Source organism: Peromyscus eremicus, chromosome 19 (assembly GCF_949786415.1).
Source record: "Peromyscus eremicus chromosome 19, PerEre_H2_v1, whole genome shotgun sequence".
Lineage (NCBI taxonomy): Eukaryota > Metazoa > Chordata > Mammalia > Rodentia > Cricetidae > Peromyscus > Peromyscus eremicus.
In genome coordinates, this window is record NC_081435.1 from 11,356,246 (window position 1) to 11,500,424 (window position 144,179).

The window sequence follows — 144,179 nt, forward strand, 5'->3', positions numbered from 1 at the left end:
CAACCTTGTTTATCTTCTCAAAGAAACTGCTCTTAGAATCATTGATTCTCTGTGTGTTGTTTGCTTTGTTTCTATTTCATTAATTTCTGCTTTGGTTTTTATTATTTCTCACCACCTACTGGGTTTAGGTTTTGTTTGTTCTTATTTTTCCAAAATCTTGATATGCATCATTAAGTAATTTATTTGTTTTTTTTCTGAACTTTCAATGTATCACTTAGGTTTATAAACTTCTTTCTTAAAACTGCTTTTAATATGTCCTAGAGGTCTTTTGTGTTGTGTTTTCATTTTCTTTTAGTTCCAGGAATATTTTCATTTGTTTCTTGATTTCTTCTTTGATCATTCATTATTTGATAATGGGTTTGTTTGATCTCCATGAGTTTATATACTTATTTGTGTTTTGTTTGCTATGGATTTTAAATTTTATTGCATAATGGTTGAATAGAATACTTTGGATTATTTAAGTTTTCCTGAGTTTGTAAGGTTTGTTTTGCTACCCAACATGTGGTCTATTTTAGAGAAGATTCCAAGCGCCACTGAGTAGAATGTATTTTCTTTGCTATTTGGGTGGAATATTCTGTAGGCACCACTAGACATAGATACCATTTATTTCTGAGGTTTCTCTGTTAATTATTTTGTTCAGATGACTTTCTGTTAAAGAAAATTGGGTATTGAAATCACCTACAATGATTATGTTTGTTTTTATATGTGTCTTTAATTTCTTCAGTATGTCTCTTATGAAATTGTGTGCACTAAATTTTGGTGCATATGTTTATTATTGTGATACAAATGATTTTTGATTTATTTATTGCTTAGAATGAAGTACTCTTCTTAGTCTCTTTTGGTTAGTTTTAGTTTGAAGTCAATATTGTCAGATATCAATATGGCAAAGCCTGTTTATTTCTTGATCCCATTTACTTATAATACTTTTTTCCATTATTTTATTTTAATGTGGTATCTGTCTTCAAAGCTGAGTTTCTTGTAGACAACAAATAGTTGGATTTTGTTTCATAATTCATCCAGCTAATCTATGTCTTTTGATTAGAGAATTGAAGCCCTTAATATTAAAGTTATTACAAAAGCTATGTGTAGCTTTCAGTAATTTTGATATTTTTTGTTGTGCTCTATATCACATTAAACTAGATTTTTATTTGTATTTTTTCTAGAACCTCTTATATGTTCTTATTCTCTTAAGTTTGAAGTATTGCTTCAATATTCTGTTTAGTGTTTTTTTTTTTCTTGTTGTTTGTTGAATATGGATTTTTTTAGGCAGTGTATATCATGGAAAATTTTTCTTTCTCCTTTAACTGTGATAGATAGTTTTTCTGGGTATAGTAGCCTAGGTTAGCAGTTATGCCCTTTTAGAACTCAAATTGTATTGCGCCAGGCTCTTCTAGCTTTCAGAGTTTCCACTGAGAAGTTAGATGCAGTTCAGATGGATTTTCCTTTGTATCTGACCTGTATTTTCTCTTGAAGCTCTCAATATTTTCTCTTTGTCCTGTATAGTGTTTTAACTATAATATGCTATGGGTTATTTCTTTGTAGGTCTTGTCTATCTGGAGTTCTATGTGCTTCTTGAATGTATAGGTGTGTATTTTCTTAGTTTGGGGAAGTTACCTTTGGTGAGCGGGTTAAAGATTTGTTCTATGCCATTGACCTACCATTTTTCTTCCTTTGTGCATCTAATTGGAAGATTTGGTTGTTTGATGGTGTCCTATATTTCCTTCCTGTTCTTTTTTTCATATCTTTGCTTATTTCATCTAGCTCCTTTACTTTATCTTGGCATCCTGATAGTCTATCTTCTGTTTACTTCATTCTATGTGTAAGGCTTTCCCTGAGTTTTCATATTGGGATACTGAGTTTTTTAATTCCATCTTCATTCAGCTTTTGTTCTCATCATTGTTTCTATTTATTGTATTTAGTTTTCAGGTCCTGAATTTATCTTCATCATTTCATTTAGCCATGCATTTATATTTTCTTGGACATCATTCAAGCTTTTATTGGCATCTTCATGGAGTTCAGTGAAGTATTTGGGTCTTCTTTATTTCTTGAACTCCTTGATAAAGTTTAGGATTGTTCTTTTAAATCATTTGTGCTGGTCTTTATCTTGGTAATTCTCATTAGGGATACTTCAGTAGGGTTAGTGGATTTGATGGGAGGCATGCTGTTTGGCTGTTCATGTTATTTTTGTTTTTGTGATTTGACTTGAGCATGTGGACTTCTATCTTTGTGTATCTGATGGATAATCTGGACTTCCTCAGATTGGGTGAGGGCAGGGAATGGGGGACATGAGCTAGGCCAGGTAAAGCTCATAAATGAACTGTTTAATTCAACAGGGGAAGATGGTTCACAAATCAAGGGTCTGGAGCTAGGCCCAGGAAATGTGGCTGACAGACAAAGAGTGTTTGCAGGCTTTGGGCCTGGAACTAGGCTTGTGTCTTTGTGCTTTTTAGAGATTAGGTACACAGATTTGACCACAAAGCTTCCATGGAAATTGAAAGTCGCATTTTTGGGCCAGAGCAGTTAAGAGCACTGGTTACTCTTCTGAAGGACCCAGGACTGGTTCCCAGCACCCACATGCTGGCTCATAACTATCTATAACTCTAGTCCAAGGGAATCCAATACCTTCTCTGGCTTCTAATGAGTATCTAGGACTCATGTGATGCACAGATATACATGCAGGCAGAACACCCATATCCGTAAAGTAAATAAATGGAGCAGAGAGAGAGAGAGAGAGAGAGAGAGAGAGAGAGAGAGAGAGAGAGGTTGCATTTTGCATTTTATCTTAAACAAACTTCAGTAGTGAATTCTTTTATTTTTAACTTTTTTTTTGTTTATCAAGAATTTCATATGTGAGTATACTGTGTTTACACAATTTCTACCACCCCCAACTCCTGCTTCTCCTGTGTTCCCACCAGCACTTCCTCTGGAATCCACAACCTCTTCTTCTGTAATTATTGTGACCACACACACACACACACACACACACACACACACACACACACACACGTACACATACTTTTTTTTTTTTTTTTTTTTTTACAACGAAAGAAAGAATTCCACCAGGGGTATCATAGATCGTTAAAAAGCTGCCCTTGCTTTCTACTCTGTAATCAAGACTGGGCAGTCCACTATTCTTTAGTTCAGTGTATGGGAGGTCCAGGTCTCAACAACCATCCAGTCAGATGATCTCCAGGTCCATGAATTTTGTGAGTGGCATTATATCCCAGAACCCTCCACTCCTACAAATTTCCTTCGATGATCTCATTCTAATTACGATCTTTGATTTCAGAAGTACTTGAAGGTTAACTAAATATGGCATCTGTAATACCAGCACTGGGGGGGTCTGAGGCAGGAAGAGCTCCATGAGTTTGAAGCCAATGGACTACATAGGGAGTTCCAGGTGAGCCTGGGCTCTTGTCTTAAAAACAACTGAAACAAAACAAAGTAAGTACTTGAAGGTTGTAGCCACTGTGGTGGTTTAAATGAGAATGACCTTCACAGGCTCATATATTTGAATGCTTGGTCCTTAGTTGATGGAACTATTTGAAAAGGACTTAAGGTCTTGTTGGAGGAGGTATGTCACTGGGGATGGGCTTTGAGTTTTCAAAAGCCCATGACATTTCTAATTAACTCTCTGCTTCCTGTCTGGGGACAGAATGTAAGCTCTCAGTTACCACTCCTGTGCCGTATCTGCCTGCCACCATGTTTCCTACCATGCTCTGAAACTGTAAGCAAGGCCCTAACTAAATGCTCTCTTTTATAAGTTGTCTTGGTCATGGTGTTACGGCACAGCACTAGAACAGCAATAAAGATAGCCACTGAATCTGTTTTCCTGTTACTTAGTCCTTTAGAGTTTGTGATTCTCACAGACAGTCTGGTGCAGCAGCCCTGAAAACGTGTGCTCAGATGTCTTACATATTTGGCTAACAGCCCCAGCCACTTGCTCTGGATCCATAATCACATTTATGCCAAAGCCATACTCCCTGTGAATTGTCCTAGCCAATAACTGAGTGTGTGATGGGCAATAAAACAAACTCGTCTAATTAGATAGAGAAACTTTCCGAACAGTGACTTAACTCAAGGAATTCCCACTGGCCTGCCTTTAATCTTGGAGTTTTGCTGTAGGCTCAGTCTTTTCATAGCCAATACTCTTTCCCTCTCCTTCAGAGCATCAGGCCAGAATGATATTCTCAAGGTTATCCTGCCTCCATCGGCACACTCCCTTTTGACTATACAGATACTCCCTGCCCAGCACATTTCTTTTATATCTAACCTCATCTTGGTGTTTGATTCTCAGAGATTCTAAACTAACACCCATTGGTGCTAAATATCTACTGTCAGCGGCTTCAAAGATTTTGAACAAATTTTAATTTGAGACAACAGGAAAAACTCCCTCTAACATTCTGGTATATATCCTGTAGGTTCACATTTTGAATTATTTGATACAATGCTAGATAGTTAAAACCAAAACAACAACATCATCACCACCACTACCATCATCATCATTGTTTGTATGTGTGTGTAGGCTTGAATCAATACAATATTTAAAAACAAATCGTTTTGGTTTCGATTCCTGGGGGAATTCCCCAGCTTTGCAGTTTACCCTACTTGAATAAATAGAAGCAGTACAACACTACAAAAGGATTTATTTGAGACAGGGAGGCCCGCTTTACGATTCACAGATTTATTTATTTTTTCTTTGCTAACAATGGTCTTGAAAGCATCTCTTCCTCTTTCCACATGTGAAAAAACACAAAACTATTTGATTAGACCCAGAGCAGAGCCCTGTCATCCCCATTTTGCCACTGATGACACTAAGGCTGGGGAAAAAGACTTTCTCTGGCCCAAGTCAACCCCAGCTAGGACACAACAGAATCAAAACTGGATAGAAATATTAGTGACTGTACCGTCTTTGTTCTTTTCCTCTGTTTAGAACCATATCCGGTAATCTTTACAGCATTTCCAATAATTAATTTTATGGATCTATACACTTGGAATTAAAAAATAACACTTTGTCTAAACCCATATTTAACTGTGCCTAGATATTTTCTATTAGTGATTGGAATCACCTTATTGGACAATCTTAGTTTATTTTTCATTGGCTGCTTTACTGAGCCTCATCAAATGTATTTGCTTTGCAGAGCTACAGTGGATTAATCCTGAATAAGTAATTTGGAAATGTTTTTATTCATTTCTATGGAAACCATCTATTTGGATTTTCAAATATCAAGATCATGGAGATTTGTTGCAGTCCAATAGCAATCTTAGTTACAGCAGTGTCGGCTTACATATTAAGGGCACAGTTTTGCTTGGGTGGCCCTTCAGAAATCCGTAATTGGTGTGGAACACTGACACTCAGAATGAGCGAGGCCGCTGCAGATTAACAGGGTCTTGGTGAAACGGGCCCCTTGGAGCTTATTAGTTCTATCTGCTTCCGTATTAACCTCTCATCGCCCACTTAGTCCATTTGATCTGCCTCTGCTGGCGCTGAAAGGGTCGACCTTGAATATGAGGGTCCGACAGTCCAAGTAATATGTTTTCTGGCCTTTTCCCCTTGAACAAGCCTCTTTTTAATGTTTTAAAAAAGAAACCACACTTTTCTACAGTCAAGGCCTTATCTTTTCGTTCTCGGAGTGTTTATCTGTGTCTCCAATAGCAGTTCACTCTGACTGACTTCAGGAGCTCTTTGGGCTGTGCTCGCTCTTCTCCTCAAGGATGCTGAGAGAGCTGTCTGTGTGTGGAGGGTGGACACTGGGTGTTATGCAATGGATACTTCCTGGGTGCTTTGACCATGTGGGTTTTTTTTAAAGCACCATGAAAAATGGCCTAAAGGGCTAAGAACATGATAGACATTCTGATATATATATATATATATATATATATATATATATATATATATATATATATATATATATATATATATATATATATACACATATACACACTGACATCCTGCATCTGTTTTTCTTTCTCTTTTGCTTATTTAATTTAAAGATATTTATTTTGTTTTACTCATATGCATGTGTGTGTGCCTCTGTGTGGCTATTTGGATGGAAGTCAGAAGAACGTGTTGGATTCTTTGGAGCTAGACTAACCGGTGGTTGTAAACCACATGACATGCGTCCTGTGCAAGAGCAGTATGTGCTTTTAACCCCTGAGCTATTTGTCAAGCCTCATAATCAAATAATTTTTGTCTAAAATAGTTTCTTAAAGCATTGGTTGACTAGTGCTGTATAAAATGTAAAACAGCATTTAGCAATGCTGAAATATTAGGTTATAGTCTTATGAGGGTCATAATGTGTTTTAAAAGTCAACCCAGAGGCTGTGGAAGAAGGACCGAGTCACACTCATTTTGAAGAACTCTTCATCTTGACTTCATGTAATGGCTGATGGCATCACTACATCAGTTGTCCTTGACATGTCACTGTCTGTCTCCTGTGAGCATCAGATAAAGATTTTTGCTTCAAAAATTTAATCCATTTGTCTTTAATGAAATGAGTATTGTGTCTATGTGTACACCTCCATCTTGCCACTTGCTTCCTATTTAAGGTATTTCATGTTTTCTTTTCTCTTCTTCCTTTTTTCTTGAGTAATTAGCTAATTACATTTTCCTATTTTCATTATTTATTAAATTTTCATGTTATTATTTTATTAATGATTAACCTGGAGATCACAATGTATATCTTTGACATTACAATGATTAATTTAGCCACTTTAATAGTTCTGGAAACTTGGCACGTCATTGGTTTAGTATATCTAGAAAGCTAACCACCCTTTAGTGTTCTTTCTGGCCTTTCGGATGACTCATGTATTTCAGTTGTTGATGCGTTTTAAGTGCCACAAAACCCCATAGTTATCTGCCCCAAACTCCTTTTTGGTGGCACGTGCAGCATTTCTTCCTCTGTCCCTCATTCCCGTTGTCATGGTCCTTGTGTGATCATTTCGATTTGTCTGAAATTCTCCCTTTGCTATTTCTTTGAGTGCAGACCAGTGGTTAATGAAGCTCCTTAGGTTTCATTTCTCTGTCCTTTGTTTGTTTTTAGCTGGAGGAATAAATTTTCGCCAGATACAGAATTCTGGTATGACCTCTTTTCTTCAGCACTTTCACAATATTATTCTGAAATATCTGGCTTTCATTATTTCTTTCAAGCACCAAGTTGAAAGCCACATTGTTTCTCCTTTGGCAATACTGTGATTTTTTTCTTTTTCTATTTTAAGTCTATTTTAAGTTTATTTCTTCTGTTTTGGGAATTTAACTACTTTTAACACATTGACACTCAGGACAGTGCTATGTGGCTTTGTCTTTGTCCTGCTTTCGACTCCTCAAATCTGTCTTGATATCCTTTGCTAGCTTTGGCTAACTCTTGTCGTTCTAAGAATACCTCTTTCCTATTATTTCTTGGCCTTTTGACTTGGGCCGAGTGTGATATACTACGTCTCTATTTCCTCTCTTCTCTGTCAGAGTAGAAGGATATATTTTGACCCAATTTGTTAAGTCTCTTTCACTTTAATCCATTTACCTCTTGGTTCTCACTGCACATCAATTTCCATCTTTTCTGAGTCTCTCTTCCAGCTTCCTGGTTCAGGCTTCTCTGCTGGATCTAATTTGTTGTTAATGTTGTTGATTGTTGATCTTGGTTGTCAATTTGACGTGATATAGATTGACGTTGGAGACATACCTCTTTCTGGGCATGCCTGTGAGGCTGTTTCTAGATCAGATTGCTTCAAGTGGGAATACTCACCCTGAATGTGCATGGCGCCGTTCAATGGGCTGAGGTCCAGACTGAAGGAGACAGAGAAAGCAAGCTAAGCACCAACATTGACTGTTCTCTGCTTCCTGACTATGAATGTCACATGACCAGATGCCTCAAGCTCCTTCATGACTCCCCTACTCTCAAACTGGAAGCTTGCTTTTGCCCACTACTTCATCACAGCAACAAGGAAAGTGACTTGTTCGGTCTCTTACACCGACAATTTAAGATGTTACAGTTTTAGTTGTAGACTTCTAATCCTACTAAAAACTAGCTCCCAATGCTCCAGCACAGTTCTACATTCTTTTATTTTGCTCACTTTCTCTGTATTTTATTAATGTATTTATCATATTTATCTATTTATTTGAAAGTCCATATCAGAAGTGGGTCTCTATTTCCCATTTTATTCTGTTGGCTCTAAATCATGACTTCAGTTTGCTAAACTTTAATACATTTTGGCTTGATGTAATGCTTTGGAGTTTCATGATTTGACTCTCTATCCTGCAGGCCGAGTAAAGAAGCAAGCATCTTAGTTCGTGTTCATTCAAGTCTGGTGGGTCTGTTCAGCCCGTGTTTAGATGGAACCTTTGCTGAGGGCAAGTCCTTAGGGTTTTGGCTGAGTTTGGTCCTCATCTCCTCAGCCCTCAAATTTACAAGCACTTCAGATTGTTTCCTTCAGAAACGTTTACCAGGGCTTTAAGATATTCATGTCTTTGTTTGCTTGGTTGGTTTTGGTGGTACTTCAGCTTAGACTCAGAACATCATAGTTCACAAGCATGTGCTTGACCAGTGAGCACTCTCTCTAACTGCAGATTTACCTGTCTTGAGGCAGTGAGTGGCTGTGCTCACCCAAAGTGCTTACACACTGTGACACTGTAGTTTTCTTTCTTCTGCTTTCTAGAAGTTTTTGGTTTAGGTCTCCATCTTCTTGAAGAGCTCTGTAGCTCCAAAATCCAGGTTTCTTTTGAGAAGATTATGTTATTAAGATTAAGGTGATGTGCTCAAGGCTCTCTATGATTTAATTTTATCACTCTGTTTCTGTGACAGCCACTAGGCTTCTGCTTTCCCTCGCCATATCATCAGTCTTTGACCTGAAACAAGGTTGATCAACTTGGGAACAGAACTGGAAAATCACCTCAGAGATTAAAAGATTAGCTCATATTGGAACGTTGTTCTTATGAAGAATTTTAATGAACATAATTCTAATTTTAATAAAGCTAATTCTAATTATTTTCATAACTCTCTAGTAAGGCCTAATAGTACTGTTGGTCTGCTGTGGGGCACATGATTTCTCTTAGCCTTCATGCTTTCTTCATTAGTTAGGTCACCATTCAGTACCCTAATCTGGAGTTGACTGCAGCAATTAATACATCTTTGACCTTGTGCTTTTGCATATGAAATGCCTTGGTTATTGTTATTTAATGTATTTTCAAGGACTATCTTACAAACATTAATAGAAAGAAAAAGCTCAATGTTTTCCTACCTATTTTCTGAACTGATGTTACATGGACCCCTTCCCCTCTTTCTTGTCAGTCCTCTCTGTCTGGAACACCCACAACACCTATTTATATGTTTTTATACACACAGACCATGTATATAGTTACTCGTGCATATTCTTCATAGTACACATCAAAGAGCTTTGTGTACAGTGGGCAAAAGGAATAAAAAAATGCTGTCAGCCTAATATTGGGGATACCAAGAGACTAAGGTCAGACTCATCCTCACTGCTTGCAAAGAGAACATCTTGAACGATATTTTCTGAGATGGGACCAGAACCACACTGGTGATACTCCTTTTGTGTTGTTTCACAGTAGGGTTAAAATTATCTTTCTCAGGACCATCAAATAGTAGAAAAACATTAAATGTGACAAAGGCAATTAGGTTGGAGATACCTACATACCTTTGTATCAAAAACTATTATAGGAATTGTTGTGGTAGTCACAATTGAGAAAAATCCATGTACAGCCTACATTTTCAAAATGGTAGGTATAACATTTTTGAGTCAGATATGTTTCTACTATAACAGGGATTTTCACTCTTCAGCTACTCTCCTATATTTTGTGATACTGTGCACAAGAACCTGTGAGAAAATATATTTCAGGCATTGCCTCTTCTGCATCATGAAGCTTAGTTGAAACAAGGCATATATAATACATTATATATTATATAATCTACAGTAAAAACATATGTAGATATATGTTACCATCAACATAAGGAAGAATCTTTTAGAAGCTATGTGAATAGTACAGGTAGTAAACATTCTAATAATTTGAGAAGATGACCATCCTAGGGGTGGTCTAGCCTGAAGTCTGGATTCTATCTTGTCTTTGGACCTCATGTAACTCATTTATCTCCCAAGAGACTTTGACTTTAATGTCTTCTTTCTTTCCTGTGTGTTAGACTAATGTAGCCATTCATCCTGAAAGAGACATGGATTAATTTAATAAGGCATCTCATTTCAGATGGCTTTAATAGTCTGAGTTGCTTTTAAGGAAAACTTGTAAGACAAGTAAAGAGTTTCCTGTGCACTGTATGGATGCCATCTGGCTTCAAGGAGGGTCTCGGTCTAGATCCATTCACAGGGAAAGCATAGCTTTACCACAGCAATTCTGGGAAGGCCCATAAGCAGGGGAGGGGTTGTCCTATGTCTCACCAGAAGTGTTAAATGAGGAAAAGCATCACAGATGAACTGAATGAGCCATGTCATTGGAGAGATAGAACGTGTGCCTGTTCCTAAGTCACATTACTAGTAACTGGTAGGAATCACAAAGAACATGCCGGAGTGCTGTTTGGGAACTAACTGTGACATGACCGTATCCTTCATTGTTTGCTGGTGTTCATTCACTCAGTATGATAGGGAACTGTTAAAATCACCATACATACCGCCTCACCACATGGAGTCATGTGGCAAAATGTTGAAAACTTAGGCTATAAAAGTGTATGTTCATAGCTAGGAGGACTGTTGCTTGCTTCTCTCCCTCAGAAGTTTTCATGGTGCCGTGGAAGCCAGCCCTCAGAGAGGAGGCTTTCAGGACAGGTCCAGCTTGTGGCCTTTGGGTCCTGTGTCAGAGAAGCACGGTGTCTTCAGCAATAGGACTCACCTACCACCTCTGGGTGGAACAGCAATAACATGCAGTATTTGGGGAGTCTCTTGGACAACCCTGACCAACAACTCAAAACAACGCTCATAGCTGGTGTCAGGGCCTATGAGCGACCCCAATGACCAGTGTGGCATGTTAACACTAAGGTGCAACAGCAGCAAGTATAATTCCTAACTACATATGAATATTTACTCTTTTTGTGTTGTTTTGTTTTTGTTTTACGACACAGGGTTTCTCTGTGTAGTTTTTCGTGTCTGTCCTGGATCTCACTCTGTAGACCAGGCTGGCCTCAAACTCACAAGAGATCCACCTGGCTCTGCCTCCCAAGTACTGGGATTAAAGGTGTGCGCCACCGCTGCCCGGTTGAAATATTTATTCTTATACACACAGATAAGTGCAGTTTTCACACCTTGTCAAAGAAACTTCTCTGTGCAACAGACAGGGGCCATTTCAGAAAACCACAACACATCAAAATGCAGATAACGAGAGACTGTGGTGCTCAGTCCCAATGGATAGACTTACCACAGCCCTTGCACCTAAGGCTCAGGGATCCTTGCAGGAGGAGGGCGGGTGTGGCAGAAAGATCGTTAAGAGCCAGTGGAACAGGCAATTTTCTGTGACCGTGTGTCTCCTAGAAATGTTAGCAAATTTCCACCTATGAATTCTGATCAATATGGCTGCCTAAGCAAAATCTGAACAAGGGGCAACGGACATGCTAACGTGGGCGAGGAACACTCATGGTACTCAACTCCACGAAAAGAATTATAAACAACCAGGGAATGTTGAGAGTGGGAGAAATTGTCTCCTTCAGTGCAGATCTGCCCAACTGGTTACTCAATACCAACTGTTCAGCCCTGAGATCATCTACATATAAGTAACATTGTATGAACTGAGCAGGTTGTATTTATGTATTTAGGAATATATATTTATGCACATGTATAAATGATGTGTGTAACAGCAATTAAAGTAAAAGAGAGCATGATTTTGAGAGAGAACAAAAGAGTTGCTTGGGAGGAGTTTGAGGGAGGAGAGGAAAGGGGGAAACGTAATTTTTACAAATTTTAAAAATAAAATTCTTGTGAAAGTTTGTTTTTAGTTGTTACAGATTTCATAAATAAATAAATGAAAAAGACCAGGGAGAGCCCAGACTCCAAACGATAAGAGCTAATTTGGATGGTGCATTATAATTAATTTTCTTTTTTCCACTTGTTCTTGCCCACACTTCCATATTAAAGCAATATTAATAATTACTAAAATTTCACTTTCATTTAACAAATATCTTGCAGCTCATATACATATTATGCTTTATTACTAACTTCAAACAACTCCAAATCTAGTAAGAGGGCAGACATATTGGACCTGGCAAGGAGCATAGGATAGAGAAAGTCAGAGGGCCTTTTGGTTAAAAGAAAGTGGGATGAAAAATATTCACAGAAGTGCTGTGACCACAAAGGCTTAGTGAAAACAGGAGAGTTTGAACTGGATCTTGAAGGACAGGCTTTTCATAGATCATATTGGGCATGAAATGATGTTCTTTGTGGAGAAAATTCACAAGTAAGGGAAAAGACAGAGGAACATAGCAGTATTTGTGGAATGTCCAAAATCCACATTGTTTTAAAGAAAACATGAGAGAGGCTGAGGAACAGACAGAAAGGCATCTTGTTGCTAGGCTAAAAGGTGTGCTAGGTTGCTGCACTGAATAGCTGGGGGATGCATTTTACAAGGTTCTTTACATCTGTTCCTTGGAACAGTGTGTTTTCAGGAACACATTATCACTTATATACAAATGATATAACGTAGACTGAGAAAATATAACCTTCCAAGGTCACAAAGCCAGTGTCCTCTCTGCCCTGCTATCCTTCCCAGCTTTTCATTCACACCACAATAGGCCTTGACGTGTGTATCATACTTTATTCTACTGCACATACTATTTATGTGGGGGGGGGGAGTTCAAAACAGCCCCCAGCTAAATTCCGTGATAATCAAGTGACTGGTAGATATTTCTGTAGGCAGCTGGTTGTGGTGGTTAGAAAACAACCTTAAAGTCTTGGTATTAATCCATGCTCTGCTCTTCACCAGGTGTTCAACCTTATCAAGATATGTGGTCAGAAGTGTCCTTGCTTTCAATATGTCGGATGATAGAAGAAGGCTTTTGCCTGATGTCGCCTCTTTGCTTCTTGACCTGTAGATCTGCAAGCCACTGTATTGCTGTGATAAACTATCCAACAAAATCATCTCGAGGAAGGGAAGGTTTGTATTGGTTCACGGTTTGAGTGGATTGTCCATCCATTGCAATGGGAAGGCACTGAGGAGCAATGAAGGAAAGTCGCGCATACTGTGCCCATAGTCAGCAAACAGAGGCACACCAATGCTGCCGTTCATCTGACTTTCTTCTTCATTTTTATTCAGTCTTGGACCCAGTCAATGGGATGGTGTCACTCACATGCCAGGTAGGCCTTCTTTCCTCACTTAAACCTCTCTGGAAACACACTCACTGACATGCCCGGGAGTGTGTCTCCTAGGTGACTCTAAATCCAGTCAATTTGACAATAAACCACCACATCCACTGATTCTGTTCACTGTATACCAATATGCCCTGTTACGGCAACACCAGATGGACTGAATATTCATGAAGAAACCTCAACCAGTAATCAGTACCTCTTTGTTGTGCTGTTCAGATCTTCGCTCTATAGCTCTGGCTACACAGAGCACGCTCTTAAGTTGAGTATTTTCTCACACTCACCTTTATCCTCTTCTCATTTTAACTTCCACCAAGGTTTCAAGCTTTCCTGGCTGCTGTTGGTACTCTGTGATTTTCTTATTTGTGCATGCCCGTCTGTGTGCTTAGTTTTTAAATACCGATGGCCCTGGCTTTTGAGATAGTGTAAAGGCAAGATGTGTTCAGAAAACAAACAAACAAACTATACCTCAAGTTTTGACTTTTGGTCTTTTTTTTCAGATTAGTGATACGTGGTATAATTTTTTAAACGATGCTGGGCACTGGTAGTGAGCCACGGCTCTCATTGCCGTTAAGGTGATTTTCTACAGTGGATTGCATTGCGAGGGTGTTCAGTAAGGTAAATGAGACACACTTTCACGTTACAGTATTTTCAACCTTCAGTCCTTGCCAGGACATGACCACACCATCAGCTGAGAAACACCTATATTTTGATATAAAGAATCAAGTTTAATTGGAAGTGTGACATTCCTAACAATGCCCTCTGGGGTATCAGTAGTAAATACTTAATACCATGTTGACAAGGTCCAGACAGCTGGGGAAAGATCAGCTTGCAGAGAACAAATCTAGACTTTAAGGTGACAGGCAGCTTACTTAGTGAGAAATGCAATCCCCGTGCCTATTCCGCTGGCTTTCCTCAGTTAGGAGGCATATGCTTGGAAAGAATGTATTTTTTTTCTCCAAAATATTTCTCCTTTTTAACCTCAGAATTGACCAAGCATTAGATAACTACATGTCAGAATTAAACGATGTAGCCTACATGTGGACTTGAACTCGGAGGTTCCTTGAGATTAGGAAAAAGACAAGCATGTCCTCAACTGCCCATGAAAGTTGGTCTCGTTATGTTAGAAGAAGCCCTGCTTTTCTGCTTGGCTTACGAGGTGCCCGTGGAGGCTGCATTTGAGAGGGATTTTTGTTTTAAGTATGCAGGAGAGGAGATGCATTGGAAGGAAAAAGAAATCCATGGCTCTTGCTCTCAGGAGATACTGTGGAAGGTTGTCAGTCCTTTGTGAATGTCATCATGTGAACAATGTTCTGGGCAGTGTCAGAGTCAGTTCTCCCCAGCTTGCAGGCTTCAGATACCAGGTCCCGACTTTGCCCAGTTCTTTGCCAGGAGGGTGGCGGTACTGGTTGGGTTTGTCAACTTGACACAAACCTAGACATTTTAGGGAAGAAGGTATCTTAATTGAGAAAATGCCTCCATAAGATTGGCCCGTAGGCAAGTCTGTAGGGCATTTTCTTGACTAATGATTGATGCGGGAGGGCCAAGTCTACTACAGGTAGTACTGCCCCTGGTCAGGTGGTTATGGGGTATGTAAGGAAGCAAAGGGGACAAGCCATGAGAAACAAGTGAGTAAATAGCATTCCTCCATGGCCTCTGCCTCAGTTCCCTTCCCCAGGTTCCTACTTTAATTTCCTGCCCTGACTTCCCTGGGGAACAGACTGCAATGTGGAAGAGTATGCCCGATAAACTCTATTCTACCTAAGCTGGTTTGGGTCAGTGTTTCATCATAGCAATAGAAAGCACACTCGGACCATGGTCTAGTTGCCCCTCTTAGCTGTGGGTCTGCTTTCCCCCTGTCTCACCCATAGACCCTCTAATTTCCATGCACAACTTCTTTGTCAGACTTGCTTTAAATGAAAATCAGCTTAACTACTTTGCATTTATATAAATGATTTAATTAAATATGGACTCCTGTTATTCTTTAGGAAGCATGCAGCTGTTTCAATACACATCTACACGCACTATTGGTTACTAAGGTATTTATAAGAATTCCCATATACATTCAGTTATTCAATCTTGGATAAGTTCCGTCTTCTTGCAATGTACTTGTGATAGAAAACTTAGATTCACTCATGTAATTTTCAACTCACAATCATTTTCTAGAAGCATTTGATAATTTTTTATGTTGTCTATACCATATGCTTTTACATACTACGAGAAAGTGAAATAGACCTGCAAAGCATATCTGTAGAATAAAAATATTTAGGCATTTATATATTAAAAACCTTCAAACAATCCAATTTATACATGTGCTTTATAAGGAGGTGTATGAGAGACAGATAAATTCGTACATAAAGTTTTTATTTAAATTTTCCCCCTTCCAAGCAAGCTTCATTTACATCCTAGTACTGTACAAAATTTACATTCTCTGTGACTTTATTCCCTTCTCACTTTCTAGAAGTTTGTATCTCTCTGAAATACAGAAAGCTTTAGAGTTCTCATAAGTGCTTTTATTTAATTTGGCTAGTGATAAAAAATAAAGCGAAGAACAAATCTAAGGAAAGCTGAAACGCTTGTATAAACAACGACTTTTGGAAGAAACGGCGATGGCTGAGAATATGGTTTCTGAAACAGCACGTGCTCTTCAGGATGCCAGGGAGAGTTTCCCCCATTCTTATTGTCTTTCTTTAATATATTCGTATGTTTTCAAGGAAAAAAAAAGAAAGCTGATTGCACTGGTTATGTATATATATTCATATATATATATATATTTTTACAACGGATCCTTTGGATCTGAACATACAAATAAATATAAAAACAACAAAGATTGCACTTTTCTGTAGAAACGTTGTTTGATTCTGGTGTGCCCAGCCCTCTTGAGGTGCTCATGAAAGCTTACCGTGAAGGCATTTGTTCTCATCTGTGGCTTCCTTTACTTGGTATTTTGAATATCACATTTGTTGAAGGGTTCGACACTTCTTTGTGATTAAAAAAAATATTTAGGCGCTTATAAGTGCCAGTTGTTGATCAAACTCAGATGAGCTTGAAAGTCAAATTCATGTTCCTGTTAGTTTTGCTTTTCTTATTGGCCACAAAGAGACCACGTCATGCTCTCCTGATCTTTTTGAGTTCCTAAAGACAAGTATCAATTCTCACGCAACCGCATCCAGGCATCTCTGGTGATGAGCGCAGGAATAAGGAGAATTGAGTGTCTAAAGCCAGCTAAAGGTGAGGAAGTGTACTGTCAGGTGCTATGAATTTGCAAATTTTTTATTAATTATTTTAAAATATTTATTTATTTTTGTTTTACATGTACAAGTGTTTTGTTTATAAGTATGTAAGTGCACTGCATGCGTACCTGGTGTGATGGATGCCCTGGAACTAGAGTTATGGATGGTTGTAAACCACCATGTGGGTGCTGAGAACCAAACCCAGGTCCTGTGCCTGAGAAGCAAATGCTCTTAACCATTGAGCAATCTCTTCAGCTGTAAGTCATGTGTTTGAAGAACCAGAAAGATAATTGAGGTTGTACTCAAGAGAAGGTTTTCCTTGTGTGTCTGAATTCCTGAAAGTGATTTGTCAGCTTTTATTTTGGATTGAATTTGGGACAAATTGTTATCCAACAGAATTTCTGAAATATTCTAGGATGGAGTTTGTTGGTCTTGTCTTTCGAGGCAAATTGTCCTTGTTCACTACATAAAATGCTATAAGAAATGAGGAAGCAGAAGCTTCTGGGAGCTGAAGAGCAACAGAGTGTACTTTGTTTTAATTTTCAAGGAGAATCAAAGACATGAAATTAAGACTCTGGCAGAGAACAATTGCTAAAGAGACCAACAACTTACTTTTCCCTGATCTCCTGCGAACTGTAAGGAATACAAACTATGACTGTGTAGAAACAAAGATTCCCGTCTTCCATCTTCTGTGGTTTTTGGTTGCTGTGTTACCTATGGAGTTGGTGAAGAAGCCAAGCGTGACAGATACAGAATCAAGTGGCAATTTCTGGAATGCAGGGTAAACATTCTGGTGGGTCGGATTTTGAATCATTCATGTACAAAATATCCTCCAAATGTCAACGTCTATCACATGCAGTTAGGACACAATGCACAATACGGATCTTAGGTCTCTGGGGCCAGTCTTCTGGGGTTTTATCGTTCTCTCTTTGAAAGTTCAGCTCTTCGCGACTTTGTGTAAAGGTGGAACAAGTTAACCAGTCTGATATGGAAGAGTCTGCCACCACCGCAAGCTGAGTGTGATCTGAGTTGCAGACAACAGTCTCTGCTCAAGAGCAGGCCTCTTTCTTTTGTAGTTACTTGTGAGTCAGGAAGCAAAGGTGGCTTGTGGCCGTGTACCACTGGAATGCATGGTTCATGCAGGACGGCAGCCTCACTTGTCACTGCATCCTTGATGTGGCACTGTGCCATGGTTTCCTGCTGTTATTTGTTGTAGGGAACACAGGCTGGTAAGATGACTGTCGCACAGGCTGGGCCTGCCAGGGGTTCAGCCACATCGCCTTCGAGTTCAGTCCAGGTTCCCTTTTCTGGACAATAGCAGATCGTAGATGACTTGTAGGCACCCTGGAACGGCAGAGCAGGGAGTACTTAGGGGAAGATAACTCAGAGCAGCAACGGCCATGTGTCACTCTTCACAGCTTCACTGGGAAGACCGACTCTCTGCTCAGCCTAAAACATTTCAACTGTGCTCAATGGGTTTTCAATTGCTGTGTTCCAAGGAAATATTTGAAGCTGACATTTCAAAATCTTGTAGGTGTGTGTGTGTGTGTGTGTGTGTGTGTGTGTATGTGTGTGGTGTGTGTGTGTGTGTGTGTGTGTGGTGTGTGTGTGTGTGTGTGTGTGTGTGTGGTGTGTGTGTGTGTGTGTGTGTGGTGTGTGTGTGTGTGTGTGTGTACATGTGTGTGTTCAGGAGCATGTGTATGTGTACAAGTGAGCATGCTTGCATGCACATGTTTGTAGAGGACAGAGACAAACTCTAGTGTTGCTTAGCTCAAGTGTCCACTTTTTCTTTTTAAGACAGGATCTCTCCTAGGCTTGGAACTTGCCAAGTAGGCTAGTGTCTGCTTCATCCACCTCCATAATGCTTAAACTAAAGTCACAAGCCATCACATCTAGAGCTTCTATTTTTATGCGACTCCTGGAGATTAAACTGAGGTCCTCATGCAGGCAAAATGAGACTTTGCTAACCAAGCCCCCTCCCTAGTCCTTGTGGGATATTTTTGATAGCCAGTGATCAAACTCAAATACCTAAAACATCTTCAATGTTCAATGATCACTTTCCAATAACTGGCTCCCAAATGGGAGTTTTCCAGTAGGTTTAAATTAAAGAAAAAAAAAAGACACACATTATTATTTAAATGGTTGAAGTCAAGTGGATGTTAGATTGTTGCTTCATGTCTTTGTTTTTATTTTTATGTTTTACTGTGGAGAATGGGACTCAAAACAGCGAGGCATTTTCAAGTAGACTGAAAACATCTCCACATATTGACTTATTTATTTTCAAGAGGCCACACAGCAAATGAACAATGGCTTTAATTGTGGTGCCTTTGTCAACTTTAACGCTAATGCTTGAGTAAAAATTTCCTTCCCAAATTAAATCATAGGAAACAAATTAAAACCCCAACAAAACTCATGCTGTTTTCTGAATGTATATTATTGACGTCTGCCTGAATGCATCTCTGCTCTTGTAGTGAACAATTTGCTCCAGACAACAGGCACATGTGTGAAAACCCAGGTTTATAAGTCAACTTGTATTTGCCTTTATAATATTAACTTTCAAAAACTTTGTATCATAAACTTGTTGGATGCAAAATAAATAAAATGAATGTTATTAAAAGTACAAATTGATCTTATAAAACTAGCATAGATAAATAAGGCAATATCAAAATAGTCATCACTGTGAGAGTAATGTAATTGACTCCTAGGCCTGAGGTCTCTCCCGATTTGATGTAATCTAAACACATAGTCTCCTTTCTAAGACACCGTTTTTCTTTTCTTTTCTTTCTTTCTTCTTTTTTTAAACAAAAGATAGCATAAACAAAATAAAAAATATGAATAAATAATAAAAAGCTTGACCCTAATCCACTCCTGACTAACCTAATCAACTTCAGACTTCTAGTCTGAAGAACTATTTTAAACGACAACACAAGAAGGTCATTAGCGTTCCCACAATGTGGGGTATTCTGGGTGACAGATGTGATTATTTTGTCAACAAGTCAGGGAACACAAAGTGAGGCAGAGGTAATTAATGTTCTAAACTGAGAGGGGTCTATGGGACATAATAACCAAATACGTGTGAGACTTACTGGATCTTGATTTGAATGTTTTGATTTGAAAGATACAACTTTCTGTTTGTAAGCCACTAGGAAAAATCTGAATTTGGATTGGACATAAAGCTACTATTACAGTTTTTGGGGGGTGTGATAACTGATTATATAAGAGAATATCTTTTTTACACAAGAGAATAACTTTTTAAAAGATGAATACTGAGATCTCTAAGGTGAAATAGGACATTTGGGATTTGCTTCACATTTTTTTCAGTTAAACTTAAAAGGAAGGGTTTGTTGATGGATGGCAATGCTAATGATGGGGAAGGGAAGATCTACCATCGTTTCAGTGTTTGTTTTATGTTTGGAAATTTTCATGACGGGAGGGGGAATGAAAAGCAAGTTCATGTCCTAAATACAATTCACAGACACTGAAGAATTAATTTCCATGTTTTGCTCCTTCAGGTCAGAAACTGTTCAGATTTTCCTATTCAATTTCTACAGAACATTTGGAAAATCATTTCATTTTGGCTCGGAGTTGGAAACCAGAATTGCAAACACGTGGGTACAGGAGTGAGTTGGGGATGTAACCCCCGCTGTGGGGCAGTCGATGGGTAGCAAGCCATTTCTACCGCACCCGTGCCCACTCAGTCTGCCTGCTCACGGTGCCACGCCACTGTCACAAGATCCTGATGTTCTTGAAGGGTACATGTAGGATGATAACACTTCCGGGGGAAATGAGAGAAGTGAGCACACACAGGAGGAGGAGAGAAACACGGACAGAGGGGAGCACACACAGGAGGAGGAGAGAAACACGGACAGAGGGGAGCACATAGAAACAGACACCTACCATACTCCAGCTGTAGCCCCCCACCAGGTAAATGCTGTCATCAAGCACCGCACAGCCGGGACCACTTCGACCCTCCAGGATGGGGGTTTGGAGTATATTCCACTGGTCACCTTTTGGGTCATAGCACTCCACAAGCATGACGTCAAGGTGGGAGAAACCTAGGGGACAGGAAAAGGCAAACGTGGAGAAAAGAGTGACTCCCACAGTCTATTTAAGGCTACAGCTTCTTTTTAAAGAACCAGGAGGGCTGGAGCTAAGAAGTAAACAACTGTGTCTTTGAAGACATAAATGCATAAATATTAGTGAAATTGGGAGACATGTCGGAAACTTCTAAAAAAAAAAAAAAACACCAAAAGACTCCAACAGACTTTGGGTGCTTTGGATTAACTCAAATCAAGAATGCCCAAGTAGGTATCATATGGTTGATTACATGGGGGTAGATCTTATTAAAATTATTTATTATAACATTATTATTATTATTATTATTATTATTATTTTTGGTTTTTCGAGACAGGGTTTCTCTGTGTAGCTTTGCGCCTTTCCTGGAACTCACTTGGTAGCCCAGGCTGGCCTCGAACTCACAGAGATCCGCCTGGCTCTGCCTCCCGAGTGCTGGGATTAAAGGCGTGCGCCACCACTGTCCGGCTATTATAACATTATTTTAAAAGATTTAAGAAAACAATTTTGTTTTTAACAGTGACATCTGTATACAGAGGGATGGGCATCAGAACTCAGTCTTCTACAGGCTAAACTATATTGCTTTTCTTGACTATTTAACTCTCTTAAAATAATTTAATCAATTAAAATTCATCGTTCAGAATCGTAAGTCTTTCCTAGAACCTGATTATGTATAAACAACCTCAATGATGAGCAGAGAATTTCTCAAGGGTTAAGGTTTGGAGTTGGGGCTCTAAGCTCTGAGGGTCTTCTTCCTCTCTGCTGTCTCCCTGCTCTCCTGTGTGTGTGTGTGTGTGTGTGTGTGTGTGAGAGAGAGAGAGAGAGAGAGAGAGAGAGAGAGAGAGAATATGTGAGTATGTACGAGTGTACGTGTGTATGTTTGTGTGTGAGTATGTGAGAGTGCTTGTGTATGTATGCTTGTGTGTGTGTGTGTGTGTAGGCCAGAGGTTAACCTCAGATATCATTCTTCAGGTGCTACCCACTTTGTCTTTTGATACCATGAAGGTTCCTCTGAGGCTTTTTAATCCCTGACCTACAGGCAGGGCTCCTGCCGAAGAGCCCAGAACCTACATTGTTCTTGGTGACCTTGTTACTAGCCCACTTGTGAAAAAAATCTTCTGAGAGGTAGAAGTAAGAGCACATGGCTGTAACCCCATCACTCGGGAGACTGAGATGGGATCATGGTTTCAAGGCCAGCCTGGGCTACATAGAAGAAAGAGGAAGCTGTACAAATGATACCTTGTCTACTTAAATGCATGCTATGGATATTTTCTAGCTTACAATCTATATGCATACATTAACTAATATCCAGATTCTTCGATCATAGTTGAGAAAACAAGTTCCAAGGAAGAATTTTCATTCCTGAGAAAGCGGACAGGTTATTTGAGGCCACTAATTGCTTATACAAATAAACCAGACAGGCGGTGTTACAATAGAGCAATATGCCCACTGTGAATTTTCTATCTGCTTCAAATGAGCGTATGGGGAGAATTCTAGATTCTGGGCTTCTAGGGCATTGTTTAGGGGCATGTCCACCTTCTGTGTCCCTTGTTCCATACATGCTATAGATCTTGAGTGTCCGTCTCACAAAAGGATATGGTCAGTACCCATCTTTCACAGATATTCTGTATTCTATGTCTTGAATAGGATGACACAACATATAATTTATTTAGGATTCAAACCATAACCTTCCTTTGTCCTTATGTCTCCTGAAATTATATGTATATATAATTATTATTTAATTTATATGTAGATATAAATTATTTTATTTATATGTAGATATAATACACACACACATATGTGTGTGTGTATATATATATATATATATATATATATATATATATATATATATATATATATATGAATGAGACAGGGTATATAGCACAGACTGGCCTCAAATTTGGTATGTAGCCAACGATAATCCTAAATTTCTGATTCCCCTGCCTCTACCTCCTCAGTGCTGAGATTATAGGTGTGAATCACCATGTCCATTTTCTGTGATGCAGGCCTTGAGCCCAGGGCCTTATGAATGCTAGGCAAACACCACCAACTGAGCTACATCCTCACTCGTTTACTTTTGATACATGTATGTCCATTCTTATGTGTGCACATTCACACTTTTTCTTATTTAGAACACTATCTGTCCAATTGTAATCTTGAATATAAAAGTCATTAAGACATATAGGTAAGGTCTTATGAAAATGAAAGGAGAAGAAGTCATGCTTTATTTTGAAAGCCACAGAATTAGTATAAAATATTGAGGTTAGGGAACAGAGTGTGTACTGAAATTGGAAGGAGCAGAAAGAACGGAACTGTGTGCAGCTGGAGACAGTCCTCTTCTATTTTGGGGGTGGGGCAGGCATGGAGATGAGCAGCAGGCACACCCTAGAGCATCAGATTTTCAGCTGAACATGAATTCAAAATATAAATATGAAAGTTAGCCTGTGCGATTTTTTATTAAATTTATGTGTAAATACGGATTAGAAAAACTTTCCACGTCTAACCTACTCTTGGATTCATACACTGCAGTAAGATAAGTGAACACATTGGCTTGACTAGTAATAACACAGGTGTGCCTGTTTCCATAGCGCTCAGGAGCTGGTGGAGATTTTAGAGTTCAGTTTAGACCAGTTTCTTCATTTTTGAGATGAGGAAACCGAGACCCAAAGTAGGCCAGGTAAATTTCAGTACCGTGGGTCTGTTTCCCACCAAATGTAGTGTGATGCACACCCACAAATTTATAAAGCGCACACAACCTGTAAAAGGTTGTAGTTATAAACATATACAGAGAAGGAAAGAAGGCAAGCAATGTCTTTTAAAAATGCCTTAAATTTAAAAAAAAAGCAATTCAACTTGAGAATCATAGATCACTTGATATTCAGTACTTAAAAGAAATAATTCTAAATTTAGACACCATGTTTTGCTTTAAGAAAAAAATCCATACATTAGCTCTGTGAACCTGTGAGTACAGTTCTTTACGACTGCAGCAAAAAACAATTTTCTGGAGGACAATTCATTACGACAACTTTGGAGATAAGGAATAATTTATTTCGCTGGCTTCACTGTTACGACAAATTGTGCTTTTTCAGATATTAATGGTCTTGCTTCTTCCCCTTAGACATCATTATTCATTTCTTTAATGTGCGTGGTAACTTACACATAATCCTATCTGCAGAATTAAAACACAGTAAATGCTCGCTCCAGGGTACTGTTAATTTACACACAGTAGATTGTATTTGGTCAACGTGGTTTTTTTTACATAGTTAACTATGATTATCTAACAAGAAATCCCTAAACAAGGAGCATGCCGTGCAAATGTTAATGGGATAGGAACAAACAAAACAAAACCACAAACAAACAAACAAACAAACAAACAAACAAACAGAAAAACACCTTTCAAATGATTCCCTCCAATTGCGTATAAGCGATCATTCATCACAGCCAAAGTGTGGATGGCACGTTTCGTGTTCATGTCTTGTTTGCGGGCCCAGACATCCATGACAGGGTCATAGCAGTACAACCATGGCACGTACTCTCCATTGTGCACACCCCCTGTGAAAGACGGACACATCTGGGTCAGGTAAGTGCCCCGGACCGTGAACTTTATAAAGAAAAATGGAGGAATGGCTTGCCTGAAATATATATTTTCCCATTGTGCACCGCTCCCGCATGGGCTGCCAGTGGCTGAGGCAGAGAGGACACATAGCGCCACTCGTTCGTGTCCAGGTTGTAGCACTCCACACTGGACAGGTAGCCGGTTTCATTCCTCCCACCAATCACGTATAAATGCTTGTCCAAGCGGCAGGCATAGAAACTGGCTCTCCTGCAATGAAAACAACAGCTCTCAGTAAATCTGTGGGATATCAGTTTTGCAGTGGGGTAAGGGGTACTCAAACAGCCTGTGCAAGGGGGGTATGTCTCCAGAGAGGGCTGAGAACCGGTGACCATTACTGATCTGCCTTCTAAATCCAAGACTGTCCATGGCAATCCTATGCATTTACCCACCCAGTTAGCACTTTTGATGTTGAAATGCTAAGATAGGAGAAAACCACTAATGCGTTGTGCTTGCTCTTTTCTTCTTGCTTTTTATACACTGCTAAAATGTTCATTAATGTTGGGGATGTTTGGTACTTTCTAAGGATATCATAGTTCAGTAAGACAAAGTGAAAAATGAGGTAGATAATATAACAATAATAAATTATCTTGACATTCACTTTCTTTATGGTCCTTCAAGGGTCATTGTTCCCAATTTATTAGAAAACTGCATCATCAAAATTTCTCTTCAATTATCATTTTTCCCCTTCTAGTACGACTGCAAATAGAATAACTTTTGTGAACTTTGTATAGTGTTCTTATATATTTGACTTCTAACATACATATTTGGCTCTTCTAACACCAATTGCAGGAATTTCATCCAGGAAGCTTTTGGTATTGATTCTAATAAAGCTTCTGGATGACTTTAGTTCTCTGTTCAAGAGAGGCTACTGGCAGTGTTTGACTGCTACACTTTCAAAGGCAAAGTGTATGAAATTCATTGAAAGGCTAGGTGACTGATTGAAGGTAGGCCATGATTTAGGAAGGAGATATTGAGAAGCTGGATCTAGACTTTCAGTAGAAGAAATGGAAAGAAGTGAAATGAGTCTGTGTTAATGGAGGTAGATGGAAGACATAACCAGTAAGACATGAGAAGTAGGACAGATGAACGGTTCAGAGGTCTAAGACATTCAGAGTTATGATGGCCAGACCTATGATGACCAGGATGGTATACGTGTGGTCTAGTACTGAATCAATATTATTGGTAAGTGCCAAGGCCCTGAAGGGCATGATTTACGCTGGATTAATTAATAGACTCTATGAAATTGATGCTAAGATTGTTGTGCAGCATCAATCGCAATGTGGACAGTGCTAGAAATTTTTATCAGGTCACGCATAGTATGTGGAGATTTTCAAGGTTCTGTGTATGAAGTATTGAAACATACAACTTATAAAACTAGACTGTCTGGTATGATTTACTAGGCATGTGACCTTTGACATGCTACATAACTTCTCTCAGCCTCAGATTGTTCTCCAGTAACATGGGGACAGTAAGAGAACCTTCCCATGGGGTATGTGCATATGTTCACGTGCTTGTATCAGTGTCCACTATTGTTTATTCTCAGGAACTGTCAGACGGTCTTTAACTTGATAAAAAGTTTTTAAAAGTTGGCTCTTATGAACTCTTCCTATATAGTCCAAGGCTCTCATATTAGTGCTCAGGGCTATAAATATATTGGATTTCAGGAATCTTTATATTTAGAAATATATATAAAGAAGATGGTAAAGGGACCCAAATCTAAACACAAAATGCATTTTGGTTTTATTCGAACTTTATACACTTACTCTTCTTTCAGTCTTTAAACAAGTATTTACATGCACAAAATATTCTGTTTTATAGGATCCACTGAATCTAGTTAGTGCATAGGTATGAGGCCACCCACTGGAATATGGGCCACATGCCTAGAAAACGTGACTCTTCTTCTCCCGGCTGACAACTACCAGTAGCTCTTTAGCTAGGGTTGGGGCTTTGAAAACCCTCCCAATTCGTGCTAGAATTTTAATTGGCTTGCTCTTGTTCAGGTCTTGAGTGGACAAATACAGCTACTGTGAGTTTGTATGTGCAACAGCCACTCCATGTTCAGAAGGCAGCATTTCATAGTACTCCTCTCCATCCTCCAGTTCTCAGAATCTTCTCCCCCCACCTTTAACATTTCCTGAGCTCTGATGGGAGGGGGGTTGATATAGATGTCATTTATATGGCTGGGCATGCACAGTTCTTTATTCTTAGCACTTTTCCCTGTTATGAGTGTCCATACTGGTGATTTTATACGGTCCTTTCAATGTGCTTGTTTTATTGTGAACATGCCACCTGAAGTCACATGTAAATCACACTGGATGAATTTCAGATTACAGATGCTCAGCTTGTGATACTGAAGTGATGGCCAAACTGTCATATTTGCTCAGGTGATTGATCACTAAGTGTAATACTTTTGGAGATGATACTGTGTTCAACTTTTGTGATAGTCGTACATTGTCCTGATATCCATTATTGATCATTTTAGGCTGATATTTTGACCATGTTCTCTTTTCTACATTTCATCCATATTTTTTAAAGAAAATGATTTGGAAGGTGATAAAGAACAGAAACAGTGGAAGGAATTAGATGGAGAAAAATGGGACAAAAAAATTAAAGGTGAGTCAGATTTCGTAAAACGAAGACTACCTTTTGGGTTCTGAAACCTTGATACTGCATGTGTGTGTGTGTGTGTGTGTGTGTGTGTGTGTGTGTGTGTGTGTATCTCATCTAAGTATAAAATTGGGATTTTGAAAGCTGCAAAATAAGGTTCACAGAGCTGGTCCACTGACTTCTTCCACTTGAATAAACAGATTCTAATTGCTTTCTAATGAATATGATCTGTCAAAATTATTTAGTGCTATTTATTTTATTTTCAATTTAAAGTCTTTTATTGAAAAGAATGACAGGGGTCTTCAAAAGACACACATCTCATTTCATTATGAACACAGAGAGGTCAGTGTACTTCTTCTAGATGGTTTTGTGATGGGCATGGAGGTCTCTGAAAGGATCATTTACTAAATGAGTCACTGGTATAGAATTGGACTACTGATTATAAGGAGGAAATGGTCAGTTCTTCTCAGTACTGATCCAGAAGATGACAACTAATCATGATGGATGTTGAGATCGTGAAGAACAGGGGAGCACTCCCTTTGTTTGGGATCGTGAAGAACAGGGGGGACACTCCCTTTGGTTGAGATCATGAAGAACAGGGAGCACTCCCTTTGGTTGAGATCGTGAAGAACAGGGGGTACTCCCTTTGGTTGAGATTGTGAAGAACATGGGAGCACTCCCTTTAGTAGAGATTGTGAAGAACAGGGGAGCACTCCCTTTGGTTGAGATTGTGAAGAACAGGGGAGCACTCCCTTTGGTTGAGATTGTGAAGGACAGGGGAGCATTCCTTTGTCAGTCCGAAGTTTACTTTTCTAGTCTCTATTTCAGTTTTCTAGTTTTGCACTGACTTGGTTCCTTGCCCTCTGACACCAAGTCAGCCTGTCTGAACTGGTTTCTGTTTCAGGCAGTGTGACCCCCTCTGATGATCCACCTGTGCTCCCAGCCCCAGGCACACAGTGGACTTAGGGTCTAAATTGGAAAGAATCAGCAGGTTTCACTTCCTGACTCAAAATGCTATTTTTGGGTAGAAATTCCTACAGTGATGACAGTGAGTCACCCCAGATTCCCTCTCATGGCCAACTTGTATGTTCCTGAAACGCATTACAGAACAAGAGCTTGGTGGTCTGTCAACACTGAGTACCTGCTACAGGCTGAGATGACCAGACTAGATTTCCCCTGCACTCCATAGAAAGAAGACACTTGGCTTGTGCTTTTTTTTTTTTTTTTAAAGAAAGCTTAAGACTATTAAATATTCCTTAGTGGAATCACATGTTGTAAGTTCAAATTGTTCATGTCTTCCTCCTCTCACTTCTCCTTGCTCTCACTGTGAGGAGCAGTATTTAGCAATGTTTCTGAGATAAGATTTTAAAAGCTGACTAATAACCTTTACAAATATACTTTAAACTCTGCTTATTTTAAAATCTTTAAAAGTTCTTGCTAACCTTCAGGGTAATCTACCAATAAGCCATATCTATCTATCTATCTATCTATCTATCTATCTATCTATCTATCTATCTATCTATCTATCTATCTATCTATCTTCTATCTGTGTCATTTATATATCTATCATCTATCAAATATCATTTTTCTATCACTTAATCTATCATTTACCTGTCTATCATCTATCTATTTATGTAGCTACATATTGATCATCTAATTGCATTAAATGATATCTATGCTAAAGCATAAGACTGAATAAGCTTGAATTGTTGACTTATATCATCAAGTTAAAAACAACAGATTTTTCAAGCTGAATATTGTCTCTCACAGTTTCTCCAATAGTACTTAAGTTTGGGAATATTTTGGGCATATTAGCTTCTAGCTTCTCACTCAGTGAAATAGAGGGCTGTTGTTGCTCCTCAAACTGTTTCTGCCCCCATATTTTAGACTAGCTAGGGGTAAAAATGCTTCTTTATTACTAAATATGAAATGCCCATTTTACTTTAAAAATAGAAGTTACCAAAGCATTTCTCTTGTTCTAAGTTTTCAATTTTTTTTCTCTCTTGCTGCAGAATCAAATCCTAAATCTAAGACCAAAGTAGCCAATCAGCATTCATTTTTATTATTATAATTCTTATTAAATGCATTCATTGACAATTTCATGGATGTGTATGATGCGAATGGTTAGTCTTACCCCTTCCCTCCCTTATCTCCCTTTCCCAACTCCTTCCTCCCTTCAAATCCCTTTCCCAACGTTACATCCTTTTGTTCTGTTTTGTGACCCACGGAGTTTAACTAGGGCCCTCCATCTGAGGATGGGTTTGGAGCCGCTCATTGGAGCCTGATGGGCTCACATGTGGGTACACCACTGGAGCTGCCATCAGCCAAACATGATGATGAAGGGGCTTAGAGGACTTTATCCTTCCTTGCTGAACTATTGGCTAGTGGAGGATTCTGGGGGAAAGCAGTCATTGACTTCCATTGTGTGCATTTAAAATTGTATTTCCATTCAGTCTTTTGCTTGTAAATTCACAACTGGAATGCGTGGAATTTATGAGCTCACCCATGATTGAAGTAAGCCTAGAAGCTGTATGTCTAACTTCATGCTGGACAGAAAGGGCACTCAACAACTTGAGTAGACTCTGCTGGAATATTTGATTAGGTAAAATAGCCTAGGAATCCATTCCCAGCTCTGTAAGGGTGATTTACCCCTGAGATGACTTACAACACGTTTCTCTTATTCCCAGTCAATCTGGTAACTTCTCAGCATAAGAATGCCTCAGCAGTTTGGCAGGAGAATAATAGGAACAGGTAGATGAGTAACTTCTGGTTTGATTCATGATCTATGTCTTGTAAAATTAACTTAAATGTTCCAATAAGTATCTCTGATCTTGAGTTCCTCATCTATCTTGGGTTTCTTCCTCCTGTCTTTAACCATCACTTAGAGCACTGGTGGCCATTGGTATTTTGAATGGAAGCCTGGCAATGGTGAAGGCACACTTCATTTGAGTGACGGATCACTGCCTGGGTCAGCCATCCTACAGGAGAGACGCGCTAGAAGGCCACTGGGTGAGATCTGTGTTTTCCTACTCAGCTTGGGAAGAAGTTATTTGCTGTATTGGCTTGATTGTTCTAAATCTTAAAACAAAAAAGAAAGAAAGAAAAAAAAGAAAGAAAGAAAACTTCTTTTACTGAGGACCTGACATGATATACCATAATGACTTCGAGAGAAACGCGAAACAGTCCATCCTGTCAACAGTGGCTGCCAGGCGGTGGCAGACCGTGGCAGGTCTTTCTGTCAGGTCAATGAGCTGCTAAAAATTGTCTAAGTAGGACCTTGCCATGATAGGCCACCCTGCCTCAGAGGAAGTCATTATAGACTATCAAGTAAACAATACACATTCTACAAAAAAATTACTAATTAGGTTTTGTAGCAATACTTTCCATCCTTAGGGGCTCTATAGTGAGATAATTGACCGCGACGTGAGTTATGCCTCCCAAGCTGAAGGCATGAAGGTTAATTATCATGGTGTACAGCCCCCAGCAAAGGGGACAGTGGTGATGAGAGAATGACATCTCAAACGTGTTGACAATTCCTTTGTAAATAAAACTTTCTGGAAAATGAATTTGATTAGAGGGCAAAGTAAGACAGTTATATTAACAATCACCAGAAACTCATCCCCAAAAGAAAGGATGGAGTGTTCTGGAGAAAGACAGCAAGAGACTTGTGGCTCCTGAAGTTTCTTAGGATGTTGATTGACTTGGCAATATTTCTTGAGGCACAGTAGAGAGAGTGAGGGATTTTCTTAAATGAACCCATGGTGCTTAACACACTGTTTGGACATTTCCAGCTTATGTGCAGTCTCCTCAAAGAGTCTCATTTTTTATCTTATTGTTTTGGAGGGTTATTTGCATATGTGAGACAGGGTCTCACGGGACAGCCCAGGCTGGCCTCCAAGTCATGATTCTTCTGCATCAGGCTTCTGAGTGCTGGAATTGTAAACATATGCTTCTGTGCCCATCTAAGGGGGGGGGGGTTAAATTCATTTATGTGGGGTGGGAAGAAGTTGAGCTTCTTAATACATTTAAAAAGATTTGCCCTGTCTTGCTGTAGAAACACCCATTTTGGAATATATGCTATTTTCATGAAGATTGCTTTTAACGGGAAATTTATGCTAAAGATATAATTTGATCTCACTGCAGTCTACTTGAATGATAAAATAGATGTGAAAGGAGTTCATTTTCTGAACAAGAAGGAAAAAAACATAGCCGATTGCTTCTTCTCTAATTCTTGATGACGATGAGGTAACAAGTCGTAGTTTATTATCATTATCTTATTGGGCAATTTACTTGAAAGGAGGTCAAAAGAGTCAAGTGTTTAAACTCTTACACGCATATACATTATCATATGTATCCAAAGACATGGCATCATGACTGAATACAGCTAGGAGAAATAAAGTATCTATCCATACACTACCCATGTTGTCCTTTGATAACTAAGAGACTAGGGCAAGACAAACATTATGTATGAAAAAAACGGGATGGCAATTTTTTGTTTTGTTTTGGCAGACATGATCTCATATAACTCAGACTGGCCTTGAGCTTTCTGATCATCCTGCCTCCATCTGTCAAGGCATGTGCCAGCATGGCCAGCTAGGACTTGTTTTTTTTTAAAAAAGCTAATAACCTATGACCTATTCTTGAAGAGGCACATACAAATGATTTGAGTTCCTGCAATATTAAACTTAAATACAGATTTAAAAATTAAATCTCAGGTTTTAGTGTCATATATTGAATCTAATATTGAATACTTCAACATTTACTATAAAGGCTCTTGTGTCGACATGCAGACCACTGTGAGGATGGTGTTCTGTGTTTTGAGAACTCAGATATACTACCATTGATAGTAACCATATAATTAGTGGTTAAACAATCTGTTCGAAAATGTGATCACTAAAGTCAAAGAAGGTAAGGTGCATAATTTTTTCTCCCTATGTTAGAACAGATAAATGACTTCTCCTCTTTTGTATTGAAAAGGTTAGCAACGTGAGTTGGGAGAACCACGGTTAGTACTCTGCCTCTGTGTCTTTCATGGACTCTGCTCAGCGTTCCTTATCACATAGCACCCATGCATCTGTGCAGCATTGCTACATGTCTCCAACAAAAGAAATCAACACTTACCTTTCTTGCATGGGCGGAAGTTGGATCCAACTATTAAATCGGGGATCATACCGGCTGACGAAATTTGTGCTGTGTTTTCCTGTAAAAACACATTTCAGACATTTAATACTTAGATCCCTTTCTTGATTTGTACACTTCTCTGTTTTTAAAATCTCTGTCGTCAGATGTAACAAGCATGGATTGAGTCAGGGGACCCTCTAGCAGGGCGTGAGAGACCGGGAGGCATTTCCTCAAATGTGTTTCCTTTTTCCTCATTCTTTTTATTGTTGTGGGATGGCTCAACCCAGTCAACCATGCCAAAAGCAAGTATGTTTGCTAAAATTCTTCTTTTTGATCAGAATATTAGTATAATTTTTCCTGGGTTTTGATATTTTTATGTTTTAAAAACAAGAAGCTATTGTCCAAAAAGTCTCCATTTTAGAGAATTCCTTGTGTGATATCTCTGGTTAGTCTCTCTCTCTTTTTTTAAAATGATGTCATAGTTTATTTTTTACCTATGTTTAAAAATTGTTTCTTTTTTGTATTATTTAAAAAATTTATTATTAAGAAATTTTCTATTCATTTTACATACCAACCACAGATTCCCCTGTCCTCCCTCCTCCCGTTCCCCAGCCTTTCCCCAAACCTACCCCCTATTCCCACCTCCTCCAAGGCAAGATCTCCCATGGGGAGTCAGCAGAGCCTGGTACATTCAGTTGAGGTCCAAGCCCCTCCTCCCTTCACCAAGGCTGAGCAGAGTGTCTCACCATAGGCACTAGGCTCCAAAAAGCCGGCTCACGCACTAGAGACAGGTCCCAATCCCACTGCCTGAGGGCAAGCTAAATACCCGATCCCGTCTTTTTTTTTTTTTTTTAATAAATTTTGTTCATAAAAATATTAAAACCTATTTTTTTAGAAAAGTAATGATAACAGCAAACTTAAGAGAAAATTAAAAAAATATTTCCCATATAAGTAAGTCCTGTGCATGTCTAATTCTCCATTATTAGCATTTATTTTTACAGACCCAAGAACCCTACTGTAGTAGAGACATTTGTCTCTCCATGGAAATAACAGCAGCCATGACAATGAGTCTTGTATCATGCTTATCACAGAAGTTCTGTGTGTGCATTTGGGAGATGCACCATTGCTGTGACGTAAACACAAGAGCATTTGCTGGAACGGGAGCAAGCGTGAGTCTTCTGAGCTGCTTAGCCAGCTTATCCCCTCTGTTGAGCTTAAAAAGCACATTAGCGCTTCCAAGGTATTAACATGAATCTTATTTTGCATACATATTGACATCAAAGTGAGAAGTGGAAGTGAAAGAGCATGCTATACTTTCCATGTAGTGCTAGAGGTGGTAACCAACTCACACCTGAGGCCTCAACCCTAAATACTGCCTTTGCTCAAGGTTGGTAACTAGGCACTGAGCACCAGCTGTCACGCCAGAAATAAACAGAATGTGTACACGTGTGTGCTCACATGGCTGAGATATGGTCAAGTTTGAAATCTATTGTACAGACTCGGCCAAATACCATCTCCTTTCATATAAGAGAAAGTGTGCCACAAAGGATGGCTGTCTGGGGTCTAGCCTGAGGGATTAGCTGGAAGGTCACACACTTTGTTGGACTGACAAAAACCAAGCAGGGATTGAATAGGAACTCAGGTGAGGAGTTGTGAAGTCAGCTTTGTCCTTAACCCAGAGAAGCCTACAGGATGTCTAAAGGAGGCTACTGCTAAGCTAGTGGCTGGGTAATGTTACCATTGCAAATTTGGGAGGCGTTAGTTCAGAGTTACTATTTAAATGGACAGGACTAGTTGGAACCATTGAAGAAAAGAGGATGGAATGGGAAGAAAAAGGGTCGAAAGAGTGACCTCTGGGGTCAGGAAAAGCTAAGACAACAAAGGCAAGCACAGCATTTTGAAGGCCAAGTAGTGTTTCTGAAAGAAGGAAGCAAGTAGCTGAGACTAGGAAGAGTGTGTGTGGCCTTGACAAGTGTTGCTTCAGTGAACTAATGGTGGGAAAGCCAGTGGGGACAACCCAGGAGAGACTAAGACATAAGGACAGAGGGGTAAGAGGTGCATAATGCTTTCCAGACTTCTAAAGCCTAATGGAAGACTAAACTAGAAGACGCAGCATCAAGGGAGTATTTTGGCTGCAAGGCAGTGGTGATGCACACCTTTAATCCCAGCACTCGGGAGGCAAAGGCAGGTGGATGACTAAGTTTGAGGCCAGCCTGGTCTACAGAATGAGTTCCAGGACAGCTAAGGTTATACAGAGAAACCCTGTCTTGAAACAAACCAAACCAAACCAAAGTGTGTGTGTGTGTGGTGTGTGTGTGTGTGTGTGTGTGTGTGTGTGTGTGTGTGTGTGTGTAGGGGTGTTTTGGTGGTCATTTTCAATTTTTTAAGCTCAAAAATACTGAAAAGTTCTTGAGCTGGCAAGAAGGACCAAGGAAAAGACCTTAGATTTGTACAGAAAGGGCAACAAGAAGAAATTGGGTTATGTAGCAGTACACTATCCTCAGAAGCTTGTGTGTTGAAGGCTTGGTCCCCAGTGGGCAGTGTTCTTGGGAGAAGATTAGATCTTAAGGGTGCTAATGTCATCAATGGATTATTTTAGTGACAAGCTTATCATTGAGTGAGTTAGTAGTATGTGGAAGGAAGAAACTAGGTCTCTACTAGAAAGGGTGGCTGGGAAAGCGGTCTTTTCAAAGGCGCCCTGGTTTTGAGTAGACAAGAAACTGATAAGCCACTCCTAGGATTCTAGGGATTGTGTGGATGTGGTCAGGAGTTCCTTCCCATGTTGAAGTGTTGGTAGTTCAGGACAACTGTTGATAAATTGGATTTTATCGGGTGATCCACAGAAAGATAAGAACGGTAAGGATGGCCCAGACACTTCAAATAGGGAAGCTCTAACTCAAGTAGACCATGTCCAGAGCTGGTTTTTGAGTGATTTGGGAGAAGGGATTAATTTGTCATAATTTCTCTGCAGGAAAAGATATTATCTTTGGTACTAAAGTTTCAAGGTTAATTTTAAACTGCATCTGTAGACTAAAAATACCCACAGGAGTCAGAACCCATCCACCATGGTTAAGGCTATTTCTCTATGAAGTTTAGTTCAGAATTTCTGTTAGGAAGAAGGGATCTGCCACTTTTGGTATTGGGGCAGAGAAGTGGCTTCATGGGCTGAACAGCAGTGGCACAATCTAGAAGTCTTCATTTCTGGTAGAATGGAAGTGGACTTGACTCAGAGAAAAGGCTCAGGAGAGCCTGGCTTGAAAAGGTTTGAGATGAGAGAGCATCTCCAGAGGCAGGGATGGAGGCATGAAAGGGGTACAGGTGGAGGCCTGGGAAGATAAGAAGGATGGAATTCTGAGAGTGGCAATGGAGATAATGAGCCTTAGAAAAACTGAAAGTGAGTTGAAGTGGGCTTATTATTTACTTTCCTGGGTCTTACTGTTGAGACTGTTCTAGGGGCTAGAGAGGGTGGCAACATATAATGGGATTTTATTTTAACTCCTCTCTTCTCTACCCTCTACCTATCTTCCCCTTCCCCTCTTCCATCCTTTTCTGTAAGTATTCATCTCTTTCTCCTCTCCTCTCCTCTCCTCTCCTCTCCTCTCCTCTCCTCCCTTCCCCTCCTCTCCTTTCCTTTCCTGTCCTCTCCCCTCCTCCCCTACCATTTCCTCCTTCCATTTCCAGTTCCTTTCCTTTTTCTTCCCCACCCCTTTCTCCCTATCTTCTCCTGTCCTTTCTACTCCCTTTCCTTTTCTCACTTTTTCCCATTTTCCTTCCTCTCCCCCTTTCCCTTCATCTTCCATTCCAGCAGGGTCTCAGGAGCAGTCTAGACTGGCCTCAAACCCTGGCTCCTTCTATTCCCCCTCCCTGGTGCTGGGATTCCAGGCTTACCCCACCACAGCTAGGTCTTTATTTTTTTTTCTGACTCTTCCTTCGCTTCTCTTCTTGTGATGATGCCCCATCCCCAGACACCAGTGATGATTATTAGCATGTGAAGAGGAGGAAACAGATGCAGTTTCCAGTCAATGATGTGGAGGAAAAGATTTGGGAAGGAAAACCCCCTCTAAGTCATTTGGGGAGTCAGTTTAAGTGGTAAATGTAAATCAAGTATCTATATATTCTGGTAGCATATATGCATATTAAATGCATTCCTACTATTGGAGTCTACTGTGGTTGACCAGATGAAAAGAACGTGTAGCTACATGCAAAGTATTTATGGAATTGTGGTAGACAGTTATAGTACATAGCCCAGGTCTCTTAGAAACAGATGTAACCATTTCTTAGTTGTAATGCTGGCTGATCATGGCCACAGATACAGCCCTCACTGAATAGCCTGCCTTACCTTCTGCTCTTATCTTCTGCCTGGAGAAGATGGTAGCCAATGACTTTTTAGAGAGCTTTTTATTTATAATACTCTTTTAATTGACAAAGGGAACCAAAGGCTAGCTTACTTGCCTCTGTTATATCCAGTTCCTTTCTGTTTAAAGAAGCCAAATTTCCATCTGTAAGTTCCAAAGATTATAAAAAGGAATATTATAGAAAGAGAGAGCTGCCAGGTCCGTAACTGGGATAACACTGAAAGTAACATACAATACATAAAGCTTTACTAAATTTTGTTCTGAGCTTCCTAGCAGATAAGACAGAGAAGAGACATTGATTGGCACAATCAGTGGTGCTGATCATGCACACACGAGCACACTATGCCCTGGCACTCTGGGCCGACAAGAAACTGCCATGGGAGTCTGCATATGACGTGCACCTAGGTTCCAGTGAGTGTGATTGTGGATGAATAGCCTTTCTGCTAAAGTGTGTTCATGCAGGATTTAAATCCTGGGTGCTGTTTGTTTCAGGTGTAGGTAGAGTGAAACCAGTATTTTCCAGTGGTGGTATATGGGTCTCTGAATTAATTCAGAGATAAAATCTTGATCCTCTTGACTAGAGATAGGAATATCCACTAAATTCTCCCCAACTTCCAGCCTAGTTCTCTCAGATACATTTTTGATTTGAAGTTGAAAAGCAAACAGATAACAAGTTATATTTCCTGGCCATTGCTCATTGAACAGGTGTTGTGTGTGTTGTGTGTGTTGTGTGTGTGTGTGTGTGTGTGTGTGTGTGTGTGTGTGTGTGCACGTGAATGTGTTAAGGGTGTGGTATGCATGCCATAGTATACTTGTAGAAGTCAGGACAAACTGTGGGAGTCAGCTCTCTCCTTCTACCATGTAGGTCCATAGGGATTGAACTCAGATCATCAGGCTTGGCAAAAAGTGCCTTTCCTGGCTAAGCCACCTTGTGGGCCCAGTGTTTTAGCTTTAATCTGGCCCTCCCAAGAATGTTTTACAGATTCTTTGCTTAAATAAGTCCAGTGTCTATGTGATGTGATTACTTATGGATGCTACACAGAACAGGTCCCTTTACTTCTAATACTGAGGTACAATGAAGATATAGAACCCCAAAGCATCTCCTTTGTGTACGGGATCTTTGTGTGTGTGTGTGTGTGTGTGTGTGTGTGTGTGTGTGTGTGTGTGTTTCACGTGTGTGCACTTGCATGTGGATATCAAAGGACAACCTCAACTTATTCCCCTGGTACTGTCCACCTTAATCTTTCAGTAGAGTCTCTCACTGGTCTAGAATTTACCAGGTAGGCTACATTGACCAGCCAGGGACCCCTAGGTATCTCCAGTCTCCTTAGCCTGGTGCTGGGATTACAGCATTCCTACCTTTTTCTTAATTTTTTAATCTAGTTTCTGGGGGTTTAATCGGGTTCTCGTGCTTGCATGGCAAACACTTCATTGACTGAGCCTCAGTCCTCTCCTGCTTTCTTAATAGTGGACGGTCTGGCTTGTTTTCCTTTAGGATTTTCTAGAACGAGCAGATGTTACGATTTTTACACAATTTGCCTTGGTGCAGATGCTGAAAGAGAGCATTCACAATAAAATATATGCAGTCTATGTAATTTCAGTGGGGTGTTCTGGGCTTTTAAAGTAAAAATGTGTACCTGCAAGCTGTTTTATGGTTTCTCACTCATAATTATCTCTCTAACACAGAAGGCTACAGCTGTGGCTCCTTCCTCACTTGCGAAGTTTCAAAACACATCACAATCATTTTGCATATTCTGCAAGACACAGTGTTCTTGTATTTGGCTTGGGATGTGTGTCGAAAGGTTTAATTTCATTTAGGAAGGAATCACAGTTATGGGAAAGAGGGTGGACAACCTACGGGAGGCACACAGGTAAAAAGCTGCAGAGAAGACAGGAGGTGCACTGGGTTTTTGGTCCTTCCTGCTGCAAAAGAACTTGAACCAGAGTTCCATGCTGCATGAGTGAGAGAATGCTTATAGCAACCTTGTTCCCATATAGACAGAGTGGGAGGAGAGTAGTGGGTGAAGATCTGAACAGCTGTAGCTAACTCAACCTTCCCCTGGGAGTCCTTGCTTCTGCTTGTGGCATTTCTCAAGGGATGGATAAGGACAAGGGCTGGGCATCACTGTGAAGCTAAGTCCCTGGGGAGTTGGCACTTGAATGCTCTGTTACATATGTCCTCAGCTAGCTCCATTCTCCCTCTCTCCGTCAGATGACCTCATGACCTTTTCCCGTGTTGCACAGAAATGTATTTTCAACACTAAGTATAAAAGGGATGGATAGTAATCCCTTTACATTGTGTACTTGTTCAGCACTGCTGTGTTCTAGTTGAGTGGTTCACCCAAAGCTCATCTCCATGGTAAAGGTTTGTTTCACAAAATGACCGTATTAGCAGATGGGAGGTTTAGGAGGTAGACCTTTTGGGAGGTCCTAAGTTCTTCAGAGCCATGTCTTCAGATATTGTCAGATCCTGCCTATCCTCTCTCTTTTTCTGCCCCCATTGAAGGTATAACTACGTTTTGCTCACTCCATCACAGTGGGCCATCATCCACTGACCCCATTAGAACTGAGTACACAGTTTTGTACCTCCCAAAATGTGAACTCGGTGAATCTCTTCTCTTTAAAGTGAGTTGCCTCAGGTATTTCGTTGTAGTAGCACAAAGCCGAGTTGTACAAAGCAGCTATGATTAAAACTGTTCAATAGTTACCATTTGGATTCCACTGGTCCTCTCCACCCAACACGAACAGGAAGTTTTCTACCTCGACAACGCAGTGGTGGGCGCTGTTGTAAGGCATAACTGGAATCAAGAAAAAAGGACATATAAAAATTTCCAATACCAGCTTACCAACTATGTACTTCATCAAACTGTATAAACCATGAGACTCCATCAACAGGCAACAGCATGGCTACCCACCACTCCTGTGAGCCACACACATTCTGGCTCAGTGGTGTGCTCCCAGCAGTTTCAAGCCCAACCTCTTTTGATTAATTTTACATAATGTTATTCCACAGATTAGTCAAGAACAACCTGCATGCGGCTTTCCATCCTTGAGCTCTCCTCATCGGCCCGATGGGGGATAGGTTTCTATGGCAATGACTGACACTCCCAAATGGTCAGGGCTGGCAGCTACTTCCTGAAAGAAGTAACTCTGAATAATGCGGAACCATTTGCTGGCAATCTTTCCCCAAACAGACCAGGGTGCTGGGTGGCTTTCTACTCCACAGCATTGAGCAGGCTGAATTTCCATACAGTTTTAAGTTTTTAAATTAAGGTCCTGCTGATTTAATGCCTCCTCCAAATGTATACGCTTAATTTCCTGTACAATGTCGTTAGCAGCACAATCACACATTTTCCATCTATCTGCATCAGAGCTCTTCTGTAACAAAGATGAGAACTGTCAGGAGCGTCGTGCATATCCGTTTTCCTCCACTCTCGTTTTTTCCCCGGCACCTAGCTGCAGAGGCTGTGAAGAGGGGTGTTATTCATAAACCCCCCAGAGCCAGGTTTCTCTGTCATTTGCATCTCCTTTGGAAAGTCATGCCGTACCAAGCAGGGTGTTGTGTAGTATTGGTCTCTGCTGGGATAATATCATAGGGTGATTGTGGATGTATGCGGCATTAGTTATCATAGGACATGCGGTGGTTTGGGCCCAGTGACACCAGGAGGAAAAATGATGTCCTTGTTCAGCTCATCATATGGGCACCTTAAATCTAGGTGAGGACAAATGGGGAGGTGAAGTGCCTGTTCAGGCAGGGAACTTATTGCTTGACACGGATCAACAGAGCACTTGAGAAACCAGTGCAGTGGGAAATCAATATGAATCCCAGCCAATTCTTACTCTGAGCTTCTTTGCCAATGTGGAGAGAGAGAGAGGGAGAGAGAGAGAGAGAGAGAGAGAGAGAGAGAGAGAGAGAGAGAGAGAGAGAGAGAAAACCTATCTTATACCTGACTTATTTCGAGGGCTATACATACATCTTTCATGTCATTTTGCCTTAATTATCTCCTAGCTCTCTCAGAGATGACTTCTACTGGCTAATGTATAGAAATAAAAACAGTAAGGACCAGGCATGGCTTTGAGAATGAGAACTCAGGAAATAGTTCCATAAGTGCATCTGTTAAGTCTCTAACTAAACTACCCAGAGGTTGTAGGAATTCTGATTCACTAGTTAATTAATATTTACTGTGAATATGAATGTCTTCTGAAGTTATTAGCCACGAGAGAAAAAGAATTTGTATGTATATGCCTGATTTAGGGGTTGAAGAAAAGGGGTCTGAAGTGGCTTGTGCTGTCTATGAGTTCCATCAGGGACGTTATCATCTTAAGAACGTCCTTAGACCCCCCCAATCCTCTCTTTAATCTTTGGAGGATGCTCTTGACTGGTAGATCTTGTTGAGCCATGACTCCGAATTCCTTGGTGTAGGGCTACCTATTAGGTTCACTGAGCAACTAAGTTTGATTATGTTTTGAAGCTGTATTTTAAAGTCAAATAAATGAAACTGTTGCAGTTTCGATAATGAGGAAACCTTTCGCAGCCTACCAGAAAGGAGACTGGGCTACCCTGGGGTACCCCATCATGTGCTGACTGTCGCAGCTTGACATAATGCCCTCTGACCTGTGTGGATTTACACAGTATTAGCTGCCATCACATGCATCTAGTTGCGTACTGTGACACTGTGCAGAAAAGTAGAAGCCAGCAGCTCAGTTAACTCACTCCATGGTCGGCCACCATGCCTCATATGCTTTACTTTAACGTTTTGATTAGCTCGGTGTCCAATTCTTTTTTTTTTTTCAAAAATGAAAAATTAGTATTTTCTTCTCTTTAACCATAGGCCAGCCTCATAATAAGACAAAAGCTCTGAAAATGTACCCACACTTGTGTTTGCTCCTGCTCTGTATTTGTTCCCATTCAGGCAAAAATTAGTGAAGGAAATAATACACGATTTGTTCTTAAGCCTCTTTCTCATTTGATTACCCCCATTGTTCTGCTTTGTGCCAACAAATGAAGCTATAGCTTTAAGCTAACTCCTCAAAATCAGGGCAAGGGAGTTCCTTCAAGTCCTGATGGAATGGGTTTGTGATGGTCTTCTTTTTTTCTCCACATGTTTTTATTTTTGTTTGACAATCTTGCATATTAGATTTCTTGGTTGGGCATTTCAGTATTCACATTCTTGAATTATTATCCTTTCTGAATTCTCGCTGTGAAACGGAAGGCTATAAATAGACACAAACGACTCTTTGAGATTATCACTGAATGTAAAATGCTCTCAAATTTATTACAAATCAAATATTTGATCCATGTTTGAATTTTGAAACAGTTCTAATTCCTTTGACTTCCGATTAAACCGGAAGAAAAGCAAGAGTAGGTAGGGCAAGGAACAAGAGCCAGCCTCCCACTGCACCCCGCACACCCATTCTCTTTTAAGTCACCCCAAGGCCACCCCTTCTCCTTCCCAGCCTTCTCCAGCGGTGGACACCTGTGTGTGTGCACAAGCAGGTGGTGGAGGAGGTTGGCCCTCCGTGTTCGTGCACAGCCCGCCCTGAGTTTTTAGCGTGTCAGTCAGTGAGTTAGAGGGAAAAGGGGCAGAGGAGCTAATCAGGATGAAATGAGATTAAAGGCTGTCTAATTTTACAGCAACTGTGATCCATCAGGCACTGTGAAAGTGACAGTGGAAATGAATGATGGAGACAGACAGGTGGGGCTGTACATTCCACTGATTTATCCTCAAATGCACTGGGCCTTATTTTATTGAGTGAACACGACCGCATTTATCAAGCCTGTCATCTGAAGCCACTTCCCTCCATTTAAAAAGGTCACTTTACTCTGAGGGAGCAGGAGAGAGGCACTTTCAAATCAGATTTAAAATCGAATAACACATGTTTATAAGGCCCTTCTCGAGGAGTCTCAACTTTATCTCACACAAACGAGTCGTGCTAGAAGGAAAAATGGGGTAGAAGCCAGAAAAATCACAGAAGAAAATGCTCTGGTCACCTGAGGGAGCACTTCAATGGGTCTCTAAATCTGAAGCAGTTTATACCATTCCCACCCCCCCACCCCCGCCTCTTCCCATGCCAAGCACCTGAAGTTCTATTCTGATCTGAGGAATTCAATAAAACATTTGCTAATATTTAATATTTTAAATTAAACAAGTAGAAAGCAGTAGGGTGATACCGTGAACTTGTAAACTCAGAGAGAGCTAGTCACAGTATTGACCCTGCAAATGACTGATCATCACATGTAAAGCAGATGTCAGCAGTTGCTACACATGGGATCTCTGCTACAATGAACTCCTATACCTGTTAATTGTTTTCCCACGATTTTAAAGCCATATAAATCTCAGCCACACAGGCTTTCCCCCGCCCCTGGACCACTGCAATAAAATGCTTGAGGATGCTGTGCACAAAACTGTACCTGGTTGAGAAGTGAGTATTGGATCCTCTTTGTGTAATGTGTTGCTTTTTGTGATAATAACCACCATTTACCACTGACCATGCGCCACACGTTAAATTGAATACATAATTATGTTTGTGTGTTTACTGCCATTATATCTCTGAAAATATGTGTGTTTAGCACTTGCTATTCATTTGTTCCCATTTAGGCAAAAAAAAAATCAGATGTGTTGACTGATTTATGATATTACAATATATAGTAAAAATACACAGTAACAGATAATGTCTCTACCTATATTTATTTACATGTTTCATTTGATATGTTTAGCTGTGGGTCAGACATGACTCAACCACCTTATTTCTAGGAGAAATACTGAGGCCTTGGAAGGTTAAGTCACTTGTTGAAGGTCATACTCAGCTAATGAATACCACAGCTCTACTGAAAACATGGGAATGTCTGGACCCCAGTCCACGCTCTTATGCATTTCACTCTACTGACTTTCAATAGGTGTGTTCAGCCAACCAGAAAATAATTACTGAGTACCTGAGTGTTCAATGATAGTGTCCCTGAAATTCATATATAATTTTTATACTGCATCATACTTTAAAATGCAAGTGCTACTTTAAATTATCTTCCATACATACAAATATTAAAGAGACTGGTTTTCTTAAAGTAACATTTTTTATTAGCATGTATTAACTGCACAAAGTAAAGGGTTTCGTTGTGGTGTTTAATCCATGAGCATAGTGTATTTTGATCCTAATTGTGCCCTGTATTGTTTTAATTTTCTATCTCCCTCTCCCCCCATTTCCATTTGTATATCTTAAATACCCTGCCTTTTACTCTAATGTCAATTCTTCCCTACCCTCTCTGTATTCCATATTTGGGAGAAAACACATAACAACTGTTTTGTGAGTCTAGCCTCTTTCCCTTAACACAGTGATCCCCACTTCTGTGTTTTTTTTCCAGCAGGTGACACAGTCTGTTCCTTTTGAATGAATAAGATTCCACTGTGTCTATACACTACATTTTTTTATCCATTGTCTGCTGTTGGGCGCCCAGGAGATTCCATGACTTGGCTATCATTGCATCAGCAAGTATGATTGGTACAGGTGGCTCTGTTCCATGTTGCCTTTGATGATTTGAGGGTGAATATCTGTAAGTAGTTGGATCTTATGGACATTTTATGAATGAAGTGTAGCACAAATTCCAATTGGTCTTAATAATAAAAACCTGGAGTATGATATAGGGGTAAATGCTGAAAGATCAGAGAAGTAAGGAACAGCCAATGTCACCTCTCACCTCCTCAGACTGAAAAGGGGCTGAGCTCTTGTCTCCACCTGCCTTATATTCCTCTCTCTCCAGCCATATCACTTCCTGTCTCCTCTCTATACAGACTTACAGACCTCTATGGTTAACTAATGGCTAGCTCCACCCTCTGATCTCCAGGCAAGCTTTATTTGTTAGAGCACAAACTAAGTATCACCACAATGAAGACCCTCTATTGACTTCATAGTGGCTGGACTAAGTCACATCCTTATCAGTGATATATAATTATCCCTCCCCACACCCCCAGCCCTTACTTCTAGCACCCTCCTCACATTTGTTGTTTCTTGTCTGCTTGATGACAGTCACTCTGACTGGAGCAAGATAGAATCCCAATTTCATTCTGACTCGCATTTCCCTGATGGCTAAAGGTTGAACCCTTTTAAAATCTGTTTATTGGCCACTGTATTTCTTCATTCAAAAAGAGGCTATTCAATTAATTTGCCTACTAAAACTGAGTACAATTGCTTCAGGGAGTCAAAACAACAACAACAACAACAAAACATACCAGCCCAGGAAGATAGGTGGAGTCTACTGACAATGGTTTTGACTATTTTTAAGCAAGTAGTGCCTGTTTCAAGCTTGGATATAGATTCTGGAGTACCTGGGGCACAGGAATCCTCTCGTATTATAGCAAGTGTCTAGAGAGCTTGCTTCTGTCTATGAATGCCTTATTCTCCTAGAAATGCACATTAATCTGTCTCCTCCAGTGTTCTAGCTCTAGAAAAAACAGGCACCTTCTAGTGGGAAGCACAGACATTGTTCAGAATTCACAACATTCGTGAACATCCCGTGAGAGGTTGCTCGGAGCCAAGCCGAGAATATGGGGTTCCCAGTTCAATGGGAATTGGAGGCTTGTTTGTTTAGATGTAACAGTTATGGGGGCCTTAATTTCCTTTTGGCTTCAGATAAATAAGACTACAAACCTGTCCAAAATTGCATATTTTAAGTTTTTAGAAAATCAATTATGTACTAATATATATATATATATAGTTTTATTTACCATATGAATACATGATATATACCTATATGTATATATGCATATGGTAAATACAATTATGTCTATTAGTGTATATATTTTAAATAACTACATTAAATATGCTATATTATATTGAATATATTAAATATATGCATTTTAAATAACTATGTGTTCCTGAACCCTCTCCAGCTGGTTTTCTGTCATGGAGGGCATTACTGAAACTGTGTCCTTGGCTTTTCCTTTCAGAAAGATTGCACATATTAGGCTTATTTATTTGTATGTTTATTTAGTGGTACTTGTTATTGAGCTTAGGCCAGGGTGCATGCTAGACAAGCATTCTACTATCAGGCTATGTCCAAGCCATTTCTAGTTCTTACTTTTTGTTTTTAGGCAGGGTCTTACGAAGTTTCCCAAACTGTCTTTAAACTTGCTAGCTTCCTGCCACCATCTCTCCGGTAGCTGAATCTCAGGCCTGTGTCTGGGGGCATTTCTGCTCTAACAAACAGAAGCAACATCCTAAGATGCACTCTTCAACATTTTGTCCTTTTGTACTAAAGGCATGTCCATTCACTTGTCATACGCCGTGAGTCTACTCCAGACCAGGCAGAGCTGTACTTGCTAGGAGTCCTGGGAACAGAAGATGTCCCCTCGGAGAACACACATCACACACAATAAAACAAGCTTTTCGTCTCCAAAGTTAAGCGCAGTGAAGATCAGGAGATCAAGGCTGGGGTGAGGGAATGAGGAAGGTGGGGAGTTCTGACAGAGGCTGGAAGGTGACCTTTTTCTGAACGACCAACTAGATGACCTCCAGGAAGAGAAGGGATTGTAGTGAGTGAAGACACTGTGCAGGGAGCAGTAGCAGGAATAGCAAGTGAGGAGGCCTCGGGGCACTGGCTGGAGATGTCTACAGAGCAATAGGACACCAGTGCAGTGGAATGTGAGGCCAGGTCTAGGACACAGATGCAGAGCAGCTCACAGGATGCTGGAGGGCACTGCCAGAGGACAACACTGTTCCTGTCTTCCCTGCGTCTTTTGCTCGTTACTGATGGCTGTTTATTAATGTCTTCAGAAAACATTTACTAAATATTCTTTATGTGAAGATACTTTCCTACTGATAATATGGCAATGAGTGAAGGTCAAATACCCCTGCTCTCAGGGTTCGTCATCCCTGTCTCACAGGGAGAAAGAACACAAACTAATGGAGACAGTCAAGACCAGCAGGGCAGATGAAGGTCTTTCTAGGCGAGTGATATTTAAAGTTTAATTTAAAGAGTCGGAAGAGGCTACCTGTCAAAATGCAAGGGAAGGGAGTTACAGAGGTTCAGACATAGGATGGGATTCATGGGTCTGAGAAATAGAAAGAACTATGGGTAGGGAGTGCCTAAGAGAAGGGATGATGTCAGCAGTCAGCTGAAGCCTGGCACGGGGGTCATGATGAGTTAGGAAAAACGTTGTGGATCTTGTTCTAAGTAGGATAGGAAGACATTTGAGGAATGTCAGGGGAAGGATGAGACATCATTTAGGTTCCAAAGCACCACCTTGGTTAGCATTGGTCAGAAAGAATAGAAAAGGAAAATCTTCCGTGGCCCAGCTGAATGGTGATGGAGACATGACCATGGATGCAGAGAAGGGGTGTGTGTTGATAACTGCTTAGAACAGATGAAGGGACAGAACAACTGGGAACCATAACTTTCCAGGGACCTGGGGCAAAAGACCAAAACGCAGCACAAGACTTTTAGTCCTGTTCACTGCCATATTTTGCTAGCATTTTCATTTCCCTCCTAACTGCGAGGTCCATGAAGGGAAGGACTATAGTGTTTTCTATTTTAAAAATAAGGTAATTGACACTGGCTGAGTTTGAAAATCACTACAATGCTACTGTGCGTGTTTCAGAAAGAGAATAAGGTCCAAAGAGGCCAAGAAAGATGCAGGAGACCCCACCTCGGAAGGAGAGAATCTGCAAGCCCCTTGCCTCGGTGTCTTCTCCTGTTACTACACCATGCCGGCTTGGGAACTGCTTTTATATTACTTCGCTTTCTTATATGATGTCATATAGTGCTCTAGTGCACTGAATAAAACAACATAGTCATTCCATGCTGGTTGTGATGTACATTGTACGTACAAATATATATATATGTATATGTATATGTATATGTATATATGTATATATGTATGTGTGTATATGTATCTATCTATCTATACATATACTTGCTGCTATTATTGTATTGTGTACTGTGTGTACACAGTATTATGTTGAGGGTCTTGAGTGCACACACACACACACACACACACACACACACACACACACACACGAGAATTTAGATGTTGAACTCCTTCAAATGAAACTTTTAAGCCAACAAATGAGTGCCTTTCACATGTGGACAAACCTGTCACACTGCACTCCATCACATGACCAGTTGGATGACAGTGAGCATTTGGTATCTAGTTAAAATTCAAATCTTTATTCATTTATTAAGGCAGAGAACGAGAATATTGTCACACATTTAAAATCCATTTGTATTCTACACATTCTTCCATTTGGTTTAGATTTCCTGATACATTTTGTTTTATATATAAATACATAATTTTTGTTTTTAAGGTGTCTTTTTTCCCTAGGGAGTTATCTAAACAGGAAAAAAATAAATGATATTTGGAAGCATAGTATTGCTAAAATATGTATTGTAAAATATTTACTCATTGAAGCAAATTCAAATAGCAATTACATGCTGTTGAAAACAAATGTAACTTGAAAGGAGGATGCCTCACTTTCACAATAGTGAATGAATAATCCTTGTCATCAAATCTTGAAGGGTTTAAAAAAAAAACCTCAATTCTTCATTTTATGGTAAACACAATTGAAAAACAAATGTTTTAAAATTTACTAGTTATTTTCATCTTACTCTTCAATCTTTCCAAAAAGGTCTAGCAACTTGGCCAATGTTTCGGGAAGTAGAATGCATACACAGCAAAATGTTATACTTTAGCAGGTATTTTATACATATTGTTGAGTAATTAATATGTAATTATTTATGTATTTTTAAATGTTGTATGTGGGGTGTGTGTATGTGTGTAGATCAGAGGTGGATGTTGGCTTTGTTCTCAAGCACTGTCAATTTTGTTCTTTAAAGAACGGTCTCTCTCATAGAATCTGGCACTCATGATTGACTAGACCAGCTGGCTTGGCAAACCCTCCATCCTCCAATCTCTACCTCCCAACACCAGGATTACAGCTGCACACCGATACCACCACATCTGGGTTTTCACACGGGTGTTGGGATCTGAACTCAGGTACTCTTGCTGGCACAGGGAGCTCTTTCCACACTGACTCACAGCCCAGCCGTGCTCTTCTACTTCTTTATTCTGTTATGTTTAGCTTGTGCTACACCTTGACACTACAAATAAGTGGAAGAATTTTGCACATTTGTAGGTACTTTAGTTACTGTGGACAGTCTGGAAAACCAGCCTTCTAGAAGATCTACATGGCCTGAATCTAGCCAACACTTGGGAGGTTCTCTAATTAGCCAGACATTTGCCAACACCTTCTCTCTAAACCCCAATTTGTTTTGCAAATTGGGATTTTCAGATTTCCAATTTTGGGGATCTCACTTACTACAGTTTTATTTAAGTGGCTTCAAGATGCATAAATCTGACAAAAGCATGTGTTAGGTTTAGGGGCACATTAGAACCAAGAGAGCTTTGTTCTCTATCACAGTTTAAGGTTATGTCTAAAGGCATCTTCCTGACTGTAGGGATTGTTTTACGGTTCCCATACTCTGAGTATCATCATAAATGCATGCCATTACTGTAACATTTCCTACATGATGATATAGGATATGAAATGTAGTTGTCTTTTGCTTGTCAAAGGATCTCTGGGCTCCTTGGAACCAGACTGTGTCACCTTAGTAACTTCATAATTAGCATAGAACCATGGGACACAGTACTGGATAAACCTCTGGAATCCCTCTAGCTGCTACACTTGACAAAATATTCAGAATATTAATGAATCAATAAATACCAACGGCAAGAATGAGTGAATGTTTGTGATAAAGAAAGACTGTGTGATTTACTTCTTTGGAAATTATACAAAATGTGCATTGGAGAGATGGCTCAGCAGTTAAGAATATTTGCTGAGCTTCCAAAAGGCCTGAGTTCTGTTCCCAGAACCTGTATCTAGTGACTTGTGACCACTTGTAACTACAGGTCCAAGGGACCTATCACTCTCTATCGGTCTCCACTGGCACCTGTACTCAAGTGTGCACACACACATACTGACACATGCACATAATTAAAAATAAGGGAAAAGGTGATGTATCTCAGATGACTTGAAGGGAGAGAAGAACAGAAAAAGGTGAGATGTGTCTTTGACCAGAATCTTGTGATGTCTAAGATAAACATACCTGTGGAGCACAAATGTTTGTTTTAACCAAAGGAGGACCTGAAATTCTTCAATGGTTGGTCATAGGTTTTTTCCAAGAATTATCATGGCTCCTACTTATGGTTGGAGATTTTCAATACATCCTTATTGTTGTGGTTTCACTCAGATTATTCATCTTGGGGAAGTGCTAACAACCACAAGACTAAAGAAGCTTCAAACAGGAAAATAGGGCTTCTTGTTTTCTTTTGTCACTACGGAGGACTGAACTTAGGGTCTCATACATTTGGACCAAGCACTCTATCACTGAGCTACATTCCCCAGCAATTTAAAGTAGGATTTTGTTAAGGATTTAAACAAAACTGGCTTTCGGAGTCATATCTTTATTTTAGTTACAACACTTACATTAATATGGTCCCAAATTTTAGTTACATCATTACAGCCTCAACTGTCTTACCTTTGATACATCTTGCTGTGCTAGTTATGACTTAAATATATATTTGTTTAATAATTTATTTTTTATGTGTATGGTTGTTTTGCCTGCATGTGTGTCTGCATCATGTGCATGTCTACAGAGGCCAGAGGTGGGCATCAGATCCCCTAGAACTGGAGTTACAGACAGTTGTTAGCTACCACATGGGTGCTGGGGACAAACCTGGGTTCTCTGTAAGAGCAGCAAGTACTCTTAACTGTTGAACCAACTCTTCAGCCCCACCATTTTATTTTTACATTTAGAGGGTAAAAACAAATCTCTGAGAAGGAAAACAGACATCCTTTTCAAAGATAAGTCTTATTTTTGCTTTGCTGTGCATCTCTCACCACATTTTTCAGAGACATGTTGAAGAAAAATTTAGTGCTTGGATGCCTGTGTTTTCCCCAGAATACTGGCTGGCTGGCCACATCTTCCTGGAGGAGTCAGAAATGGCAGCTTTATTTTCTCTACTTAAATACAATTAGTAAAATATCTCCATGAATGAAGTAGCAACATATTGTTTAAATGTTTGAAGCTACAGAGCTTGACAAAAAAAATCAAGAGAATAAGGTATTTTCACTGTAGATAACAGGGCAACAGGCGAGCAAAAACGACTGTTTCAATTCTCTTCCTGAGGCAAGAGGAAGGGAAGGAAGCAGTCTATACAGCAGGGCTTGTGATAACATCCTCTGATGATCACAGGGCCTCCGTGCTGGAAAGTGTTCACCAGTGGTTCATGTGGAAACCCATGAGGTAGCAGATGGTGCTTCATTCATTCATCACACTCAAAAGTATTATTAACTATTGATTATTGTGCTGAGCTCTGAATGTGTACACCATTCCTGTACTTCAAAGCTCATGGAGAGAGAGAGAGAGAGAGAGAGAGAGAGAGAGAGAGAGAGAGAGAGAGAGAGACAGAGAGAGACAGACAGAGAGAGACAGAGAGACAGAGAGAGACAGAGAGACAGAGAGAGACAGAGAGACAGAGAGAGACAGAGAGAGATAGACAGAGAGACAGACAGAGACAGAGAAACAGAGACAGAGAGACACAGAGAGACAGACAGAGAACACAAGCTAAGAGCAGGGTAATATATGCATATATGCGCAGGGGAAGAAGTGAAGAAATGTCCAAAGAGAAGGTGGCTTTAAGCCAAGTCGCAGAGATTATTCCAGACAGTGATAGAGGAACAAGTCATTATTAGGGAAGGTAACACTGCTTCAACAACTATTAATTTATTGTGCTCCTACCATGTACCAAGCTTGGGCTAAGCTATATCATGTGTGACTTTGATTTTAATTGGGTCACTTCTAAAAAAATTCTCGATTAAAGTGAAATTCATTAAAACATTATCATATTGTAGTCATAATTTTCTACTGCTATGGTAATATATTAACCTTTATGGAGGGGTGAGAAAATGTGTTTGGAGAAAGGAGCAAATTAAAAGGATGGACTTTGTGCTGTCTTTGAAGACAGTGGTTCTTCTCCCCTACTCAAATTCTCTTCTGGAACAATGCAACAGTCGTGGCCTCTGCACACTTCTCTTGACATGTCAAGAGACACTGTATTCTTCCCGAAGTAGTTGGTACCATCATGGAAACTGTAATACTTTTATTCCTTTATGTTTACCCATCACCTGCATTTTATTCTCATTCAGTGTGCTATTGGTGACTTTGCATTTATTTGATTTTTCAAGACATTTTGCTTCAAGGCTCCAGAAGGATTGGTTCCACAGTCCTCTGTTGGCAATTTCATGGTGTGCACATGTGCATGTGAACACCAGAGCAGCATGGCCAGGAGGTCAAGTTTATATTGAGTCAACACCTTCTTCCACACAAGGCACATGAGCTCCAGGTGCTGGCCATGGCTGTGGTAGGTGACATAGAGCTGCCTTGAGACTCTTCTATGATCTGTATGTCTGTGTACAGATCAGAGGACAGTAATATAGAGGCACTATGAGGAATCCCTGTTCTCAGTTTGCCATTGTTTTTACTGCAAAACTAGATATCCATTGCATATTAAGTGATACTTGTTTATGAATCGTCGTAAAGGTCTGCACATACCTTGCAATTCTCCAGCCTTGGAACACAGGTGGAAACCCTCATTCTTAAGGTGTGTACCAAACTCTGTCTTTCTAGAAGTGTTCCCCAAACTGGTTTTGACTGGCACTGTGGTATGAGTGTGTGTATTCACGTCCGTATGCATTAAGCTGATATATACAATGCTATCAAAGACAATGAGTTAGTCTTTCTTTAAGAGAGTGGCTGTGTGAAGGGGGACATTGCTTTTTTTTTCCTCAAGAAGAAAAGGGAATGCTTCTCCCATCCTCCATCCAAAGATGAAGCAGATAATTATGGGTCAGGTGTTATGCTTCCTGGAACTTGGGAGGCAGGCATGAGGGGGAGATCTGGAGGCAAGAGAGTGGTGGGAACTGACTGTGGTGGGAGTGTGAAAGCAGAGCTAGGGCAGAAGTGGCCTTTACATCTATCTATATTCAAAAGAGTGATGGTACCCGGGACCTTCCTGTGGGCTAAGATTGTCGTAGGACATGGGAGTTGTCTTAGAGGTTCCTGATGCGGTGAGATTTGTCAGAGTCATGTCGCCACAGCCTTTATTTCCTTGGGAAACTTACTTCTCTATTTGAAACACTGCCGTAGACATACACAAGAGCATTTGGATACAGCAGTACAGTGGCACAGGGGTTTCATGTCAAAGAAATCTAGAGAAAAGAGAAGTCACTGGTGCGTGGCTTAGGTAGCGATGTGCCGTCTTCAGTCTGTCCCCAGCCATTACTTACTTCAGCTGCCCTCCCTGGGTCCATTGCTTTAGTTTAAAAAACATAACAAAATGAAAAAAAAAAACTTTCTTCTTTCCTGCTGTCCTTTCTATCAATTGCTAGAGCGTCTCATGTCCTGGGACCCAAAACCAGAGCCACATACACAGCAGTAGACATGGTAAGCAATGGCTTTGTGGATGGGGCCATTATCCAGCAGACACTTCCATGGGTTGGTCATGCCAGTGATGAAGGGAGAAGTTGCCTTGCCTTGCCTTTCCTTTCCTTTCCTTTCCTTTCCTTTCCTTTCCTTTCCTTTCCTTTCCTTTCCTTTCCTTTCCTTTCCTTTCCTTTCCTTCCCTTCCCTTCCCTTTCCTTCCCTTCCTTTCCTATGTCCTGGCTATGTCTTGACAATGACCTGGACAGAGAGAAAGTCCTGGTGAAAGTTTGAAATGCCTCTTTGTCATAAAGGTCAGCACAGCCCCCGCCCTCTGCATTGATGCTTCTCCCTGAGGTGGGCTGTAGCCCTCTCTGGCTCTCCTTGCTTTTCGTGTCAGTTTGGTCTTATTCTTCATGAAGTACTCAGAATGGTCCTTATTTTTCCCTTTTCATTTATATACATTCACTGTACATTGTACTGGGCTACACACACATGTTTCCATACTAGAGTTTAATACCTTTTCATTTCCCTTGTATTACCTTCCTTTCCTCCTCCCCTGAGCCCCCTAGTTGGTCCTCATCTTTAGGATTAAAAAAATCCATGTGTATATAAACCGCATTTTCTTGTGTACTGACGGACCCCTTAGGTGGGTTCCTTAATTTACCTCTGGTGCATAGTGCTGCAGCAGACATTGATGTGCATGTTTCTCTGTGATGTGCTGACAAGGGCTCCCGCATGTAAATATGCAGGAGTGTCACATCTGCGTAGTATGGTAGATTTATTCTTAAATTTTTGGGGAAGCTTCTTACCATAGTTCTGGACTCATTTACATTTCTACCGGCAACATGTGAGGGCTGCCTTCTCTCTGCATCCTCTGTGTGTGGTGGTTTTCCTCTTTCTGCATCCTCAATGTGTGAGGGTTCCCTTCTCTCTGCATCCTCGGTGTGTGATGGTTTTCCTCTCTCTGCATTCTCGGTGTGTGATGGTTTTCCTCTCTCTGCATCCTCAATGTGTGAGGGTTCCCTTCTCTCTGCATCCTCAATGTGTGAGGGTTCTCTTCTCTCTGCATCCTCAATGTGTGAGGGTTCCCTTTCTCTGCACCCTCGGTGTGTAAGGGTTCTCTTCTCTCTGCATCCTCAATGTGTGAGGGTTCCTTTTTCTCTGGGTCCCCAGTGTTGTGTGAGTTCCCCTTTCTCTACATCCCTATGGCATTTGTTGTTATTTGGTTTATTAATGACTGGAATTCTAACTGGCATGAAGTGGAAGCTCAGTATAATTTCACTTGCATTTTTATGATGGCTAGTGAAGTTGGACAGTTTTACATATGTTTATTATCTGTCTCTTGAGAACTCTCTGTTCATTTCATTATCCTATTTGCTGTTTGGACTATTTGATTTCTCAATATTTTATTTCTTTTCTTTTCTTTTCTTTTTTGGTATACTTAACTCAGTTGGTGACAAGCAATTCTATTCCCAACATTCCTTACTCCTCGTAACTCTGACATACACTTTAAAGTTTTAGAATACCCTGTGTGGACCACATGGCATACCACTCCCTTGGCTGTCGGAGCTCCAGCTGTTCAGGGTTCTATATTTTTTGCCAACTCCCGGATACCTTCCTATTTCAGAGACTTGGTAATTGTTTTTCTTGTATATCCCAATGGTTTGCTCTATCCCTTAATCCAAGTTTCTTCTAGAAAGAGACTGGCCTCTAGAAGGGCCTCCCCTGCCATTGTTGCTTTGTGTTTTCTTAACGACACCCATAATTATACATGTATTTCCCCTTGGTTACCTATTTCTATATTAGCCTATGCATTAATTGCTTTTCTATTGCTGTCATAAAACACTATGACCAAAGCAACATAGAGAAGGAAGAGTTTATTTGAGCTTCCTGTTTCAGAGGGTTAGAAACCATGAGTAAAGACATGCAGCAGGAGTAGGAAGTTGAAGGCTCGCACAGTGAACTTCAAGCACCAAACAGGAACGAACTGTGACTGGTGTGTGGCTTTGAAACCTCAAAGTCTACCTCAGTGGCGTACTTCCTCAGTGACACATAAGACCATGTGTTCTAAACCTACCAAACTGTGCAATTACCTGGGAATGGAGTGTTCAAACATTGTATATCTCCTTCAACCACCATGGCTTGTGAACAGTGTGAGTAGAAGGGGGCTGTCTTCCTTACTGCTCAATCTCTGGTGCCTAGAAAAATACTTGGCCCTTGGGGAACCCTCAGGGAGCACTTGATAAGCTAGTGCACAATAGTTTTAGTATGCTGATTAGAGTTTTGTTATGTAGAACCAATAAGTTAAAATTTCAAATCAAGTAAGCGATTTGGTTAAGATAAAATAGTAATTTGATAAAAACACAGCTTTAGTATTTGTGGCTCAATATTTATTATTATTATTTTTTGGTTTTTTTTTTTTGAGACAGGGTTTCTCTGTATAGTTTTGGAGCATTTCCTGGAACTTACTCTGTAGACCAGGCTGGACTGGAACTCACAGAGATCTGCTTGCGTCTGTCTCCCAAGTGCTGGGATTAAAGGTGTTCACCATCACTGCCTGGCTGTGGCTCAATATTAAATATGTGTGTATATCTTGCTTTTAGTAATGGAAGGTGTGTGTGTATGTGTGTGTGTGTGTTGCATGCTGAACATTAAACTCAAGACCTTAAACATGCTAAGCACATACTGAGGTACACTTCACTCCAAGATCACATTTTATGTAATTTAACTGTGTTGTTTAGGAGTCTTCATTTTCTTCATCAGTAAAATGTTGATTATTATATCCACCTTATGAGGCTATTGTGAGAATTCAATTAAACTGGGCAACTTATGTAAAGCACCAGGCTCATTACAGACAAACCATAAGAAGTGGCTCTTTTGTTGTCCTCTGTCTCTAGTTCCTCCACCAAATATTCTTACCTCATTTGATTTTATAAAGGAAAACTATCTCCAAACAAGTAAGAATATTTTACTAAAGATATTAAATATGTACTAAAGATACACAGTTATTCAACAGTGGATTTGATATGATATTAAATATGTACTAAAGATACACAGTTATTCAACAGGAGGTTTGATATGTAACCATAGGTTTGGAGTAAAACTGAACAAAATACAGTATTTACTTATTGGAGCAAGAATAGAGTTTCCAGAAGGAGGTCACATCTGGATACATGGGGAGGGTGAAATGACGCAGAGTCTCAGTCTTCAAGAGTTATATTGACAATGTCAATATAAAGTCATTTAATTCACCTCTTAATGTTCATTGCAAGAGAAGGAAAGGGATTTCATTTAACTAAAATACATCAGACATTAACTAGGTATTGTATATGAAACAGAAAAGAGTCATATGTGTGGTACCCGACCATTGCAGTCTCTCATCTGATAGAAGGTCACTGCAAGTGACATTAACGGTGCTATCAAAGTGCAATGTACAGAGAAAGACAAGGGACAGGACTGTTTGGTTACTGTGGTGGCTCAGCTGAGATGTCCCCATATTCTCCAGTCCCCAGTTGGTGGTAATGTTTGTGGAGGCTTTGAAAGTATGACCTTGTTGGAGGAAGTGTGTCACTGGGGGCAGGATTTGAGGTTTCAAAAGCCCATGCCAATCCCAGTCAGCTCTTCCTGCTTCCTGCTTGATGTTTAGGATATGAGCTCTCAGCTTGCTGCTCCAGTCACCATGCCTGTCTGCTGCCTTGCTTTCCCGCCATGATGGTGATGGGCTCTTAGCCCTCTGGAGCTGGAAGCCCATATAACGCCTCCTTCTGTAAGCTGCCGTGGTCATGGTGTTCTATCACAACATCCCCTAAGTAGTTATCTTGGAAAACAATGGCTAAGGTGGATTTGTGTTGAGTCCTTGAAGAGAGAATAGCGCATGACAGAGAGGGGCTTGAGATTTTGGTTGCTGTCAGTGTGCATGAGGGCTCTGTGCCTGGGGAAGTGCTTGCCAGCTTTTCAGGGTTTGAGTAGAAATGATGGTTTGATGAGCAGTGGAATGTAGGGTAGAAAGTAGCACCAGGCAGGTGGAGGAGGCCCCTCAGCACAAAACACGCTGTTGCTGTCAGATTGGTCTGGAAAGCACAGAGGAGTTGGAGGTGGAATAAAACGCAGCCATGTAAACAGGGCTTAGGTGCTTTCCTTAGATCTTGCTGACATTCTTCTGTCCCTTGGGCATTGCTTCTGCTCAAATAAGAGTCATCATTTTGTAATTTAGAAATCCAGCAAAAGAGAGAAAGGCCTCTATGAGGAAAAGGATGAAGAGTGTGAAAAAGACCCCAACAAACTTTAGATGTTGACCTGAAGAAAAACAGCCACATGCAAACACTAAGAGGTGAAGAAATGAGAGGGTGAGATGTAGATGATAGATGGATGGAGAGATAGATAGATACATACATACATACATACAAGCATAAGTGATAGACAGATAACATTAACTCATAAGAATGGGTATATGTAATATTTCAGGAAAATAACAAACAAAAATTTTCATGCAATTAAAAAAAAAGCTTTGCTGATAACTAAGGAACCAGATATTTCGGTAAATAATGCCATTCCGACATCATTTCCAACTCCATTCCGAGTCTCACACTGACAAATGAGGAGTTACACCATATCTTCTCTGCTATACGCATTGCCACCCGACAATGTATGAATTGCTACTTAGCATTTACTCTTTAATAAAACAACTAATGAACTGTCCTTTTTCCTCTGCGAAGTATCTAAGCATCAAGACGGCAGTGAAGCTCAGATCTATCAGGCCTGGCTCCTTTACGCTGTTGCTCACAGCTGAATTACCCCTTGTGCCCTTATTTGCCTCATAACTCAGCTTAGATTCCACAGCTTTTCTTTAGAGTAATTTTCTGGTGCACACACTTCACCCTTGTGTCTCTTTCCATGCTCTACACGGCTATATGACAAAATGAAATCACGTGCCTGCTCCCACACAGCTGGAAGCAGCTGGAGGAGATTGCACTGATGTGATTGTTAATATTGATGGTCAGATTGATTGGGTTGAAAGGTTCCTAGGGTACTAATAAAGTCTGGTTGCTCGGTATGTCTGTGAAGCTGTTTCCAGAGAGGGTTGACTGAGAAGGTAAAGCTCTTCTTGAATGTGGACTGTACCATCCCATAGTTGGGGGTGGTGGTGCTGGACTGTACCATCTCATAATCTGGGGCGCTGGACTGTACCATTCCACAGGCTGGAGATGCTGGATGGAATGGAAAGAGAGGAACAAGAGAAAGCCCTTCAGCTCAGGCACTCTGGCCCTGCTTTCTGGGTGCCCGGAGGTCTTGGCTCCATCATGCCCTGCCATTCCAGACTGAAACTTTGGAAACTGTGAGCCCAAATAAACCTTATCAGAAGCTGTTTTCCTCAAGTCTTCTGTCACAGTGATGAACAACGAATACAGTGTGAATGAATAACAGTTATGATTCGGGTGACCCACCACCCATTTTTATAAATAAAGTTTTATTAGCTAATAGTCACACCTAATAGCTTTTGTAGTCTATGAGTGCTTTTGTACTACCATGGCAGAACTGAATAATTTCCATGCAGACTTAGTCTCTCACAAAGTCTGAAATACTTGCTACTGTTTGTTCTTTACAGAAAAAGTTTGCTCACTTCGATCTGGTTACCCTTTCACATCTGTTCTTTCTGCAACTCTGTAACTTCGGCTGCCTGGCTTACTTCTCTCTGAAAACCTTGCCCTCTGTTTCATTAAAGGAGACAGACACATTTGAAAACACACTGATACAGGTTCCCAGCCTCATACTTACAGCTTTACCAGGGTCATTATACACTGCCCTGTCTTTTGTTACCGGGGATGGGCGGTCCATGTTTACCCCCAAAGTCAAGTCTTCTGCTGTGCATTGAGCCCCATTTCTTCTCAGCCACTCAAGGGTATTTTTCCCACCATTTTTTTTTATCACGTCTTGCATCATTAACTTCTCCTTCTTTATCAGCCCTCTCCTAGCAGCACAGAAGCATGCTGCTACAGCTCACCTCAAAGAAGGATGATTTCTCAATCAATACTCTCTTTTCCCTCCTGATTTCGTTTCCCTTCTCTTTGTTACGTAAATCACAAAAGTTGTCTTTATCCAGAGCATCTAATTTCTCCCCTTTCAGCTCTTTCTAATGAGATGTTTAGCTCCATCATTCTACTGAAACAGTTACTACTACATTAACCTCTAGGTTTCTAAATCTTCTGTGACCATCTCACGTGATCTGATGCAATAGACACAGCAGACTCTTCCCTTTGGACTTTCTCTGGCTCTTCTTTCTACACAATAGGTCTTCTCTGCGCTTGTCTTTAAATTTCCTTTTTCCTCTTTATCCTGGAACTTGCTCTGTAGACCAGGCTGTACTGGAACTCAGGATTTCACCTACCCCTGCCTCCTGTATGCTCAGATTAAAGGCGTGTGCCACCACTGCCCGGCTTGTCTTTAAATTCTTTTAAATTACAATTGTTTGTTTGTTTATTGTGTATATGTGTGTGTACATATATGGGTACACATGCCATGATATGTGTGTGGAGGTCAGAAGACAACTTTTGGGAGTTGACTCTCTCCTCCCACCATGTGGACTACAGGGATTGAACTCATCGGGCATGGCAGCAAGTACCTTTACCCACTGAGACATCTTGCTGACTCTCCATCCCACTTTACATATTACTGAGTGCTCTTTGTATTCTCAATTACTGAACTCTGGCTTGCCCTTAAGACTTTGCTTGCCTTCATTGATCTTCCAGCCACATGGAATGAAAAATATCAACATAGATACTCTTGGGTGCCAGCTAATGGAGGGCTCTCCAACACTTTCCCTCAAACATACCCTGAGTTTCTCATCCAAATGCTTTTCTGGTAAAAATAGGTCACTGTAGACTTTTTGTGCTTATTCAAAAATACCTAAAATGGATCATGTTACCTATGCTTTTGTTTTCTATCACTATGGATACATGGTGAACTTTTATTTTAATAAATACAGATCTTCAGTAGCTTTGAATGGTGTGAGACTACCTTTTTTTATGGCTAAACTTATGCTTATTCAGCAATCTCATGATAGTCAAACAAGTTAAGAGCAAAATCTTGCAGTTACAATCAGTACTGAGAAGATTATCTTGTAATATGTGAATAATTATTTCTCTAGTAATATCTCAAAGTGGGGTTGCAGAAATCAAAACCACTAAGGTCATTGCATACTTTAAAACACACTGAAGTTATATTTACATATATGTTTAAATATTGATCAATACATTTTTGCACATTACAGGATGAAATTATGCAACAAATAAATTATAGGTAGTTTAGAACTGGACTCTTACTAATAAGCAGGAGTCCAGCTTACGTGGCGACATTATATAGAGTCTGTACAGCATGTGTCTTAGCCTGTGGATCTAAGGAAACCCATAGTGTTTGCTCTATATTCCTGTAGGAGCTTACAGACAGGCAGCCACTGCTTTGGTAGTGAGGATTTGTAGAAGGAATCCACTTAGCACATGATCACAAAAGAAACCCATTTTCTCTTTCATCCAAGTTCTTCACTGCATGATACAGCAAAGTGCTATAGTGGCAGCATTAATTTTGTTACTAGCAGACTTGTAAAAGATTCTCATTAAGGCAGAGTAATTATAGATCCATGGTGGAAACGAAGTGGGATTTTAACTTCACTTCCTAGATTTCATCTTCCTGATATGCTGGAAATCATGACAATTATCTTAGCTTTTCTCAGGTACTAGAAGAAATACTGAAGTAGGAAGTAAGCTTGTTAATTGCACCGTCTGCACACACCCATTCCTGCTTCCTGTTCAAATACACTTTCTTATTGCAGTTCCGGTCTGAGCCACTAGATGGTGGACACTGTTCTTCTCTTGCCCCCCAGGAAACAGTATCGAGAACTATGCTCAGACTCCAAGACCACAACCAACAACAAGGGTGGAATTCACCGGTAAAACAGAACTTAGGGGATACATCAGAAAGTCTCCTGTCTACCTATTTTTATGTGTATTATCCTGAGTTGGACAATACTGTTAAATATTATTTTCCTTATCTCCCTAAATAATTCCAAATATTTGAATAGAACCAAAATCTATCTCTGATTCTTTAGATATTCACAACAACCTGCTTTTTAATATCATAGTTCTGAAAGCAACACAAGACAGTTATTATTTTTTTTTCAAAAGCTTATATGGACTGACCTTCAGCATGGGTGCCCTAAGGATAGATTTAAAAAAAAAATAGACCGCATTTCCCAATATCTTGGAAGATCTTAAGATTAAGTCCTATGATATCACATTGCAGAGATGAAATAAGCTAGAATGTAATGCTGACATCCGGTCTATAAGCAACTTTGGTCCATGTTCCAATATAAATCTGCTTTTCTGCATTGTATGTAATGGTCTGAACAATGATTCTTTCATTGCCTTTAATTTGTTTGTTTATTTGCTTTCTTAGGCAATAATTCCATTCAAGAATTAAATATCATTAAATATAGTTTTTAAAATGGCAACTTGATTTTACTTAAGAGTCCCAGTGAGGGCCCAGTGTCAATGACGCAGCAGAGACAAGGGGCCTCCAACCAGACCAAGGATTCTTTGTGATGAACGCCTGCATATAAAGATGTATGGATAAAGGGGTTTACTGTGTGACTCACTGTGTCACACTGCAGCTTCCATAATGAGATTTTCCCTTTCTTTCTTCCCCCCTTGTTATCTTAATTTTTATTTTGTTTTATTTTGGGGAGGAGGTTGCAGGAACAGAGGGTGGATGCAAGAGGACGAGAGATGGGTGGGATAGGGATGCATGATGTGAAAGACACAAAGAACAAATGAAAAAGAAAGTTAAAAATTAAAAATAAAAACTAAGATGCAAAAAAAGAAAAAAATCAACATTTCAGAAAAGATGAAAGTCCTAGTCCTTGCCTTTAAGCATCTCTCTGATTTTATACGTGCACAGACATTTGCCTGCTGATGCTATGTTTTAGTAACCTCAGGATTCATTTGCTTTTACTGACTTCACTTTTTTATATGGTAAATTACAGGGTTTTTTTGTATTTAAAGTGGTCATGTTTCTTTCTTTATCTAAAAGCATCCTCTCATAATTTTTACTAGTTCACATATATTCAACCATGATATATTTTAGGATATCCTTTTATTATTATTTATTCATATGTGAGTCTCTCTCATCTCTCTGTCTCTGTCTCTCTCTGTATGCTGGAACTGATGGAGGGTTTCAGGTCTGGAGCTGGAGTTGCAGGTGCTTGTGAACCATGCCACTTGGGGCCTGGGCACTGTACTCTAGTACTCTGAAAGAGTAACAAACACTCTTAACCACTGAGCAATCTCTTCAACCCTAATGTTTTCTAATTAATTATTTTAAAGGTACATTTTACTCTTTATTGCCATCTCAGCCTAGATCCTTTATGGATTATTCCTCCTATCTGAAGCCACAACTAATTTTCTGAGCCTTTAACGGTCAGAGATGACTGTGGCAAATCTGTGTGCTTATTCTTCATGTAGAAAATCGTTCTCAAGCCAACCAGAGCATGTGGGCCGACCAGAGATGCTCCAAGTCCGTCTTCAGTGCACACTGATGAGATGAGATGTGTTGCCTGTAGGTGGACCTTCAACTGCAAAGATCTGAAAAGTCAGCCAGATTACTAAAAAGGCCGTAATGGTGCTTCTGAAAGCAGAAACTAATTTTATGTTTTCATCCTCTGAATTGCATTCATCTGACATTTAGACATCGTTTTAAGGGGAATGCTTTCATTAAGTGGGAAACAGGATTTCTTATGAGATAATGATGAATGATGACTGTGTTTTAAAAATACAGTCAACTTATGATGATTCGATGACCGACCAGTGGCCTGCTTCATCTATTCATCATTTATTAGTATTTCTTTTGCTGTTTCCTTCTGCCCTGTCCTTTGGTAATCTAATTCTTCCGAGAGTGGACAGAGGCAAAGGGCAGTGGTTAATGTGAATAACTTGGTCAGGTATCAACTATGACAAAATTTTGGTTTTTGTTTTGTGTGCAGAAAGAATGTGATGGTTTAGGTTAAAAATGTTATAAATTGTGGTTAGTTTTTTTAAATCTCAGTTTACTTCATCTCTTTATCTACCTTAGAAAAATCAGTATTCATTCATTCTTTCATTCATATAGTCACAGAATTTGTGGATCCACTCTTTACACAAACAATGGACATACACAATCCTGTTTTCTTAGAGGCGAGTCATTAGCTCTCCTTCCACCCAATTCTTTTTCCCAGACCCCAATGGTGTTGTCTGCTCACATGATGACTTCTGAATTTGTGTTTCTAGCCCTCTTTCCTTTGTTGAATAAATATATTTTCTAGACCTATTGGGAAAACTTCCTTCCAATATCTTTGTCAATATTTCTCTCTTCCTTTATTGGTACATGATCAAAATGTTTATTGAATGGCTTCCAAAGTTCCAGGCACAAGGCTGATTATGATGGATGGATATATATGTATAATGTAGGTAGGTAGATAAACAGATGATAGATAGATAGATAGATGTCTTAACAAGTCCAATATAAAACCCATCCTTCCTACCTCTGATCATGCCACATCTTGGTTTGGTTTTTGGCTCAATGGAATCAGCTCTATCTGGTCAACCAAAGTATCTTACCTTGTACTGCCTAGCAGTTAGCAAGTGATATTTAATTCCACTTATGAAATTAGCTTTATATTCTCTAGTCTTAGTTTCTGTAGCTATCACTGTAAATCAGGCCCTTATTAACCCCTGCCTGGGTTATGCAATAAATGGTTATCCTGGCTCCAATCTCTCCTCTTCCAATTCATCCCAAATTAGCTTCTTAAACACAAACTTAATTATGTTATTTTCCTGCTCAAAGATATTTGGTGGCTCCCTACTGACTGCAGTATAAGATCCAAATGGTTTTCATATAATCCATTACACCTGATCTCAACTCACCTTTTAACAGTTCCCAACTCTGCCATTTCCTAAATTGAAAATTCAATGTCACAAGCTGCCTCTGTTCAGGTTGTCCTCTCTTTGCTGGATACAGTAAGAATGCATCACACTTGTGGGACCCTTTCTTCCTCAGAATTTAATGCTGATGGAACACATGGTTCTGAATATGCAGATGACCTACCCAGCAAGCTAACCATACTGATAATTAGCTGGAAAGCCCAGAGACTAAACACCAGTAGACAGCAGAAATCAAATGAACCCAATCAAACTATCACCACCACCACCACCACCACCACCACCACCACCACCACCACCTCCACCACCACCACCAGATGGGGATGAAGAAAACAGATTCAGAACACAGGTTTCCATAAATATTTAATATTACATACTTTTTTTGAGACAGGGTTCCTCTGTGTAGTTATGGTGCCTCTCCTGGATCTCACTCTGTAGACCAGGCTGGCCTTGAACTCACAGAGATCCGCCTGGCTCTGCCTCCTGAGTGCTGGGACTAAAGGCGTGCGCCACCACTGCCCGGCAATATTACATATTTTAATCTAAGCAATTCTTTTATACAAACAGCCAACTTTTAAGTTATATAGTTTTGTAAAGAGTTTGAAACGTAATGTCAATGTTTCATTCATAGCCTATGTGATAATCTCCATCCAATTTTTACAGTTTAATAGTGACCTACTGAAAATAGTTGCCCAATCTAGATTCCAAAACATTTTGTAAAAATAGTGCCTACTAATTTCAAAATGCACCATATATATCACTATAGTTTGATGGAAGGATGTACTATCAACAGCTGTTCAGTGCCTGCTCTGTGAAATGATGGTGAGAACCTGATGAAGGGTCCACAGGGACATTTCAAAGCCTACCCACAAGTTTCAAACTTGAACAACAAGTGTGTCTATATCTCATGAATCCCCCAATGAGCCAAAGATTAGGATGACCTTCTGATGTTTCTCTCACTGCTAACAACATTTTGAGCCTCTCTGTACAACATTTTATATAGATGAGACAATTCGATGTAATGCTCATACACATTCATCACTGTGTAAATAGGATGCTGAGGTGAGATGACTTGGATGTCAGTTTATTGATTGCAAGGGTGGTTTAAGCTGGCCTTACTGCTTAGGGACTGTTTGTTCAGATTTTCAATAATTACTACATGCCCCTGACACAGAATGGCTGTAAGAAAAAGAAAGGTACAGTATCCTCGCCTTCCGTTCAGGAAGGGAGGCAGACACTTGAGTGACTGGGGCAGCAAACAGGGATCTGTCCAAGGTAAGCACAGTCAGGGGATGTGGCTTAGGGATGTGACAAGACTGAGGAGGCAGAGATGCTGTTGGTGGAGGTGGTCAGGGTCCCCTGGTACCTAAATAGGATGAAATGTAACACACAGGCTTCCCTAACACCCTGCACCTATTTTAGCTTGGTGTTCTAGAAAACAAGTTGTTTGTGAAAATTGCAGAGATCGTAACCTGAAAACTAATAGACAAAATGTTCTACACAGAGAAGAAGCTGTGGACAGGGGTCCAGGGTATCGGGAGGGCTCCCTTGCAGTCATCAGTTTTCAGTTTGGAAAAACTGAAGGGAAATGATGTAACAGAGTCAAAACAGCAGAGAATGAACCCATGGAAGTTATTTGAGATGCCCTGATGAGGAGGTGGGTTTCATCTTGAGTGTCTTGATGACTCACTGATAGATTTCTGTTGGGCTTAACAGTGTGAATCGAGCTGAGGCAGTGGATCAGAATGGATACGGAAGGTTCTGGTGAGCATCTGTTGTTGGGCTGCAGGAGTTGGAGAAGAGGAGGCTTCAGGGATGACACAAATTGTCTGGATGGGGAGAAGATGCCATTTCCTTGATAGAGAACAGCAAAGATAGAGTGGAACTGAAGGCCTGGTACCAATATCAAGGCCAAATGGAAATGTTCAGGACAAATGTAGCAGTATGTCTCAAGAGAGGGGGATTTGACAGAAAAATCATCACCAGCTATTACAATGCCTTGGCACTAACAGAGTATGCAGAGGGAAGAGGGGGCTGGGGATGGCATTTTGTTAAACACAGGAACTTTAAGCAGGAAAAGATTCCAGAAAGATACTCTGGACCAGACATCATGGCCATCTCACACACTGCTCCTCCTGGCTTCCAGGCAGGCCCACCACGCTTTCTCACGTATGTTCAAAATGGCCGTTATTCTCCTTTTCTCTCATGTTCTTCATTTAGTCCTCTGGAAACGTGAGGAATTTAAGACTGGACATTTGGGCACCTGACAAGATGATGGATAAGGAAAATGCCAACATAAGCGAAGCAGGTTCTGGATAGGGAGGCTTTCCGCCCTGTGAGTGAGGACGCACTGGTGCACTAAGATTGGCTGCTTTTGAGCTTCCCTGACAACAGTACCATTGTTCCCAAGTCCCTGGGCACTTAAATTACACAAGTAGGTGGTGGACAACAAGATAACAAAATCTGCCCCTGAAGTCCTGCCCCGAGGAATCCTGGGTATTTAGGGTTGACTGAAGAGCAGCGTTACTTGTGGCCAGTGTGAGATCCAGCTGGCAGTGTGCGGAAGGGCCTCCCTGATGCCCTAGTGCCTGACATCAAAAGAAAGCCTAACTGGCAAGGGTAAATCTGTCCAACGGGCGCCATCTATTTCATAGGGACTTTCAGAAGCATGTGTAGTGTTGTATGCCTGTGATCTCAGCAGGAGGGAGGCTGAGCGAGGACAATCATTTGTCTGAGACCAGCCTGGGCTACATCACAAGCTCCATGCCATCCTGAGCTGTATAACGAGACAAGGTCTCAGACGATGACTTCGATATTGGATGCTATTAAAGTTAACATGCATGTCAAAGCGATTTCATGTGAGCATTGACAACCCTGAACACCTGGTCATTTGCATTCGGTTCCCACAAGGGAGGTAACCCCCTTCATAACCTTGACACATTTCTTTTCGAAAGTCAAACAAAGCCAAAGTTCATTCAGAGTGAAAGCCACGAGAAAAGAAGCAGAGTCCTTGAGAAGGAGTGGGGAGGATCCAGACCTGGAGTCCCGTTTGGGGTACCAGATGGTACCAGGGAAATTGGAGTCCCCCTCTTGGAGTTCTTAGTCTCATAATAAAATAATTTAAGAACGGGCTCAAACAGACATTGGAGGACAATTTTACTAGAGCTTAAAAGAAAAAACTCCAGGGCAGGCAGACTATAAATCTCAGCAGTTGCCCAGAGGAGGAGAACAAAGAAGAGAAAGAAAAAAATAGCTGTGAGTTTGAGTTCAAGCAGGAGGGAGGTCAGCCACATGGAGAATGACTGATTAGATGCGATGGGGAATGTGATGGAGAGGGAAGATTTGGAGTATATTGTGGTTTGAATGAGGGTGGCCCCCATGGGATCATATGTGAAAGTATGTGAGAAGGATTAGGAGGTGTGGCCTTGCTGGAGGAAGAGTGGCCTTGTTGGAGGGAGGTCTGTCACTGAGGGTTGACTTTGAGGTTTCAAAAACCCAAGCCAGGCCCAGTTTCTCTCTCTTTGACTGTAGATGAGGATGTAAAGCTCTTAGCTACTGCTCCAGCACCATGCCTGTCTGCTTCCTGCCATGAACTAAGCCTCTAAAACTGTAAGCAAGTCCCCAATTAAATGTTTTCTTTTATAAATGTTGTCTTGATCATGGTGTCTCCTCATAGCAATAGAACAGGAGCTAAGACTGTTGGGGTCCTCTTTCCCTCTTGGTCAGGTGGCCACCAGGTTGAGAGGAGAAAGAGGCAGAAGGGGCATCAGAAAGTTTTGTTCCCGGCCCATGAGCACAAATAGAGACATCCTTCCAGGAGCAGATTCTGATGAATCAGCTCAATTCTATTCCAGAGGATAAGGAATATATAGGATTGGGGAACCTGGGGACAAATCCTAATTTTCATTAAGTGGCACGCTCCCATCACAAGGCTTAGTATGTGGCAGTAGGGTCCTATAGCACAGCTCCTAGCACAAGTCTTCTTAGCAGGGATCTGTGACAAAGGTCAAGCCAAAGATGAATCGGGCATCTGGTTTTAGAGACAGGCATCTGGTTTAGAGATAATTTTTAGATAAGGTCAGCCATCCAGGCCCAGGGACATTCTCCAGATAAGGGCAGGTAGAGAGCAGGAAGCTTTGCCGGAGTGAGGGGGCTCTGTGTTGCCGAGCTTATTAAGATAAGCTGCCAAGCCATGGGGGAGGCTGAGACCTCTGACCAGCCAAGCAGTGTTTTCCAACATAAGACAGAGAAAGAGAAAAGAAAGGTCATGCTCTGTCCAGCATGAGAGAGAGAGACAGAGAGAGAGAGAGAGAGAGAGAGAGAGAGAGAGAGAGAGAGAGAGAGAGAGAGAGAGGAAAAGTCATGCCCTTGTGAGTCAGGGACTGTCTTAAGGGGCATGGAATTCTGGGATGGAAAAGAGCATTATCTCATTAAGGGGATAATTATTGTGGCTACCTCTTTAGCTTGGCTTCATGCAAGCCTGCTTTCCTAGTGGTGGTCTCTCCTTCCTGAAGAATGGTCCCTTAGGCAGGTGACTGATTTGCCCTACGGAACTAACACAGGTTGGGCTGATTAGAACGTTAGGTTTCCATCCAGGCCAGAGATTTCATCCCTTTGACCCTTTAATAGGCCTTTACTAACGCTGTTGACACATTTATTTTGAATGGCTAATTAATCAAGCTTTTCTTCAAACTCTTCTTTTGCACATGACTGCATTTCCTCAGTTACCAATTGGAAAATCTCTGTGTGGAAAAGGAGGCTCTCAATTCTCAATTCTCTAGGTAAACAAGTCTGGGGCAATGTTGCCCCCCCACCTTTAGATAACAACCAGAGAACTGCTTGCTTACCTGTGGACAGCCACAAATACTCATGTGACCAAAAATGTAGGTCCTGTGCCTCTCTCTGGGAATGACCTGATACCCTGGTTTTTCCCTCAGTATTTGATAGTTACCACAAGCTCCCTGCTCCAGCCTGTTCCATCCCTCAGATATGCTGTCTTTCTTTGGTCAGAGACAGCCTAGAGTCAAATTAATACAAGCAATAGTGAGGAGAGAACCTGGACCAATGGAGCTGTATGCTGGGTAGGCTGTGCTCTGCAAAATAGATGAGAGAGACTGATAACTGTCTGCCACTGCTGTAGGATGAGAGGCACCGGGCTCACTGCAGACACAATGGCAAACTCTGTAAAGCTGAGCCACTGAGGTTTCAGTCCACAGTTCTTAATGTGCACAAAGCACATGCTGAACTCTGGGTACCACCTTCCATTTAGAAGAAAAAAAAAACATGGTGGAAGGGGAAAAACCTGTCTAACACTGGTGGTCATTCTTGCTCCAGGGGATGGCCACGGGACAGACTGGTCACCCATCTTTTTGTGGACACAGTCACTTGTGCAGTCCTCCTGTGACTTGCTCCTCGACCTCCTTCAATTCCAATTTGTAACTGGGACAACTGGTCCCAAATACAAAAATCTAAAGCTGCTAAGATTTTCAGGAGCTTAAGTGAGCCAAATCGGACGACACAGCTCCCAAGAACTGAAAATACATCTGTATTTTTACATTCGCAGTTACTGACTGGGGCCTCTGACATAGGGTAGTAGTCACAGTGTGCTGGCTATCTGATTGTCCCCACAGAACCTCACTCTCCTCGGTGACCTGAGCAGTGGAACTGAGCACATTTTGGTCTTGTGACTGCTCACTCACAGCTAGGTGCATTCTTAGACTGCTGGAGTGATGAGGGAAAGGCAGAGTTCGTTCTCCTGGGGCCCTTCTCTAGGCTGTCCTCATTTGTGTGAATGGGCCCTCTGCACACTTGTGTCTGTGTCCAGTCCGGAAGCTCCTCCCTTCACTTGCCTTTTAGAATGATGGTGGTAACAGTGCCCTGAGGTTACTAACCCTGGATGGGGGGGAGGGGCAGTGTGCCCTCCTCTTACCACAGCTCCCTAAGTAGCTCTTTTTCTACTACAGGATATTGTCTGTTTCCTGCTAGAAGCTGAGTTATAAACCACCAGGGTGCCTAATTTTAATATAACACTGTGCATGTTCACCTTTGCATTTGTAAGCTGGTGATTATTTCATTTTATGGTCGTTTGGAAACACAGTCCTATTATGTAGCTGTGGGTGGACTGGAACTCACTACCTAAGTAAAGGAGCGTGGCCTTGACCTTGCAGGCATTCCCCCGTCCCTGCTTCCCCAGTGCTAGGATTACCAGTTTGCACCACAATACCTGGCTTGGATAGGGTGATCTTAAAACTTCTGATATAGAAATCGTTTTCTAAATAATCTAGTTGGGGAAAATTCATGTTAGAAAGAGATCAAATGGTGTCAGTTACAGGTCAAAGGATTCCTAATAAGGTTTTACAGAGCTGGGCTTAATAGAAAGAACATTGAGCCAAATTAGGTCAGAAGCCAAGGGCTTGAGCCACAAATTCATCAGTTATTGTGTGACCTTGACAAGTCACTTAACCACTCTGAACTTTAGTTTCCACAGATGTCAAATAAGGGTAATAAATGGTGACCTGTTTATCTCATGGCTTATTAGGGAGTACCCATTGAATAATAGCCCTGGAAGTGCTTTGCAGCTGAGAAGACATAATAACATTACTTAGAGTTGTTATGAAGATTTACTTTATCCAATAAATAAACATGCACACTTCTTGAGGGTCCTTCATACCTGTCTACCCTCACCAGAAAAGTCCTAAGCAAGATCTGGTGAGAAGGTTCAGTGGATGAAGCCTCTAGTGGCCAGATCTGACAATACAAGTTCACTCTGATGGCTGGGCCCCACATGGTATTGGGAGAGGAGTGACTCTGTCACTTCTGACCACCACACCACACAGTACTGCAGCATGTGAGTAAATGAGCATGTATACATGTGTGCACACATACAAGCATGACAAAAAGGAACAATAAATAGGATTTTCAAAGTCTTTACAAATCATAAATTCAATGTAAAAGTGTGTAGAGCGGAGGCAGGCTCTGGACCCAGCTCCCTGGGCTTCTCAGTTAGCTCACCACGAAACGGTGGTCCCTGTGGTACTTGACATCTTCTCATCAGTAGGATGGAAGGGTAGTGCCACTGACCCCACAGTCTCTCTGAGAACTTGGTGAGACAGCACACAGAAGCAGCAAGCACAAGCCTTGCATATAAAGTCTTCTATCTGTATTGCCAGGAGGCACTGGAAGGAGAGGGCACTCAGGAAGGGTGTTGTGCAGGACTGAACATGGGTTTCATGCCATCCCAGAACATGAATCCTACATGCGCTAAGTTTGGACAATTTATCGGGTGTCTCTATGTGTATGTTTTTCTCATGGACATCCGCCTATGAGCAGTAAATAGGAAGATGTTTACTACGTGTTTAATACAATGCTGGACACGTAACTGTTCAGTTAAATGTTCGTTACCCATTTTAGTATTGCTAAAATGAAAATTCTCCTTCCTTGATTTTTTCATCCTTTACTTCTTTCGCATACATAATCCTCAAATAGGCTTGGGCTATGTAACAGATATTTGCAAGTTCAAATGCATTAAAGTAACTACATCCACTGAGCTGCTGCACACGCCGTTTGAAGGCAGAAGCCTCATCACGATCTGTATTTGCCCTACTAGAGGACTCTATGCACTATGAACCTGTGTTTGCCTGCCTCTAGCACTTCTTAGAGCCCTGGCTCAGTGTGAAATCTAACCCTCTGATTCAGTGATGGGTGTGTACCAGCCAGGCATGGGGGAGTGAAGTCAGTCAGTGATAGACAGAGTATCTATCGTCATATTGCTAGAAAAAAGAGCATTTTGTTTGTATTCAGAACAGTGTCTGCCTCTGAAGTTAAAGATGAAGGTCAAAAAATTGCTTTGGAGTCACTGGCCTGCATGGTTTATGGACTGAACTCTGGAACATTATGGCTGTGCTTCTGACTCACGGTGTTGGACAAGTTATTTGACTACTCTTTGCCCTGGAGTCCTCTCCCCCAAATAATGGGAGCCACTGAACTGACATCAGAGTGTGGTGTGAGCATTAAATGAATTAATAGATGCAAAGGACTTGGGCAGTACAATAAATATTTATTATTAATATATTACAGTAATCATTGTTTCACCACCAAGTGGTATAATTTGTGAATAAATTGCTGGATTCTTAGTCTAGAGAGTAGTGACAAGCTCCAGCCTGCTAGCTCAATCCTGCCCTTGCTCTGTTTTGCTGATAAAGTTTTACTGGAACACAGCTGTGCTTATTCATTGATTGTTCATGGCTGCTTTTGTGCTACAAGGACAAAGTTGAGTAGTTGCGACAGGGACCTTATGGCTGCAAAGCTCCAAATATTTACTAGATGGCTCTTTACAGAAAATCTTTGCTGACAACTGGATAAACAATGACTACTAACACATTTTTCTCAGAAGGAAAAAGTTGGCGGAATTGTTTATCCCGGGAAATATGTTTATGTGCATGTATTTGCTATTTGCATTCTTTCAAGTGACATGTTGTATTCTGCAAACAAGGAAAACAGACGCCCTCGCAGAGCCCTGGACTCTCTCTGTCCCCATCAGCTCTGCTTAACAAATTAGCATGCATGAGGATGATGCTAGGGAGCCACTGTCACTCGAAGAGCAGTCCTGTTATTTTCCAGTGACATTAATGGATTTGTGCCATTCTGTCCTGTCTCTCAGTAGACTGAAGCTCTCAACGGCCACATTTCCTGGTTGGGAGTACATACAGGAGCTGGTTGACGTACACACAGCCTACAGCTTTGCAGGGTCTTTTCCTGTGCAGGAAGCCAGCTGAGCTGAAGAAAGAACTGAACTCTTATCACTGGCTTTATGCAGTCCACCAGAGTCAGGCAACAGCTATCGTATTTACAAATGACTAAATCAGAGTCAGTCGTAGGAACAAAAGCCGCTTCTTTAAAAATATGCATTTTACTTCTGTTTTCTAAATTTATATTTCATTGACTTTTATAAATTGACTTTTGTGCATGTGTACAACGTATTTTGAGCACATCCCTTCAATAACCCTTTATCCTCTCCCATCTCAACCCTGCCCCACAACTGACAGAAAACAGACAATATTTCTCTTCCTGAGACTGAATTAATTTACTTAATATGATTATCTCATCACACCCCGTTTTAGCTTCATTTTTTAAATTAACAGAGTATAGGAAATCTAACCGTTTCTAAAGGTCAACAAAAGTTGTTGGCATAGAAAAGTGGTTGGGTAGTCCTAGCCTCCTGGCTTTGCACTGTACCTCTGTCTACTGATACTGTTAAGTCTGGGGCTGACGCTAACTGAAAGAAGGCATGGAGGGTGAAGCTGCAATGCCGGATTCACAACTGAGCTGGACATTAGAGATTCAAGTCAATTATGAGAGCCAGCCTGGATTGTTGCCTGGATTATATTTAGAAACCCATTTGCATGTATTTGTGACAGTCACAATATGGCATATCAAGCCTCTGTAAATTTCATGATATAATTGAAAGCAAACAAGCATTACACTTCCCCTTAATTCACCTGTTCCTATCTTTTGATTATTGCTCAGGTGAGGAGAATGACTCGGGTTTTTTTGACAAGAATAAAGAATAAAAGGATGTCTTATTATTTAAAACCCCCCAAAGACTCTGAAATGGAAGAAGGAATTTTATCCCATGAAATATTTATGCACACATAAAAGCAGGTCCTGATACTTGGTAAAGTTAATGGTTACAGTAATAAAGAAACTTCAAATAAATTTGTGAATGAACACAAAGGTCTGAAGTCTGCTAATATCTCACAGTCCAAGAGTACCTTTGTATCATTAGTACATCACGAGGCAGATTGTATTTTTGTAACACAGGATATTACTATATAACCCTGGCTGGCCTGGAACTCATATGTAGACCAGGCTGGGCTGGAACTCATCTGTCTGCTTCTGCTTCCCAAATGAAGAAATTAAAGGTGTGCACCACCATACTAGGTTGAAGCAGATTTTCTTTAGAGGTCTTGGTACACAGACCTTGCAGTTAGGATTTCTTTTAAAGGGAGGAAGTCCACAAAGAAAAAGATGGTGGAAACCTCCGGAACATACTATGCTAAAATAACTTTCACCAGAAAATAACCCAAAAGCTCCCTTTTCCTTCCTTCCTCTTTCTTTTAAAGGTATTTTATGATTTAACTTATTCTAGGGAAGCAATGAAATTATAACATGTACAAATAAATGGAAGTAACTCATAACATTAGCAGAATAATTCAGAAAATTAGACAATAGATATCATCCAATAGATGGCCAAGTCAAGAGGTATGGAAGAGGCATTTGCTAGAATTCATTGTTGTAGTCTTTTTTCAATCTTCAATGAAAAACAAATGTGAGCACGGAAGGTTCAGGAAGGAAGCCTGTCTACAATGTAGCGTACTCCATTCGTGCAGGGCATATTCAGTTTCATTCTGCAGGAAACGATCAAGGAGCCTGTCAACTGTTCTAGCTCTAATTCCTCTTACAGCATGTGCTCTGCTATTACCAGAGTAATGAGGAGCAGCAAGGGTGCGGGCTCTGGGGCTTTATTTGGTATACATTCTGGCTTTGCCATTTACCATCTGTGTGACCTTGAGCAAATCACTCCATGTCTCTGTGCCTCCATATAGACATCGGAAGCATAAATAAAACTAATGCCTGTTGCTGAGGAGGACTATTGTGAGAGTTAAATGGATAAATATGAGTGGAGTGATTAGTGACTTTTGTTTTTCCCTTGGATGTGTCATGATTTTGGTGCAGGAAGTTGATTGTGTCTCCAAGAAAAGAAAGGTCAAATTCTTACACCAAGGAGCAGTAAATGTGACCTGAGTTAGAAACAGCATCTTTAAAGATAAAGACCCAAGGCAGATGAGGTCATACTGGGTTAAGGTAGGCCCTAAACACAAAAGCAGTTATGTTTATAAGAGAAATGAGGAAAACTTCAGCTGTAGAGAATGACACAGGGAGGAATGGCATGGAAGAAGCAGAGAGACACTGGATGGCAAGGCTGTAAGCTGTAGAGCACCGAGCGTTGCAAGGGAACACCAGAAGCTAAGCACTTTACCAGAGGAAAAATAGGAATCAATTCTGCCTTAGAACCTTGGATCCCAGCACAGCTCTGTAGGTACTCTAACACTTCTAGCTTCCAAAGAGTGAGAAAATGTTTTTGTTGTCTTAGATACTTAGCGTGTTATCATGTCAGCCCTTGGAAACGAATACATTGTGCAGCCTAGTTCCTATGCTGACATCAAAAGGCTCCACCTGTGGATCGTGACCCCTTTGGGAATCAAAAGACCCTTTCACAGGGGTCACAGGTCAGATATCCTGCATATTAGATATTTACTTTATGAGTCATAACAACTGCCAAATTACAGTTATGAAGTAGCAATGAAAATAATTTTATGGTTGGGGGTCACCACAACATAAGGAACTGTATGAAAGGGTCACAGCATTAGGATGGTTGAGAACCACTGCTCTAAGGCAAAACCAGTTTCTTCCTTGCTACTTGGCTTCTTAATCCATTTTTGTGAACTCCTATGAACTTGTCTATGGGCTTTGTTGGTTTGTCTTAAGGGATCCAGTACAATAATCATGACAGCTTTTGAAAATGAATATATCAAGTACCTCAGATGAAAACACAAGAGTTCATGAAATTTTCATGAAAAGCCAAAAGGAGAAGTCCTAGCACAGGACCATGGATCACATGGGGTTATTCGTGCTTTTCAGTTTAGACTATGTATACATGGAGCTCACTGGGATGGTTAATTTTAAATTGTCAATGTTCCACAAACCACAATCATCTAAGAAGGGAGCATTGATGGAAGAATTGTCTATATCAGGTTTCTCTGTGGAATGCCTTGGGAGGCAGTCTTGATGGTTAATTAATTGATGCAGCCCAGCATGGGCAGGACCATCTTACAGTCTTGGCTCTGAAGTGTGTTGGAGTAAAGGAAGCTGGATGAGAGCAAGCAAGGATGCATTTGTTTTCTCTTTGCTCTTGGCTGTGTATGTCATATTCCTTAATTGACTCCCCCCAAATAATGACCTGTAGCCTGGAATGAGTATAAGCCAAATAAACCCTTTCTTCCAAGAGTTACTTTCTGTCAGGACATTTCTTCATAGCAACAGAAATAAAATAACAACAGTCACTTTCCCCCCTCATTTCCTTTAGGGGAATAGATTGGGTTGAGGTGGTGAGTGCCACCACCCAGCTTTCACTACCAAGGGCTGTGTTATTGATACGGAAGCCACTTGCTATAAGAAGGTAGCTTAAACTTAAATTCATTATGATAAAAATGAGAAGAGAAAATCAGTTTTTCAGTCGTATTAGCCTCATTTAAGAGCCCAGAAACCAGCTGTGGCTAGTAGTTGCCGTGTGGGACGGCATAGGCAGAGGAATTGACTCTATCAGGTGCTCTTGGATGGTGCTGGATGTTCTTATTGGAACAGGATTTACTTGAGATACAAGTAAAATAAGTGCACAGGCTGTGCAGAAGGAAGGAGGTGCTACACTCCTACTACAGACACATCTCCATCATTTGTTAGGGAGAGAGGAAAATACGACTACGGTGGAACCGATCCCTCAATGGCTACTCACAAAGAAGGTCTCACTTGTTGAATGACCTATTGTTTCCTTCTTCGAATCACCTAAGTCCTTGCTTTATGTGAATTGGACAAATAATACCTATTTTGTACAATTATTTTCTATGGGAAATCAATATGAGCAAAAATTAGCCTATATATAAGCCGGAGCATCACCTGGAGATGCTCTCTCCCGATGTCCTTTGACCTGGTGACACGTACTCCTGGCATAGAACTGGTTAACACTGCGGTCTCCTTACACTTCGAAGGAGGTGAATGTTGCAGAGCTACAAACTCGATCAAGAAAACCATGCACTCCGATCTCTCTCCCTCCTCAGATCTCATCATACAGATGAATAAATTGCTATAAAAATACCCAAAATAAAACTAAAAACAATGACTGAATCATTTTTTTTTAATCTCATGCACTGTGTGTTCAGGTAGCAAGAAATTTAATTCCAGTCGGACCAGTCTCCTGTGATTTTTTTCCCTTTCATCTAAGATATTTTTAATGCTCAGAGGCATTATAATGGAAACGCATGTATTTGTGCCTGGTTTATACCCATCATCCTTACCATTACAACAAGACAAAAGCATTAAAGTAAAATTAATCATGTCAGAAGATTTTAGCAAAAACAAGTGAGCCCATGCATAAAGCATCGCTTTGTCTAGTGTGAAGTCACGCTCTGATTAAAAACATATAATGAAAGTAAAAGTGATACATCATTGCCTTAGCAGTAGGGTTTTCTGAAAGTGCTTTAGCAGTTCTCAACATAGAAATGTGGCAACACTTTCATCTTTGAAGCTCACAATGATTTTCATTCTAGTTAAATAACTAGAATTCAATCTTAATTTTCTTCTTTAATAAATTAAGACTTTAATGACTAGGCAAGGATTAAGAATTAGAATACCTGGTGAGGAACAGTATGCTGCCTTGTTTGCTAATCATAGATGTAAGGACATGTCTGTCCCTCTTTTCATGAAAACAACCTTTATGCCAGCTAAGGTCAGTCTTCACACATCTATTTTATATGCAAACAACATGTATTACTGTAGATACAAATTATATAGACACACATGAATCTTACGGCTCTTGCAGTATCACAGAAGTTCATATCATTCAAAACACTTCATGAGAGTGGAGGTGTGGTAACAGAGTAGCCATGTGTTCCCAGGAATGGGAGTCAGTTTGCCTATGACACATAAAACCTCAAATTCTAACCAGTTGCATTTTTATAACAGACATGTTTGATAAATGACATCTCCATAGGGTCATTTAATGGATTTGAAAAGCAACAGCATCCCTCTACGCACTTTGCTTTCATTACTTCTCACTGTGTAGCCCAGGCTGTCCTTGAACCGATATACTCCTCTTGCCTCAGCCTGCAAAGTGCATTACAGGCATAAGTCACCAGGTTTGGCACCTCTACCTTTTTTATGGAGATATTTGCATGAAATATTCTTTGTTCATCAAAACCATCTTTTTATTACTCTTGATGGTTATTGTTAAAGTTATTTCCATTCCTGTTTTATTGGGAGGGTACAGGATCTTACTTTGTAGCCCATGCTAGCCACAAACTCTTAATCTTCCTGCCTCAGCCTATTGAGTGCTGGGGTTACTGATGCGTACCACCGTGCCTGGCTCCTGTTTAAATGAGACCTGCCTGATTCTTTAAGAACTGTGTGTAACTGTGCAATTTGTATCTGCAGTTGTATGTACTTGTGTGACTATATTATAGTGCATATTTAGACATGATAAATAGTAAAAATAGAGAACTCTGTACAAACTCAAACACATTTAAATTATTAGAAGGAAGTGAATATTTGAAAAGTTAGTTCCCAAAGCATTATACTATAATAATACTTGAAATGTACTTCTAAACTTTTTTCTTTACCAAAGAGGCAGCCAATTTGAGGCCAATAGGCACCAGTCCTGACAACAGTCATTCTGAGCCAGTAAATGCGGAAAGAGCATGAGACAGCTATCTATTTTGACTAAAAAATTTTTATTGAATGAGTTATAATATTTTGCATGTGACAAGAAAAGTGAGCTCAATATTTGCAGAACATGGGATGCTTTGTCATAATGATTTGAGTTTGAAGATGGATTGCTTCTTCCAAAGTTGATATGGAAAGTTAATCCCCATTGTGGGACATCAAGAATGTAGGGAATTGGTCCTACTATGGAACATCAAGGGGAGGAATATTTGGAAAGTAATTGGGGTTGGGATAAGGCTGTCAGAGAGGGAGTCCCATGGTGACTCTACAGAGGATGAAGGGGCCAGAGCACACTTGCGATGCTTTATGTTGCTTTGGGACTTTGCCAGCAAGAAGTCCACTACCAAGTTCAGTCTTCTGACCTTGGATATGAACTGTGAGCTACACTCAACCTCTTTAGAACTCACCCAGTCTAAAGTATTGAGTTATTAGCAATAAAACACAGATGAAGGTAGAGTATTAAATATTATGGGTCTGCAGATGTAGCCCAGGGGAGGTACACTTGCCTAGATGTGCAAAGCCCTATGCTTGATCTCCAGCACTTCAGAACAAACGAACAGTTCCACGCATGCAAACACACACACACACACACACACACACACACACACACACACACACACACCAAATTAGATAAAATTTGTATAGTGAGGAGGTGTAAAGAAGAATAATGATTGTCAATTTGACAGGATCTATCTAGAGTCACCTAGGAGAAAAACCTCTGGACACATCTATGAGAAACTATCTTGATTGAATAACTGAAGTGGAAAGATCACCCCACAGGTGAACAGTCTCATCCCTGGGCTTTGAACTTGGACAGCATAAGAAGGAGAGTCAATGGACACCAGTGCTCACCACTTCTGTTCCTGAGTGTGGATTCACTGGTAACTAGGGTGACTAAAACAGAGTATAGAAGAAACAAGATTAAAAACAAATATTTTGATCTTTCTGACACCTTGGGAGGAAAGTCCTTCTTGATGCACTTTGGAGTTAGGTGTGGCCTTGTAATTTTGGGGAAACAATATGATATTTTGGAGGAGGGAGAAGCTTTAAGAGTCAATATGAAATTTTCTTCTTCCCTGACATGCTAATTGTGATGAGGGGTTTCCAGAAATTTGTACATAAAGAATAAGATGTAGAAAATGGCCCCACTTAACCTGCCATACATATGAGATAAGTAAAGAAATAAATCTTTATGTCCATGACTTGCTACAATTGCGGAGGTTATTATGCAACCTTAACTGACAAATGCAGGTGTGAATGCCAAGAGGCACATTGGTTAATGTTATAAGGGAGTTGATATGGGGGTGATATAAAGATGGAGATATTTGCTGGTGTATGGAAAGATCATTCAGTAAAATCTGCTCCTCGTTGGAAGGTGAATCAGTTATTTAACAAATCCCACCTTTAAGGTAGAGGTTGGAAACACAATGTTGGTCACATGCATTGGTTGCTGTCAGCTGCACTTGAAAACCTTGTTGAATCCTTAGTCATCAGGGAAATGCAAATAAAAATGACTCTGAGATACCATCATACACCTGTTAGAATTGCTAAGATAAAAACACTGATAACAGCTTATGTTGGAAAGGATGTGGAGCAAGGGGAACACTCCTCCATTGTTAGTGAGAGTATAAACTTGTACAGACACTTTGGAAGTCAGTATGGTGGCTTCTCAGAAAATTGGGAATCAATCTTCCTCAAGACCTAGCTATACCACTCTTGGGCATATACCCAAGGAATCTTCAATCATACCACAAGGACACATGCTCAACCATGTTCATAGTAGCATTATTTGTAATAGCCAAAACCTAGAAACAACCTAGATGCCCCTCAACCAAAGACTGGATAAAGAAAATGTGGTACATGTACACAATGCAGTATTACTCAGCAGTACAAAACAATGACATCATGAAATTTGCAGACAAATGGATGGAACTAGAAAATATCATCCTGAGTGAGGTAACCCAGACTCAGAAGGACAAACATGATATGCACTCACTCATAAGTGGATACTAGATGTAAAGAGCAAAGGATAATCAGACTACAACCCACAGCTCCAGAGAAGCTAGCTAACAAGGAAGACCCAAAGAGGAACACATGGATTGCCCTGGGAAGGGGAAATAGATGAGATCTCCATGAATAAACTGGGAAGGAAGGATTGGCAATGGAGGGTAGGGGATGGAGGATGAGAACATAAGAGAATGGGATGGTCAAGCTGTAACAGGGACGGAGTGGAAGAGCAATGAAAGAGATACCACGATAGAGGGAAACATCATGGGGATAGGGAGAACCTGAGTGCTAGGGAAGTTCCCAGGTATCCGCAAGGATGACCTCAGCTTAGACTACTAGCAATAGTAGAGAAGTTTGCCTGAACTGGCTTACCCCAGTAATCAGATCAGTGAATACCCTAACTGTCATCATAGAGCCTTTCTCCAGTAGGTGATGGAAGTAGATACAGAGATCCACAGACAAACACCAGGCTGAACTCCAGGAGTCCAGTCGAAGAGAGAGAAGAGGGATTCCATGAGCAAGGGACATCAGGATCATGATGGGAACTCATGAAATTTAGACCAACACCTGTGGAGCCTCCACGGACTGGACTTGGCCCTCTGCATAAGTGAGACAGTTGTGTAGCTTGATCTGCTTAAGGGCTCCCCTGGCAGTGGGATCAGGATCCATCCCTGGTGCATGAGCTGGCTTTTTGGAGCCCATTACCTATGGTGGGACACCTTGCACAGTCTTGATGCAGAGGGAAGCGCTTGGACTTGCCTCAACTGAATGTACCAGGCTCTTCTGACTCCTCATGGGAGGCCTTACCTTTTTGTAGAAGGGAATGGGGGAAGGCTGGAGGGATGGGAGGAGGGAAGAGAGGGATCTGTGATTAGTATGTAAAATGAATTAAAATTTTTCTTAATTAAAAAATATACCATATATATATATATATATATATATATATATATATATATATAAAGAAAATCTTGTTGAAAAAGGATCTCAGGAAATAATTTGCTTATTTCTAAACAGGACTGAAAGGAAACAGAACCCAGAAATCTCTGTCTCTGTCTCTGTCTCTTGCTCTGTGTGTGTGTGTGTGTGTGTGTGTGTGTGTGTGTGTGTGTGTGTATTTGTGTGTGTGTTCATGAACATAGCTTTGAATGTCCCCCATCTGGTAAAAGATGAAACAGAGAAGAATTTTAAACAAACAGGTAAAAACTAAAGGTTGATTCATGAGCAATGTAAAATTAAAAGTGTATTTTTGATAGTAATTTCATCCAATTTGGCTGTCAGGAAGAAAGTTTCAATTAAGAGGACTGGCAAGATGGTTCAGGAGATCCAGGCTCCTGCAGCTATCTGAGTTTGACCCCTGGAACCCATGGTGGAAGGAGCCAACCAAGTCCCAAAGTTGTCCTCTGACCTCCACACATTCACTGTGAATACATGCCATACACACTACACTCACACCACCCCCAACACATACAAACATATACATGTGCTACTAAAAATATTTTTGAAAAGAAAATTTCAATTAAGAATGGGATATCCAGTAACTTGTACTCAAGAAACAGAATGAAAAAGAAAGAAATATACATAGAGCATTAGAAGGTATCATTAGAAGGGAATGTGTGCATACACATGTGTATCTTTGTGAGAAAAGGAGGTAAATGGGGCAGAAAGAAAGAAGGAAAGAAAGAAAGAAAGAAAGAGGGAGAGAAGGAAAAAGAAAAAAGTAACCTTAAAATACACCAGAAAAAAAATGTGGATAGTGTTGTAAGTCATGGAGTGGACAGAAACATGAGACATCACTGGCATTTGCTAAAGCCTTAAAGTCCCCCAAATCCACCAACATGGTTCAAAGAAGCTGCTAAGAATTACATATTTAAAATTATAACTATCCCTATTTATTTGTTTGTTTATTTATTTATTTATTTATTTATTTATTTATTTATTTATTTATTTAGGTTCTTTAAGACAGGGTCTCTATGTAGCCCTGACTGCTCTAGAACTTACCATGTAGACCAGACTGGACTTGAACTCACAGAGATCCACCTGCCTCTGTGCTGGAACTAAATTGTGAGCTACCATGCCCAACTCCCTAATTTTTTATTGATGTTAAATGTACCCAGAAAATTATTTTGCTCCCAGGAAAGCACATCCCCAAAGCACATCCCTCAGCCTCACTTCAGGTATAACCAAGGAGGAGAATGGGAAAAAAAAATCGATCTCCACGGAGTGGAGCCTCTGACTGCAAAGAACTAAGAGTTGGAAGCTCAGTTGAGGTGGGCCCACTGGAAGAGTGCAGCCAGACCCTGACAGATACCCTTCAAAGCTCTCTATGTCTTTTCCTTTTATGTCCAGATCAAGAAGAATTATGAATAAGCAGGATGGTGAGTTGATCAACCATCACCCAGAGCTCTCCACACGAGGAGACTGGAGGACTGTGGTAATGTCTTCCCCGGGGGAAGGAGAATTAGGCTTCTCTGAGCATAGTCCGAGGGGCCTGGAAGATCATAGTCGGGACAATGCCTAGTTGGTCAATTTCTCTGGTTCTTTTCCCCAAACCTCACGAGGATTGCAGTGCCTTGAAGTGGTGTAGCTGGTGATGGAGCAGAATTGATGAGATCTACCTCTACTCCACACAGGTCAAGGTGCCACGTCCTTTCCTCTGTGTGTGTCTGGAGCCCATGTGCCTGGACCCTAAATGACCCTGTGGGGCAGAGGCTTGGAGCCGACCTGTGTTGGATGTGGAGTTCGAGTGAGGAGCTCAATTTTTGTTATTCCCAGTCTCTGAAACGTTAGTCCCTCTCACCAGAGTGCAGCCAAGCCCACACGAGTGACACACAGCACTTCAAGGGATCCACTATGGTGTGTCTTATTTCACAAACCTTTGTGAACACAGGAATCAAACTCCTAATTTTCTTTTACTTGATCATTAAAGAATATAAATTCGGCTTGAGAAATGGCTCACTGGCTAAGAGCATTGGCTGCTCGTCCAAAAGACCTGGGTTTGATTCCCAGAACACACATGAAGTCTCACATCTGTATCTCCAGTCCCAGGGGATCCCATGCCTTCTCCTGACATCCATGAGCATCAAGCACACACATAGTGCACAGACATATATGCTGAAAAATCACTCATATATAAAATATTTTTAATTTAAAGAATATAAGTTAAACTAAACTAGGATAAAAATTGATTGAGAACAGCTACAATCTACGCATTGAACCTGGAGATTTATTTGAATAGTTTGATTCTAGTAAGAATCCTGTGAAGTGAGTATAATTGGCTTCATTTTGCAAATGAGAAGAAATGATCAGAGAGTAAGAAATGCATGTTACAGGCAACAAATGCTGGAGATATGTTTCACTTTAGATCTACCTGTTTCTCAAGATGTTCCTCTGTGTGTGTGCATGTGTGCACATGTATGAGTGTTCACATGTGTGTGCATAACTTCCAAGATACAGATAAAGTGCATTGAATTAGAACTTGTCAGAGATCATGTATGTAAAACCGTGTGGCTCACACATCAGAATGTGCAATTTACTTCATAAACCTAGATTACATTCTTGATCCCTAGGCGTCAGCTGATTGGCTTCATTTAGCCTGTATCTGTTCTATTTTACAAATGTGGTGCTATGCCAGGAACGTTGGATCCATGTAGATTTTCATGGCTACAGTGGGTCAGCACAGATTAAATCTCATGTGCTTGGACTTGGGTGACTAATAGCACTTTGCAGTCAGATGGACTGATGTACCATGGTTTGATGGAGACCCAGAGGACATTGTTCTCACTTCTGCTCTGCAGTGAACATGTGATTCTGTGCATGACACCTCCTCTCTACATGTGACGTAAAGACTAAAATTGTGAGCCTAGCATGGAAGTTCCCGTGTGACTGGATGCTGCTGAGTTCTTTAGCTTTGATCTTTCCTGGTGCCTCAGCCTACTCTCTGAGTTTATCCATGCGTCTTCTTTCCCAAATGTTACTTATGTGTGTGTATGCATGGGTGCAGATGTGTGTTTGGGCTGTTACACACCTGTAGGTGTTCATATGTATGTGCATGCATGTGCCAGCCAGAGATTAACCTCAAGTGCCCTTCCTGCTGCTTACCTTTGGAGGCAGGATATCTCACTGGGACTTGGGCCTTACTACTTTGGGGTTCGGCTGGCTGGCTGGTCAGTGAGTCCCAGGGATCTTTCTGTCTTGGTGATGAGATTGCAATGTGGACCACTTATGCATCTCTTTGACCCGTGTGCTCGGATGGAACTCCAGTCTTCCTGGCTGCACGGTGCACACTATGCTGACTGAGCCATCTCCTCAGTTTCACAACCCTTTTCTGGAAGGTTCTTTATACTTACCATTAACTATTTGAGCAATCTCTTTTCCCATCTTTACCTGGACCTCTGCCTGCCTTCAATTCTTGGTTCAAATGCCTCTTTCAGGGTGATATTCTCCACAACTCCTAAATTGAACCAGGCCCCTGCATTCTGAGATCTTCTATTCTTCCCTCCTCTAGGGCACTGTCTTGCTTTGTTAGGATACACTGATACCTTGGTTAATGCTGGTTTTGCTCAGAAAAGTCTAAATTTGGTAAGGGCATGACAATCTCTGTTTTGGCTCAGTGTAGCAGAGAAGACATCAATTATTTTGGGTAGGAGAATAAGTTGGTTGGGTGAGGACTTCAGTAAGCCAGTGCTTACATTTAAGAAGTTCCCAGACTAGGTCTATAGTTTACTTACAAATGATACAGGCCACTTTTAAGGAGCCCTCATGACTCATACCTCCAAGCCACACTCAATGGCAAATGCCACAGCCTCCTGTGTGTGTAGAAGGCGTTGGAATTATTTGTACACATGCTACTCTCTGGAGAAAAAGCAATTACTATATTTAAAGGAAGTATAAGCCAGGAATAAACAAGGAAGTCAAATCAAGCCCACTGGCTTTTCAAAGCACCCAGCTTACTTGAAACACAGGGATGGGAGTGACCACCACACATACATTAAAAAAAAAAATCTATGAGAAATCCACTAATGCATTGGCGCGTGAATCTTCAGCAGCAAATAATTCAAGATATATAGCAATGCGCAGCCATGTATTTCAAATTAGAAGGAGCTCATTGAAGGTAAAATTAGATGGTAACGTATTTAAAAAGTCAAGGCACAATTCCTCCTCCTTCTCTTTTTGCCCAAAGCCATAGGAACAGTTGCTTTATGGCTTCAAATTCCAAGCTGTGAGACAACCACCATGCTACGATATACATTCTTTAGATCACTATGTTTTCACTAACACCTAAATAAAAAATTTAGAAAGGTAGCCATACTCAAATTATTGCTTCATTTTCATTTATCCCTGTGGAGCTGGGGACCCAAGGCAAGCTAGGCAAACACCGTTCCAGAGACCAAAATGCTTTTCCATTCACCTCTTTGCTTAGTTAACTCTTACCCGTTTTCTCAAAATAAAAGGTCACTTTAAGAGAGCTTCCAGCTGGGTGGTGATGGCTCATGCCTTTAATCCCAGCACTTGGGAGGCAGAGCCAGCTGAATCTCTGTGAGTTCAAGGCCAGCCTGGTCTACAGAGTGAGATCCAGGACAGGCTCCAAAGCTACACAGAAAAATCCTTCGAAAAAAACCAGAGAGAGAAAGAGAGAGAGAGAGAGAGAGAGAGAGAGAGAGAGAGAGAGAGAGAGAGAGATCCCATAACATTTCTGTTTAGGTGAGGGGCTTCTCATTTCCCATTTTGTATTCCCAGAGTAACCTTCCTAATCCATTCTGTAACCCCTCTTAGGTTACTGAGAGGAGAGATTGCATGTATGTTTCACTTGGTCATCCAAGGCGGGTACTCAGTAACTCCTTGCTATGGGAGTGGGTGAAGGCTGCTAGTAGGTCCAAATTCTTGCTGGGTATTTCCCAGAAGATTCTAGAAGCATCTCACTATTTTCTTAGTTTCTACTGAAATTCAGTGTTCACTACCCATGGATAATCCTCCTGTCAAGGGCTTTGATTATTTTAAATAATTTGTGGTTTTGGTTTTCTGGTAAGAAAGATACTATGAATAAAAGGAACCACAAATATAAAAACAACACAATGAAACAACTGAGCTTACTTATTTCCTTGAAAATAGGTAATTACAAGAAACAATGATTAGCTGAGTGGTGGTGGCACACACCTTTAATCCCAGCACTGGGGAGGCAGAGGCAGGTGGATCTCTGTGAGTTCAAGGTCAGCCTGGTCTGCAGAGAGTTCCAGGACAGCCAGGGCTACACAAAGAAACCCTGTCTTGAAAAATTAAAAGAAAACAAACAAACAAAAATTATTGGGGCTGGTGAGATGGCTGAGCAGGTAAAGGTGATTACTGCCAAGCCTCATAACCCCGAGTTGGATCCTTGGGACCTACATGGTACAAGAGAATGGACTTCCACAAGGTGTATACTGACCACACATGCTCTGTGGATTGTACATAGGTGAAAACACACACACACACACACACACACACACACACACACACACACACGATAAACAAATAAATAAAATCTAAAAAATTTTAAAAAAGAAGTGATTATTATCTTTTTGACTAACTTTATTCCCAATATACTCAAAGGACAAAATTGACTGGACTCAAGAAATGGAATCAAGGGAAGAAGCCCCACTGGATATGTTTGCACACAGGTTTCGTGTTCCCCCAACAGAGCAGCATGTACACCAGTCTCCATCATCACCATTACAGATGATCAAACCTTCATTTATCTCTGAGAACCAAAGCTCAGTGTCTTATATATAGTTGTTTAGCTTGTTTTCTCATTGCTAGTTGTTTGCTTTTTACAGAAAAGTGTGTGCATGTGTATATGTATATGTGTGTATGTATGTGTATGTATGTGTGTGTGCATGTGTGTGTATATGTGTATATGTGTGTGTGCATGTGTATGTATGTGTGTATATGTGTGTATGTGCATGTATGTATGTATGTGTGTATATGTGTGTATATATGTATGTGTGTATGTATGTATATATATATGTGTGTGTGCATGTGTGTGTATGTGTGTGTGCATATGTGTGTATGTGTGTATATGTGTGTGTGCATGTGTGTATGTATGTGTGTGTGTATGTGTGGCATGAAAATGGAGAGAAGGCCATTTCATGGAGGAGTTAGAGGGAGAGAGGGAGAAGGAGGAGGAGGAAAGGGGGACAGTGGAGTACTATGACATGAAAGCAGAAGAAGTTGCTGTTTGGAGGAGGGGAGGGTCCAGCAAGAGGAGAGGAAGGACACAAGAGAGCAGTGGGGGAGGGGGATGAATAAGAGCAAAATGTAATGGGATATATGTACGGAAGTGCATTAATAAAACCCATTACAATGAATGCTGAGGGAAAAATTCACTTAAGCATTTAAAAATGATAAGAAGAGGGAAGACGCTAGCTCAACTCCATTATTTTCATCCGGTGTTACCAAGGGGGGCTCTGCAAGCATAAATCTGAACTCTGACAACATCGTTTCTGTAATTGCAAGAAAAAAATATGATAAATAAGAGCTCTCGTCTGAAATGTAGGCAAAAAGGGGGCTTGCTCCTGGGAAGTACCTTCACCCATCAGCAAAGAAAGCAGCCTGTTGAGACCATGAATGGATCCCAGCTTTTCAGGGTTGTCCCTGGAAAATGTTAAGGGTCTTCCACATGTGAACTTTGTGTAAACTTGAGTGTGTACCAAGGACTGTTAGAAAGAGTGCACAGTGGCAGAGGGAATTGATTGGTTTGATCTTTGTGCCAAAGACTGAGGGCTTTCAGGGCAGGAGGCCTGCTTTTCTACATTGCCATTTTCATACTCATGGCCCCTGTACTGCTTTCTAAGAAGCTAAAAATGAATGGGAAGCTGCATGCAGGAGTAAGAGACGGAAGAAAGAACTCTGCAAAATAAAAATGAATAAAAGTTCATTTCAATTTCCCCTTCGTTCTTTTTTTTTTAATTTTACTAATTGATTTTATTTTTAGATTTATTTATTTTGTGTATGTTTTGCCTGCATGTCTGTTCACCACATGTATGTCTGGCACCCATGGAGGCCAAAAGAAGACATCAGATCCTCTGTAACTGGAGTGAGCCACTTGAGTGAGACTCAAACCTGGCTCCTCTGGGAGAATAGCCAGTGGTCCTGCCTGTGGCACCTCTCCGGCCCCTCCCTTTTGTTCTTAATGGGCAAAAGAACCAACAATGCCCAGTTTTACTGTTACCCACCATGCCACAGTTACAAAGGGATGCACAGTCAGTTTCAGATGTTGTTTCTAGGACTCTGGAGACAGAGGTGAGAGAGCTTTGTCAGTGTTCTTACACCCCAATTCTATAATGTTACAATAAATAGTTGTTCCAAGTAGGAATAAAAGAGCAGTGTCTGCCAGCACATTAGCAAGGCAGTCTTTTGGGGAGAACAACTGTCCTTGTTGCTGTTTGGGTGGATCAAGGCCCTAGTTGGCTGTTTATTGGTTGCTTTTGTAGTGCTGGGGTTTGAATTGAGGGGCTTCTGCATTCCAGGCAAGGGCTCTGTCGCTGAGACACACCTAGAGGGCTTGCAGTTTTCTCTCAGGGTTACACTGGTGCTCTTTCCCTCCTGCAACTCACCTGTGCTCACCAGCTTATTATTTCTTAGGTAATGGTCCCTAAATCCTTTTACTTCCTCTTTGTTCTATAATGTATGCAAATGGTGCAGCTCCCACAAGGCAGCATGTGTGTTACTGCCTGGGTAGCGGTGTCTTCTGAAGAGGGGCATGTCTACAAGACACATTGAGAAATGCTTGCTCCAGCTAAGTGGGAAAAATACTCCAAGGCTCCAAAACTCCAGCTAATCCCAGGTGTCAGGAGCTTGCTGGCTGGTATGTTAGTTTGCATGAGAACAGTCTTTCAATTAACAAGCAGTTAACCCTGAGCTAGGAGACTGTTTCCCACCCTCAACTGCCATCCTGCCCCTCTCTGAGAACCAGCTTAGCACTTCTAGGTCAAAAGAATGGCAGTGGGAAGTTCTACAATCCCCAGTGTTCCATTGGATTTGGGGAGAATTTGAATATTTTTGTTTACTAGTGAGAGACCTTTTTTCATTTATAATTTCATATCACAAATAACATGGGACCCTGCAATGGCAATGACTTATTTTTTCTGATTTGGATGAGTTCCAAATTTAGTTTAAAAAATAGAAACCAACAGAAATTATCCATACTAAAGTATCATCATTTTTTTAACAAATATGAAAGCCACGCTGTCACTTGGGGCCACAGGGTCCCAGACTGGCAGGGAATAGAGTGTATTTTTAATGCACAAATCCCAAGGACATGAAGAGTATCAGGAAAGCAGATTTTCATTTCAGAGCTCTGAGTGTGCCTTGGGATAGAAGGAAGATTCAAAATCCTTAAGCATGTTCTCACTGTAGGAACTTGTTTATGTCAGAATGTATCTTTATCTCATTTCAGATATTATTTCTTAGTCTGTAGATAATTCCATCTCACACATGAAAACTATGGAAAATAGGCTTCCTACTCTGGTGTAGCAGGTTGAACTGTTCTTTTTCTATTCTGTATGGAGAAGTTCCGTGATCAACACACATCCAGTATAAAGACACAGCTCTAGTGCTGACGTTGGTAGTAGCGTTAACGATGGCTAGTGGTAGTAGCACTTACAGTTTATTGAGCACATGCAGCATGCTAGATGACGCATGCATGCAAAGCTACTTTAAAACACTCAAGTGACTGACGAAGAGAAACCGACCCAGACTGTTTGCAGGGCGTGGTCAAAGTGAGAGACCGTGTTCAAGTCCAGGTTTGAAAGTTCATGCTTTACAGCCATGAAAATAGAGATTTGAGGCAATATGAAAGTTTTAGATCAGGTGACAACTGTGCTTTGCAGCCTATGGCTATTGTCCAGGCATAATTAATAGATCCCCTTTCATGTTCAAAACTGTCCCAGTTTGGGTAAGAGACCTCATAGTCTATCTCTGAGCATGACTTAAAATGAAGATAAGGGGCTGACGAAATGGTTCAGCGGATAAAGGCACTTGCTGCCAAGCCTGGTGATCTGTTTGATCCCCAGAACCCACATGATCAAAGGAGAAAACTGATTCCTTCAAGTTGTCCACTGACCTGCTCATGCACACTGTGGTGCACTCGCGCGCGCGCGCGCACACACACACACACACACACACACACACACACGCACGCACACACACACCAAACAACTAAGTAAATAAATGTAAAAATTCAAGTACAATGCCTTCTGGAGATGCTGTTTACAATCCTTTTCCCTGGCATGGAGGGTCTCAATAAGTCCCAAATTGGGTGCCGTGTGGAGTGTTTGGGAAAGCAGGTGGGTTTATCAGTGGTTATCTTTTACTAGTGGAGGTGAAGATCTTGGTGTCTCTTATGTTCTGTTTGTGATTTTCCCTATGGAAATCTCTTGTCTTTTCTCCATCTGTCCTTTGAGTTGGCATGTCGTCTGTACGGGAGTTCTCTGTTGGTCGGGCCAGGTGGTATCAGAACATTGCTTCTCTGTTTTTACTTTAGCTGGTTTCTGATGCATCTTTGAAATACAGCTGGCTCACTCACGAAGATGTCTAAACCATGGGAAATGGCATTTTCATCCAAAAGAGAATCAAAAGCCTTTTTAAACCCGCATTAACTTATTTTCTTCCTCCTCTTCCTGCTTAATCTTGCTGTTTCTTGTCAGCCACTTCCTTACTACAACCATAGTATAGTGGCGTCCAGGGAGCCGTCTCGATGCAGTGCTTGGACATGCTACTGCAGGTCTTGGGGCGGCGGGCAGCTCCTAAGTCCCCACCTCATATGTCTTCACTCTTATTCTGCTCTTAAGGGAAACTCTTTTCCTGCCTCTATTATTTTAAGGTCTTTCAGGAAGAGCCAAGGAAATGATTTTACAAAAACAATCTGCTAAAATACACAAATGCTTGAAAGACATACAGAATAAGGAAGCTAACTTTCACTTTTGTTGGTTTTAAATGTATGGCTTTGATTCATGGATCAAAATTGCTCATTTATTATTTTATCTATACAGCTCTGGGCAATTTTGACAGTTAAAATTTAGTTTTATTGACCAGTGCAGCCACTGTGCCCACAAGGGGACTGGTGTGAGCAGCCTACTGCACTCAAGAAACGATGATTTTTGATTCCATGACTGCATCAGATCAGGAATCGTAACCGATACAACAATACGTTCCAAATCTCAGTGCCCAAGGCAAGAGTTCTGCTGTAAAACACAATCACCCTTTAAGGAGAGGAGAGGAGAGGAGAGTCTTGGCTGGATGTTGGCAAGCACAGTCTAATGCAGCTGGGGGAAGCCATGAATACATCTGTCCATCAAGCTTTCGAGCAGCCTAAGGAGGCCATTTCTGGAAATACCTGGTCCTCCAGACTAACGGTGGGCAAGGATGCTTACAGGGCAAATGGATGTTGGTGACAGAGATAATGAACTAAAACACCTACCATTTTGACATGTGAAAACTTACTAGTGTTCAGACTAAACAACCTTTCAGTTTTGTATCAACGACAACAAAAACTCTAACCGAAGCATTTCTAGGGGACGATTTCTGCTCCCTGCCCCACCCCCATCCGTTCCAACACACACAGAAACACAAACCAGGCCAGCTTTAATTTAGGCCTGTTCCACTACTAAATTGGCCACCTAGGCAATGTTAATTTAGTCTTACTCTAAATCTCCCATGATATATAAACAAAACTCCAAAGGGTAGCAGATCAATACAGTGTCTGATTTGATTAACCATGTTTTTTTTAATTCATCGAGACAACTCCAGCCTGAAACAAACAGGCCAGGAAATAAATAAGTACACTCACTTGTGAGTATTTTCCACGTCTTCTTTTCGTCATCGTAATACTGAACCAGATTGCTGGGGAGCCGGTCCGGTCCAGGAGGTAATCCTCCAACCAACAGCAGCATTTTCTTGTTAGAGCGAATTCTTCACCCAAAACAAAAGAGGAGATGAATAACCACATTATTGTAGAGTCTTAGGTGGCAACAGAATCATAACCATCAAAAGAATGGTCCTGGCTTGCACATTTCTGTTTCATTTTTTCCTTCCTTCTTCTCCCATTCATATCTCAACAATTCTTTCTGAACCAAGCAGAAAAAAATGATCAGAAGAGCTTCATATCCCTATACTCATGGAATAATAAGCTTCCTTTATGCAATTTGTTAGAGGTTCATTCTAGAACGACCTTTCCCTTATATTAGGCCTTTAAATCATCACTCTTTACAGCTGAGTACACATGAAATGCTCTAGAGTTGTACTCAGGCTAAGCATTAAAGTTGCATGTCAAAAAATGTATTAGTCAAAATCATTATTATAAGCCATTCTCCACTCAAAGAACCTTGAAAAAATTAAGGTTATGCAGAGAGTCTGGGAGTCTACCTTTTAATCATCCAGGGAACTTCAAATACCAGTTTCGTACAATTAGTAAGGGGCTAACCAAGGTGGGCGAACCGGTCTGAGCATGCATTTTTGTTTTGTTTGTTTGTTTAATTTAGCTTAGACTTCTGCCTCCCTCCCATCCCCCCACCTCCGCTTGCCCTCCCCTCTGCTCTCCCCCTGTGCTCCACTGGTAATACAGCAGCACCAATTGGTAAAAATGAGACTGTGATGTCGTTGTGAGCCTCCCCAGAGTGGAGCCCTGCCAATGCTTGCCACTGATCCAGCGGCATGAACCTGCTCAACTGTGCAAAGCCAGTCTAATTCCCTCCCTCTGTTTTTCTACCTTCTCCCCCAGGGGGCAACCACTGAAAGGAGTGACTACCCACCCATCAAGAGCTGGCAATTCGCTGCTATTAACCGTGACTGTGAGTCCCAGTCTGCCCGGCAGTTCCTGAGAACAGGCCTGCAATGTCTCATATGCAGTAAAAGCTATAAGATGCACCCTGGCCGGCCCACATGACCTGATGGATGTACAATCCTCAGGAACAGTAATGGATTGAGCACACTCGCCACTGAAGCAGGGAGAGAAAGCCCAGACCCCCACAAGGGGCCTGCTGATTTAACACTCACTTTACATATAATTGAACTTTTCATTTACCTGAAAGACTCAAGGTGGTTGTCTGTGGGAGAAATGGAACATCCATGATTGAAGGGGAAAGTCAACAGATACAAAAGAGTTCCTCTTAAATCTAATCGAAACCCATGGCATGACTCAGATCTGTGATGCCTGGTGAAATGGGCCCTGTGGAGAAGCTTCGCGTGTTGGTTAGGAACCTAATACCCAGAGAGTTAACTTAATACGGTTAATGACATTTCCATATGAAGGAAGGGAACAAGAGGATTCCTTTAATGAAACTCTGGTGCCTTTGGATGCAGTGAGTGCATTGAGTATGCCTCAGTAGGAACAGTACCTTTTGGAGGAACTGCACTACTAGCCACCGATAGAGGGAGCTGGACCAATAGGTAAATGATCCATGCAATTAGCAGCTTGAAACACTCATTTTTTCCCCTCATCCTGTGGATACAGTTGAACAAAATGAAAAACACTCAGAGTCAATTTCTTTAAAGTGAATACACATTCAAACTGTGCCCTGATGTCTTCTAGACCACTAGCTGGTACATACAAACAGAAGACAATAACGAAGATGAGTGTATGTGGAGAAATTTAGTCACCCATGACGGGTGAGACAAACGGATATCCACATCAAGCTTTTCTTCTTCTTTATTTGGAAATAACACACGTGTAATTCATGTGCCATGTAATTTTGTAAATGCACGATCACAGAATTGATAGATGGGTCTCTTTATCTTCTTTAAATTACTATTTAAGGCTCAAATAACCAAGCATTCTATTTGTGTGAGAGAAGTCATGATGGAAGCAGTTTGGGGTATGTAAATCTGTGAAGGAGGACTGGTCAGTGGAAGTCACAATTTTGTGGCTGTCCTAACATCATATGTATACACTCCATCCAAGTCCAGATGGGACAAGTTTACACATAACTGATGTGGAGGAAAGGGCTCTGGGAAGTGGGGTTTGCTAAAAAAAAAAAAAAAAAGTAAAAGTAGTCATACTAAATATCTTTATATATATATAATATATTTTTTTATTATTTTTTTCTGAGACAGGGTTTCTTTATGTAACAGCTGTAAAAGCCTTGACTGTCCTCGAACTCTCTTTGTAGACCAGGCTGGCCTCAAACTCACAGAGGTCTGCCTCTGCTCCCTGAGTGCTGGGGTTAAAGGTGTGTGCCACCACACCTGGCTTAAATACTTTGTATTTATGTTTTAAAGTACTGCTTTCAAATATGTTTAATAGATGGCCAAGTGAGTTACATGCTTGGCTCATGTATTTTTGTTAAAGTCTTCTTATTCCCTGGTAAAGCCAGTTTCCCTGAACCAATCTTGCTTGTGTTTTTCCAGAGTGGTGTTAATTTTGGTCCATGATTAAGGATGAGAAGAAGACCTGGAGTCTTTGTGGCATCTCTTCAAATGTCCATGTGTTCTCTAAGAACTGGACTTTCTTTCACCACAGGGGGTCTTGAACAGTTGGCAAATGGTCAAAGCCTCCAACCTTGTCAACAATGACACAACAGAAGGGCTGGCTAGCCAGTAACATGGGAAGACTCTACCCGAGTGAGACAGACACCCAACCCATCCGGGTCTCCACGGGAAATGCAGTGGAGAATTACATGGGAGAAAAGGGAATCCCCATTTCCTTGGTTATATGTTTTCTACCAGAGGACAGGACTTGGTTTTGTCATGTGGAGCTTTCTTGTATGACAAAGGCACCATTCAAACCTTTTGTACTACTGTGTTTATATGGTGTTCTTTCAACTCATTTCTAAAGCTGTAACTCAGTTGTCCTACCCAGCACCAATAAGTTTTAATTCTAAATAATATGTAAAACTCTGCTCTGTCAATGCACATGACATACTTTAAAAGAATTATCTGTACAATGAATATACACAATGAAAAAAATATATATCTTGTTATTTGCAAAACTAAAATTAGGGGAATTTGGACTGAGCTGAAGGAAGTTTCAATTAATTTTTCTCCTGAATAATTCTAGCAGAGCTTTCAAGCTCAAATTTAGATCAGGCAAAATCTACAAGTTGCTGTCTTACTACAAGAATTAGAACTCCTTATTAGGGCAAGCTGCTACAAGTTTTATAAGCGCTTTAGTGTAGTTTTCATTAACACATTCAGTTTGTAGCTTTTATTCCTTAAAAATATTTCATTCATTACTCCCTTTAACTTCACCAGGACCAAAGCACAGTATTTAAAAGATAAGAAATGAGAGAAATGTAAGCAAAAAGCCTGAGCAGGTCACGTCAACAGTATTTGGATGCCTTTGATTCTTGTATCCAAAAATATAAGGTGAAGAAGGTGATGGAATTTGAAGGTCTCCTTCATTCCGGCTCAGTGACCACCCAGCATTTACCATGTGTCACATTTGGGTGTGTGTGTATGTGTGCGTGTGCACTCTCCCGCATGCCTACTTTGGTTCAGGGGATGAATGATTGAAAGATGACCTAAAACCTCCTGTTGTAAACAAATTTTTCATCATACTGGTGTTCTGAGTGTGGTAAAGTCTCATTTATTTATATCTCAGTGATTTGGAACTTTCATAATTGGGAAACAGGCCAGATAAAGTGATCTGTTCCAGGATACACGGAAAAAAGTTTTTATACCTGAGATTACAAGCAGAATTTTAATCTGTGAAGAAAAAAATCCAGCAGGTTTATAGGCATTTGCACAAAATGTATTTCATAGATGCTATATAATTTTCATGTTTGTAAAACAAGGCATTTTGCAGTGTTGTACAAATGATTAAATCACAAAATTGGAAGAAAACATCGAGGCTACGGAGTTGAGTGACTCCCAAGTTTGACAGGTTCCCAGGAATACCCGAGGGGCTTAAACATTTTAGCTTCATAGTAGACTCTCAGTTTCTAATTCTTAGAGATCTCACCCCGTGGAATGAAGCCTTTTTAAAAAATCAGTAATATGGGGCTGGAGAGATGGCTCAGCAGTTAAAAGCACTTGCTGCTCTTGTAAAGGACTCAGGTTCAGTTCCCAGTGCTCACATGTTGGCTTACAATTGTCTGTAACTCTGGTTCTAGAGGACCCAATGGCTTCTTTTGACCTCACAGGGCACCTGGCATGTGTGTGGTGCACATACACATACAGACAAACACTCATACGCATAAGATTTTTTAAAACATCAATAATGTTTCTCAGTTGTGGTAGTGTGAATGCAAATGGCCTTCATAGGCTCATCTATTTTAATGCTTGGTCCCTAGTTGGTGGAACTATTTGGGAAGGATGAGGAGGTGTGGCCTTGTTGAAGGAGGCGTGTCACTGAGGATGAGCTTGGAAGGTTTCAAAAACCCAAACCATTTCATTTGGTTCTTTCCCTGCCTGGTGCTTGTTGTCTCAACATGTAAACTCTCAGCTACTGCTCCAGTGCCATGCCTGCCTGTTTGCTGCCGTGTTCCCCATCGTGATGGTTATGGACTCATGCTCTGAAACAGTAAGCGTGCTCCCAATATACCCTTTCTTTTATAAGTTGCCTTGGTAATGGTGTCTCTTCACAGCAATAGAAAAATAACTAAGACATAAGCCTTTGTGAAGATCTTAACAGCTACACATCCAGACTTAGGGTTACTGACTTGATTTGGCTCTCAACATGATGCAGTAATGTATTTTTTTTAATATTATTCATTTCTGTTTTATGTGTGTGGTGTTTTGCCTGAATGCATGCATGTGCATCACATGGACCCCTGATGCCTGCAGAGGCCAGAAGAGAGTGTCAGATTCATTGGAACTGTAGTTACTGTCAGTTTCAAGCTGTTCCATGTGGATGCCGGCAACCAATCCCTGGTCCTCTGCAAAATAGTAAGCTCTCTTAACTACTTACCCATCTCTCCAACTCTTACTTTTGTTTTTTAAATAAATGATCTTTCTTACCTACTTAGAAATTTATGGTGAAATAGACCTTACTTTTCAATCCACTGTCTGGTGGAAAGCAGTGGAAGTGTTAATTTCACACATTCTCCATGGTAAGTTGAATAACCCTCTTAGATTTTCAAGAGTGCAACTTCTTCAAAAAAAAAAAATGGCAACAGTAAAAGGCTTCTGAGTTTACAATGACCAAAAATTAATTCAAAATCAAATTCATAAAGAATCCCTAGTGTTGGGGCAGTGCTCGCCCATGTTGCATTGCGTGACTTCACTGCAGCCCTGGTTCTGAGCACTGGATATGTGCGCTGTGTACTGTGGATGCTGTCATGCCGCACAGCACCTGCCTGCATGCCTCAGCTCAGAGCTGATTGCTGGGTGTTAAGACCTGCAGCATTTTCTCTCCATACACATTTTTATGTTTTTCTAAAAGTGTTATGGCTTAATTATGGAAAACATAGACTTTCTAATTGGTTTACCTTTAGATGGTATTGTTTTACAGTGTGTGATGTTGAAAATTGCTGTTTGAGTTGCTGGCTTGAATTTCATAAATAAATATGTTAAATGCATTTTGACTTGGATGGAATTTTCAACAATTTATGAAATGGCCCAAAACTTACTCCTGCCATTTGTACTAAATATTTATTTATTTGGACTTTTAAAGACAGGGTCTCTCTACAAAGCCCTACTAGTCCTGAAACTCACTATGTGGACCAGGCTCTGGTCTCAAATTCACGGGAATCTGCTTGCCTCTGCTTCTAGAGTGCTGGGATTAAAGGTCTGTGCCAGGACACCCAGTTGTACTAAATATTTATGCCAAGCAGTGTTTTGTGTCATTGACATCATCAGTATAAACTGTTCCTCTGTGTCATCTGCATATTTGACATCTCCATCCAAATCAGCCTACTTGGAAGTGACAAAGCCTTGCATTCCCTGGGAGGCCAAGCTTCCAGAGTCAGTCCTCAGCCTTTACCTAACTTCAGGCAGGGTCCCGGTCTCTGTTGTTCACTGCTGACCTTCAAGCTCCTGGGGATTCTAAACTCTCTGCTTCCAGATTTGACATAGAAACACTGGAATTACATGTGCATACTACTGTACCTGGGCTTTTCATGGGTTCTGGGGATTTGAACTCAGTTCATAACTTTTGCTCAGCAAGCTATTTATTCACCCACTGAGTCAATGCCTCAGCCCTGTTTAGATTATTTTAATTATTAGTAAATACTGCTACAACTAATCAAATACTATTAAATTATTCTACTATGCCTTCTGAAATGCTATGTATTATTAAGGAGTTTGTTCTGTAATTCTTTGCATACAATATTTAGAAGTATGTGTTTTTTTTCTTTTTTTAGACAAAGATTTGATAGAAAAAACAAGACATTTTGAAGGGACAGTCTAAATGAGATGAGATAGTTACTATGCCATCTTTAAAGGGCTAAATTAAGTTTGAGTGAAGGATCAGTCCAAGCTACATTTAGGTTCTCTTTCTGCCATGTGTGAGATTTATATCCCTGAGTTGACCCCAGGCCTTGAGTGCCACCTGCCTGCATACAACAATGTTACAAGGGTTAGATGAAGTCATCCAGGTGTTATGAGAAAGTAAATGATTGCTACTTGGAACTAACGCCAGTCCCTTAGAGAATGATACCCTGGAAAAGGAATGTCTTTGTCTTGTGAGGGGAGAAAACAAATCCAGTAATTAGAGGTTGGAACAGATGGAAATAACTTGTGATTTTCCCATGAACTTCAAATTTCAGTGGTCTTGACCATGCCCATTGGAGGCTGAGTATTTTATAAAAGCAGTTTCATGTCTGTAACTGTGTGTTCAAGGATACAGCCAGCATTGGAGACACACACCTTTAATCTCAATGCCAACCATAGAAGACCTGGAGGTCTGTACAGACAGGCAATGACAAGGCAGTCATGTGGTTGAGTTTACAACCAATGAGAAGGCAGAACAGAAAGTCTATATAAAGACAAAACACACAGGAAGTAGGTCTCTTGGCTGAAGAGGTCTCTTAGCTCTGACCTCTTGGGCCTTCATCTTTGCATTGGCTTTGTGTTTCTTATTTAATAAGACGGTTACTTCTACACCCAATCCTCAATCCTCTTCAAAATTACCTCAGATAATTTTGTCACCTGCCATCTGTAAGGTGCATATTTTTCCATTGTGTTACAATATCTATGTATATCTATGTTTCCTATCCTGTAGGTCAATACCTTGCTTGAAATCTGTCTTTGATGTGAGAGACTTTGCTATTCAAGATGTGAAAAGACAAAAGAAGTCAGACATGAAAAGGTAACTTCAGATGGAAATCACTTAGCCTGTAGGGGAAGGCAGACAGAGGAAGATCCTGAGTACTAGGGCAGGAGGAGGCTTCAGAAGTCAGCTAGCTTTCCAGAAACATAAGGTTGCAATGGGACTCAGCACTCCCCAAAGAGGAGCTGCTACCCTTTCCTTAAAAATTTCCAGAGAAGTAAACTCCCCGGAGAATCGGTTCCAGCTGATTCGCTGTTGTATTTAGGTTTCTTTATCATAGCTGTTCTTGGTAATTACACAGTAGCTTTCATGGGAAGAGCCTTTAAATAGAGCTGATAATGTCTCTCTAAGGTAGGTAAACACAGTGTCATTATCCCCATTTAACAGACCAAAGAATAGAGGAAGGGGTGGGGCACCTCTTCCAGTGTCTCTGAGTGGCTTGGTTTTCTTCATCTCACTCCGGCAGGTCCCCAGGGTTTTCTCCCAATGCTCTCCTGTGACTCTGAGGGTGACCGTGGTGTCTTCGCTTCCTACCCTCTGCTTTAGAGACACCCTTTCCCATCACTATGAGTCTGGCTGTACCATGACCGGAGAAGCATCAGTCCTGTGCGTGATCCAGACTTCTTAGGGTGTGAGGAAGTGTGAGAGCTGTTCGATCCCACCATCATGACAGTACAGGCTGAGAAAATTACCGACTACACGCAAAAGCAAAAAGCCTGCAGCACATGGAAGGTGCTCAATAAATGCTATTGCGGGGATGAAGCCAACCTGTGATGAAGACAAAAATGGATGGGGCCAACAGAAGTCCCTTGCACAGTTTAAGTCAGAAGCACATTAGGTTATATTATATCTCTGGCTTTTCACCTGTTTTAGGATCGAGTGAGTGGAAAGCAAGGGAGGAGGGTCCAAAGGGCAAATAATAGGAAGTTGGGGCGATTTGTTGAAGAATGGATGGTTTGTGTGTGAAATGTCGTTCAAAGTTCCAAGTGCTAAACACTTGGTCCCTTGCTAGGCGCTGTTGGGAAGTTTTGCAGTCTTCAGGAGGTAGAGCCTAGTGGAGGTTTTCGGTCACTGTGGGTGTGTTTTGACTGGGAACATAAGACACTGGTTTCTTCCTGTTTCATCAGGCAAGCAGTTGCTTTGGACATGTGTTTCTGGTTATGAAGGGCAGCCTCCCGGAGGAAAACTACAGGCTTATGAATGACTGAAGCCTACTGGGACCTCCAATAAGCCTTCCTTGTTTTTAGGTTGACTGTCTCAGCAGAAAACTAGCAGTCATATTGACTGATTCCTGAGTCCAACCCAGTCCTCTTATTATGTACTGCCCTAAGCTGTTCTTATTTTCTTCCTACTAGAGAAGGAGCAAACCAATGCTGTTGTCACGACCATGCCTTACTGGTGTTTGTTTGTTTGTTTTGAGCATTTGCCTTTTCTCCAGTGTTCGTTACTTTTGGGTTTGGGTGAGATTTTTGTTGTTGTTGTTGGTGGTGGTGGTTTTGTTTTTTGACATTCAAAATGTAGCCCAGGCTAGCCTCAAACTCATTATTTAGACAAAACCAGCCTCGAATCCCTGATCCTCCTTCCTCAATCTCCAGGGTACCGGGTGACAGGCATGCATCACTATCCCTACAATTCCTCTTGGTTACTTTGTCTCACAGAATGAGAACTACTCATGACAGCACAAGACTGAGTAAACCTCAGTTGGCATCACACAGGACACACAAACTGTATATGTGGTATACTTAAGTCATATGTATACTGCAGGATTTACTTAAAGTTGTTCATTTAAATGATGCTTTAAAACCATCCCCCTAGCCTGCCATACCGCTTCCCGGGGCTGGTTAGGACTTTTGGGAAACAGCTAAGGTGGGGGCATCTCATCCCTGCCGTAACGATCCAGGGTAGGACCCAAAGTCATTTTGTTGTTGTTGCTTGTTTGTGTTCGTATACAAATATTTTCCTGGGTGAGCCTGGTATGTAGCCAGTAGTAAAGAGTATTGTTTTGAGCAGTTGTGTTTATAAGATCACGGACTTGGACGTTAAACAACACCAATACGCAATCTAGTATGTTAGAAGGTTTCTCACATACCACCCAGAATGATCTCACTTCTCACCAGCAGCAGCAGGATGAGTTAAAATCCAGAGTTCTGAAACCTGGCTGACTTCCAGCTCTGCACAGTACAATCACCAGAGCACCACTATGTTTAGAATTTTGTTATCTGTTTTTTGAGACAGGGTCTCGTCTCGTGTAGTCCAGGCAGGACTCACAGTTGCTGTAGAGCTGAGGATGAATTTGACCTGCTCGTCCTACCTCCACAGCCCCACTGCTGGGGTTATGGGCTTGCACTATCATGCCCAGTCTTATGCAGTACTGGGGACTGAACCCAGGGCTATGTGTCTGCAAGGCAAGCCCTCTACTAACTGAGCCATAACTTCTGTTTCTTGATTTGTTTTTTTGAGACAGGGCCTCACGATACAGCTTAGACTGGCCTCACATTCTGCCCTTGCCTCAGAGCCCCACCCCCACCCCGAGAGCTGGGATTGCAGGTGTGCCTGGCTTAGATCAGCTCCTTATGGACTGTAGCTTTGCACGTGGCAAGTGTAGCTGACTGCCCTCCCACGTTCCTTGACTCTTCACCTTGGCCACTTTTACCGCACAGGCATCGTCACCACTGTCCCCGACACATGCTGTCCCCGACTGTGGCCTTCAGTGTGCACATGGGGGGTGTTTCGTTTCCGCCTTTACCACTTTCTCTTTGCACACCAAATCTGCACATTGGCTGACGACAGTGGAGGCGGATGGGACAGGAAAGGATTAGGGTCTTCATCTGAGTCTGTGAAGTGCAGTCCCTGCTCCTGACTTAAATCATAATTCTCAAGATCAGGGAAGATCCACCTGGATAGAGCCTCAGATCCCGTTCTTGGTCCAACTTCCACCAACTCTTTCTTATGCATTTGTACCCTCCTCCCCTTTTCCCAGAAAAAAAAATCCTTGTTTGATTTTTACATTTTATTATTTACTGATTGATTGATTTTTTAAGTGTGTGTGTGTGTGTGTGTGTGTGTGTGTGTGTGTGTGTGTGTGTGTACGTGCACGCGCGCTCCCAACTGTGGAGGCTGGAAGACAACCTTGGGTGTCACCCTAAGGACCATGATGGTTCACCTCCTGTGAGACAGAGTTTCTCATTTCCTTGAAGCTCACCAATCAAGCTAATTGCAGTCCGTAAGCCTCAGGGATCCTCCTGAGGTGCTGTGATTACAAGCATGCCACCACATAGAGCATTCTTACACAGGTTCTGGATCTGGGGATCAAACCCAGGTCCTCACGTTTGTAAGGCAAGCTTTTACCGACTGAGGCATCCTCTCGGGCTTTTGTGAACCAGACACAGCTGAACATCTCCTTCACTTGGTAAACTATATCTCCTTGGTTCCAATACCTCCTGCTTAGTGCTGAGCACCAGTTGCAACAGAAATAACATCTCATTAATCCTTCCCACATCCCTGGGAGGAAGCTGCATGGCAAGTACTAGCTCTCAGCCCACCCCTCCCATTTCCAAGGCAAGGTCTTGCTACTCATTGGCACACAACTGGCTACTAACATTCAATGCCTGAGCCAGAGGAGAGAGGTCTTGTCTGAGAGAAGAGGTTCTACACAGACTCATGAAGGAGCCATATGAGCTCTTTGTAGCTTACAGACAAAGGAGACAAACACGGCTCTCACCCTAGGGATGCGCTCCTAAGTAATGCCTGAACTTAAAACTCAAAGAAAATCCAGTGATTAGTCTATGTGTCCTCCCAAGAACAAGTCTTGCTACTGAGACTGCTTTCTTGCTCTTTTGCTCCTGTCTGTCTGTCTTTCAAAAGAAACATGAGTGACCTTCTGACCTGAAGAAAGTATGGTACCTGGTGCACACGAAAAGACACAGAAAGACACAAGATCATGTAGTAATAAAGAGAAATCAAATTCAGGACTGAGTGTATCCCACTAACACAATGCCTCTGGGAGTCTGAGTAAAAAAAAAAAAATCAGTTTTAACAAAATGATATGCTAAAGAAAGACAGTCCACTGTTCAAAAGACCTTAAAGAAACCGTGATCGGATCTCACTGTGTGATCTGGAGCCCAATTTCCTCCATTACTGTAACTCCAGAGAGACATTCCTCCATTCCTTGTGAGGAAACTCTGAAGCTGGCTCGGAGGCACTGGAGCCAGCCTCCTGCCACACAGGCTCTTTCCAGCTGGAGAGTCACTGCTGGAGTGGCCATGCCGGGAGACAGCAAGAAAAGTTAGTTAGGAACTGTCTATGTGGACTCCGGGCTTTCCCTGGAGTTCACAGCAGGGCAGAGATGTCTGTTTACATGAAAAGGAGTTGGACTGATACCTTCTAAAGAGGCCCAGGGTGTGTTGCTCGGGTGGGAGGTGATTCTGTTGCAACCATCCTAGGGCTAAAGTAAAGGAAGGTGATGTTCTTATTTGAGGAAGATCTGTCACCAGGGAGTGAGTGGGGCTCGGGCGGGTGTGCTCCAGACACAATGAGGTGTGGCATTCGGGATCCAGCTCCGGGACACCCCGCTGCTGTGAGTGAAATAGGAATCTCTTATCTTCCTCTTTTCCTTTTTTTTCCCTATAGGGAGCCAATTCTTTAGGGTCTTGGATGTTTCACCAACCCCAGAAGGGCAGTAGTGCCAAAGAGAACCCTAGCTGCAAGACTGCTATCTAGGAGACCTACCCATGGACCCAGTGGGAAGGACATTCACAAGGGCCTCTGAGTCCCACTCACTCAGTCAATCCACTATAATAACCTTTCCAACCATCAGAACTCTGACTCCTTGAAACAAATTATGCTGACAAAGTTTACTACAGATCCTAAAACTGAATTGTGGACACTCTGCTGTGAGGCTTGAATTATTCCCCAAAAGCTGGAGGGCAATAGGTTCCCAAATTTCATCACTAGGCAGTAAATTCCCTAAAGACCAATAATTTCAAAACTTTCCCTACGACTTTTCCCCATTTTTTCTCAAGTTAATAAGTCAGAATTTTAAGATACAAATTCCATACAGATTTTCCCACACTTACCTTTCAATAAATGACTATTGTTACTTTCTTCTATCTTCTACAGATAGATGGAAAACAGAAACAAATTATTTCAGCCCTGTGGTTTTTTCAGAGTGATTCAGTCTATTGGTAGCAAAAACCTCCTGAGGTTTTTATTAAAGGTCCCCATTCCAGGCAGCAATTTGTTTGGACTCTGGGGTGAGATTGGAGAAGATATATTTTACTATGGAAAGTTTGGGGTTGATTCTTAAGAGTGTGGTTTGTTCTGGGTTTTCTGGGCTGGATGAGAGGGCTTGCATTTCCCCCAATTTCTAAGTGTTGCGTTATTGGAGGTGATAGGGGGCTTTGTGGGAATTGCTGCTGAGCTGGGTTACTTTCTCTCCTGTTTCCTACTTCTGTGTCTTAGTTTTGGCATTTGTAGTGAATTGGATTGTCTCTTCCAAATCCGAAACCCAAATGTGACTCACTCGTCTATCTTTAGGAAAGCCATCAGGCTGATTGAATGTCTTCTGAAGGGGAAGCCCTGATCTGACAGAACTAATTTTCTGATAAGAAAAAGAAGAGGAGACTTCATAAAACACAGAGGAAAGACCACACGAGGGATGAAGGAGACCTTCCAATTAGGGAGAGGCTCACCCCAAACTAGCCCTGGCGGTACTTGGCTCTGAACTTCCTGTCGCCCAGTCTGTGATGCTCAGTTATGACAGACCAAATGGGTTAATATAACCCTCCCTGAAGAACTGTCCCATCCACACAAAGGGCTGACATGGACAGGTGAATGAGTCCCATCCTCAGTTTTGGGAACAGACATCTGAGAAGGGCCTTCCTGATGAAACGTGTATGGCTGCTTCGAGAAAAGTTCCTGATTTCACACACAATCACCACCTTATGGCCCTGTGCCGTGCCTACCTGCACTGTGTAGGGAGTGCCCAGAACATGCAAAGGCATGGTCCTGAAGCTCTATATACGTGATGAAGGAGAGGAAAGCCAGGGGAACAGATAAAAAGCTTCTGTGGTAGAATTTTAGTTCCTATAAAATTATGCACATGAATTTCTTTGAGCTTTCAGAAATTTAAAATAATTCTTAAACCCTAATCGTGGCTGGAATTTCCTTGAGAAAAAGTCAAAGCACTCTCTAGAAAAATTCTTTCTAGAATATTCTAGAAGATTCTTTAAAGGACACTATTGTTTTCTGGCCCTTGGACTATAGCTTGGTTGTGCTGATGGAAGGTGCCAGGGCTCTTGTCTTTTTTATATTATTAATTATTATTATTCTCTCATACATTACATCCTGACTGCAGTTTCAACTCTCTCTGTTCACCCTATTCCCCTCCTTCCCTCTTCCCCAGATCCACTCCCCCTCCATTTCCCTTCAGAAAAGAGCAGGCCTCTCAGGGACATCAACTGAACACAACATAACAAGTTACAGTAAGACTAGGCACAAGCCCTCATATCAAGGCTGGGTGAGGCAGAAATGGTTCCTAAGAGAGACGAAAGAGTCAGAAACGCCCCACTCCCACTGTTAGGAGTCCCACAAGAACACCAAGCCAACAACCACAGCATATATGCAGAGGACCTAGCACAGACCCGTGCAGGTTCCGTGATTGCCACTTCAGTCTCTGTGAGCTCCTGTGAGCAGGCCTCTTTTCTGCATAGGGGATTCCCCCTTCCTAGGAATCCAGTTTCATTAATCTACTTCCTACTACCTCTGCTTGCCACCCCCTGTTCTGGAGAAATCCCAGTCCTGAATTTCTTCAAATGCGTTAAAGGTGGCATTAAAATATTTTTGTTTTATAGCATTTGCTTTCTCCTTTTCTCTGTTTTCAATTTGAGGAGGCCTGAGTGCCCGTTAAGGCTTTTGTGATTCTAGGTGTTCTATCTGGAATTGGGCAACTTCTCGTAACTTCCTTCTGTCCAGGGTAGACGATGTTCTCTAAAGTCTGAACAACTAACCCAATCCCTCAAATCAACCACGAAACCATAACAATAACAAAACGTGAATGATTTGCAGGTTATTTGCTTCCTTAGAATAGGTAGGTAATGTTTTAAAAAAACCATGTCATCATTTACTTTTAATTAATACTCTATTCCCTTGAATGTCCAGATTAAGAATGTCCAGATTAAGCAAGTTTTATTTTAAATTGTAACCCCTCAATATCCCCAATTCAGAACTATGAAAGTAGCCTAACATACTTTTATTTATTTTTATTATTTTATTGATCTATTTATTTATTTATTTTGAGGCAGGGTTTCATGGAGCCCAGGCTAGCCTTGAATATTTTATTTTTGTAGGTAGCAGAGGATGAAATTCTGATCTTCCTGCCTCTACTTTCGGATTACAGAAGTGTGGGACCATGCCTGGTTTATGCGGCTCTGGGGGCCAAACTCATGCACATAGGCAAGTACTCTACAAACTAACCAACATCCCACTCTTGCAATGTAAGAGTGTGTATTTTAACAGAAAGCAAAATCGTTTGTTCAGAATAGCATCATCAAAACAGAAATTGTTCTGTCTAGAAATATTAGCATTAAATATCTCCAAAATTCCTCCCCCCCCCCCCCCGTGTGCTCACGGACTCTAATCACAGTGGACAGCAGTACCACAGGTATTGAGAGCAGTAGAATTCATTTCTTTTAAAAATCTACAGATTCTTTTGTCCCTGTGGAAATCTGTAGAGACAGTACCCAAGAGGAAGCCACCAAGATACTGTGATGGTGAACTTAGCTTTTCCAGATCGGCATCTGCCTGGGTGGACAGGACAATGGTGAATTCAGCAGGAGAGTTGACCACCATTAAAATCCAAAGGCCTTGTTTCCGCCCTGCTGGTACCCACAAGGAATGCTTCTGCATCTCTGCTAAACTCAGAAAATCTGGTTTAATTTTGTTTTATTTTGACGTTATTTCTTCTCCACCTTGAGTGATTCTTATAAGTCTTAGTGGTCAAAGAATTGCACTCCACTTCTCTAGAATAATGATTACACAGATATTGTTGGAATAAATACTTGTGTGCCTTTAAGGGCATTAAGTAAATGATTTGTGTGATAAATAATCTATTTTTCAATTAAAGACTTGCTTAGCTAAGTCTAGATTAGCACTTGAGAAATACAATGGCCGAATCCACAAAGCCAAAATAGTCACACAAAGATGGACAGCAAACAATACCAACATCAATCATGAGTGCCTTTTGTGGTCCCACCAAACACCAGTATTTTTTTTTTTTTTTTGGTTTTTCGAGACAGGGTTTCTCTGTGTAGCTTTGTGCCTTTCCTGGAACTCGCTTTGGAGACCAGGCTGGCCTTGAACTCACAGAGATCCGCCTGGCTCTGCCTCCCGAGTGCTGGGATTAAAGGCGTGCGCCACCACCGCCCGGCCGAACACCAGTATTTTTAATAGTAGTTATCTGTGCCAAAGAGGACTACACAGGATAACTTCCTCAGTGTTTCTACATGAATTTTCTTGTCAACTCTTGTCAGCAACAACCCCCAATTCCTGCCAAAAGCTGCCTCAGCTGCTACTTAGGAGCTATAAATGGTTTTCCTAAAAACTGAAAGGACACTCAGAGCTCAGTATTAAGAAGACAAATAACACAGCCAAAAAAAAAAAAAAAAAAAAAAATGCCCAAAGGATTTGGATAGACATTTCTCAAAAAGACTATATGAGCAATATGCAAATGAAAAGGTGTTTAGTATGTTAGCCAGTAAGGAAATACCAACCACAGTGACTCAGCATTTCACACTCGCCAGGGCATCCATAACAAAAGATGCAAGTGTGGCTGAGGTTGTGGACACACTGGAATGTCACACACTGCTGATCACATGCAAAATGGCGCACAGTCCCTCCAAAGGCCCAGGCTGGTTTAGGGTAGCTGATGTACTCTATGAGACAGCAGCAAATCTACTCATGACTGAATAAAAACACAGGTCCAGAGCCTATGGTTAAGAGCACTTTCGGAGGACTCAGGTTCCCCACAGGGCAGCTCAAAGTCGTCTGTTAGCTCCATTTCCAGGGAACTCAATGCCTCTTCTGACAATCACAGGCTCCTGTATGCATGTGGTGCACATGCATACACTCAGAGACTCCTGTGTACACATAAAGTAAAACAGATATTAAAAACAAAACAAAAAATCCAACAACATAGCTCCATAAAAGTATGTCGATGGGAGCATATAGTGGTGTAATTCATAATCACAAAAGGCAAAAACAGCCCATATGTCCAACAACTAACCTAAAAACAGAACCTGTCACATTCATGTAACAGATTACTGCTCAGCTATAAAAAGGACCAATGTACAACAACTGTACATTGCAGGTATGTGTATATGGTATACCACATTAAAGAAGCCGATCAAAGAAGACTACATATTTTCCCACTTTTCTTATGTGAAATGTCAGAACTGGCAAATCCATGAAAACAAAAGTTAGCTTGATGGTTACCCACTATGAGTATTCACAGCCAGGTTTTGCAGGTGATATTCATACAGTATTTGAATGCTCACATTTTGCTGTGGGGAGGGGAGATGGCGGTAGTGAGGAATGAGGGCCAACTGCAAACAGGTATGAGATTCATCGAGAAGGAGTGAGAGGAAATGATTAAAATGTCCTGAAGTTAGCTATGGTGATGTCTTCTAACACAAGATACCCATCCAATGTTATACTTTGGATGGGCAAATTGTACAGTCTGTACGTTACAACTTAATAAACCCGCTCTGTATGAAGCTACCATGGTTTGTCCAGCTTTTCTGACTGCTGACATTGATCAAGAGGACAAATTAACTGCAGGATGAACCAGGGCACTGCTGGCAACTCAAAGGTGGATAAAATGAACATAATGTAAATCAAGAGACAATGGGTGCAATGAGCAAAGCTCCGCAGAGGCATCTTGCTGTCAGCATAGTGATGGGAGTGAGGCTGTGCTTTCTATGCTAGATAGGTTATGTGTCCTACCTAAAAGTGAAAAGAAACTCAAATAAATAAATAAATAAATAATATGCACATATATAGAGAGCTACTTCCATAAGATAAAACCCACTGATGGCTCAAGACTTCTTGGCCAGGCCTCAGAGGCCAAGATGCCTACATTGTGCATCCAGAGCCCAACACCCATAATCAAAACAAGGTGTACTATGTGCGTTTTGTAGGTGGGGAATCTGAAAACAGGTTAAGTAAATTACCCAAAGAAGAGACAGCTTATAAGAGACTGAGGTGGGATTTGAACCCACGTCTGTCTGACTTTTAGATCTCACAGAGTATACAACAAAACTGTTTAGGATATTTACATTATAAACTTGACCTTTCCTGTGTCTCTCCTGTGACATCCCTCTGTTTCTCCCTTTTGTCATTTGGAACGGATGCTTGTGGAAGTCTTAAAAGAGGGAGATTACAGAAATTGCCACTGACAGTGATGGTACAGTTGCTATAGTAACCAATCCACCAAATTGGTCTGTGCTACTAGGCACACACTTCTGCCTCTGCAATACTCCAGTGCTGACTAGAATGCTTCACGGCCCCAGCAAACCCCTGTGAAAGCGCAGGAAATGGATAGAGCTGAGGGTCAACTGCATGTGTGCAGCATGAACGTTCCTTCCAAAGTTTCCCCTCCCCACTCCCTCATTTTATCTCCTCTCTTGCAGTCCTTTCATTTTACACCGTGTATTTGTGGTACTTGGTTTTAAGGGATGCTGAACATCAGGGCTAAACTGCAGTCTATTGCTTTGTTCTAAGAGCGATTTTATAAATAAGACTATTTTCTTTGGGGCAACAAACTGACTCTCCCAGCCCAATAATTCCCTGACTCTGTGACAGACTACGAATGGACCAGCACCTCATGTCCAACACATAAACAAAGCAAACATCTATTTGATTTTCTTATGAAGTCACAGAAGTTACTGTACGGGAACCAGAAGCCGACAAACAACACTAGTTGTGGGCACAGAGGAACACATGCATACATCCACCCTGTCCACATTTTTCTACAATGTTTCTGTGTTTTCAAGGACTCCTTTTCGGATACTGATGCTTTCTCTCTTCCTCCCTCTCTCCATTTCACTGGCCTTGCCTGTCTTCAGAGGCACCTGAAGGGACATAAGGCAGGGAAGTGAAACCGACTGTAATTCTCCAGTTCACTTCTCTGTAGCCTCCAGTGAGCCAGGCTCCAGACGGTGGCCCAGCTGAGCTCTGAGAAGTTCAGAGTCCTCGCACAGGTGCAGTTTAGCGGCTCTGCTCACAGACACTCTGGGAAGAGAGGACCAGACATGGGGATGTGGGGGGAGTCTGCAGCTGAAGTGTAGGAGACTAAAGGAAGACACGTCTTTCCCGTGAAACGGAAACTCTTGTGTCTCAGAAGGTCACTATTCCCCTCTGATGGACCGAGTACAGTTGCTGCTGTCACCAGGAATTCTAATCCTCTCACTTGCTCATGTCCTTGGTTTCACCTTTCGGTCTCTTCTACTTCCTTCTCCTGATCTTAACGTGTCATGCTGGGGATGAAATTACAAATACCTCCCCGAGTCATCCCGATGAGCAAATGTGCATTCAGGAAACTGTGAGTTCTTGTGGCTTTAAAAATTAGTTATAAATATATTTTAAGTAGCATTTTGTGCATATGTCTTATTTTCCTTCCATTCTTCTTTCTTTCCCTTCTTCTTTATCTGTTGCTACTCTGTATTTTTATTAACTGGTTGCTCTAAACCAGGACGCTGGGAAATCAAACTATATTACAACCCATTTTATGGATGCAGGGCTCAACTAAAGGGGAGCAAAGGTAGTCATTTAGCTCTAGGAATTCAAAGACAAGAGCATTTGCATTATTGTTTGCCTGTTTTCCCAGTTCAACTCAAAAGCACACTGACTTTCCACTGTAGAATGCGCCTCTGTGGTGGCTGCTCCTATGTAGGGGCTGCATCTTTCTCTGTGAGGAGACAGTCTCGTCTACAGCCTCTGACACATGTATTCATTTTTGGATCCTGGAAGGTTCAATGCTTCTTGGCCTGGGGGCTTTGCGTGTGTTCGCCTTGCTTTGTCTTACCAAGTTGCATACTCTCTGATTTCCCCATACTTGTGACCATGTTACCCTGGATAGCTCATCATTCAAGGCTCATCTTAACCTTCTCTATAGAGAAAGTCTTCTTTGAGTAGCCAGACAAAGTAGTGACCCTCTGTTTTATGATGTCCTCCTAAGAAGTTATTTGCTATGTGTTTATCTAGCATCAGTTTGATTAACCCTTGTCCCCCCATTCCCATCCCACCCCCGACACCTCTTTCTCTTTTTCTTTTTACTGTAAGCTACAAAAGTCTAGGAATGTGTCGCGCTCTGTATCTTGGAACTCAGCATGGAATTGGGCCCGTGCATATGTCTACTGCAAATGTATAGATATTCCACAGCACAGCTTTTTGTTAGGGACAGGCTGCAGTGCCTCACTCAAAACTCCCTTTGTGAGTGTGACCCATTCGTACATGTAAATTTAGAGAAGCCACCCAAGGTGGTGAATGTCACCTCGCTTTTCAGGTCAAAGGATGCTGGGACTTGAGACAGTTTTGCATAAAATACACTTTTGTTTTCATCTTCTATATTTGACAAAGCTGTCTGTCACCTTTGATCTCTGATACTTCTAAAATGACTGCATTATGAAGCACAAGAACAAAGGTTTGCTTTTTTAAATGACATATCTTAGTCACCCAGTCTTTTAATGACATAACACCTAGTAGACAGCTATAATTATTGAACTGAATCAAATCACAGAGGATAAGACAGCATGGCAGACTTTTCTTTGTAAACATTATCTTTTTGTTGTTTTAAGGAATAATAGTTCTTTGCTTTACAATGGATTTTGTTGATAACTTTAAGATACGTAAGATTGAGTGTGTAGGGATTCAAATGTTTCTTGAGTTGTATTTAGCTGCCTAACACCAAATCCTTATAATCTAGAGTTTCCTTGCATAATTTGTCTCTTAATGACTTCTCTGATTCTCTGTATTTTTTGTATTTTTCTTTCTACTTCTTATTGTTTTCACTCTTTCCCATGACTTCTTTTCCTCTCCCCTCTACTGTCAACTTTCTGCTACCTATCTGCTTTTCTTCCAATACTACAAACCATTTTAACCCATTTCCATTCACATTATTTGCGAAGAGATAAAACCCTCTGGTATTTACAGAAAAAAATCCCTATATTCTGTATGTCATGTATAGTGAAACTAACAGTTCTTTCTTTATATCAAAATACCACTGCTTTCTTTTTCTTTCTTTTTTTAAAAAAGAGATTAACACTAGGAATTTATGCATTATGAAATATCTTGAAAGTTAATGCAAAGGACATAGGAAATGAATATTTCTTGAAATTCTAGAATGATGGAAGGCATAAACAGTCATGCCAAAACAGTTCTGGGTTGTTGTACCTATAGAATACAGCTCCTTGAAAAATGATTCACATGAATAGAATTCTGTTGCACCCCCGCTTCCCCAAACAAAGCTGCCTCTCTAGTGCTCTCATCCACAGCAGTCCTGAGAAAGTGATTTTTGGTTCAAACTTTAGCTATGCAGTTTTGTTGTATTTTCTTTCTTTCTTTTTTTGTTTTTGTCTTGTTTTGTTGCTTGCTTGTTTGTTTTGAGATAGAAAATAGGGTTTCTCTGTGTAGCCCTGGCTGTCCTGGAACTCTCTCTGAAGACCAGTCTGGCCTTGAACTCACAGAGATCCATCTGCCTCTGCCTCCCAAGTGCTGGGATTAAAGGAACGCACCACCACTTCCAGGGTTTTGCTGTTTTCTTCAATATTGTTTTTCAAACTCAGACTGAAAGTTCTCATATGTGTTTGAAATGCAATGGCTCATCTACTTTCTTGCCCCATACTCTCAGGACTAATAGTTAAAATGTGGTAGACCAGTAGGCTGGAATTCTGGCTTCCTAACATATTTTCTTGCTTTTTCCTTGCCTGGACAGCTGCAAAGGTTTAAAGATGCAAACTTCAGTCACTGTTGTGGTGTGGTGAAGCCAATGTGTAGAAGGTAGAGATTAGCATTTGATTTTGGCCAGTCAACAACACACATTCACAATGACTGGGTATCCTCCCCATACTGAATACTCACAAATCAATACTGTTCAGATGACTGACAAATCATGCTTTAATTTCCCAGCCTCTGAAAAGGCTGACTGAGTTCTTTATATGTGAACAATAGAAGTAATATGTAAAGCTCCTAGTAGGTGTTCAATTAGTGGTAGTTACTATCTGAACTGGGGATGGGGTGGAGGAGAGACTGAGAGACACACAGAGAGATAGGGAAACAGGGAAAGGGAGGAAAAGAGGGAGAGTACATCTTCTGCAGGTTCTGGATCTCATATACTTGAAAAAGATGAGTAACTTACTCACTCATACTATAGCTATCTAGGATTGCTACTAGGTTCTTAAGTTTTACTGTGGAAACATGAAATTCTAACCTGGCATGATAGAATTAGTCATGAAACCCTTCTAAATGGAAGGCAGAAGACTAATAGGGAATCTTTCCATCAGAATAAGGTCATTTACCTGTTTGGTTTGCTTTGTTTTATGTTGTTTAGACAGGGTCTTACTATATAGGTCTGGTTAGCCTGGTACTCTCTGCTCTCTCAGACTGGTCCAAAACAACATGTAGCAATCCTCCTGCTTCTGCCTCCTGAATGCTAGGATCACAGGAGTGTGTCAGCATGTCTGTTGACACACTATGTTGGTCACTGGTATATCCTAAGTGCCTATGACAGAGGTGACAAACCATGGCCCAATGAGTAAAGTGAGTCTACTTCCTAGCTTTATGAAGCTTCAAAACCGAGGACGCTTTGCATGCTTTTAAATGGTTGAAAATAATGACATGAGAATTAATGGAAGCTCATTATCTTCAAAGGCAGTTTTATTGTTGCATACCTGTGCTTAGCCACCGATTCACTGTCTGTGCCACTCTTTACTGTGAGAGTAGGATTATGGAGATGCAGGGCTTGTGACCACAAAGCCGAAAAAAAATGATCTTTCACCTTTTATAGAAAGAGTTGCTAACAACAGGAAAGATACTTCTCTTTAAGTTTGTGTGTGTGTTCTATGCATGTGTACTATTCGTGTGTTTGTGCCCGTATGTGTATACGTGTGCACTGTGTGCACATACATGTGCAGGCCAGGGACCAATGTCAGGTGTCTTCCTCAGTCATCCTTACATTTTTTTAAAACAATATCTCTCACTGAACTTGGAGCTCACCAATTCAGGTAGCCTGGCTGGGAAGCAGAAGCCCACCTCTCTCTCTCTCTCTCTCTCTCTCTCTCTCTCTCTCTCTCTCTCTCTCTCTCTGACTTTCTGGTGTTAGGATTACAAGCACTCACTGCCACATTCAGCTTTTATGTGGGTGCTGGGGATCAAACTCAGATACTCATGTACATGCTGCAAGCTACCTCCTCCATCCTTCCTAAGTATTTTTAGAGTCAGATGCATAGATGTTTGACGCTTCCCAAAAGAAAGCTTTAAGTCTAGATGTGAGTCCAAGGTCAGCCACAGAATAGCATAGGAATATATGATATATATATGATAATATAGGATATAGTAAGAAGTGCACAGTGTATGGAAGAAAACAGACCCAGCTGCCACGCTGCCTGACCTCACTGTGCAAGCCTGGCCATCAGGCTTAAGGTCTCTGGGCATCAACTATTTCATCTATAAAATCAGGCTAATGATGAGAAAATAAAAGCTAATGTTAGTGAAGTGTTTAGAACAGCACATGGTATAAGTAGCTACAGTTTATTTATTTATTTATTTATTTATTTATTTATTTATTTATTCATTTATTTATTTATTTTGGGATAAGTTATTGCTCCGTAGCTCCAGCTGGCCTTAAACTCACCATCCTCCTGCCTCTACCTCCTAAGTGTTTGACTACAGGCATGAGGCACCACACTTAACTATGGCAATACAATTTTAACTGTGTTTTTCTGTTAAGAAATTTCAGATACTTAATAAATTAGCCAAGTAAATGAGTGAATCTCAATATGCTTGTACACAGGAAGAAATCCAAGCATGAAATAAAATTTGAAGATGTCCATTTTTGTCAGCAAGTCATCTATGTGGAGAAAACAAACGCATCAGTATGTACTCTAATTGCCTTTGGATTGTAGGAAAGAACTGTTGGCCTCTCATACCTGTGATATAATTTTGTAATCAATGCCCCTGTTTCAGATAATAAACGAATTGTATTGTAAATGGTTGAGTAACTTCTGATACAAAATCTAACTACCTAACGACTTCTAATCTGGGGGTATCAAATTGGCATAAAGGGAAACAGCGATTTAGAGAATGCAGATCGGTTGCTTTGCTGAGGCTGTCACTCTGTCCTTAGGAAGAGAGCCAATAAAGCCACTGTCCTGCAGTCAGCGTGTGGGCATCCAGGCCAGGAACCACACTTGCATATTAGCTAATGCCACTGCATTCCAGCATTGTAAGACATTTTGGGAATTGATACTTAGGACTCATGGGGTTGGGGATTTAGCTCAGTGGTAGAGCACTTGCTTAGCAAGCACAAGGCCCTGGGTTCGGTCCTCAGCTCCAGAAAAAAAAAAAAGATACTTAGGACTCTAAGCATCTAAATAGATTCTCACATTAACTAATGCATAATCTTTAAATAGACCATGCTAGGTGGAAAGTAAAAGCTTCATATGGTTGCTTTTTGTCTTTTATGTAAGAGAATTGCTTGATACTCTTCAGTATGGGGCTGTCTAAAGGACAGTACATTAGCTGCATCATTATCTTCATGCCTGTTTTTCACTACAGGTGCTCTCTGTGTGGTGTCTAACTATAGCCTGACTGACACACTGATGAAGTGGGACACACCTCCTTTCTTATTTCATGATCTTAGTTTGTTCAGCTGTCAGTAAGCAAAACACTCACTTGGCTTAGATTGTGGAAGCTGCAATGAAAATGTAGACAAACGCTAACCACTCCAGTCCAATCTGAGATCGTTACTAAATTGTGCATTCAAATGAAAAACTACAAAGAAAAAAGAAACTTTTGGTGACTTAGGCGAACTTAGGCCTTCGGTCTTGTAAGTGGACCTGTAACTGAGTGTGTGCTCCCCTCGTCTCCACATCTTCCCAGCCACTCTCCAGCTCTAACTTCATCCCAGGGAGTGTTTGAGCTTTAGAAGACTTCAGTAGTGACTCCCCCAGCAAGTTTCCCAGAGCTTAATTCATACTTTCCTTCAAATGAAGAGAGACATTCTCATCTCTTAATAAATCCAAAGGAAACAGTCAAGACTTCAGACTTAAAATGTTTTATGGGTATTCAAGTCCTGTCACCTTCAAAAATTAAAAGAAAAAATCCTGATAAAAATAAGAAAGATGTGTATCTTGAGGCATAATTTGATATTTTGATATACGTATATAATGTCCAAAGATTAAGTTAAGCTACATAATGTATTTATTACCTGACTACCTCTCATCTTTTTATAAGAATGTTAAAGTGTCTAGCCTAATTTAGCAATATGTTATTATTAACTGCACTCATTCTGCCAAGCAATAAGCCACTAGGACTTATTACTTGTGTCTACAATTTCATAGCCTTTGTCAAGTCTTGTCATTTTAAATTACTAATTACTTGAAGATGGGGCTGCAAGCTTCTTATTTCTTTTATTGAACTAATGCTTACTTTATTAAAACAGAATATGAACCTGAGTTCAAATGACATACTCAGAAAAATTGAGCAACTAGAGAAAAATGTAAAATTGATTCCAGTTTTTTCTGTAAAGTCTTCCTTGGCTGCTCATTTTTCCACATAATACAAATTCAGAATTATTTAGTCATCTTTAAAGTCATGTTTTATTTTATTATATTAAAATCTTTACTTTCTACAGACACAATATATAATTTCAACATGTGAATTCTTTTACCTACTTTATTTGCTTGTATTTTATATTCATTATGATCAACTGGTCAATTTTAATTCCTCTTTACCCTCTCTAAATTTGAGATGTGTCTTCATATTTGGGATCTAAAAATTACAGGTAGAGGGAAAGTAATAAATAAAATGCCGTTCTGTTCAGTTGTCTTCGATAAAAGTGATGTGATCTCAAAAACAATGCGGTGACATATCTAACCTCCTGCTGACCTCTGCACAAGGCTGAGAAAACAGTTTTCTATCATACTAGCTATAACACAGGGCCCATTTAGTACTAAAGGGTTTTAACCTAGAACACTTCTGTCTACACTCAAGTTAAAATTCTTCATTCTTCTGCGAATGCAAATTAGAATAATGTGTTTGGTCCCTAAAATGGAAAATGCCACAGTTACTAATAATGGAATGGAGTTGAAATTATATTCTTGAGATTGCCAATAGGTTTGGTAAACTATTTTCTTTTCTATCTTCCTCTTTTAAGGGAAAATACAGTTTTCCCCCTACTGCAGAAGTATCAGATTCCTGCAGCATCCGTGACACTTGTAAGCATTCAGTGGTCAGACACCACTACATAACCTTCAAATGATGTGGCCCAGTGAAGCTGGGAGGTGCTGTCACGGAGCTGGGCAGCCTGGTATCTTAGCCATCCACCAGGACAGAGCCAGCAGGTCCCAGCTGGTATGCTGATTCCAGACTAAAGTAGGGGTTTGACTAAGGTTTTGCATTTTGAGTGTGAACTCCTCTGACATTGAATCCTAGGACATATTTACATATAACAGTGCATTGAGCATGCCAGAAATTATTTACCAGATCTAATGTACAAAGCTTATTTGCCCAAATTACTCTTAGGACAAGTTCAATTTTAAATTTATTATCCCCTTCAGGTTTCTGATTTATCCTAAATTTATTCTAAATTACGTTTTAAATGTAAAGGGCAATCTCAAGAGTTTAGCTATATACTCTGAATTCTTCACCATGTAGGGTATGTGCTAAATGAATATAGTGATAGATCAGTCAGAAATGAAAAAATGTAACACAGTGGACTATTACCAATACCCTTTGGATTGTTACTCAACAATACCCTTTGGCATGGCAACATCTGCCCATCACAGTGAGCTCGTCATTTTGATCTTTAGACATATGAAACACACCTAAGAAAACCCATTTTCTATTTTGTTCTGACTTGGACTTGTGTGCTCATTGTTGACATAAGGGGGGGTTTGTATTGCTGCTTCTGGTATAGACATCTTTTGACACCATGATACACAAACTTGTCACCCACAGCTATTCAAAAAGTCAATCTACAGGATTTGTTACAAGTTCAGGATTTCTCATCCCTCCGATCGCCCTGAACTTCACGGTAGCGCTGCCCAAACAACTGTAGTTAATAGGCTGTGTTTCTTTAAATTTCTTTTTCCTCAGACTGGTAGAAACATCATGAAAAAAAAAGAATCCAAACATCTACTCTCCTAAGGTTGCCCGGAGTGCTCCCCATACCCCAGGCATCTATCTGTATGGGATTATGCCTTGGCAGATTGTCAAGCCATGCCCTTTTGTTATGTACTACTTGAAGGTTTACACTGGTCTCAGTGGCCTGGCATCAGAAATCCGGATGCCTAATCATGAAAAGCAGGGAATGCCTTGGTGCTCTTCTCCAAAACCAGAAAGGAGCCCTTTGCTAGGGCTCCTTCAGAAGGCTTTTTAAATGGGAGCCAATCAAACATGATTGCCAGTTTCTGCAGTCTTTGCATCTGCGGCACTTTCCAAAAGCATCATTTCTCTCTCTTTGGACATGAAATGCTGTTTGCAGACACTGTCTAAATGGCAAGGGCAGACAGCATCAACAGTTCCCTAACTTCCCTGTGACTCCCGCTAGGCACACAGATCAACTGGAGGGAGGTACAGGACTCTGCTCCCAGCCCTTCTCAACCACCAACTGTCAATTCCCTCTTCTTGGGGACAAGAGTTAGCAGGCAGGGTTCACCCTACCACCCTGAAATGGTTAGCTTTGCTCTCCTTTAAAAAGTGAAGAGGGAGAGCTTTCCGCAGGATAGAAAAGTTTGCTTGGCCACAGGATGCCCAGCGTTGCAACAAACAACAGGAATGGACAAAGCCTTTTGGGAATTCCAGGCTACGAAGAGAGCAGACCCCAGTCACAGACAGAACCAAAACAAACAATAAAAACTTGAGTGCATGGCAGAAACACTATGAAGTTCTCTCTCTTTGGCTGGCACTGTCTGGGAGTTCCTGCTGGCCCAAAGCAGGAAAGAGGAAGGTCATCACCACAGGCTCCCTCTCCTTGAACAAGTCCACCTTGAAGTGCAATGAGACCTGACTGGCAAATGTGTCCAGAGCTGCTCTTCTGAACTGCCCAGGCCTTTGGGCCCCACCTACTTGTTCAGCTTCAACCCTAGTCTGCAACCTTCAACATTTCCTGACCTGAAGATTTGGGAACCTGGGCGTTCAAGCGCTCAGGGATGCTGTTAGGCCAGGTTCCTGTTGTCCCTTCTGACACTCTAAAATCAACTTTCCCCACGCCAGCTGAATTGTTTGAGATGGTTTTTCAGCGTGCAGGAGCCTCCGGCCCAGCCCACCCGGTTCTCCCCTCCTCTCTGCCCCCTCCCCTCCCTCCGGCCTCTCCAGCTCTCCCCCACCCCCCAATCCCACCCCGCCTTCCTCTTTGTTGTCTCCTACCTGCTGGCCAGGCTCTGCCTGCAGTGCTGTCTGAAGGGCATCAGGTGGTAGTTCATGGCGTCCAGCAGCAGCTTCTGGCAGACCGGGTCGGTGCGCATGAAATCCACCGACTGGACCCGCTCTACCAGCTCCGGGGCGGGGATGAGCGCGAAGCGGAGGCGCTTCATGAGGTCAGGCGCGTACTGCATGCGGGTCTCCCGGTCGTGCTCCAGCCACAGCACGGACATCTGGAAAAGTGCCAGCTCCGACTCCACGGGGGGCGGCAGCGAGTCCAGCAGGGCACGCATCTCCTCGAAGTTAAGCAACAGCACATCCTCCACCAGGTACTTGTTGGCCAGCTTCTTGGTCTCCTCCAGGCCGTGCAGGGCGGCGATCTTGCACACCTGCTTGTAGTTCTGCACCGAGATCTGGTCGTTGAGGAACTGAACGCAGAGCTTGGTGACCTGAGGGATATGCAGGATCTTGCTGACCGACAGCACCTCCTCCACGGTGTCCAGGGAGAGGGTCACGTTGGCCGTGTAGAGGTATTCGAGCACTAGGCGCAGCCCGATGGACGAGCAGCCCTGCAGCACGAGGTTGTTGATGGCTCGGGGACTGGTCAGCAGCTTGTCGTCGGGGGAGGAGGAAGGAGTCCCGGGCTCCTCCTGTGGCGGTGGCTGCTGCTGCTGTGGAGGCTGCTGCTGCGGCTGCGGCTGCGGCTGCTGCTGGTCCTTGGGGGCCCCCAGGCCGTCCTGGCCGCCGACCCCTCCCCCGAGAGGGGGGTGGCTGGAGAAGAGTGATCGGAAGTACTGCGAGCAGGAGGCCAGCACGGCCTTGTGGCAGTGGAACTGTTGGCCCTGGGCCGTCAGGGTCACGTCGCAAAATAGCTGCTTCCTCCACAGCAGGTTGAGGCCGTGCAGCAGGTTGTCACTGTGGCTGGGGTCGAAGGTGGAGGTCCTGTCCCCGGATCTGGACATGGCGAGCTGACTCGGCGCACCTGGCTTTAAACCCTCCTCCAACCTGGCAGACAGGGGTGGGGGATGGGAGGGGGAGTAGGGTGGTGTAGGGGGGGTGGGGTGTGGCCGGGGTGGGGAAGGGTGTGGAGGGGAGAGAGGAACAACAATCAAAGCCCCGCTTGGCTCCCTCTCTGTGCGCTCAGGACCCGACCCTAAGGGGAAGGTGTGAAGGCGCGGGATCCTGAGCGCCTCCTGAAGGGTCCTCGTCTGGGGTCGGGACGCCGGTTCTGCTCCCTGCTACCTCTTACACACTTCACCCCTCACTTTCCTAAAAGCACCCAGGCTCCTCTCTTGGCAGCGACAGCGGTGACAGCAGCGGCGGCAAAAGTGGAGGCTGAGGCCGTGACACCTCGTGGGCTCGTGTCCATGCCCGGCTGGACGAAGGGAAAGGCCGGGAGTGGGGAGTCAGGGGGTGCCCCGCGAGCTCAGAAGCGACCGACGGCGGCGGTTCCAGGTCAACTGGTGCTGGAAGCTTTGCTTTTCTTAGTTGGCCCAGTTTGGGGGTGGGGTGGGAAAAGGGGGGTAACACGGGCGTGCGAGTGGGCGATTCTTAGCTCTCTAAAAGCTGGGGACACCTTCGATTATCCGCGCTGCCCCGAAAAAGTCCTAGGCTCCCAGTCTGAGGGAGGAGATAAAGCCCTTTCTTCTCCCGGGGAAGTGCAGCGGAGCGCGATGGGGACCCGCGCAGTGGACTCGGCAGAGGCGGGAGCTGTCCTTATCAATTCTAGCTCATTTCGCTCAGCCCGGCCCTGCCCGCTTCCCCGCTTCGCAAACTGTTGGTTTCCCTCGCCGCCACCCCGTTTTGCTAATTTTCCAGAGACGCCTTTAAACCTGGCCAGAGAATCCTTCCACCCACACCACCCACCCACCCCTGACCCCCTTCTCCCTGCACCTTTGCTATTTCAGAGCACGGAAGTTCAGACATCTAGTTCCCCTTCCAGTGCGGGGCGGCACCGGGGATGACTGGGGGGGCAAGTTGGGGTGCCAGGCTGGATTTAGAGCAGGAGACTAGAGGCCAGGAGGGATTGGTGTGGACCGGTCTCCCTCTCGAGCACCGGGAGCAGTCGCTTTAACTGGAGGAACTATGAGAAGTTCAAGTTAGAAGGCAGGTGTTGGGGGAGGGGTGGCGGCCGTGGAGTGGGGGTGGGGTGGGGGCGCGGTCCGGTGCGGGGGGTCTCTGCTCCACACCCAAAAGCATTTTGGGTAGGCACAGCATCGCCGCGACCCCCGGGGTTCAGCTCCAGAGGTCCCCCACTCGGGCACCCCCACTCCCCCAGCCCTGGAAGTACTTCTGTAAAAAGTCTGAGCCGCCCGCTTCTAGGTGCTAGGAGGCCGGGGAGGGGGAGGCCAGGTGAAATCCACACGCCGAGTCCTTAATCTGTAATTGCACCTTTCAGGGCTGAACGGGAAGGGACCCTCTGCCCGCGTCCCGCCGCGCGCCCGCCGGGACCACCGCCGCCGCCGCCGCCGCCGCCGCCGCCGCCCGGCTCCGAGGGACCCGCCGGACCTGCCCCTTCCGCTGCGGCTCACTCTGCCTTGCCCGGCGCCGCTTCTGGATCGCCGGCTTCTCGTTCCAACCAGACTCGGCTCCTCTCCACTCACTTTCCCATCCTGTTCCAGGTGGACCCTAACCTCCCTCCCCCGGCAGCAGCCCCCTCCCCCAAAGCTCGAGCTGGCGGGGGAAACACTTGAGTCCTCCCTGGAAGTGGCCCGGTCATACCTCTCTCCAGCTCGCCCCGCTTCGTTGTCTCGCGCCCCCCCCCCCCATCTTTTCCTAGTCTTTTTCCTTCTTGTTCTCCTCCTTTGCTTCCACCCCCCCCCATCTGCTTATTTCTTGCAATGGGAGTTTTATTCTTTATAAGCGTTTGCCACAACCCCCCCATAAGTCTCCCCCCCACCCCACAACAACCCAAAAGACAAGGAAAATACAGGCAAGGTAGACCCAAGGCCAGAAACTTACCTGCTGTCAGCCAGCTGCAAAGTCAGGGCTCACTTAAGCTCCCCCCAAAATCAATTGTCCTTCCTTTTTAAAGGTTTGCTCTCTCCTTGGGAGGGGAACAACACCTTCTGGCTCCCAACTCCAGGCAGTCACTCTGTACAATTTATTTTGTCGTACATCATTTGATCACCATGAATTAGCAACAGCAAGAAAATATAGGAGGAGAGGGAGAAAAGAGAGAAAGAGAGAGGGAGAGAGAGAGGAGAGAGAGGGAGAGAGAGAGAGAGAGGGAGCAGAGCTTTCTGCAAGAGAAGAAGAAGAAAAAATGTACGTGTGACAAATTATGCTACCAAGAAACAACACATCATTATCCTTGGGCCTGGGGCTCAGTGAGTCGTAACGAGAGTAATAGGAAATCCACGGTTGGGGAGAGAAATGGTCGTGCTTGGCCAGTAGAGAGAGACCATACAGGGGGATGGATGCTGGAGAGACTCGCAAAATTATGGCTCAAGGCTATTGTAAAAATTGTCGAGCGTAAATGACTGCGATTTCAAACATCTTTGGAAGAAAGAAGGGGAAAAAGCGAGCCCCCCCTCCCTCCCTCTCCCTCTCTCTCCCTCTCTCTTCTCTTCTCTCTATAAAGAACCGTCAAGTTTTAGTGCGCATTGCTAATTAGTCAATTTCTCTCTGCCTTCACAGGCTGGCGACTTCGCTGCTGAGCTGAAACTGCTAATTTCTGTGACCAGCTTTTTTCTTAGCTGTGATCTGGATGAATGAGTAGCTGTCTCACAGAGATGACAAAAATAAACTCTAATCCCCCCCCAAAATTTCCACTACATCTTTCTCATGCATAGATTTATGATCTTCAAGCGCTCTGTGCAATATGCAAACTTTTTTTGTGTCTGTGTATATGCTGTTGTTTGCAGCTTCCACAACATCGGTATGCTGGGTTTTCCCTCCCACCCCCAGCCCCCACACACTCTCAAATGCAGAAGCTGCCTGATCTCAAAGTATGCTAGGATGCCACTTTAGCCTGTCTTGGTATCTAGGGTGTGGGACTGACTTGGAAGATACCAGTCCTCACCCTAGGAGGGCTGAGGACACACACCAGGGGTGGGGGAAGTCCAGCTGGGAGAACAGAGGACAGGCCTTGGATTTTTTTCTCTCTGTACTATTCAAGCTTTATGATCTTGTTGGAAAACATATTTTTCTCTTATTATTTTTGTCTGGTTAAACAACCTCTTTTGAAGTTCTCTGTCAGCTTTTGACACATAAGAGTACAGAAACCATGCTTTTTATTAACACATTATCATATTGTCAGATTTGTATTTCAATTAAGAGTCTTTGGTTAGCAGGAGCTAGTATTAACTGTTAGGGGACCCAGCTGTAATTTCACAAATGTAACCTTTCAACTTCAGAGTTCACTTGATAAATAAGGGCCATCCCATAGGGCTCACATTGTTGACCCTGCTTAGCATTCAGAATGAACCTCAGTCTTAGGACTTCAGCTGCATCAGAAAGACATGAGCATTTTAGTAGAGGATATGTTCTCCAGACTTATCTCATCACATATGGTCCCCTCATTTAAGTTATCAATGAGAGTTGGAGGTGTCCAAGAAACACACACACACACACACACACACACACACACACAACATACATACATGCACACTGGGAGGGGGACAGAAAAAGAAAGGTATGCCCTTGAATAAAATGAATATAAAAGAAAACTGGATATGAATTAACTTGAGTTTTGTCAATAAATATAGAATGATTCACTATAATGTACTCTGGGTAGTAAACTTATTAAAATATATCACCCAAGCATTGTCTTTTTACACATACACCCTTGATTTGTGAGAGATGGAAAGACACCTGCTTAAGTGTGTATGTGTGTGTGTGGGGGGGGGGGGCTGAAACATTTGAAGCTTAGAAACAGGGGACTTCCCAGCTAGAATGATAACATTAACATGCATATGGGATACTTACGCAAATAAATGAAGGGGAAGGAGCCAAAGCCCCTACAAAGGCCCTTTGCTGCCCAGGTTCCTGGGTTATCTGAGAGGAGGACTTCTTTATTCTGATCTAGCTGAGGTCCTGCATTCTCCTCTCACACTTAACAGTAAAACCAAACTCACAGTAAGACAAAAGACAGGTTCTTTTTGTTATTGTCATTGTTCTTTAGGACCAAGGACAGAAGGAAAGCAGATTCAAGTTGTCTGGTCCTACAATTTCCAAAGTTCTTTTCATTTTTGAACTTCTATTACGTGGGTCTTGCTAAGGAAGACCACATGACTGTAACACAGTGCTTTTGGGGGTTCTATGTCATTAAGAGTTAAAGGTACTAACTATGTGGGTGTTAACCAAATTCTCATGCATGCAGAGTGCATGCTCACCTTATGTTTTTCTGGACTTTTATGGACTTCCAGTAGATATTTGGAACTGAACTCAACAATGAATAATGACAGATAATTTAAATTATAGCCTTCTTCCCATTGCATCACAGAAGAATTAAAGTCTATTTTGTAAGGATCAAATTCCTTTCGAGTTTCTGAATTCTTTTTTTTCTTTTTTACTACTAATATATATAAGTCACTAATTATGAGTGCTAGAGTCTTCATGCTTCCCAGCAGCATAAAAAGCACATTTTAAGAATTTGTGTCTATCCGTGATTTTGTTTATCTAGCGTCTAGCTGGAAGAGAGAGGAAGCAGAGGTGGGGATGTCTCATTGGGAAGCAGGGGTTGAGATGGAGTGCTTGACGCATTTTCTCCTGCATCTTAAAGTTACCACATTTGATGATGTTTAAACTTTCAGAGGCAAAATAATAACTACAGCTCTTCTGTAAGCAACCAAGAATGCCCAAACCAAAAAACTCCCCTCGTACTCTGTGCACAAATGAACATGTATATCACGTAAACCTCATACCTCTAATGTCTTGCATAGGCTTTGACTGCAATGGTTGCTGGACCCACAAATGCTACAACACTGTTTACAATAAATCTTGTTATGAAAGATTCAATTTACAGCAATCAGATGGTAGCTCCTAAGCGATTGTAAGTATTTGAATTTTATCCTACTTCACTGTTCAACATACAGAAATTGCGTCTGTGTGTTTGATCTATCCTGCTGAGCACTATCAGCGGCTGGCAACTCTGCCACCATTGTTTTTAAAATGGCAGGAAGGACGACGTGACTCTTCAAGAGCACTCAGCAGGATAGATTTTTCATGGCAGAAGAGGAGCAAGGATTGTCTTTGAAAAAAAACGACCACAATAACAACAAACATCCAATCATATAGTCATCTAATCTAAGCAGTCTTCATACTTTGGCAGAATTATCAAAATTCTTCATCAGAGATTCTGCATTAAATTATGTACAGTGAAAAGATCCAGAAATACCCACCATTGACTTCTTAAGAGAGCTGTCACAGCTCCGAGCACTTTGGTCAGTCTTTGAGGTGGCAGAGATCCAGGCTTATGGGATCTCCAGTTGCTCACAGCCATTTTGTTGGACTAGATCAACAAGGAATATCTGTAAAGCGATTCTAGCCGTGTTTGGGTGCCTAGCATGAGGGACTGTTGCGCTGAAACTATTTTCCTGCCTCTTGATTTTTCTAGTTCAGATTCCTGAGTGATCCTCAAATTGTATAAGCATCAGCACCTGGCCTCCTCTATGTCTGTTAGCAATGAATACTGCTTCATGAGATCTGGTCCTAGAGATTGTTGCCATGTGGAATGTGTGCAAAAATGGGGAAATGATGTTCCATGTTACAAGTGGAATAAAATTCAGTAAAAGAAGGACCACACAGCTCCCTCAAAATGAAAGGAGAAACCCAACACAATTCATAACTTTCTAGGTTTTAAAAATTTTAAATCTCGGTTAGACATGGTCTGAGATATCCCAAGGTCATCAGCAACCTGTGGTGTACTGAAGAGCAAACAGCTCCTGAGATACAGTAAAATCAATGGTGCTGTTGGCTAGCATTTCCCCAAAAGCCAAAGGTTTACTGTTGCTCCAAGGACTTGGCTCTAGACATTCTAGTTCTAGGTATGGATGCAGTTCTAGCTCCTCTGGGGATGTTGCTCACTGTTAGCTGCTCTCTGTACACTCCGGACTCACATGTAAAGCACCTATGGCTAGGTTTTGTTCTTAAAGAGGATTTGAGTCCTCCATGTAGAACTTTCAACTAGCTCTCCTTTTTGAAGGCAGCTTCAAGTAGTAACAACCAATATTGCTTATTGAATTTGTGGTCTGTGTGATGGACACTGTTATGCATCCTTCAGACGTCTTGGTTTCTTAATCCTCTGGCTAATCCTGAGTTTGGTAGATTGCAAAAGCATCCCTGCTTCCATGAGGACTGGATCTATTTCCCATTCTTGAATGTGAGATGCCTTTGTTGTTTGCTTAGACCAACTGACTGTGCTGGAAGTGACTTTGTGCTGAGTCTAGGCCTTAAGAGACATTATATGCTTTTAACTCTCTCTAGTTCAACACTTTAGCTCTAACAGCTGCCATGTGAAAAAGTCCAGTCTAGCTTGGTTGGAAGGTGAGACCCTACATAGGCCAAACATTCTCCAGCTCATCCAGTAACTGAACACAGACGCACAAAAGAGCCAGGGCAAAGCAATAGACTTAGGATGGCTTGGAATGTTTAACCATATAACCCTCAGCTAAAAAGCATCATGTTGTTTCAAGTCATTACTATTTAGGGTGATTTGTTCATAGTGAGATCAGCAGATAGGGACAGATACCATTATCATTTTAATGATGATAATCCAAGATGGAGAAAACAGATATAAATTTCAGAATCTTCTATTTTCAAAGGTAGACTTGAGATTATAACCAATACATCCTAATTTGATAAATTAGCCAATCTACTACATTAAACACTGCCCCACGAACATTCATTATTTATTTTCTTTTGGTCTTTCATCTATCAAGTATAGATCAAAGATTTATTATATACCAAATAACATACCAAATACTGAATATAGAATAATGAATAAAACTGATTCTTGTTCTCAAGGAGTTAACATTCTACTAAAGGAAACAGGGAAATGAGACACAAGTAAGTGAATAACTAAAATTAATAACTAATGTATGTATAAGAAACTGGGGTAGCAGAGAAAAGAAAGTCTGTAATTTCTTCTTAGTGCTATCTGTGTATTTTTTTCTATTTATTATTACTTATTTGTTAGTTACTTATTTAGGGAAATCTATTTTACCATAACAACTAAACAACAATCTTCAAAATAAAAAGTATCATAATTGGCAAAAACTTCCACAGTTCATAGCTCTGTATTATATGCAAAATAGTTATCCAATAAACATGTTACTGGATTATTAAAAGTGAGCTTTCAAATTTATCAGAAAGAAATAGCGTGTGGGTAACGTTTTACAGTTAAAGAGATTGGTTAGGGCATCTGACCAGAGTGGCATTAGTCAAACTCTTTACTATATTGATCTGTTGTCTTACAGCTAAAAAAAAGTTTATTATCTCATGAAACTTTTGCTTACAGCATGTGCAGAGGCACCTGATGGGACCTTCAAGAATCTTTGAATCATCCAGCAAACACTCTGAGATTTTAGGGAACAGTTACTTCTAAGAATTAACTCAGTGCTGCATTCTGAGAATGTTTTGAACCCCCAGATTTGAGCCTTGGGTCTGGCACTTTGCATTGTATAATTCAGCATTTAAACATCCTCAGGAAGAGGATTGTCTCAGTGCCTACCTCAAAAAATTTTATGATGTTGGGCTTTTGCAAGGATGTGTTATATAGAACAGACACTTTCTTAGAGAGTGTCATATGGGTGATTGCTAAATAAGTAAACAACAACACTAAACAACAACATCAACAAAAATCCAAAACAACTACAACAAAATCCAGGCACAGCTAGGGAATTCTGTCTTGGTTTTCCTTTTTATTTCTCTTCTGCCTTGTGTTCGATAATTAAGAGGTCGAAGATACAATACATCTATCTGCTTTTCCTTGGGTAGCAATAATTTATGATTCTATTCCAAGGGTGACTGATTCCTTTAACAAAAGTATCACTATTTTTTGACTTTGTTCTTCAATAGTATATGTTTTACCTGTTTATTATATGTTTATAGCCATCACTCCTTTACCTTTGACAACAGTGATGGCTCATATTTGCCTTAAGTAATTCAGCTTTTTAAAAATCAAGGCTATTTATTATTAATGGTGGGATGACGATCTTATTCCTGACTCTAAAAAGCAGCCTGTTGCCAACTCATCTTTATGCCAGTGACCATGGCAGGAGAGAATGTGATGCCTTCCGGCTTCTGGCTCTCATGTCACTTGTGACTCTACACACGTCATTTTCCTGTTCCAGGACTTGCCTCAGTTTCCCTGCATGTGGGGTTACACAGAGCATTCCCTTCATCTAACTACTTCTCTTAGGCTCAACTGAAGATAAATGGCTATACAAAACAATACAATAAAAAGACAAAATAGTCCCCAAAGGTCAGTTGAGAACTTGCTTAGTAAAATAAGCTGAAAGTTTAGGCTGAGGGAGAGGGAAAAGTGTATTCATTCTCTCTTGAAAATAACGTGGAGGCTGGAGACCAGAGGGATTCACCCAGTCACCACTTTAGAATTAGGTCATATTCAGACAGCAGATTGAGGATGTGGGAGTATTCTGAGTGTATAAACAGAAATCGTGTATTTTCCAAATTTGTTTTACATAAATCAAAAGTTCTCAAAGATTGTAGAATATTTTACTGTAGGTATGCCAAATTCTGAATGCTCATTAAAAAGCATGGAATGTTCCCCTCATACCCAGGACAACATATTTTTATCATAAAGAATTATCACCCAAAGTTGCAAATTATTCTAATCAACTTCTCCACCCTCAAATTTTTCTTTTTATTTGTGACAATATTTTCCCTCCTTTACTCATTCTTAAAAAATGAAGATGTGTATCTTTCTGTCAGAATATCCACTAATAATTTTTATAGTTCATGGAAAGTAATCATCTAAGTTTTTTAGTGAAATAGTTTTGAGGCTAATAATCAAATAATATTACAGAATTAATCACTTTCATTGGGACACTAGATCCAAGGAGACCTGTTTATATCTTAGATTCTTGTGTATGCTCATGACTCCTTTCATGTTAATGTAAACTTCTTCCACCTTCCATTTTCATAATATCTGGTTTCTTCTGTCTCTTCATTGTATCTTTCTTAGCTATCTATTCCACCCCTACTCTACCATTGGTTTCATAATGGCACACTTATAAAACTTTATTTAAGCTATTCAAATTCTATATTTAGTAGTGTCATGCTGTAGAAGTGTTATCTGAAAGCAGGTATACACTTTAAGTATTAGTGGATTGAGTTAATAAGGAATTAAGTTGAGTATCTCATTTGATTTTTTAAAAGGCAATTCATGAACTAAATGTTGCTTTTTTTAAAAAAAAAATTAAAATCCCACAGTAACATTCAGTCATGGCTAATACAACATGATGGATATGATTTTTTTTTTTTTTTTTGGTTTTTTGAGACAGGGTTTCTCTGTGTAGCTTTACGCCTTTCCTGGATCTCATTTGGTAGACCAGGTTGGCCTCGAACTCACAAAGATCCACCTGGCTCTGCCTCCCGAGTGCTGGGATTAAAGGCGTGCGCCACCACCGCCCGGCGGGGATATGATTTTGAATAGTTTCATTTTGTCTTGATATCGAACAAAGCTCAGTTATAGAAATAAATGTGGTTGTGTTAAGGACAGTCACAGGAAGCCAGATACTTCTTTACCCTTCTTGATCCTGTCCCCTTCCCTCCCTTTTGCCTCTCATACAAATGATCTATTCTGACTTATCACTGTTGGGACTTGCCAACTCACACATCATCAAGATAAGAAAGTGTAGGACAGGGAACTGTTTGTTCTGACATGATTGTGTACAGCTATTGCAAAATCCCTTGAAGAATATGGAGGTATTTAAGATGCTTCCCCATCCCTGAAAATTTGAAATCTCACAGTTTGCATGGGAAGAAAGTATTTTCAAATACATCACATTACTGATGAGAAACTGAGAGAAATGTTCCAAACTGTTAATAATAAAAATATTAATATTAAAAATAAATGCTCCAAAGTATTAATAATAAAAATAGATGAATCATGTCAGAAGAAAAATAAACTTATTTATGTTTTATTTTCTCCTGGGAAATGGCATGACAAAGTTTTGAGTAATCAAAGAAGACACAGTCAAATTGAAAGAAAAGATTGTTGTTGACCTACATCAGGTAGTTAACTGGTTGACCTTATGCTACTTTCCTGGTTTTTGTGATGCTCGCTGTAATGCTAGCTTTTTAATATTTTTAATTTATTAAGTAACGGAGAATATGTATCTGTCCATGTGTCTATGGCACATTGTCTCTTTGAGAAGACTACCAAGTCTCTCACAAATACCCATGGAAATAGATGGATCTTTCAGATGCATAAAGAAATAGGACTGAATATCAATTTTCTTTTAAACTCTATAGTTCAGGAACATTCTCTTATGAAGTATGAATTTGGTTCTCTTGGAGTTGTTCTTTCAGAGTTTTCCTTTTCTTTGGGGTCTCGCTTCTGTTCTTTTTACTTCCTTTTGTTTGCAAATCTCCTTCCCTGTCTGGCCTGGAAAATGTTGTAGCTTGCAATGGTCCAACTTACTAGTTGGAGCCACTTGGGAAGTGAACCCGTCACTGCTGAGACAGGAAAATTGGACTTGCTTTTCCAATTGGGCTCATACATAAAGATTCTCCAACACACTCATTCATCAAAAATATTCAGTGTGTGTTACGTAATTCAGGTGATCATAGATTGAGTCTTAGAAGGAATGCTTTGACTTTTGTATACTGGAAGAGCATGTGGTGTTATGAGGCTTAATCACTGAGACTCATCATTAAGTATGGCTCAGAGATTCACAGAAGTCCAGATATTCTTCTGGTATAGGAATTCCTAACCTGTTTCCTAAGATCCACAGATTGATGATGGCCACCAGTCACCTTCTCTCCATGTTGTTCTATTGTGATGGCCCCGTGACATCAACCCCCAGAGTGTGTGAGTGGATCTTGGTTGTAACATGAACCTTCTGGTAAAAAGAAATTTATTACAATATATGGATATATACAAATATTGAAAATATACATATTAATGAGACTACTTGGTGTGTATTCTCCTATATGTACTATGTGGAATTAATGTGTACATGAAATTTGTAAAACTTAAGTTGTACTTTACCCATCTTTGGTGAGTGACATCAGTTAAAATATAATTTTAACACCATGTAGCAGTTTTACTGAAGCAAACAGTATCACATATATCCTATGACCTGTGCAGATTCTCCCATTTAAGCACACACACCCATGCTTTCTCCAGGGCTTTGTAATTTTCCAAAGAGTGTAGCAGCGGGTAGGAGATGCCAATATTAACACAAAGCATCTGCAGTGTGTTACCCCCTAAATATTTCAGAGAGAGCAGCAACTGTCCAGTGAATAAGAATTCCTGTCCTGTGAGTGGACAGAACACACTGTAGACAAAGGACTTTGAAACCTGACTCCGGTGTCAGGCAAACGGTCCCAAACAAATCTTGGCGGCAGAGCTGATGAGAGTGTTTTGATAATCTTACAGTCCAATAATTGCAGACAGTACACAGCGCTTATCACAATAGCCCAGTCAACAACGAAGTGTTTGCCCGCATATGTACATCCACCCCTGCTGTCATCCACTTCCATGAACTCTACTTCTGGGATTCTCTGTTGCTGGTATCCGCTACAGGTTGGGGGGGGGAGGGGGTTTCTCTCACTCTTCCACACTCTACTGAGAAGAAATGCAGTTCTGCTCTAAAGGCTCAAGGGTAGTTTAAATAATTTCTGAAGTTATAGCTTACTGTAAGCCTCATGCACTTTGCTGAAGAAATAAATTTACTACATGGAATCATAGTCCTCTGAAAAATCTCCGAATCTCCCTAACCTACAGACATGTAACAAGCAGATGAGGAGTTATTGATGTTGATCTATTAAGCCATTTTCCTAAAATACCTACAGTCTTTTCATATGAAACAGAAAAAAAGTCATTAAAGCTATGGTTTGCCAGACAATTACTTTGTCAAATCTCAAGAAATTGCATAATAAATTGTATACATGCATCAAACATGAACAGCAGAGGACTATAACAAGCCATGTGTTTCCAGTCCACTTACTCTTTCAGCCAAACAGTAGCTTTTGTTTTTCAGGAAAACTCTACATCTTTCTGAAAGCTTTTGTAAAAATACTGCTGTACATTTATCTATCTCACTATGTACAAATAATTGAAATACTTAATATGCACAGTAATAAGGAAATGCATGAATAACCTCATTATTAATGTCTATTGATTATGTACATTTTTGAGTAGACAAGTGGATCTGCTCGGATTCTTATCATGTAAATCTATATGTGTGTTTTTGTTTTACCTGTTTATTAGAGAATTTACAATCTACATTATGGACACTTTTATTGCTTTTCACATTTATTTGATGTGTGTATAAGCCAGGTCAGCTTACAGAGTGACTGGTGTTTACTCGATTTGATTACTATGTTACATTTCTGGGCTTATTTTCCCTTTGGAAAATTAAATGTACAAGGAAGCCTAGTAAATCTTTACTTAAAAATTCCAAACTTTAGATTGATTTCAGCAGTGAGTTTGTATTGATCTCAGAAGCTTTGCGTTCCTAACTAAAAACTAATCTTTATTTCACCCTTTAGTGAGTGCAGCCATAAATATGCTCACTCCTACCAGAAAAGAGTGGATTAATGGTTATTGGAGATTGGGGCTTCCAACTGGGCCTGGGGCACCCTAACCTTTGGAGGACAACATGAAGGCTTTTCCCTCTGTCAGATATAATCCCTGGGTGCGTTTTTGACATTTACCTGAGTGTTAAAGAGGAGGCAGAGCAGGGCCTTGGAATAAAGCACTGGAGACCGCACTTAGCTGTTAATCACTCACTGTTAGATTGACTGAGGTGCCTGACCCTGGCCATTTCTAGCCACTGGAGTCATAGAAGGCTTGGACCCAACCTGGAGCTCAGGTTAGCTCCTCCTGGGGGAAGTTTGCTATTGCCTGCCTTCAAAGAAGGACTTAAGCACATTCCTAAAATTCATCTATCATTGATCTGACTTTTCTGTATCAATGAAACAAGCACTTGAGGGAGTGAGACAATGCTCATCTGCCAGAAATAATTATGGAGAGTAAAACACTTAAAGAGGAACAAAGCAAGTGGTTTTTTTGGTTGTTGTTGTTGTTCTTTGTTTTTAAATAGGGGATGATGAACAATATGCCAGGAGGCGGCACAAAGCTGACTGACAAATGGTAACGAAGTTGTAGAACCCCTCAGACAGTGGTCTCCACAAGCCCTCAGTCACAAGCACCACCTGGAGTGCTAAATTGGAGTCCCAGGGTACCAGGTCTCTGAATTTTCCATTCCTGTGGAGCTCTTGTGTTCCACAAACAGTGAGACTCTGTGCCGTGTGATATTGCTGTGTGATTGGGGGGAGGGGGCGCTTCAATCACTTTCTATGGTGGAAAGTAAGAATTTTAATTTCTAGCCAGGCGGTGGTGGCACATGCCTTTAATCCCAGCACTCGGGAGGCAGAGCCAGGCGGATCTCTGTGAGTTCAAGGCCAGCCTGGTCTACAGAGTGAGTAAGGCACAAAGCTACACAGAGAAACCCTGTCTTGGAAAGAAAAAAAAAATTAATTTCTTTGTATCTGTTGGTATCTAATATTGTCTTCCCTTTACTAACAGAATTTTAATTTTTGCTTGGGTTTCTTGCTGAAAGTTGACATTTCCTAAGCTTCCCAACAGCTGAGTCCAAGAGGGGCTTCTGTGGGAGACGTAGGAAGTCTCTTTAAGACAGGACTAGGAACACACCCTTTGTTCCGTCCTCCAATGTGCTCTAGAGAGCGCCTCTCATCAGCTGGTGCCCAGCAGCAGCAGCAGCAGCAGCAGCAGCAGCAGCAGCAGCATAATCAAGATCACAAACACAGGCCTGACCCTTGTGATGGTCAGTCGTGAAGCTGGAAGGGATCTGGGCTCCTGATGAGTTCAGAAACCACTGCCCTGGTTCTGGACTGCCTCTTTTACCTAACAAATTGAACTTAAAATTTTTTTCTTTCTTTTTTTTTTTTTTTTTTTTTTGGTTTTTCGAGACAAGGTTTCTCTGTGTAGTTTTGTGCCTTTCCTGGAACTCTCTTTGTAGACCAGGCTGGCCTCGAACTCACAGAGATCCACCTGGCTCTGCTTCCCGAGTGCTGGGATTAAAGGCGTGCGTCACCACCGCCCGGCTGGAGAGATGGCTCAGCCGTTAAAGGCTAGGCTCACAACCAAAAAATTTTATTTCTTATCAGGATGAATTTTGTTTGTTATAATCCATAGGTGAAAAAGATCTCTGACTGATCGAGAACTCATTTAGGATGTTGGGATTGTTTCAGTCAACATTGCCTTTCCTCAGGTGTTACTGACTGTGGCTGTGAGAGGTGTGTCTGAACACTAGGACTGATGGTAAGTTTCTGTGCTGGTAGGAATTAGAGTAACTTCGGTATCACTTCCAGTTTCAGAAAGGGAGTGTACATCCTGCCATTACTTATAGACAGCAGATGTGTTTGAGTGGCTAGCTGGACCAAGATATCTAGGAGGGCTGCAGCCCCAAGGAGAGCTGGGCAGGCACGGATCTAGACTATCTCTTCTAGCAATTGATCATTTAATGATGTCATCCATGCTCCATGAAGCTAACCTTTATCAGACTTAAGCTTAGGACTATTACACATGGGTGAAAGGCAGGGCAGTGTCTTAAAGTTCTTCAAAGCGCTTATCCAAAGCCTTTTTAGCTTGGGGAAGAAGAGTCTCTCTCTCTCTCTCTCTCTCTCTCTCTCTCTCTCTCTCTCTCTCTCTCTCTCTTTCTCTCTCTCTCTTTCTCTCTCTCTCTCTCTCTCGCTGTGTGTGGTGTGTGCATCTGTGTATATAGGTGCCTGGATATAAGCAGGTACATATGCACATGTGTGTACACATATGTGTGGAGGCTAGAGATCAATGCCAGGTGCCATCCTGGATCACTTCCCACCTTTTTTGAGACAGAGTCTCACACTGAGTCTGGAGCTCACTGATTTGGCTGGACTGTGAACACTAGGGGTCTCTTTGCCTCAGCCTCTATAGTGCTTGGATTATAGATGCCTGCTATTTCATCCAGTTTTATACATGGCTTCCTGGGGAACTGAACTCAGGTCCTCATGTCCTCATGTTTGCTCTGCAAGCACTTTCAAACTTAGGTGTAACCTCAGCTTTCGTGTTTCTTTTATTCGGTCAGTATTTTTTATTTCCTCTATATCCAAATCTGAAGCCATGAAGACACGTGCAGGGACGACACACTGACACTCATCCTCATGACCGTATGAGATGATGTGGAAATACAATGGGCTGATGGAGATCTTCTCTTTCCTCTTCTTGTGTTTGCTCCATTATTGAAGCCATTTATAGAGGTTTTGGTCCCTCTTTTATTCTTCCCTCAATTCTGCTGTAGGTCCAAGTACCTTCACTGCTACACTTATTAATGTTTTGGTAACAGTTTACTTGAATAAGTGATGCATTATGAAATTTTGCAACTCAACATCTAGTACGATTTTTGTTATATTAGAGTAGAGATGATCAAAGTGTCCTCCACACTGGGCCATCAGTGATAGTATCATCCCAAACCTGCAGAAATGCAGATTCTTGGACTCTCTCCCACATCTACTGAGTTAGCACCTCTGGAAGAGGTGAAGGAGGGCAACCGTTTACGTCTTTAAAACCGTCTAGGTAACTGTGATGACGGTTCACATCTGAGAACCAGTGTTCTAGAAGGAGTCCAGTCACATCTTCACATCAGCACACTAAGAATGCTTGAAAGTTACTATTCCTTAATGTACTCACCCAAGTGAAATACTAGCGAGACTTCCAGATGTTGGCAATTGAACATTTAGGTATGTAACTTTTATCTCATTCATCTTTAGTCTGCAGATAACTGGGTCAGCTACCATCATGACTCAGTCTTAGCATTAATAATCATACCTGTTTTCACTCTTCAAAGTGCTGACATCTGAAACCTGCTTTGATTATGTAGTAGATTCGAATGTCCCATCTGAGTGAATGCAAGCTAACTGTAAGAACAGGGCGAACCAAATCGTGTTTTAATGTTTTCTTTGCCTCTATATTGCTGCTTATCTTACATCAAAAACTATAGTTGGCAAAAGAAATAGTTAATAAATGAATGCTTAAGTGAATAATATTTTAAATGTGATTTATTAATGATGTTGGGATAAAATCAACAGGAGTTTTAAGTCAAACTCATTTCCACAGAGAAAGGAGTTTATTAAAAAAATGTTTCAACTTTCTGACTATAAATTTAACACCAAGACATTTGACAAAGGTTAATACTGACCTACAGATACACTGCAAGGATTGACTTGTCTTCATTTTAATAAAACACATGAACCCAGAGAGCTATTGGATCACAATTACAAGGCCGATATTCTTTCTACGTCACTATTAAATATCAACAGGAGAATAGATTTTTTCCCAAGAATACAGCTATAGTCTTTACAAATTTACTTAAAAAATTCTTGAAGACATTTTTTATTATGCTTGTGATATGAATCAGGATATTAGATTTCAGTAGTTTACTAAATACAGCTTGAGTAATATTTTGAATAGACTATATGAAAATAAAAATATTCTTGGGTTATGAGGAACAATAAATCTAAGCATCTTTCAGTAACCTAGCACCTAGTCCAGAGATCAGCTTATTAAAGGCATCAACCAAGCAGTTTTTCAGGGTTGCCACTCTCACCGACTATTTCAGGGTTTGATGACACTTTCTTTTAGCTCTGAGACTCTTAAAAAAATAACATCAATCCTAAGACTCTTAATCTTTTCGTAAGCTTTCCAAAAACAGCAAATCGCAAACCACAGTGTTTCGAGGCAAACTTCTGATAAAGAATTTGGAGTATTTTCAATAAGAAGAATAAAAATTAAATTTCCAAGAGTGTGCTGTAGTGGAAAAGACTCAAACTCTGGGGTTAGAAAACTATGCTCAAGTCCCACCTCTGTGACTTACTGCTACACGGCCAGGTTACGTGTCCCTGCTAGGTCCCAGTCCCCTCGTCTGTAAGTGGGGAGTGACGACCCCTACAAGTGTTTGTTAACATCGGACGGAGTTGTGTCGGTTCCCTAGCCCAATGACTGGCAAAGAAGTTCCCTAGAGACAGGAGTTATGATTATGAAAGGGAGTGAAAGTTGGTATAAAATAATTTATAAAACACACGAAGATGTGTAAATACTGGATGATGTGTTAGTTTTCACCTGAAACAAAGGAAACCAATTTATAGCTGAAGAATCTTGTAAAAGTATCTGTTTAGGTGAATTTAAATCAGTTTGATCACATGACTTTATTTAGTTCATGCAGCTGAAGACATATGAAGGCTGAGATAATTCCCAGGTCCATCGGTATGTGGGAAGTCCCTTACCGGTTTCTGGTGACTCAAAGGCAAGCCCTTGACCTCGATGTAGTAAGAGAATAGGAACTAGGAAGAGTATTCATAAAGCCCATATGTCTCTCAATACGAGGAGTGTGGTAGTATGTCTTTAAAGAGAGAAATAAAGTCAGTAGAGTAAGTGGGTGGTGGTCTCTGCAAGTAACCCTATTTGTGGCTCTTAGATTTCTTCCCATTAGCTTCCAGTACTCTCCCTAAAACAGCAACGGCAATAATAAAATGAAGACGAACTTTGTTCAGAATTTCAGTTTTTTGGAAGCCAACACTTCTCTTATTATTTACTTTATTAAACCTGCCCTGTCTCCTGTGATAGGATTTTGATGAATGAGACACAGTGTTTGCTCTGGGACAGTTCAGCAATCCAACTTTGCTGGACACAAGAGGACAGATAAGAACTTAAGTAATTATTGGCTAAGGACCTAAAACCAGGCAGGGACAGCAGCCGGCAGACAAAACAGCGCTACACGCTTCCCCAGCAACACCTAAAGCATGCATACCGTGTACGTGGCAGCACAGGGGATACAAGGAGAAAAGGCTTAAACGCGAGGAGTCCGAGCTTCTGCCGCGGGGTCCCACTGCTTCTGAAGTGGATTGTTCTTACAGAGCTCTGGCTCTCAATCCATAGGCTATAGATACCTAGAAGTACTTGAAATCTTATCAGGGATTCGTGAGATCAAACTTTTTATAAAAACAGTGTAAGGGTTTTCTCTGCCTTTTCACTGGGTTTACATTTGCATTGACTGTGGAAAAGCAATGACTGAAAAATTGCTGGCGACTTGTGCTGCGGGAGATTTGTTTGGTTGCCGCTCCCAGACCGCCAATGGAGTAGGACCTGGAGTCGGAGGGCGTAGTCCACACTAAGGTGGCCAGAGTGGACCATAGAGTTTTCTGTCCCACTCAGAGGAAGCTAGAGGGACACACAGGAGGAATAAGGAGGGGCCTAAGCAGATGAGCAGACTTTTTGATTAGGGAAGGTGGAGCAGAGAGCAGGTGATCCAATAAACCTGGATCTCTCAGGTTTATTCCCTAATATTTAACTCCCGATTTTTATTTTATTTTATTTTATTTTTTATTTTTTTTCGATTTTTATTTTTTAATGAAGCAATAAAAGAAGTTGCAATAGACTTGATGGGAAAGTACAGCAACGTCACTCACCAAGTGAGTATTCATTGTAATCTTTAGTGTTGTGCTGTGCATTTACAATGCAAAGAAACTGTCAGTTTCACGCTAGGAAGTTAAGTATTACTTATTCACTTTGTTAAATTTTAACCTTTAATATATAACTTTTTAATTGTATGTGTGGAAAAATACAAGAAGTTTTACTGTATACTGACATTTAGTGGTTGTCTGGTTAAAAACAAAACCAAAAATAGTTGTGCATTTGGAGTTGCAAGCTAAACTAACCACTCTTCACAGAGGATGATTTTGTTTGATTTTATAACTGAAAGCTATTCAGACTATTTTCTCCCACAAATGAACCTGCCACTGTAAGGATAACACTAACAGCTTTATTACCAATGATACATAAAATCCCAGAAAACTTGTATTTCACAATGAATTTTATTTGAGTATTTTCTAATGAGATTGAGGACATTATTAATGGGTAATTTTTTTATGTTGTATAATGATGCATGTCAGTATTAGGACCTTTGCACAGATTAGTGAAGAAATCCTCCCTCCCCCCCGTGTAATAGTAGGGATTCCTGTATGTTAGGTAAGTGCTCTGCCACTGAATAGTATTCCAGTCTTTTCTAAAAATGAGTATTTGATTGTACAGACACAGTCTCTCTCTCTCTCTCTCTCTCCCTCTCTCTCTCACACACACATCACATTACACAATGGAAAAAGGCTCATGAAAAGCAAGGCCAAGTATTAACATAAGAGTATAAAGTATTAATTAATACTATGATTTCACATTACACATGATGTGGGGTATCCAGGAGGTGATGACATAATGACTTTTGGAGCTGTATCAAAAAGATATCTAATATTTTTTGACATGGCTATTAAAGTGGCCTTTCCATTTCTATGTTTCTTTATGTGCTCCCACTATAGTAACATATTAAAATGAATATAAAAATGAGCATGAAAATCCAGTACAGTTACCATCTATTTGGTTAGATGAAAATAATACCATGATTCTGATTAACTGCTTCTGGTAGTGTAGTTACTTTTCATAGAAGTGTAATTTATTTTAACATATAGTAGGTTTATTACCTTTAAACGAATTTATTTTTAAAATATCTTCCTTCTATTTCTAGTAAACATCAGTAAGCATCTAATTAAATTACTCTGAAACACTCAGTCTTTGTTTTGTTCACTGTGTGCCACCGCCTGGTCTAGAGCTCAAGGAGATCTGCCTTCCGAAGTGTTGGGATCAAAGGCGTGCGCCGTCACACCCAGACTCCCAGCATCCTTTGAATGTAAAAGTGTCTTGAAGCCAAAGGAAGGAAAAGCAGTAGTGTGAAGTACAAGAAAATCACTGTTGGTAACAATGTGAAGCCCCTTTTGTATCTCATGTATGTGTAGGCCAGGCTGACCTCCAATGCTCTTTAAGCAGGAAGGGGAGAAGATACTCCACCTCCCAGGTGCTAGGATTCTAGTGCACCATCATAACTGGTTTATACTGGGCTGGGGACGGAACCAGAGCTTCCTGTATTTTAGAAAAAAAAAAACCAAAAAAACAAAAAAACCACCACCGAACTGAACTACACCCCCAGGTCACATTTAGATTTCCCAACCTTCTCTTCACAGAATCACAACGTGTTGGATAAATGTCATGTGGAAGCCTGCCAGGGCTGTGCTGAATATCAGGATCCCTCTGGGGTGGTGATGGAAATCACCAATGGGCTTCATGTGGATCCCCAGGAAGTGACTGTCTTATGGGCAAGTGCCTCTGGGAAACTCCTCGGGCCATTTATTCTCTGAAGGCCGAAATAGCCCTACCACTGGAGCGTGAGGTGCTTTGATTTTGCGATACCTCAGGATGTAAAAACTACCTCCAGGGATGATTATAAAAAACTTAGTGTCAAGGAACTTTAATTTACTTCAATTTTAAAAATATTTATCAACATTGAACTTATGGTTTCATTTTAGACGTGTGTGTGTGTGTGTGTGTGTGTGTGTGTGTGCATGCGTGTGTGTGTGTGTGTGTGTGCATGCGTGTGTGTGTGTGTGTGTGTGTGTGTGTGTACCCACCTACATATGGTGTATAGAATATACTAGCCGTCATAATGTGGACTTTATGACATGGACAGGTTGCAGGAGCTTTAGTTATGATAGGAGCTAATGACTACTGAGGTGGACTTGTTACACTTTTCCTTCAACTCTCTACTTACTTCTTTTTTGTTTTGTTTTTCTTCTCCCTTTCCCGTGAAGTTCTAGCTCAGGACCTTTATTGTAACTGACTCCCCCAGGCTCTGTCCACTTTTATTAAGCACCAAAATGTCAGCTAGTTAGCCAAAAGATGTTGCTGAAGTCTGCACGGTTCACTGCACACCCGTATTTAAAGGTACATATGCACTAGGGATACCTTGTGCAGAGCTGGGCATGGCTCAAAGAGCAGGGAAACCTCTCTCCTCCAGAGTTTCCCCTTGTGCTTCCCAGGCCCTTCACCTTAAGGCTGGACACTTGGGCGAAATCCAAATACCTACAAAGCAGTAACATAAAATGTGGTACCTTGCTGGGAGGGAAGAAATCCGGGATCTGCTCTGTAGGGATCTGAAAAGCAGGGAGGCAGAACTTGAAGGTGGCTCAGAGGTAGAGGCCCGTGCCTATGGGGAAGGAAAGCTCGAAGGGTGTGAGGGTCAGAGACGGTGCGGTGGTTTCTCCAGGAGCCCCGGTGTTGAGCTGGTGAGAACATGGGCACCCGGCAACTGGACTGAGCTTGAACCTCCGTTTCCCTTCTTGCTTCCCAGCTGAGTGACTCGAGGCGATCTGTTTAATCTCAGTGAGCATCAGCCTCCTCACGTAGCAAATGAGGACAATTGTATCTACCTTACAGGGCTGAGTGGAGATTCAATGAGAGTAAGTGTGTGGCATGCCTAGAACACAGGAGGTGTCCAGGAAAGTGTCCGTTTCCATTTTCTATTTGGAAGGTTTCAGACATCTAGACATGTGTTATATTTTGAATGGGCAAATGGGCCCCATTTAATTTTTTTCTTCAAGAAACGATCCAACATTTTCTAACCTCTTCACTACACCTTAATGAGTTTACCTGTCTTACAACTTTGGGTAATATTTAATGCATGCTATCATCAAATTCTTTCCCACAAAAGACTCATTCAGAGGATAGAGTGCTCATTGTTTTCTGCTGGTCACCATGGTCAGTCCTGTCTTCCAGAAATTCCAAGAAGCTGGTGGGGTGTGACCCTCCTCCTTCCCTTTGCCTTTCTTCTTGTAAAGCTTGCCAGCGATCTTTGAACATGCTGTGATTTCCTAAATGTCACCAGCTCAGCTTTGGAAACAGTCGAGAGTTAACCAGCAGACACCTCAGTGTCTGATTGGTGATTATCAGGGGGTTCTCGGAGCCTCTCACTGAGACCATTTCATCATTTCCCCTGGTAGTCCTGTGGTCTACAGAAGCATTTCTTTTTGTTACGACTTCTAATACAAAGTCATACCTAACTACCATATATTTTGATTTTTTTCTGGTATTTTTTTGGTTGCTGGAGTAGTTAGCATGCAAAGCATCTTGCAGTATTTTTTTAAAAAGAGGTTCTGGAGAGATGGCTGAACAGTTAAGAGCACTTTCTGCTATTGCAGAGGACCTGGGTTCAGTTCTTAGCATGCATGTTGGGCAACTCACAACTGTCTGAAACTCCAGCTTTAGGGGATCCTACACTACCCTCCTCTGGCCTATGCCCACATCTACACATGTGGACATACATATCCACACATAAATGTAAAATAAAATATTTTTAATAAAAAAGTAGAAATGTACACAGTCCACAGTTAGTAGATGAGTGACGTTACAGATCACCTAGCTCTCACCTGACAAAAATTACTTTGACCAACAATTTGCTATGTGAAATGAGAAGCTTTGGAAGAGAAGAAGATTAATCAAAGAGAAAATACAATACAAATTAATTAAGACTGACAAAGTAGAGTGCTCTCAGCATTAATAAAGACTATGCTGCTAACCTATTTTCCTAGTGTCGAAAACTGCTCAGCCAGTCTCTCCGATGGAGAAGTGTACAATTAAGAGAGTTGAGCTTGAGTCAAACGCGAGCAGACAAGGCCAAGACAAAACTACCTGACAGCCAACAGCACAAGTCCAGAGGCGAGAACTGCCGTGGAGATATGAATAAGCCGCAGGAAAGCAGATTGCTTCAGATATGGGCGCACTACTGTGAGCCTAACGTCTTTGAGGTGGCTGCGATGGTACCTTGGGTGGTGTTGAAGGAAGACGAGACAGAGCTGGAAAGGGCAAGTCTTGGGAGTAGTATGGGAAAGTCAACATCAGAATAAATACAGCAGTCTCAGAGACGAACGGAAGTGAGAGGTGGCAAAAGACGCCTTTGTAAGCTCTCCATTTCAACGGCAATCTT

The 144,179-nt window shown here is 41.3% G+C and overlaps 1 protein-coding gene across 1 annotated transcript; it reads right to left on the reverse strand.

Annotated features, from left to right (window-relative positions):
- Positions 1 to 17,043: 17,043 nt before the first annotated feature.
- On the reverse strand, positions 17,044 to 121,127 carry Klhl14 (kelch like family member 14). Its single transcript, XM_059246188.1, has 8 exons — positions 120,133 to 121,127; positions 92,137 to 92,258; positions 39,026 to 39,115; positions 31,963 to 32,041; positions 24,251 to 24,441; positions 24,012 to 24,170; positions 20,442 to 20,599; positions 17,044 to 17,888 (listed from the first exon to the last, which is right to left on the reverse strand). The coding sequence occupies exons 1-8, from the start codon at positions 121,086 to 121,088 to the stop codon at positions 17,748 to 17,750; spliced, it is 1,896 nt and encodes a 631-aa protein (XP_059102171.1). The 5' UTR covers positions 121,089 to 121,127; the 3' UTR covers positions 17,044 to 17,747.
- Positions 121,128 to 144,179: the final 23,052 nt, after the last annotated feature.

What these genes read in the sequence shown, in the direction of transcription:
- Klhl14 (XM_059246188.1), bottom strand. Translation starts at nt 121,088, where the DNA reads ATGTCCAGATCCGGGGACAGGACCTCCACCTTCGACCCCAGCCACAGT. An exon ending in TGGAGGGAATCATTTGAAAG is followed by an intron (nt 20,600 to 24,011) that starts GTGTTTTTCTGT and finishes CCTGTCCCCTAG; the next exon opens with GTTTCTCCCACCTTGACGTC. An exon ending in GGGGCTACAGCTGGAGTATG is followed by an intron (nt 17,889 to 20,441) that starts GTAGGTGTCTGT and finishes CTGCCGTTCCAG; the next exon opens with GGTGCCTACAAGTCATCTAC.